The sequence below is a fragment of the Rhineura floridana genome, chromosome 8 (genome assembly GCF_030035675.1).
Source record: "Rhineura floridana isolate rRhiFlo1 chromosome 8, rRhiFlo1.hap2, whole genome shotgun sequence".
Taxonomy (NCBI): Eukaryota; Metazoa; Chordata; class Lepidosauria; order Squamata; family Rhineuridae; genus Rhineura; species Rhineura floridana.
Genome location: NC_084487.1, coordinates 5,534,182 through 5,676,560, shown reverse-complemented (window position 1 = coordinate 5,676,560; position 142,379 = coordinate 5,534,182). Strand labels below are relative to the sequence as shown.

Here is a 142,379-nt window from a genome sequence, read left to right as displayed (position 1 = left end):
AGCGGGGGGAGAACATAGCCATTGTGGCTAGTAGCCATTCTCAGGGCGAGGAAAATTCCCAACACCAAACCAAGAAATCAGAACTGCTCTTTACAGCAATTTTTTAAAATTTGTTCTTAACTATTATTATTATTTTTCTCATCGTCAGACGTTTCTAAGGGCAGCCAACTAGATTTTGGTATGTAACAGAATTTATCTGAAATCGTTGATGTAAGAAAACTGAATATAATTGGTCATTACGGTTCCTTGAAGTTGGACATTTGAGCTACACTTGGGCTCGTAGCACAGAGTTGTGCCAGGATATCATCTTTTGCCATGTTAGAAAAGAGGCCTTTATGGCTCTCCATGCAGCAGGTCCCAGTTCAATCCCACCTTCAGTCCATGGCATCTGTTATTTATTTATTTATTGCATTTATATACCGTCCCATAGCCAAAGCTCTCTGGGCAGTTTACAACAATTTAAAAAAAAAAAGGATTGTTCCACGAAAATCTGTTATGGCTGGGAAAGTCCTCTGCCTGAAATCCTGAAGAGCCAATGCCAGTCAGTAGAGGCCAAAATTAGCCAACATGCCCTCCAGAAGTTGTTGGGCTATAACTCCCATCAGCCTTACCTAGCATAGCCAATGGTCAGAGATGATGGGAAACGCAGCCTCTCAACATCTGGAGGGCACCATGTCCACTATCCCTGATATAGACAACATTGAGCTAGCTGGACCACTAGCCTGGCTTAATATAAGGCAGCTTCCTATATATTCCCTCCAGTGGTTTTTCCACCACCACCAATCCTCTGTGGAAATAATTTAGCAGGCCCAAATGATTTTCTCAGAACATCTTCAAGTTTATATGGTTAAAGACACCAACCCCTAATCTGAGCCCAGAATGGACTGTGTTTGTGCCTTAGCAGACAGAGGCACAGGGAACCATGGGAAATGCATGGGCCTAGAATGGACTGGGAGTGTGCTTCAGCATCCAGAGACAAGGATGTCCATGGGAAATGTATGAATTCCTTTGACACTGCTGTTCACGGTCATGGCAGCACCCAAGGCCCAGTGGAGGCCTAATGTCAGCCTTTGCCTATCTGAAGCCCTTCAGATGTTTTGGACAACAACATGGGAGATGGGAGTCGTCATCCAAAACATCTGGAGGTGCCATGTTGGTAATGACTGCCCAGTATGGCAGCCAATGAGAGCCCTCCCCACCATCACAGTGTCTCAGGAAGTAAGGGGAAAGGTGGTGGTAGCAGAGAGGGCTTGCAATGGGCCCTGCCTTCAGTATTCCAGCTAGGATCAGGTCTATATGTCAGAGAGGTGTCAAGTACCCCAGCTTTACCCCAATGTACACTTGTCATACATCTGGACCATCAATTTCAACAAGCGGATGATGGTAATGATGGAGTGGTAATGATGGTGTTGTTGTTCTTAGTTGACGTCTACAGTCTCAAAGCAATGTAAGCCACACAAAATTACAAAACATAGCAACAACACTGAACAATTCATAGAATCATAGAATAGTAGAGTTGGAAGGGGCCTACAAGGCCATCGAGTCCAACCCCCTGCTCAAAGCAGGAATCCAAATCAAAGCATTCCCGACAGATGGCTGTCCAGCTGCCTCTTGAATGCCTCCAGGGTCGGAGAGCCCACTACCTCTTTAGGTAATTGGCAATTAACAGGTGCTGATCATGACTTAATAACCAGATGCCATCAAATGCCTGGGAGTAGAGGCAGGTCTGAAATTGGCATTGAAAAAATAGTTAAGTCGGCACAAGGCGAGCCTCACTGGGGTCAGCATTCCCCAGATGGGGAGGGTGACCAAAAATTCCCTTTCTTGTCTGGAAAATGCCCTCTCAGAGGAGGTTCTTGGAGGAGTGTCTTGAATGATAACTTTGGAGTCTCTGTGGGTTCATTTTGGAAAAGGTGTTGATGATGGTGGATCGATGAATTTCCTTCCACATGCATTTCAAGGTGATTTGCAAACATACCATAAAAACAGCTAACAGTTTAAAGACAGTACAAAAACCAACAACTAAAGATAGGTCTAGGAATAGTACAAAATGAACACCTTTTCATCCAGCTGGAAAAGCTGGTCAAAACAAAAAAATATTTATTAAATTTATACCCCGCCTTTCTTTTTCATGAAACCCAAGGTGGCCTACATGTGGTTCGCAGGTGGTCTCCCATCCAGGCACTGACCAGACCTGACCCTGTGAGCTGGCCTTATGTGCCTTCAGACCACAGCCTGGGACCTAAGAAATGTCTTCCATTGTTTCTGGAAAGTGCAGGAATGGGGTGCCTGTTGTATCGCCACAGAGAGGCTGTTGCACAGAACAGGGGCAGCCATGCTGAAAGGCCTGCTCTGAGTTACTGGGAAGCGGGAGCCTGATATCTTTGGGACTTTAAGGTGAAACTCTCCTGCAGAACACAGTGACCTGCTCAGTGCATAAGGGATAAGGCAGTCTCTTGAGCAGAGCTTGGAAAAGTTACTTTTTGAACTACAACTCCCATCAGCCCAATCCAGTGGCCATGCTGACTGGGGCTGATGGGAGTTGTAGTTTAAAAAAGTAACTTTTCCAAGCTCTGCTCTCGAGTAACCTGGTCCTGACCTGTATAGAGCTTTATATATTAGTACATGTTCGTGCAGAAGGTTCCAGGTTCAATCCCCAGTGGCATCTCCAGGTAGGGCTGGGAATGTCCTCTGCCTGAAATCCTGGAGAGTCACTGCCAGTCAATGTGGACATTACTGAGATAGATGGACCAATGGCAGCTTGTTATGTTCCAAACACCTTGAACTTCAGCCAGTAGCAGATTAGCAGCCAGTGCAAATCCTGCAAGCAAAGTGTCATACGCTGGCAGTAGTTTGCCTCCACGACCAGCCTAGCCAACACGTTCTACACTAGCTGCAGCCTCTGGACCAACCTCAAGGGGAGCCCCATGCAAAGATACATGCATCCAGGTCTGTGCAGATGGGCTAAGTTTTGGGGCTGATGGGAGTTATAGTCCAACACAGGTTGGCAAAAAGCTGTGCCAGGTAGGAATGGGTGGGAATTTCGATTCAGTTCGCATTTCAAGCAGAATTTATCAAACTTGCAATTTCTGAAACAACATGAGAACTGAAACACAGCCATCCTTCGAAATTCGCATTTATTAGAATTTTGGGATGCAGTTCACCAACTAAACAATATCACTGCCAGTCAGTGTGGACATTACTGAGATAGATGGGCCAATGGTCTGACTAAGGCAGCTTGCTATGTTCCAAACGCCTTGCATTTCAGCCAGTAGCAGATTAGCAGCCAGTGCAAATCCCGCAAGCAACGTGTCATATGCTGGCAAAACTGTGTCCCCACAAGCAGCCTAGCCAACACATTCTGCACTAGCTGCAGCTTCCGGGCCAACCTCAAGGGGAGCCCCACACCGAGATATATGCACCCAGATCTGTACAGAAGACCAAATGAACACGCTGAGGCCAAGCATGTGGACAGCAGATACCATACCAAATAGCATGCACACCACACACATTAACTGGTCATCTCCTTCTGTTTATTGCCTTTGTTTCTTTCTTTGCCACTTGGATCAAGCCTAACGCCTGCTCTATTAAATGCATGCAGACCCCAGGGTTTCTACAATAAGGCAAAGCCAGTAACTTGATCTGTGAGAAATATATTGAATATGAAACATTTATGCTATTGATTTATTATCTCGACAGCTGAAGCAGCCCCAAAGCATTACGGGAATTCAGCCTCTGTTTTCTCCCATTTGTCGTGTATCTTTGGAAATGTCAGGCTGCCGTAATTGAGTTTTCCAGGTTTATTCAATTGCTTGGTAGAGGAAGATGTGGCGGGCTCGCGCAGATCACAGTGCAGAGAGCAGGGCATGTTCAATGGAGGGGATTTTCACTCCATGGGTACTGGAGTGGACTGTGTGCCTCTTAAAAAGAGATCCGACAAATACTAGCCCTGCTAAAAGAGTGACTCCGCGGAAGCAAGATGTGTTTCAAACTGCCTCCCTCTTTACTGATGACATTGCTACGGAGATAGACTTCTCTGAGTTTTGTTTCCTATTTTCTTCACTTACTACTTTATCTCTGGAGAGCATGTGGGCAACCTTCCCAGCAAGGCATAGGAGTTATTTCATGAAGGCTGCATCCTTACTAGAAAGTAAGAGTTGACTATATATTACCATGGTCACCCTTTATCTAGCTAGCTAGCTGGCTATTAGTTGCTTGACACCAGAAGGTCCCCAAGTTACTTACACAGAGTTAAAACAAACGCAAATAAAACACACTATAAAAACATAACGATAGACACAACAACAAAGCAAAACACCCCCCTGCAGCTACAGGAAAGTTTGGCAGCGTATTAAAACAAAACATAATCATTCCCTGCCCTTCACCCAAAAGTCCCAGGGCGGGTTACAACCATTTTAAAATATGACATTGAAAGCAATTTAAAAACAACCTAAAATCCCAAAACACGGTGGGCCCTAAAAATACATGTCTCAGGTGTCAAAGGCCAAGATAAAGAGGTATGTCTTCAGCACTCGCCTAAAACTGTACAGCGAAGTTGCCAGGTGCACCTTGGTGGGGAGGCAGTTCCACAGCTTAGGGGCTGCCACAGAGAAGGCCCTCTTCTGAGCCAGCCACCCCCAAATTTCTGAGAGTGGCAGAACTACCAAAAGGGCCTCCTCTGCTGATCTCAATACCCAAGGGGGTCTGTAGGGAAGGAGGCACTCTCTCGTATATTTGGGGCCTAAGTCAGTTCGGTCTTCAACCACTAGCGTGGGCACCTTAAATTGGGCCCAGAAACATACTGGGATAGGATCTAGGATAAAGCTAGCATTCCCTGGGAAGGGGAACTGATCGTTAAACTACTCTGGGAATTGTAGGTCTGTGAGGGGAACAGAGGCCTCCTAACAACTCTGGGCACCCTGAACAAAATACAGTTCTCAGGATTATTAGGGGGAAGCCATGACTGTTTAAAGGGGTATGATACTGCTTGAAATGTCTGTTGCAAATGGGCCTAAAACAGGCTGCTGGAAGCAAACCACCTTCTCTACACACACACATCCTTAAGTAAAAAGCAATCTGAGGAGGGAAAGAACATTTTCAAGATCTCCCTGAGCACAGCAGATAATGTGACTCACTCTCTTCCCTTATCCTTGACTCATTGACAACACGCCATCCACCCTAATTCTGAGTCTGCGTTGATCCATCAGCGAAGAGGTTAGCGTGCCACTTTGGATGGTGACATGAGCTGTTCTACCTTCGTGGTTCCTCTCGTCCCGGCAAAACAGCCATCACCCATCCATGCGGAGCTCACTTTATCACACTCCACTCTGAGCTTCACCTGCCAGGATGCTGATTCCGCCATTATCAAATTACCCCATCAGGCTGTCTGAGACTTGGTGACAAAGGAATCATTTTCTCTTGTCAGGGTCAAGAAAAATTACCCTCTGTCATGAGATACCAGGTTCAGTCTGGTCCTTCCCACTCTTCCTCCTTCCTTTTTTCTTTTTCTTTTCACATTTTGAGGTGTACAGATGCTCTCGGAATAGAAATGCAATTTGGGGTGGTTAGGGATGGCGGACAAATTTGGCTCCCCTCCCATTTTGAGGCAAATCTACAGAATTCGTACCTTCCAAAACAAACTCTGTAAGAACAGAGTGCTGGGCTAGACGGGCCTTTGAACTGATCCATCAGGCTCTTCTCTAAACCCAAAAGCCCATAATGTTGTAATCTTTCCTCATAGGGAAGTTGCTCCAGCCCCTTGATCAAAAGAAACCGGGCAAGTCATATGACGATGATTATTCACTTGGCACTTTTTCCCACAAAAGTGGCGCAAAATGATTTACAGTTCAACCGGCACCAGGCTAATCTGCTTGGTCCCTTTTGCACTCAATTCTGGATCCGTGGGGCAATCAGATCTGGGGCAGGAGGCAAGTGAATCTTCTCCCCCATGATTTCTTCAGAGGTAGCCTTTCCCCATTCAATCACGGAGCACAGGAATAAGCTACAACTATGAAACCCTCAAAGAGAGATTGAAGGTTACAGTGTGAGTGTTCAAACAGGGATGACTCAAATACATGCACGCATGCATACGCATGCGCAGAGCTTGGAAAAGTTACTTTTTTTGAACTACAACTCCCATCAGCCCAATCCAGTGGCCATGCTGGCTGAGGCTGATGGGAGTTGTAGTTCAAAAAAGTAACTTTTCCAAGCTCTGCGCATGCACGCACACACAAGCACACACACACACACACACACACACACAAATAGGGATGGGGGAGAAATTTGATTCAATTCTTACTTAAAGCCGAATCTATCAAATTCACATTTTCTGAAACAATGTCAGAACTGAAACGCAGTCATCCTTCAAAATTCACACTTATCCAAATTTTGCACTGCAGTGCTCCAGCTAACCAAAGTTTACAAAAAAATGCATCTATTAGAGGAAAGTGTGCATAAAAATGAATATATTGGTGAAAATATACAAAAATGCATTATATTAAGAGAAATTGCTTGCAAAAAATGTGTACATTAGTCAAAACTACACACAAAAATGTATGTATTAAGAACAATTCAAGCTAAAACACGGAAGAATTTTCATGAGGATTTTTTCTAAAAAGGAATTTGCAAATTGCTGCAGAAACGTGGAGAACTGAACTTAAGAATGGAAAAATTAGAAACTGAGAGTACCTGAACGGACAGAGCCTTCCATCCCCACAAATAAACCCCTAACTCGGATACTTGCAGGCCGGTTAGAAACAGGTCCCGTCTCATTCAAATCTCCCTACAGTTTTGGAGGATTTTGTTAAGTGGTTTGCTCTCGTTTCTCTTTGACTGCAAGGCAGACTGCCCCAAACCACCGAGATGTACGCAAGCGTTCCTTTTGAGAGGTTGCAGGATTGCTTCGAGAAATCATTCTGGTGCAGACCCTGCCTTTAGGAAGGACTTCCTGCCAGTGGAACTGACTTTCTCAGAAGGCAGCAGAAGGGGTATTCACACATTGCATTCAACGAATGTACAATCTGTGTAGCTGTACAGACAAATAGTTGAGCTGTATGGTAATACAGATGTTCACATGCAACAGTCCATAAGTGCATAGTCTGTGTACACAATAGCTGAGCTGTACAAATCAACAAGGGGGCCTTCAAGAGGCAGCTGGACAGCCATCTGTCGGGAATGCTTTGATTTGGATTCCTGCATTGCGCAGGGGGTTGGACTAGATGGCCTTATAAGACCCCTTCCAACTCTACTATTCTATGATTCTATGATGGGAAAGGGCTGTAGTTCAGTGGTAGAGCATTTGCTTTGCATGCAAAAGTTCCCAGGTTCAGCCCCTGGTGTCTCCAGGTAGGTTGGGAGAGTCTCCTGCATGAAACCATGGGGCGCTGCTGCCAGTAAGTGTAGGTAATATTGAGCTAGATGAACCAATTGATCCGGCTCAGTATAAGGCTCCCTATGCCTATGCTCCCAAGGGTGCATGCTTTCACATAAACCCTTGTGCATGTGTACAGAGAGATTATACCTGTGTTCAGTGTAACATGTGAACAAGCTTAGAGGGTTCATTTGAAGTGTTTAACAGAAGCAGAGGCCAGATGGCCCTCCCATTGGGGATGCTGTAGGTAGCAACAAATTTCCTCCATTGGCAGGAGGCTGGACTAGATGACCTTTGAGGTCCCTTTCAACTGTATGATCCCATGATTTCCCACAGTGAAACCGCTTACATTCAGTTTGAAGTATTTCCTTTTCACTCAGTGCAGGACAGGCTATTAAATAATAAATGAACACGGTAGACCATCAGAAGAACCTTTAGCCTACATGATGGCAGCATATAGGATATCTACCATACACCAGGTCAGACTATTAGTTCATTTAGCCCAGTATTATTTACTACTCTGACTGGCAGAAGCTCTCTAGGGACTCAGGCACCAGAGATCCTTTTAGAGGAGAGACCACCAATTGCACCTGGGACCTTCTGCATGCAAAGCAATGTGCTGCACCCCGAGCTTGCAGTGATGGCACTCCGGCATCTGTCCATGGTGCTAAACATCAAGCGTGTCCTGGTTTTCATTTATGAAACATTGCTTGGGTGTGTACAGCCTTAACCTCCCTCCACTCTCATTCCCATCAGATTAGCTGCCCGTTCCAAATTCATTAGGAGTAATGGGGTGTGTGTGTGAGGGAATATTACAAAATGACTTTTCAAATTTGCTCCACGAAGCATAATTAGGCTGCGAGTTGATGGGGCTCCTGTTGCCATCAGCTGCTGGGCCTTGGTGCTCTCAGAAACATCATGAAATGCAGAGAGTGGGTGTGCAGGCTTGCAATGGCGAACCGCTCTATTTTTATAAAGACTTCCCCTGGGGGAAAAAACATACATGCTCTCTTGGTGGACGAGACCAGCATTCTGCTCAGTCCAGGGTTCTCTTTCCAATTCCTAGGATTCCCTGACAAAATCAAAATGAATTTTCACTCCCAGCACTGAGGAGAAGGCCTGATTGCCAAGCACAATGCCGTCAGCTCAGTGGTGGAGCATCTTCTTTGCATGCAGAAGGTCCCAGGTTCGACCCACAGCATCTCCAGGCGGGGCTGGGAGCGTCCTGTGTCTGCAACCCTGCAGAGCTGCTGCCAGTCAGTGTAGACAATATTAAGCTAAGTGGGCTCAGATATCGAAGGATCTCTCACTTTCGATTCTCTCATCTTCTCATTTTTCCAGTCTTAAAATTCAGTCCTCTACATTTCTGCAGCAATTTGCAATAGATTTTGTTTTAAGCCAAAAAAAATCCAAATGAAAATTCTTCAGCATTTTAGTATGAATTTCTCCTAACAAACGCATTTTTTGTATGCAGTTTTAACTAATGTTCACATTTTCTGCTAATATCATGCATTTTTGTATGTCAGATCTTAATGCACAGGCTGGTGTGTATGTTTTGCAGAATGGGGCGGGGTTAAAAGAGACAGAAATGGAATACCTTCAGAAAGGCACGCGTTGGGCATAAAGGTAAGAGTCATTTCTTCCTCGTTTCTCCTCAGTCTCCAATACTCACAGGGAGGATAACAGATCATGTGGACAAAATGCCTCCAGCCACCGCCACCCCCAACCTTTGCAGAATCCGCTCTCTTGTCTCAGAAGTAATTTTCTGATAATGAACCCCTAATATCACTGATGGCGTCGTTTGAAGATGAAGAGTTATGAAAGGTCCTTTTCATCTCCTGAAACATTCGCTGTTTGGACAAGCCTGGCTAGAAATTGTGTTGGTTTGGGTTTTTTTACAGTGTGCAACCGGTGTGTGAGTGTGTGTGTTAATCCAGAAACAGGTGCACAATCATTTTCTGAGTGACCACATCAGGAATACAGGATTTCCAATTGCAGCTTGGATGCTCTGGAGCTCCAGCTCCTGAGATATGAGTCAGGCAGGAGTGGTGAAAGTACTCACATTCTCCAGCCTGCAGTCTGTACGCAGAGCACCATTTGAGGCCCTTTCTATGGCGAAATTAAGTGCAATGTTCCTGCTTTCTTTTTTGAAATGAAATGGACTGCCTTTAAGTCGATCCCGACTTATGGCAACCCTCTGAATAGGGTGTTCATGGTAAGCAGTATTCAGAGGGGTTTCCCATTGCCTCCCTCTGAGGCTAGTCCTCCCCAGCTATCTAGGGCCTGCTGAGCTTGCCACCGCTGCACAAGCCAGCCCCTGCCTTGTCCGCAACTGCCAGCTGGGGGGCAACTGGGCTCCTTGGGACTCTGCAGCTTGCCCACGGCTGCACAGGTGGCAGGGCACGTCACCCCTGAGCCACTCACTGTGGGAGTGATCTTTAACTGGCCCTTGACACCCAGGAGACACAAGCGGGGATTTGAACTCATAGACTCTGGACTCCCAGCCAGGCTCTCCTCCCCACTGTGCAAGGTACTTCTCTCTCTCTCTCTCAAGCTGGGGGCCGCAATCCTTGCAGAGGGAATAGCCATAGCACAGTGTTAAAGCATTATTATTATTATTATTATTATTATTATTATTATTATTATTATTATTATCCGGCCTTTTCTCCAAGAAGGAGTCCAGGGTGGCAGACAAGGGACAAAACACTAAAAACAGCTTAAATACAAAACAGCTTAAAAACATCTTAAAAATAAAACCTCTTAAAAAGCAATCCCATCTGCTTTGCATGCAGAAGGTCCCAGGTTCACTCTCCAGCATATCCAGGCAGGGCAGGGGATGCCCCCTGTCGGAAACCCTGGAGAGCCTCTGCCAGTCAGTGTCAGCAGTACTGAGCTAGATGGACCAATGGTCTTGATGACTCAGGGCCAGCGTTTTTAAGAAAAATGCACAGCAGAGAAACCAAATGTTACAAGGCCTAGAGAAGTCACATGCTTGCTGAAGCTTATCAGTAAATACGTGCTTGTAAGCTGCTGCAGTAATGGCGAATTGGAATGCAGATGTGGGTGGAGAAATTAATGTGCCGTGTGCACAAGGGAAGGTGGACATAAGTTAGAAGATGAACCAATGGAAAGGTGGCAGGATGGCATTAGGGGCCCAATTAGAAGGTGCCATGAATTTTTGCTTGCATTGTATAAAAGTGTAGCACCCCCATAAGGGGTGTGCTTGTTTTGCGAATTATTGCCTTGCACCTCTTCTGGCCAGAATGAAATAAAGCTTGTTGGACCCTTCCACCTGGGTGTGGTCATTTGGCTGTACTGTGCACCGGGCAGCTAACCCATTTGGGAGACAACAGTCTGACCCAGTAGAAGGCAGCTTTCTGTGTTCCAATTCAGGAAAAGCCATAGTTTATTGGCAGAGCATCTGCTTGGCATGCGGAAGGTCTCAGATTCAGTCCTCAGCACCTCCACGTGGGGTTCGGAGAGATACCCTGGAGAGTTGCTGCCAGTCAGTGCTGACGATGCTGGGCAAGTCAGGCCAATGTTCTGACTCAGGATAAGGCAGGTTCCGATTACCCTAGTTGCATTTTTCCATGTTCCCCCTCCATTATACCACTGTTTAGGAGAACTGTCTTCATGGCAGGAGCAGGTGGCTGAGGGGTTTCCCTCCTGGAGGTCTGGAGGCTCTGCTGGGGATGCTGCAGCTCCGAATCTCCTACTCGGTAGCCTATAAGATTCTCTCCAACTCTCTGATTCCTGACCCATCACCTGCTGCCTGGTCATGGCAGACTCCACCCACTCATGACCTCACCCACCCAAGCCCCACCCACTCATCCGCAAGGGGGTTCCGTCATCAGAGAGATGTTAGAGACCATGGAAACCTTTTCGCTAAAGGGGGAAGGGTAACAGCGACTCCTAAATAATGATCTGTGAAAAGATTAAAAACAACACCCCCCTTTTCCATTTAGAGTTACTTTTGTTATGCTGCAAAAAAGAGAAAAGATGTCACAGTAGATTTGAATTTCCCAAAGGATTATCTTAAGTAGCAATTCAGTCAACCTCAAGGCTGGAAGAAAGTTTTTAAAACAACAGACAGCTCATTCAGAATCAGCTAGGAGATATGCAACATTTCAGTAACCAGGAGAGTGTAGCAAACTATAGATCATGACTATATGTTTATAGCCGTATCACACCTCTTTAAGCAGAGTTCCCTGGGAAGAAGGATTGGTTGTTAAACCACTCTGGCACTTGTAGCTCTGAAGGGAATAAAAGTCTCCCAACAATTCTCAGTTTGGGGCCTGGATCTGAGTCAGAGCCAATCAGAAGAACCGGATCAGGCCTTCGATTGTATTGGGGGGGACGGGACTCAGAAATAAATTTTGAAGGGCTGCCAGAGGACAGTCCTCTATCTGAAGGTCTCCTAATTCTGAAAGGCTGTCTGGTGCAAGTCTAAGGAGGTAGAGCAAAGGGCTTTGCTGTTGTCCATAATTACAGTAGCCCCACATCCACCACCAGCCCACAGCCTTCCCTGCAATAGTGAAATGTGGGGCCGGCTTCCTTGACCATTTAGTCACATAGGTTAGGCCTGATGGGAGTTGGACTCCAATAAGATCCAATAAGATCTGTTGGGCCACAGGGTCCGTACCCGCTGATTTAAATTACAGTGATTTTTTCTCAATTTACGTCTGTTCATACACATCAGCACGTGCAACTTTTATGCAGATCTTTATCCCTCTTTTTTGGAGAAGTGTCACTGGCCACCTGACAATCCCTCTGCCTTCTTACCATGATTTCCAACTGTAGCCCTTTATGCGAAGCTTTCCCAGTGGCAAAGAAGCTCGTTGACAATTAAAAATCTTTTGCATGTATGCCTTGTGCAAAACAGATGTGTGTGTGCGTGTGTGTGTGTACATAAGAACAGTCTGCAGGATCAGGCCAATGGCTCATCTAGTCCAGCATCCTGTTCTCACAGTGGCCAACCTGATGCCCATGGGAAGCCCACAAGCAGGACCTGAGTGCAACAGGAACTCTTCCCTCCTGCAGTTTCCAGCAACTGGTATTCAGAAGCATACTGCCTTCAATCGTGGAGGGTGAGCATAGGCATCATGGTGTGTGAGTGTGTGTGGTTTCCATACAAAGGGGATGGGAGCCTCCAAGTCATCACATTTGAAGGAACACTTCCCAAATTGCAGTTAACATTTTTCTCATTTGCACTTGAAGCTGATTAGGAGAGATAAAATAGATTTGATGGGCTCCTGAATCATTTTTTTTTAAATAGGCTATATCCTCTCGTTCTGATGCCATTAATAAAATCACCTCTGCACTGAAGCCTTCATGTCTGGCGTATAGATGTCATCTTTGTACAGCATTCCTCAGGATGCCAGTGTAGTCAGTGAAGGAGCAGCCTCATCGAGGGACAGCTCCTGCACCACATCAATAATCCGGCTCTCCAACGTAAAAGAACATTGAGACTGTGCAGGATGTGCTAACATGGGCAGTACAGGCTAGGAATGGGAAAGAAATTGGATTCAGTTTGCATTTAAAGGCAAAGCTCCCTAATTTGCACTTTCTGAACCTATTACTGCCTTGGGCTCCTGCTGGGAGGAAGGGCGGGATATAAATTAAATAAATAAATAAATATGCAAACTGAAACATAGCCATCCTGTGAAAATTGTACTTTTCCTGATTTTGCAATGCAGGACTCCGATCAATTAATGTTCACAAAAATGCATATGCTGCAGCAAACTGTGCATAGAAATGAATAATAAAATCATAGAACAGTAGAGCTGAAAGGGGCCTGTAAGGCCATCAAGCCCAACCCCCTGCTCAATGCAAGAATCCAACTTAAAGCACACCCAACAGGAGGCTGTCCAGCTGCCTCTTGAAGGCCTCCAGTGTTGCAGCGGCCACGTGGGTCATCGGTCCCATTGCCGTACCGCGCTAGTAGTTAAATGCTTATATTAGTGATATAATGTACAAAAATGCATTATATGTGGGGAACCCCCTTTGCAAATATGTGTATATTAGGCAGAATGCACATGAAATGGAAATGGACTGCCTTCAAGTCGATTCTGACTTATGGCGACCCTATGAATAGGTAAGCGGTATTCAGAGGTGGTTTTACCATTGCCTCCCTCTGAGGCTGAGAGGCAGTGACTGGCCCAAGGACACCCAGTGGCTTCATGGCTGTGTGGGGATTTGAACCCTGGTCTCCCAGGTCGTAGTCCAACACACTAACCACTATGCCACACTGGCTCTCAAAATTGCACATAAACATATGAATACTGGAGAAATGTACACTAAAATGCATATGAATTTTCATGGGGAGTTTTTAAATATATATATTGCAAACTGATATGGAAATGTGGAGGACTGAAGTTAAGACTGGGAAAATGAGAAATTGCGAGAAACTGAAATGACAGATTCGCCCATCCCTATGACACCCCCACAGGCCCCTGTGCTTGTGTCCCCCAGATGCAAACACTACACACTTGCAGCCCCCCAAAGGCTGCTTCCTGACAGCCTGTTTCCCTTTCCTCCCAAATTCAAAACTGCCTCTTCCCTTAGACTCTAGTGCCCTCCTGATTCTTTCCTTTGAAGAAGGGTCACCTGATGTCATGGTGGCATCTTCTGCATACAAGACTGAGCGACGGCCCTTCCCCTGAATGAACTGAGCTTGCTTTCTCATGCTAGGTTTGTGGAATGGGAGGCCGCTGCTGCCCTTTTTTCAAAGGTAACATCAGTAGCTTGAAGACCAGTGGAAAGACCCCATTGTAGCCCCAAGACCAGTAGGAAGTGATTACATTGCAGGTCTCCCAAATGGCAGATATTGCTTCTCAAGTACTGGGGGAGGGGGCAAACCACTAGTTAATCCAAAAGAAAACCATAATTTCCACTTTCTTTCTAGCTGCTCTGGCTCTAATTTATCTGATTTAGCTTGACCACTGTTGCCCACGCACTGGTAACCTCCAGGCTGGATTACTGTAATGCGCTTTATGTGGGGCTGCCCATGAGGTTGGTCCGGAAGCTGCAGCTGGTGCAAAATGCAAAGACTGCTCACTGGGGCAGGGTATTGCCAACATGTCACCCTGCTGCTGAAAGAATTGCACTGGTGGCCCATTTGCTACTGGGCCAAGGTTCTGGTTCTGGTGTACAAAGCCCTATACAGCTTGGGACCAGGATACCTGAAAGACCGTCTTCCCCCTTATATACGCAGTCGATCACTGTGCTATGCAAGTGAGGGCCTCCTGCAGATACCATCTTATCAGGAGGTTCGTTCCGCACAACACAGGAAGTGGACCTTTAGTGTAGTGACACCGACCCTTTGGAATTCCCTCTCCTTAAATATTAGGCAGGCGCCATCTCTGTTATCTTTTCAGCATTTGCTGAAGACCTTCCTCTTTCAACAAGCCTTTTAAGTAGAGACCTTATCCCAGTCTGCATCTGTTTTGGAATTGCTTTTTAATATATTTTTAAACCTATATATATGTGTGTGTGTGTGTGTGCGCGTGTGTGTGTGTGTGTGTTTAAAGCTTTTAAAAATGTTTTTAAAGATGTTTTGTTTTAATATGTTTTTAATTGTTGTTTTGTTTGAATATATTTTAAAGTCTGTTTTTTTGATGTTTTAAAGTGTTTTTAGTGCTTTCATTCGCTGCCCTGGACTTCTACTGGGAGGAATGGAGGGATATAAATAAATAAATAAATAGGAATCTCAAAAACAATATACAAAGTGGGGATCGAATACAACAGAAAGCTATCAAAACATTTTTTTAAAACTTGTTTGGGTTTTTCTGTTTTTGGCATTTGGACCATGAACACTAATTCTTTAGGACAAATGGGACGCTGCCACACTAACCTCACTCTGGCTTCAGCCATTTCCACCCACACCACCTATTACTTGCATCCAGGCCAGCACTGGCTGTCAGCTTCCTCCTTCTTAGTCTCAGTTTTGCCCCTGTAGAACTCATCAGGCAAGAGGATCCAGGCAAATCTGAAGTCAGTCGGAATCTATTGTCATTGGCTCTGACTCCGCCTGTCATGAGTTAAAGCTCTGCCCACTGTTGGCCTCCCAGCCTTCCATCCTATCAGTCCCAATAGGTGACAGCCACCTTCGTATTTGGATTGCTCTGCCCAGGAGTGGGCAAGGGTGTGTCTTGTGCAGGACCCAGTAACCAGGGCTCGTAGCACATAGTTGTCCTCCACACCATGGAATACCCATATAACTTTCTCTTTCTTTCTGATGGTATTCAAGCTGCAAGAACTAATATTAAGCAGACTCAGGGTAATTCTTTCACAGAAGAATCATAGAATCATAGAGTTGGAAGGGGCCTATAAGGCCATCAAGTCCAACCCACTGCTCAATGCAGGAATCCAAATTAAAGCATCCCCAACTGGTGGCTGCCCAGCTGCCTCTTGAAGGCCTCCAGTGTTGGAGAGCCCACCACCTCCCTAGGGCATTGCTTCCATTGTCATACCGCTCTAACAGTTAGGAAGTTTTGCCAAACAGTTAGGAAGTTTTGTTCAGTCGAAATCTGGCTTCCTGTAACTTGAGCATATTATTCTGTGTGCACTCTGGGACAATTGAGAAGAGATCCTGGCCCTCCTCTGTGTGGCAGCCTTTCAAGTAGTTGAACGGTGCTATCATATATCTCCCCTCAGTCTTCTCTTATCAAGGCTAAACACGCCCAGTTCTTATAGACCCAGTCGATCACTGCGCTCTGCAGGTAAGGGGCTCCTGCAGATACCATCTTATCAGGAGGTTTGTTCCGCACAACATAGGAAGTGGACCTTTAGTGTAGTGGCACCTACCCTGTGGAATTCCCTCCCCTTAAATATTAGACAGGCACCATCTCTGTTATCTTTTCAGCATTTGCTGAATACCTTCCTCTTTCAACAAGCCTTTTACGTAGAAATCTTATTCCAGTCTGCATCTGTGTTGGAATAGTTGTCAAGATGTTTTTAAAGATGTTTTAAAATATTTTTTTTTACAAAGATGTTTTTGAAGTTGTTCCTAAAGATTTTTTCAAAGAAGTTTTTTAAGATGTTTTGTTTTAAATATTTTTTAAGACATTCTGTTTTAAAGATTTTTTAATAGATGTTTTTTGTGTTTTGTCATTTGCTTGCTCCTTCTGGGAGGAAGGTCAGGATAAAAGTTAATAAATAAAATAAACAGGACCTTTTCCTTGATCTAGCTCCAGGGCTCATCTTATATTCTCACGTCCTGTGGTCAGTCCTAAACCTGCAGCCAATCAGTCTGTTTGGGTGATCTCAATTTTTTTTTCTTTTTGCATTATGAAAGGAGAGGAAAAGCCCCACTCTCCACTCTCCCCATGCCATCCGTAACCTGAGGATACCGTCCATCCTCACCAAACTACCTTAAGCTAAAAACAAATCAAAACATACATCCACCACGAAACATTTTTGCTTCTCTTCAGAAGGGAGGTGATTTGATCCCCTTGATCGTTTTGCAAGTCTTTGAGCTCATTTCTCAGATGGGCAGGTAAAGATTTTTTTTAAAAAACCAACTGAACGAGGGCCCTATTTTTAGGATGGGGTTAAAGGTGGCTTCTGGTTGAAGGCCACTGATGCAAGGGGTTGTAATAAACCTTTCCCCAAAAAACAGGGTCGTTCTGTGACGTTGCCAGCCCTTCAGATTTCATTCAAATGAAATCATGTCCTAATAAAATCCCTACCCCTTTGGATGTACGATTTAAACCCCGTGATCATTTCCTTTCTCTCTCTTTTTTTCATATATACAGGAGAGAAGTTGGGGGGAGGAGGAAAAAAGAGGAGGTGTTTCCATAGAGAGAATAAAAAAAAACACCCCCATATTCCCAGCTTCTTTAACAACAATCATAGCCAGGGAAGAGAACTGAAGTTCAGGTTAATGTGTTTGATGTCTCTCATCCTGAGAGAGCTTGTTTGCAACACTGACTGAGAGGGATCACACTCTGGGCTGCACATCAGAATCACAGGTAAGTGAATTTTGTTAGCCTGCTTTGGGGGGGTGGGTGAAACACAGATGGACTTTGATTACATATGGGGGGAAGTTTACATATTTTAGTGCTCCTCGCAGGTAACAGAGTTTCCAGGTAGGCAAATAAGAAAAAAAAAGGAAGGCATGAATCTGAACATTGGAGACGAACCTAAGAGTATTAAGAGAACTTAAATCACCTTCTCCGGAGTTGGAGTTTGGCCATCGGATGTCGCCTGCAAGGGTGGACTTTGATTTGTGAAACAATTGTTCTAATCTCTTCTGATGTAAACGATGGGAGTGGACCAGCATGAATTTTTTACAAAAGAGTTGAAAAGATTCTCAGGGCTCCAGAAAGCAAATTGTAAGGAAGAAACTAGGAGGAAAGGAAAGGTTTGGGGATTGCTTTTGATAATATTTAGAGGAGGTGGGCTGGGGGATAATTGTCATCCATTGAGGATAGGACAAGGCAAATCAGGTGGATTTCGCATTAAACATTAGATGGGGGACAAGTTAACAGAGTTTAATGAGAATTTCCCTTGCCCCATTAAAATGAACCGGCACTGCAGAGGCCACAGCAGGCGTGTTTCCTACTGGGGTTTGCACTCCGCAGATATTCAAGCAATTCAACAATTAAATACTAAACTGTCTAGGAAGGCTGTGGGTTTTTCAGCCTTCCACACATCTGTGATGCTTGTAGTATAGGAAATGAACAAGTTCTCCCCCCCACATACACACAAGTCACCTGTTGGATGAACACCCATCCCACCGTTGTCTCTGCTCAGATTTTGCAAGTTCCTTTGAATTTTTATTAAAGTCAGTTGAAGGTGCTATGCGAGAAGCTGGCATCATTTCTCACAATGCACTTGTGCTTTTTTGGGGGGGGGGAGTCCAATGTCATCCCCACTCAAACAGATCTCAAACAGGGTTATTTTTTTTTTGTTAACAAGTAGTACAAAGCAGTGTGGGGAAACCCGTGAAGAGAGATGTTGGTGGGCTAGGCACACTGCAATGCCACTGAGATGCCACCTTCAATTGTCAGAGCACTCCAGCCAAACCCTGCACAACCTGTTTGAGCAGTTTTGCAAAAAGATACAAGTGTTTCTGTTGCTTTCTTCATTTTTTTGGGGGGGGGGAAGCAACTAAGGAGCTATGTGATAGACCAGCTTTCCCCAACCAGACGCCCTCCAAATGTTTTGGACTCCCATTAGCCCCTTGGGGAAAGGCCATAGCTCAGTGGAACAGCATCTGAGTGGCATGCAGAATGTCCTAAATTCAATCCCCAGCATCCCCAGGTAAGGCTGGGAACATTTCCCTGCCTGAAACCCTGGAGAGCAGCTGTCAGCCAGTGTAGGCAGTACCAAGCTATACGGACTAAAGGTTTGACTCAATATAAGGCAGCTTGCTATGTTCATAACACCTCGAACTTCAGCCAGTAGCAGATTAGCAGCCAGTGCAAATCCCGCAAGCAAAGTGTCATACGATGGCAGTAGTTTGCCCCCACAAGCAGCCTAGCCAACACGTTCTGCACTAGCTGCAGCCTCCGGGCCAACCTTAAGGGGAGCTCCATGCATGGATATTTGCATCCAAGTCTGTGCAGATGGGCTAAGGTCTGGGGCTGATGGGAGTCATAGTCCAACACAGGTTGGCAAAAAGCTGTGCCAGGTAGGGATGGGTGGGAATTTTGATTCAGTTCACATTTCAAGCAGAATTTATCAAACTGATTGATTGATTGATTGATTGCATTTATACCCCGCCTTTCTTTTCATGATAGAAACCCAAGGTGGCTTACATATGGTTGTTACATATGGCTGCTGCCCTGGGCTCCTGCTGGGAGGAAGGGCGGGATAGAAATCAAATAATAAATAAATAAAATATGGTTCCCAGGCGGTCTCCCATCCAGGCACTGACCAGACCTGATCCTGCTTAGGTTCAGTAGGGAGCTGGCCTCATGTGCCTTCAGACCACAGCCTGCAATTTCCAAAACAACATGAGAACCAGAACACAGCCATCCTTCGAAATTCGCATTTATTAGAATTACCAACTAAACAATATTTACAAAAATGCATATGTTAGGGGAAAGTGTGCATACAAATGAATATATGAGTGACAATAACATGCAAAAAGGCATGATCTCATGAGGAATGGCTTGCACAGATGTGTACCTTCATCAAACTGCCTACAAAAATGTGTTTATTTGGAGAAATTCGCACTAAAATTGTGAATTTTCATGAGGATTTTTTTTTAAAAAAAATCGCAGATTGCTGCAGAAATGTGGAGAACTGAATTTAACATTAGAAAAGTGAGACACTAAGAGAACCAAAATTGACAGATCTTTCCATCCCTAGTGCCTGGTTGGCAAAAGGCTGTGCTAGACATTTTGGATGGTATTCAATGCTAGTCCAGGCTCAGAGTAGACCCACTGAAGTTCATAGACATGTCCTACTTAGGTTCATTCATTTTGATGTGTCTCCTCTGAGTAGGGCTTGGTTGCATACAACACTTGTGGAGAAAGTGGGAGGCAGAGAGACGTTCTCCCTTGAGAACACAAAGATCACCCAATGATATGGATTGGTGGTGCACTCAGGGAAGACCATAGAAAGGACCTCTGGTCTTTCAGATATTGTTGGACTCCAACTCCCATCTGCCCCAGCCAGCAGGATGGGAGCTGGCCTGTAGAAACATCCAGAGGGCCTAGGGTGCCCCAACCCTGCTGCAAAAGCATTGCCACCTTGTGGACGCCTGTGCCACTGGGGCAAGGGCCACTGGCTCAGGTGGCTCCAAAGCACGATGAGACAAATTCACAGAGAAGAGGCCAATTGATTGGTGTTAGGCATGGCATGGGGGCTAAATGGAATTGCCACGGACACAGGCACGTGTACTTGGGAAGACTAGTTGGAGGGGCATTAGCAGCATGAGAACCTGCTTGGGGGCTTTCCATGAGGGCATCTGGTTGACCGCTGTGAGAAGCCAGATGCTGACTCTGTTTCCAATAGGACGGGTTGTAGCTCAGTGGTAGAGCGTCTGCGCTGCATATGCAGAAAGTCCCAGGCTCAATCCCTGGAAGCATCTCCAGGTAGGGCTGGGAGATAGTCCTGTCTTGAAACCTTGGAGGGCTGCTGTCAGTCCTTGTAGGTAATACTAAGCTAGATGGACCAGGGTGAGGCAGCTTCCTATGTTTCTTTTTGGGAAGGGTGGCACAGCATCTTCCTCACATGCAATACCTGGCGGAACGCCTCTCCCGCTATGTACCTACCCGGTCGCTGCGCTCGACGTCGAAGGCCCTTCTCCGTGTCCCAACGCATAGGGAGGCACGGAGAACGATAACTAGAGCTAGGGCCTTCTCAGTGGTGGCCCCCGAACTATGGAACGCCCTCCCTGATGAGATACGCCTGGCGCCTTCTTTGTTATCGTTTTGGCGCCAGGTAAAGACCTACCTCTTCGCCCAGGCATTTTAAAAATTTTAAAAATTTTAAAATTTGAATTTAAAATTGAAAATTTTTAATTATGTTTTATTGTGTATTTACATCCACTTGTATTTTAACCTGTTTTATTATGCTGTACACCGCCCTGGGAGCTTATTGCTATAGGGCGGTCTAAAAATGTAATAAAATAAAAATAAATAAATAAATAAATAAAAGAAGGTCCCAGCTTCCACACGTGGCATCTCCAAGTAGGACCAGGAGAGATCCCAGGGTCAAAATCCTGGAGACCTGCTGCCGGTCAGTGTTGACAGTGCTGAGCTAGATGGACCATTGGGTCTGACTCAGTCTAAGGCAGCTGGTGGCTTCCCATATTCCTACAACTAGATGGTCTGTCCCAAGCGGGCTCTTCTTATGTGCCTGGAGAATTTTTTTAAAAAAAAAATCAAAATGCATAAGGAAACCTACATATTGCAGGGACGGGAGGAGAATGCTAATTTTCTCCAGCTTTAATACCCAGCAGGGCAAAAGAAAATAAGCAAGTGCACAGTCCACACCTCAAGCCACAATACCTCTTCTGTCGTATTGTCTTTTAAAAGCTATCCTGTCTTCCTCCAGCCTGCCCGCCTGCAGTTTATTGTCCTTACTCTTCTTGATTCCTTCTGTCCTTGATTCATTCCTGTATTGGATGAATGGTTATGTGTCCAATTCTTTTTTGGGGGAGGGGTGGAGGAAATAGGCAGGCAAGCACTGGGCTTTCTATGCTTTCCTTCCAATGAGGACACAGTGACATTCGGAACACCATGAAGAAGGGAGGGCATGGCAAAAAGAGAGTCTCGGCTGAGCGGATGAGAATATAAAAGCTTCGGATGTTCAGGGTGCACCATTGAGGGAGAAGTTCAGAAAGCAGGAAAATTAGGGATGATGGCTTGTGATCACCAGCGATACAGCTGGTGTAGTATTAGAAGCCTTGTTAGGTTAATCACGGAGATTTGCTTGGCTGTTTTCAAAGTACGCAGAATCCACAGGGTAGCGATGAGGGGAAATTTCAGCCAAATGGTCCTTCAGATCCAGGCAGCTTATACATACCAACAACAACTTGGATTCCTGCATTGAGCAGGGGGTGGACTTGATGGCCTTAGAGGCCCCTTCCAACTCTATGATTCTAACACCTAGGGCTGGGGGAGAAATTTGATTCAGTTTGCATTTAAAGGCAACAGTATGAGAACCAAAACCCAGCCATCCTTCAAAATTCACTTTACCCAAAATTTGCTATGCAGTTCTCTGCCCCAGCCATGTCACAAAAATGCATGTATTAGGGGAAAGTATGCATAAAAATGAATATATTAGCAAAAATTACATACAAAAATGCATCATATTCGGAGACATCGATAGCAAATATTTTACGTTAGTCAAAACTGCATGCAAACGTGCTTGTTAGGAGAAATTCACACAAAAATCTAAAGAATTTTCATGGTGTTTTTAAAAAAAAATGCAAATTCCTACCAAAATGTGGAAAACCAAATTTAATGAGAAATGGAGAGAACCAAAATTGACAGCTCCTTCCATCCCTACCTACAGCCCAAGGACAGGGAGGGGTCTGGAGACCAAAGTTTACCCCTCACAGAGCTATAATCGCCAGCACTCTGAACAAACTACAGTTCCCAGGATTCTCTGGGGGAAGCCACATGCTTTACATGTATGGTGTGGATGTGACCTAAGTCCTATGAGGAATAGTCTTGAATGTTCAGTCTGGAGACGAGAAGTTCAAGGGGAGACATGAGTGTGGTCTTCAAATACCTGCAGGGCGGCCACGGCTCCTCTGTTGCTCCACAAGGCAGGACTACAACCAAGGGATGGGAATTGCAGGGAAGCAGATTCTGGCTCAACATTAGAAGAAATGTCCTAACAGCTGTGGAGACAGGGGGCCACAATGTCAGAGGGCAGAGCAGATTCACTGCTCCACTAACAGCAGAGCCACCTGTCTCCACTGCCTAATGATAAGAGCTCTTTGACGGTGGATCAGGCTGATCACTGGAGGTGTTTAAGCAGAGTTTGGACAGCCATTTGTCAGGGATGCTGTAGTTGCATCCTGCGATATAGATCCTTCATTAAGCAGCAGGCTGGACTAGATGACCTCCATGGGTCTTTCCTATCAAAGACTGTCCCCCTGGGGTCCCTTGACCTCAGCACCCCAAGGGGGTTCTTTGCTTCTGAGAACAGTCCGAATTCCTTTGGGCCACTGCTTCCCAGGCAAACTCTCCCTCTTTCAGGATTACGTTTACGATAGAAACTGCCACCACCCCTTTCTTAGCTTACACTCTGAGGAAGGGGACCGCAGAGTGCTGAGATCCTAGAGCAGACCTATTGTTACACCCTCTGCTCTAGGGCATTAATCCACACTAATCAATGGTAGTCAGTAGCGTCCAGTGATCAAGGACTGAATTTAGAGTCATAAGCCCCAAGCAATACACACCATTAATAAAAGGGTTGTTTATTTAAAAGAAAAGAAAGGTACATACGAAAAGAGAGCAGCATCTGTTTCCTTAAAAGCTAATTGCCCTCAACCGGGCTGCAAGAGATACAATGGCATAGCAATAGTGAGAGATTCAAACAGACAATAAAAAATAACAAACCTACAACCTATCCATACTCACTTCAGCAACACTTGGTTCCCCAACAGCGTAACTGCAAGTCAGGCAGGTCAAGAAGTTGGAATTAGGAAATGGAAACGGGAACAACTGAAGGATCACCCTTCTCTTCTGAGCAACCTTTCGAGGGCCACATGTCAGTGGTGGGAGAGGCCAAAGGCAAAAGTGGGCAGACCAACAAATCCAAACGTTGCCTTTGTACAACAGGCCAGTCTCTACACACAACCCTCTCTCTGTTCTCCACCCAGACAAACAAGATGCATGATCAGAGTTCAAGCGTACATTCCAGCCATGCCAAAGCACTTGGAATGTGAAGGAGGGGCAGTGAGGGGCATGGCCTGGGGAGAGGGGGTGTGGCCTGAGATTTCCAAGGGCCAGGTAGATAGGCCTGGAGGGCCACATTATGGCACCGGGGCCTGAGGTTCCCTAACCCTGGTGTAGGCAACACTGAGTTGGATGGACTCAGTGTAAGCAGGTTCCTAAGTTCTAAAATAAGATATTAGGGGTGCGTGTTATAGCACTGACAGGCAAGCAGATTACGACAGCGCCTTTTATGAAGCATGCAGGGCGAGGGAAGTACTGTACTCTCCCTGCGGCAGTTCTTCCAAAGTTCCTGCATAACATTTTTCTTCCCAGTACAGAGACACATTGTGCCAGGATCTTCAATGTATCCAATGCACACTCTGGGTGTCTATAGAATCAGGGGCAGCACACACAACAAGCAGAATCAAGTGTTAAACTTTTCCTGGGACTGCATCATTTCAGATTGCAGGAGTGTGAGTGAGGAAGGCGTGACAGCGAAAGGGGAGGCTTAGATGTTTGACTGCATCCACCAAAAAGACAGCAAGCGCAGGTGACTGTTCCTTGAGGGCTCACAGATCTACCTTGCAGTGCTTGATTACGGCCACTAGGTGGAGCCAAATAACCACCTGGGGAAAGGATTTAAAAAAAAAAAAACTTTCAAAACCAGGAACAATTAAGAACATTCATCCCTCCTCTGGATTTTCTGTTATCAAGAGCTGTAACTACTACTCACTAATGTAAATAATGTGACAATGGAGCCACTTACATGGAAGATTTGCTGCTGGGTTAGGATGAAATATGCATTTTTAACAAAAAAAAATCTGTTTTTTAAAAGTGTTATCCTATATTGAGATGGCTTTTTTGGCAGTACGGTAAAATATTGGTAAAACTGATTGATAATTAGAGATAGGGGAGAGTGAAGTTACCTAATTTGCATATCCTAAACCTGTGGTTTACCAACTCCCCCCCCCCAATGAACCACTTGAAAATTGCTGATGGTCTTGGCAGATCACTTAGTGGCTTTTCGACCTCTCCTAGCAATTGTAATGTGCTGTGCTAGATCCTGTACGATCTTTAATTGTATTTGCATTGCTTATTTTATTTCTTAGATTGTATTTGATTGTACTGTAATTTGCATTCCATAGAATTCAATAAAATGCAATCTAAGAAATAAAAGAAGGAATTCAAATACAATTAAAAATCAATACGAATGTGTAATGTGGATATGCTGTGGACCGCTTGAATGAAGCTGTCAGGCCACTGGTGGTCCATGGACCACAGTTTGGGGACCCCTGTCCTAAAACAATACGCAAACGGATGCCCATCTCTTTCTAAATTTGCACTTCTAATCCTGTTCTCACAGTTGTCAGCCACAAACAGGACCTGGGCGCAAGAGCACTCTTCTGTCCTGCGGTTTCCAGCCACCGGCTTGCAGAGGCATACTGACTCTGACAATGGAAGCAGAGCATTGCCATCCTGGCTAGTAGCCACTGATAGACTTATTCTCCATGAATTTGTCTAGTCCTCTTTTAAAGCCATCCAAGTTGGTGGCCATCACTGCCTCCTGTGGGAGCAAATTCCATAGTTTAATTACATGCTGTGTGAATCTTCTAGTCTTACAAGAGAGGGAGAAAAACTTTTCTCTATCCACTTCCTCCATGCCATGCATAATTTTATATATGCCTATCGTGTCTCCTCTTACTCAACTTTTCTCTAAACAAAAAAGCCCCAAATGCTGCATGCAACCTTTCCTCAGAGGGAAGTTGCTCCATCCCCTTGATCATTTTGCTTGCCCCTTTTCTGAACCTTTTCCAACTCTATACATACAAAAATGTGGATATTTAGTAGGAGAGGGATATGTATAAAAATGCATTCTGTTAGGAGAAATTACTTGCAAAAATGCATATGCTGGACAAAATTGCATTCAAATATGCGTATATGAGAAGATGTACTAAAAAAATTGGAAATGGACTGCCTTCAAGTTGATTCCGATTTATGGCAACCCTATGAATAGGGTTTTCATGGTAAGTGGTATTCAGAGGGGGTTTACCATTGCTAGGGTTGCCATATTCCAGTTCCACAAATCCGGGTGGGCTAATTTGCATATTCTGCAAATTATTTGCATATTATTTGCATATTAATATTTGGATTGTCCAGTTGTTTTGTTTTTGTGCCTAGGAATTACCACCAAAAACTGGGGAAAGATGTGAGAAATCTTTTTTTAAAAAGCAACATTTTCAGCCTTAAATGCCTAGACTCTACTTTCCAACACTATGGAATATTTATTGATTGATTAAGAGGATTTATATCCTGCCCTTCTGCTGTTACAAAACAGAGCTCAGCACAGCTTACAAATATAATAAAAACAATAAAAATACACAATCAATATAAAAACATAATAAAAACACAAAATGGCAACAAACAAATTAAGTCAGGGCAGCAGTATGGTTAACCTTTGTTGGTCATTGACCGAAATAAACTTATTTACATTTTTAGTATGGTTAACCATTACATATACGATATATTTCAGAGATGTGGTGGGTGGAGAAAAACAAGAAGCCAAAATGTTAGGAAAAGGAGTCTTTCACACCACATGCTCCATTCTAAATACTGTTGCAGCAAGTTTTACAAGTTCCTCCAGTATTCCACTGGCGCAGGCACTTAGACATCCAAAGTATCTGTATGTTTCTTAGGTTTTATAAAAGCAGAGCTTTGCTTAACTCAAAATTTCTTCTCCCTTTGATCAACCACATCTACACAGTTTCCACCTCCATACTCAAAATGAATCTGGGCCTGGAAGTGTGCAACAACCCCACACATACCTTGCTAATTAGATTATCAATGCTAGGATGTCTGTCTTATTGACTACTCTCCTGCTCCCCCCACCCCCACCGGGCATCATAAAAGACCCAGTCCTGGGCTCAGAAAGAAAATAAATATCTGGTCCTCTTCAAAGTACTCATAAGCCTCTTGTTTTAATTAAAATAAAATTATAAATTCTTGCTCTTATCATTAATAGGAGTTAATTACCTTGCATAGGCTGCTGTTGCTTCTATGGCTGTAACGGAGTGTGGTTAAAGATAAGTGAAATGCAAATAGGAAAAAAAACACAAAAGGCATTAACACTTTCCTAAATGTAATACCACACCAACCACAACAAGATTCCTATGAGTAAGGCAGAAAACTCAGCATCCCACAACCAGTCAGTATTCATAACCAAAAACCCAAACTAAAAAAATCCTAGCAGCCAGTCAGCCAAGGTCACAGAAATCCTCATGAAGCACAACCTGACCTGGGGACTGCAGTTAATGCAGAATGCTGTAGCACAATTGCTGACATGAGGGAGATCCTATCAGCACATAATACCTCTGCTCTGAAATCTGCATTGGCTGCTGTGTTGCTACCAGGCCAAGTTCAAGCTGTGCTTTCCATGTTATGGGTGCCACATAGTACTTGTTCTGCTCTTGTAAGAAATCAGTCCTGTAAAGTGGCAGCACCTACGCTTTGGAACTCCTTGCCTATTGACATTAGGCAGATGCCTCTTTTCAGCACCTGCTAAAATCAGTTTTCTTGAGACAAGCCTCTCCAGGCATGTGGAAGCTATTGTGTTTTTAAATCTGTTTTTAACTCATTGTTGCTTTTATTATTTTGAATGTTTTTAAGTATCTGTCCTTAACGCTTTTGCCAATAATTTTATTGTTTTAATTCTTTCTGTAAATCGCTTTGAGATTTTTTACAATAAAGCGGTATATAAATGTTGTAAATAAAAACACATCAATAAATGTTGGAGTCACTGTGGCCCTTGAGTCTCTTCCCACTTTTAGGAACCAAGGAATCTGCCTTATACTGATTCAGGCCATTTCGTACCATGATTTCTTAAATGCAACACCATACCAACCACAACAAGATTCCTATGTGTAAGGCAGAAAACTAAGCATCTCACAACCAGTCAGGATTCCTAACCAAAAACCAAAAATATGATAAATGAAGAAATATTTATATAAGCATGACTATCAAATATATTTATTATTTACACAAACTGTAAAGATATTTATAGTGCAATCCTAGGTTTATTTATTCAGAAGCAAGTCCCAGTGTATTCAGTGGGCCTTACTCAAACGGACAGAAATTCAACCTCAAGTGATAAGCAACTTCATTCACACAACCCAAAATTCTGAATCATGCCACTTTACACTGTTTTGCAACTGTTTATACTTGTTTTTATGGTTATTGGATTTTAAATGGCTTTATTTCTTGTTGTGAGCTGCCTTGGTTTCCAACCCTACCTCACAGGGTTGTTGGAAACACTCCATACACGCACACGCACACACTGCAGATGTATAAATACATACAGCCCATATAATAGTTTATTGTCAAACCAGTTGGTCATTGCAGAAAAATCAGTATTAGTTTTTTAAAAATAAGTATTAGTTTCCTACAGAATAAAAACTGTAATACCTAAGTAAGCCCTGCCTACTTGCTTTAAAATAGGACTGGAGAGGGGGACAGAAAGAGTTAGAACACAAACACAATTCTTTTTTACATTCACTCCAAAGTCCCATTGATTTTCAGCACATTCATAACCATGTCTACTCAAAAGTAAGTCCTATTGAATTCAATGGGATTTACTCTGGGCATATGGGATTAGCATTGCTTTTACAAAAGCAAGTATTGGGAAGGTTTTCAAAACACTGCCCAGGATCTGACTCCTGCACACAAGAGGAAAAAAAACTGAAATGTATATACTTACCTAATTTATGAGATTTTCAGATAAACGGGGGGAACCACCATTTTCTGGCATTGCAATGAGGTTTTCTAGACACTGCCTCAGGTCAACTAAATGCAACCCTGGCTTCACTGATTGGCTGCAATCCTGAATGGGCAGGGTTAAAGCTACGAAGTGCTATACAGTACTGTTTAAAGAAAGATTTAACAGTCGGGGGGTGGCTGACGTTTTTATGTATATCTCGAGAACCGGACCACCTAGAAACTTAATTTTTAAAAAAACTTAAAGCTGAGAATCCAGGCCACCTAAGGGGCTAAACGGGTGCTGGATGGCATGCAAAGAATCCAGGTAAAACCCGGCTAACCGGGCAATATGGCAACCCTAACCATTGCCTCCCTCTGAGGCCGAGAGGCGGTGACTGGCCCACGGTCACCTAGTGAGCTTCATGGCTGTGTGGGGATTCCAACCCTGGTCTCCCAGGTCATAGTCCAGCAAACCAAAACTGACTGGTTTGTTCATTCTGTACTGGTAATGGATCCATAACAACACACCTCGCCTGTATCCATGCCTACCTGTCCTTGTGCGGAATTAGTCCCCACCAATTTGAGCTGGGCCGATCCGTCACCCCAAACTTATTTGTCTTCCCTCCTTCCCTCGTGCCGCAGGGTGCCAAGGAGAATGCCTCACCTCAGACTCCTGCGCCTCTTCTTGATCCTCTTGGCCGCCAGGGCAGGCCTAGCGCTCAAGTTGTACAAGGCCGAATCCATCTTCAGCTGCGTCGACGCTGCTCTCTCGGAGGCTCAGAAGGGCCTTTCCGACGAGAACTCCATCCTGGGAAAGAGGAGCTTCAAGTACTCCCCAGGGGCCGAAGACGTCTCCTCTGAAGACGATGATGAGGAAGGTGAGGCAGAGGAGGAGACGGGGAAAAGGACGTTCCCGGCAGTCACCCGGTATAAATACCTTGCCCAGGCACAGGGGAAAGGGAAGATGTACCAAGATCAGGCCAAGAGCAACCGGCGCACTAAGTTCACCCTCTCCCTCGACGTCCCAACCAACATCATGAACATCCTCTTTAACATTGCCAAGGCCAAGAACCTGAGGGCCAAGGCGGCAGCCAACGCTCAACTGATGGCTCAGATTGGCCGGAGAAAGTGATGCGGGTGAGGGAGGGAATGAAATGAAGGCTGAGGGAGGGTTGGCCAGCCACGTGGGGGGAGGGAGAGAGGGGGCTTCTCATTCGGCCTTCCCTTCCTCAAGATCTCCGGAGGTGGAACAGTCTGCTGTACTATATTATATAAGCGCTGTAGATTTGCCAACCCTTCAAGCTATATAGCATTCATCTTTCTTCCTCTCCCTTGCCCCCTGCCCCAGTTCTCCACAGTGGAATCTGTGCTCTGTGGAACTAGGAAAGAAAATAATAATCTGGGATCCTTACGAGTTGTTCACTTGACATGACGCTGGCCCTCATTAAAGCAAATTCTCTTGAGTTTCTCATTCTTCTTATTTTTCTTTCCTAGTCAGTTGGACTGCCAGTGCTGTGTCCTCTATATTTGCCTCAGCCAAACTTAGAAAAAGTACAAGGAGGATTCTACAATGTTTTCTGGATCTAGACAGACCTGTAGAGAGAGCTTCCTGTCCTGGCCGTAGCCTGTGACAGACATTAGTCCTTCGTGCAGAGTGCTCCTGTTCAGTGCCACCAAGCCAGCCAGCCATGCCCTCTTTCAGGATATTCCATTCCATCCGCCCTTTCCTTCTGCATTTGCCTGTCATTTCACCTCAACAGACACTCGGCATTGCCACTGAGCATGCTCAGTCCTCATTGGGCTGTTTTTGGTGGCTGGGTTGCCCCCTTAGTTTCCCCCTCAAAAATATGTTTTTACACTTCTGCAAACCTCGGGACTCTCCCAACCATGCTTCTTTCCCAATGGCTCTGCTTAGACAACAATCCTATTGGCACGCACCACAGAGCTCACTATTAGAGGGAGCAATAAAACCGGCAATCACTATAGAATCATTAAAAGTAAGACAGGTCCTGCCTGCCTATGGGTTTACAATCTAAGCACCGTTTCTGTTTTGCTTCATACTTTTTAAAACAAAGGTGGAGGGCAGAGACACACTCGCTGTTCTGCCAGTTCCAGTGCGTCTCCACCTCTCTCTTCTGAAAACAGGGGCACACAATGCTAGTCAAACCCTCCCCTTTTTACTGTAAAACCTAGTGGGGTCAGCTTGAGGTTTTTTTAAAAAAATGTTTCAAAGAGATTTTGCATCTGATTGGCAGATCAACCCATTCCCCCTCCAGGTGTGACCAATGGAAATGCTTTGCTGTAGGCAACTAGTGTGCTGACATCCAGAGAAGTGGAGGTGCATCATTCCATCACAGGAACATAGGAAGCTGCCTTAGGCAGAGTCAGACCATTGGTCCATCTAGCTCAGTATAGTCAACACTGACTGGCAGCATCTCTCCAGGATTTCAGACAGGGAATCATTCCCAGCCCTACTTGGAGATGCTGGGGATCGAACCTCAGACCTTCTGCATGCAAAGCAGTTGTTCTGTCACTGAGCTACGGGCTACGGCCCTTCCTCACTGAGTTACAGATCTATGTCCAATGTTCAGGCTGCGAATGCCATTGTTTATCTAGCCAAGATGGCACCACCCATGCACATGAGGGAGGAATCAGCATGCTTGGGTGCGAGGGTGGCTGTTTTTAGAAGTACAAAAAATATTTAGGAGGGAAATGGGGGGGACCCCAAAAACAGCTCATTGTGGAATGTGCATGCTCAGTGGCCATGCAATGACTCTTGCGAGTAGGAAAATGGGGAGGAGGAAATGGGGGGAAGCTAGCCACACTGCAATATTTTGTTGCAGGTACCACTTGTGACATTCCTCATCATAAGCCAAGTTGGTGGTGGGGAGTCACCTGCCAAGTTTGCCTAGACTAGAATGGAAACCAACTGGAGGCGGAGGGGTGGGGTGGGAGGAAGTCTCATTCAAATTTTCAGATCTGTATCTTCCTCTCAAAATTCACGCTTTGAATTTAGGGGCAGAAGCCCACCCCAAAATTCATCGCCCAAAGGCTGAAATGCAAAGCTTGTGTTTCTACCACTGATGTTGAGTTTTGCATTCTAATTAAATATTCAGTTTGGCACATTTGGTCATCTGTGTGGTGATTTATGACTTTTTACCCTGTACTTCCACCAATGAGCTTACTGCAGTACACACATACACATACACACACACAAGGTGTGTGCATTAGCCACAAGCTTTTGTTCAGACCCTGATCTGATGCTTCAGAAAACAGCTCAATTGGGTTCAAAGCACTTTGGAGTCTGCCTGATTCTGTTCCTGTCTGAATCCAAATCCACATTCAGGGGGCTCTACTGTTCACATGAAAAGCAGCACAGACAGAACTGGAGTGAAGCTGTCCCGTCTCTGACTCACCATGCTGAATTCTGTTGCCCCTCTGGGAAGCTTGCAAGCGGAACCTGAGCGCAACAGCCCTCTTCCCCACATGTGATCCACAGCCACTGGCATTCGGACAGTGGAGGCAGAACATAGCCATGATGGCTAGTAGCCATCAATAGCCTTGGAAATTAATGGAAATGGACTGCCTTCAAGTCGATTCCTATGAATAGGGTTTTCATGGTAAGCAGTATTCAGAGGTGGTTTACCATTGCCTCCCTCTGAGGCTGAGAGGCAGTGACTGTCTCAAGGTCACCCAGTGAGCTTCATGGCTGTGTGGGGATTCGAACCCTGGTCTCCCAGGTTGTAGTCCAACTCCTTAACCACTATACCACACTGGCTCTTGATAGCCTTATTCTCCATGAATTTGTCTCAACCTCTTTAAAGCCATCCAACTAGATCTTGAGGGAGCGGATTCCAGTTTAATGATGCCCTGTGTGTAAAGAAGTCTTTTCCCTCTCCTTCACTTGAGGTTCCCGAGTTCTAGTACTGAGTGAGTGTGTGAGACAAAACTTAGTATCAACTTAAGAAAAGCTCTCCTGGAGCAGGCCAGTGGCCCATCTATTCCAGCATCCAGCTCTCACAAGTGGCCAACCAGATGCCCCAATGGGAAGTCCCCCAGCAAGACCTGAGCACAACAGCGCACTCCCTACAAATGATCCCCACACGTAGGCTAAACAGGTTCCAAGATTTTGTTGTTGTTGTTATGTGCCTTCAAGTCGATTACAACTTATGAACCCTATGAATTAGTGACCTCCAATAGCATCTATTGTGAACCACCCTGTTCAGATCTTGTAAGTTCAGGTCTGTGGCTTCCTTTCTGGAATCAATCCATCTCTTGTTTGGCCTTCCTCTTTTTCTACCCCCTTCTGTTTTTCCCAGCATTCCCCCTTTAGGATGCACACCTTAACATGGTGAGGAGGTTTGAGAGTGTCGAAGAAGCTGAGAGCAATGTCGTCAGGAGTCTAGACCAAGAGGCTAGACTCCTAGCAGGGTCACCCAAGGCGGAATGGTCAAAGCTGAGACACCAGACTAAGATGCATCCAGACTCAGAGGAAGGCAATGGTAAACCACCTCTGAATACCTCTTACCACAAAAACCCTATGAAGAGAGTTCCAAGACTTGACACCGTTAAATTTCCAGAAGGTTCCACTAGAGAAGTGTTTTGGGGATGGGATCAGGCTGAGAGTCTCCCATGTGCCTGTGCTCTCCCACTAATCCTCCTCCTTCGTTCGCAGATAGTGAACAGTTTCACCTGCTCACCAAAATACTCAACACTAGTGCAGTTGGGTTCTGCCAGGATTGAGCCTTTATTTACACAGAGAAGCAGAGAGTCAGTCCGGATGCAAAAAGTCAGCCAAAGCCTTTATTTGGCATGTCTTGGTACAACAGAGCTATCAATGATCCAGAGCGGGGCTTTCCCATACCTGAAGCCATCGTCTCCTGGCGCAATAATAGTGCGCCTTGTTTCAGCCAGGCATGAAATGGTGAGAGGCTCCCAGTTGGTCATCAAAGGGGACCAGCCTTGGATAAAAGGAAGAGGTTCCGGTTTCTTTGGACCTGGAAGCAAAAGAATGACCAGCACAGGTGAGGCTGGCCCACCACGCCCATGAGAGCACGAGATGGGCACCAGAACTCTACACTGTGCTCCTGCCTCCCCCAACCTGGTGCCCTCCAGAGGTTTGGGGCAACAGCTCCTATCAGCCCAAACCAACACAGCCATCCTCCCATCAGCTCCAGCATCATACAGCTGTGCTGGCTGGGGCTAACATCTGGATGTAGATAACACTGTCCTAGGTGGCCAGTGATCTGCCTTGGCATAAGGCAGCTTTCTAAGGATGGGATGGCTGTGCTGGCTGGAGCTTGATGGGAATGGCAGTCCAAAACATCTGGAGGACACCAAGCTGAGTGAAGGCAGCCATATTCCAAATAAGGTTACACCATAGATCTGGACAGATTTGGTACCATGTTTTTATCATCTCTCGATACGAACCCACCCATACACTACGCTCAATATCAAAGGCCCTCCTCTGGGTGCCTACTCCGAGGGAAGCTCGGAGTCTGGCAACAAGGGAAAGGGCCTTCTCAGTGGTGGCCCTCAATTATGGAATGGTCTTCCTGACAAGGTGCGCCTGGCGGCAACACTGTTACCTTTTTGGTGCCAGGTCAAGACTTTCCTCTTCTCCCAGGCATTTTAGCATGTGTTTTTAAATTGTTTTAAATTTTTAAATTGTGTTTTAAATTGTTTTTAAAAGATGTGTTTTAAATTTGTATATTTGTTTTAATGTTTTTAGTTACTGTAAACCACCCAGAGAGCTTCGGCCATGGGACGGTATATAAGATAAATCTTCGTTGCATGGAAGTAGAGAGGCTTTGGCCTGGCTCAATGCTCCGTAGAAGCTTCTCTCTTATATTTATTTAAATCCTCCCACACACACACACTTTCCCATCTGAAAGGGTCCACAAGGATCACAGAGGAAGAGGATTAAAACAAGATCAAGCAACAAGGAAAATCCATCAGGGTAAGAAATAAAGAAGAAGCCATAAAACCAAAGCTGAGCTGACATGTCCCCTCTCCAAATTTCACTGTTCCATTTACAGGCGGCCAAACTGGGAAGGTTCTTTGATGGTTTCCTGGGGATAAAGTACACTTGAACCTACCAGCAAGAGTGACACTTCTCTGGACAGCTGGTGCCCACCATTTACTCCTAGAAAAGTCACCTCAATAAGGCATTCCTTCAGAGGTGGGGAACCAGTGGTCCTCTGGATGTAGCTGGACTCCATTAGCCCTAGCCAGCATGGCCAATGGTCATGGAGGATCAGAGTTGGATTTCAACAACTTTTGGAGGGCCATAGCTTCCCCACCCTGAAGGATGTGGTTCAATTGTCATCACTCTCGGAAGGAGGTCTTTTTCATCACATGCTACCTGAGATCCTTTTTAATTGGAGGATGCAGGAACGGAATGTGGCACCTTCTGAATGTAAAATATGTGTCCTGTCTAGGGATGGAGGTGGCATTTGAAGTTCAGTTTGCATTTATAGACACACTATCATCATCATCATCAACATCATCATCATCATTAATTACCAGCCATTCACCAAGATTTTATGCCTTCTACGTTAAATTTTAGTACCAATCCCTATATATATGTATGTGTGTGTATATATCTATATACTGTATTTTATGTATTTTAATTGTATTTTATGTATTTTAATTTATTTTAATGTTTTTGTGATTTTACTGTTTACAATTTTATTATGTACATGTTTTGATTTTATTTTTGTAAGCTGCCCTGAGTGCCCTATTATAGGGTAGAAGGGTGGGATAGAAACGTTTTAAATATATAAATAAATAAATGTTCCATGGCGGGTTACAACAATTTTAAAACACATAATTAAAACAGTTAAACATAACGTCACAGAAAATTGGGTGGGGCCTAAAAATACACATCTCAGGGGTTGAAGACGAGGGTAAAGAGGTGTGTCTTCAACATTTGCCGAAGGTTGTACAGCGAAGTTGCCAGGTGCACCTTGGTGGGGAGGGAGTTCCACAGCTTAGGGGCTGCCGCAGAGAAGGCCCTCTCCTGGGCCACCACCCCCAGCCACCGCTTTTTGAAACAATACAAGAACCAAACCACAGCCATCCTTCAGACATTTGCAGTTCTCCGACCCAATGATGTGTACAAACACATATGCGCTGGAGCACTGTGTGCATAAAATACATATATCAGTGAAAATAGCATTCAAAAATGCATTATATTAGGGGAAATTGCTCTGCAAAAAGAGTCTCAGGTAAAATTGCAGACAAGCACATCTATTCTGAGAAATGCACATTAAAATGCTGAGGAATTTTCAAGGGGGCTTTCTTTTTTTTAAAAAAATTACAAACTGATGTGGAAATGTAGGGAACTGAACTTCAGATCTGAAAAATGAGACCAACCAAAATGGACAGATTCTCAAATCCTTCGCTTCAACCTCTGAGACACAGTCTGGAAATTTCTCTTTCAGAAAACCTCTTGGTAGAGCAGTTTGGAAGCAGAACCTATTACCCTAGAGAGCTGGTGGATTCTCCCTTGCTTACTAGAGGCCTTCTTCACACAGAGGTTGGACATCCATCCATTGGGGAAGCCCCCAGCCCTGCATTTCCTGCACTGAGCAGGCCCCCACCCACTCTGATGATTGTATGAATGAAGGAGATAACTGCTTACCAAGTCTCGAGTGAGTATGCAGTTGGGGGTACAATCTCTGCAGCCGCCTTTCAGCATAACCTTTTGAAAAATGTGCTTCACTCTTGAAATCCTTCTTGGTGGCAAACCTGCTCAAAGGATGGAATAAGTCTGCTCAGTTGGGAGACACCAAGCTTGCTTCATTATTGGAAATCCTCAATGGGAACATATGGCCAAGGGCCAAACTGGATGTGATGAGCCAGCCCTATTTTATCCCAGTGGTGGGGAATCTCTGACCCACTGGGCTAATCAGGGTCAGAACAGGTCCTAATTTGGCCCACGAAGTCATTCTTCACAAATGACGCCCACTTGTCTCACACCTGATGTCATATGTGACGTCAAGTGAGGCGCAGGTACAGGTGTAGCTACAAAGATTGAGAGCTTAACATGAGCTCCCAGTTGTTCCTTTGGAAACTGGCCTCCTGATCAATGTCAATCAGCTGATTGGCACTGATGAGGGAGACCCACATCAGCAACTACAGAGTGGAGCCAAGGGACTCTGCTTTGAATCAATTTGCGCTGAAACAGCTTGCTGAAACAGAGCTTTGTTCCTCTGTGGAAGGGGGGCGGGAATCTCCAGTTTAGCAAGCGTTTTTCATGCAAACTGCTATGTGCTAATTATGGAACATAAAGAGGCAGAGATTTCTGTTCCTTTCTGCGTTTGCCACAATCAGCACTGATTCTGTTCCGCTATAGTTTGTTATTTGTCTTGCTATCCACTATGGCTGAAATGAATGTAATTAATCATGTAATTAACTTTAATGTATCGGGAAACATCAAAAAGATGCAGAAAATAATGTAATTATTTATGTAGCTAAAAAAACCAACAATAGTGAATACCGCTTGCATTTGCGTCTGTGATTACTCTTCCTGACCTTGGGCAAATATGTGAATTGTGGGAATTTCCACTCACATTTCTGTTTCCAGCGTAATTCTCTGATATCCCTAGTGCTAGTTGAGCAAGCCTCTTTGAAGCCCTTCTCGCCCATCGCCAATCAGCTGATTGGCACTGGAACGGTGCCTTCAAAGGGAGGTCATTGTAACCTTCAAAGGAGATTGCAGGTAACCATCAGCTGATTTGCAGTTATAGTGAATTTCTTTGAATGTTGATGTGTCAATCTCTTCTGATTTTCTCAGAGTTCACCTATGGAGGTGGGGCACTAAGAGATCCGGCCCATTGGCTGGATCTGGTTCCCCACCCCCATTTTACACCCACATATCTACAGGTGAATCTTGTTCTATGTTCTCCCTGTTCCTGCACTACACCACTGTAATTCTGTTTTTTCTAGATGTGATTAGAGTGTTAAGTGCTCCACGAGCGAGAGGGAGCCCCAGCTGACAAAGCGTCAAGGTGAGTTAAGCAGCAGAGCGAGTTCGGCAGCAGGGCGAGGAGGCCAGGGCCCCCTACTCTGCCCGTCTGTTCCCTGACCTCAACTAAACCGCAGTCTCCAACCCATTGACGTAATAAACCTTAAACAAAACTATGCAGGTAAGAAGCCAGCAGGGGTGTGGGGGCTTTCCAGTGTTTTGCACCGCCTGCAGCATGTACGACTATCTGCCTGTTGGACAGAAGTCGTGGGTGTGCTCTCGGTGCAATGAGCTCCTGTCTCTCCGGGAACGACTTCATTTCCTTGAGGCCAAGGTGGCGGACCTGGAAAAGCTGAGAGAGGCAGAGAGGTGTGTGGAGGAGGCCTTCAGGGACGTTATAGCTGTGTCCCACTCCAACGATGATAGCTCTCCTGCTATCATGGAGAACGATGGTCTCGGGGAAGGAGAGCATCCAGCTGTGGAAGAGGGAAACAATCCCTTAGAAGGGACCCATTCCTTGGGGGATGAGCAGCTATCCTCTCGTGCCGAGGATATATCTCCAGGGGGTGGAGGGATCCTTGTAGTAGGTGATTCGATCATTAGGAACATAGACAGTGGGGTGTGTGATGGGCGTGTAGACCGCAAGGTGTTTTGTCTGCCTGGTGCGAAGGTTGCGGATATTGCCCGTCGTTTAGATAGTTTGGGACAGTGCTGGGAAGGAGTCAGTGGTCGTGGGGCACGTTGGCACCAACGACATGGGGAAATGCAGCCGTGAGGTCCTGGAAGCAAAATTTAGGTTGCTAGGTAGGATGCTGAAAGCCAGGACCTCCAAGGTGGCTTTCTCTGAAATGCTACCGGTTCCACATGCAGGACCAGCCAGACAGGCCCAGCTTCGCAGTCTCAATGCGTGGATGAGACGATGGTGTCGGGTGGAAGGGTTTGGATTTGTTAGGCACTGGGGAACATTTTGGGACAAGCCGGGCCTGTACAAAAGGGACGGGCTCCACTTGAACCAGAATGGAACCAGACTGCTGGCACTTAAAATTAAAAAGGTAGCAGAGCAGCTTTTAAACTGACTGAGGGGGGAAACCCGACAGGAGCTGAGAAAGGTCCGGTTTGGAATAAACCTCCCCCCTGGGATAAAAACCAAAGAAATGATGAAATTTTAAAAGGGGTAGGCCTAGAAGTAGGCATTGTGAGAGCAGGGGCACAGGATATAAATTCAGAAGAGCAAAATTACCACAGGCCTAACCACAAGTGCCAAAGACACTTGAAGAGAGACACTGCTTACAAGTGCCTGTACGCTAATGCTAGGAGCCTCCGAACCAAGATGGGAGAACTGGAGTGCTTGGTCTTAGAGGAGAGCATTGATATAGTGAGCATAACGGAGACCTGGTGGAATGGAGAAAACCAGTGGGATACGATAGCAAAGTTTCTAGATATTCTAAATGACTATTCCCTAGACCACTTGGTCATGGAACCGACCAGAGGGACGGCAACCCTGGACTTAATCCTCAGTGGGGACCGGGACCTGGTGCGAGATGTAAGTGTTGTTGAACCGATTGGGAGCAGTGACCACAGTGCTATTAAATTAAACATACATGTAACTGGCCAATTGCCAAGAAAATCCAACACAGTCACATTTGACTTCAAAAGAGGAAACTTCACAAAAATGAGGGGATTGGTAAAAAGAAAGCTGAAAAACAAAGTCCAGAGGGTCACATCACTCGAAAATGCTTGGAAGTTGTTTAAAAACACTATATTAGAAGCTCAACTGGAGTGCATACCGCAGATCAGAAAAGGTACCGCCAGGGCCAAGAAGATGCCAGCATGGTTAACGAGCAAAGTCAAGGAAGCTCTTAGACGCAAAAAGTCTTCCTTCAGAAAATGGAAGTCTTGTCCAAACGAAGAAAATAAAAAAGAACACAAACTCTGGCAAAAGAAATGCAAGAAGACAATAAGGGATGCTAAAAAAGAATTTGAGGAGCACATTGCTAAGAACATAAAAGCCAACAACAAAAAATTCTATAAATACATTCAAAGCAGGAGACCATCTAGGGAGACAATTGGACCCTTGGATGATAAGGGAGTCAAAGGTGTACTAAAGAACGATAAGGAGATTGCAGAGAAGCTAAATGAATTCTTTGCATCTGTCTTCACAGTGGAAGATATAGGGCAGATCCCTGAACCTGAACTAACATTTGCAGGAAGGGATTCTGAGGAACTGAGACAAATAGTGGTAATGAGAGAGGAAGTTCTAAGCTTAATGGACAATATAAAAACTGACAAATCACCGGGCCCGGATGGCATCCACCTGAGAGTTCTCAAAGAACTCAAAGGTGAAATTGCTGATCTGCTAACTAAAATATGTAACTTGTCCCTCGGGTCCTCCTCCGTGCCTGAGGACTGGAAAGTGGCAAATGTAACGCCAAACTTCAAAAAGGGATCCAGAGGGGATCCCGGAAATTACAGGCCAGTTAGCTTAACTTCTGTCCCTGGAAAACTGGTAGAAAGTATTATTAAAGCTAGATTAACTAAGCACATAGAAGAACAAGCCTTGCTGAAGCAGAGCCAGCATGGCTTCTGCAAGGGAAAGTCCTGTCTCAGTAACCTATTAGAATTCTTTGAGAGTGTCAACAAGCATATAGATAGAGGTGATCCAGTGGACATAGTGTACTTAGACTTTCAAAAAGCGTTTGACAAGGTACCTCACCAAAGGCTTCTGAGGAAGCTTAGCAGTCATGGAATAAGAGGAGAGGTCCTCTTGTGGATAAGGAATTGGTTAAGAAGCAGAAAGCAGAGAGTAGGAATAAATGGACAGTTCTCTCAATGGAGGGCTGTAGAAAGTGGAGTCCCTCAAGGATCGGTATTGGGACCTGTACTTTTCAACTTGTTCATTAATGACCTAGAATTAGGAGTGAGCAGTGAAGTGGCCAAGTTTGCTGACGACACTAAATTGTTCAGGGTTGTTAAAACAAAAAGAGATTGCGAAGAGCTCCAAAAAGACCTCTCGAAACTGAGTGAATGGGCGGAAAAATGGCAAATGCAATTCAATATAAACAAGTGTAAAATTATGCATATTGGAGCAAAAAATCTTAATTTCACATATACGCTGATGGGGTCTGAACTGGCGGTGACCGACCAGGAGAGAGACCTCGGGGTTGTAGTGGACAGCACGATGAAAATGTCGACCCAGTGTGCGGCAGCTGTGAAAAAGGCAAATTCCATGCTAGCGATAATTAGGAAAGGTATTGAAAATAAAACAGCCGATATCATAATGCCGTTGTATAAATCTATAGTGCGGCCGCATTTGGAATACTGTGTACAGTTCTGGTCGCCTCATCTCAAAAAGGATATTATAGAGTTGGAAAAGGTTCAGAAGAGGGCAACCAGAATGATCAAGGGGATGGAGCGACTCCCTTACGAGGAAAGGTTGCAGCATTTGGGGCTTTTTAGTTTAGAGAAAAGGCGGGTCAGAGGAGACATGATAGAAGTGTATAAAATTATGCATGGCATTGAGAAAGTGGATAGAGAAAAGTTCTTCTCCCTCTCTCATAAGACTAGAACTCGTGGACATTCAAAGAAGCTGAATGTTGGAAGATTCAGGACAGACAAAAGGAAGTACTTCTTTACTCAGCGCATAGTTAAACTATGGAATTTGCTCCCACAAGATGCAGTAATGGCCACCAGCTTGGATGGCTTTAAAAGAAGATTAGACAAATTCATGGAGGACAGGGCTATCAATGGCTACTAGCCATGATGGCTGTGCTCTGCCACCCTAGTCAGAGGCAGCATGCTTCTGAAAACCAGTTGCCGGAAGCCTCAGGAGGGGAGAGTGTTCTTGCACTCGGGTCCTACTTGCGGGCTTCCCCCAGGCACCTGGTTGGCCACTGTGAGAACAGGATGCTGGACTAGATGGGCCACTGGCCTGATCCAGCAGGCTCTTCTTATGTTCTTATGTTCTTAAGTGATGTCAGATCAGCCTCTCCCAACCTAGTGCTCTCCCAGTATTTTGGACTACAACTCCTTGCCATGAATTTAAGACTTTGCTAATATTATCAGTTTATAGTGCCAGATTTTAAGAAGTCTGAGGTTGCTGATTTACCACCTGTACCTGATTGATACACTTATTTATTTATTTATTTATTTATTTAATTAAATTTATATCCACCCAGATACTGTGAACCGCCCAGAGAGCTTCAGCTATGAGGCGGTATAGAAATGTAATAAATAAATAACTAATTCCATCCCTTCCTCGCAGAAAGAGCCTAGGGCAGCAAACAAAAACACTAAAAGCATTTTAAAACATCTTAAAAACAAAAAGGTTTTAAAACATATTAAAACAAAACATCTTTAAAAACATATTGAAACACCTTTTAAAACATCTTTAAAAACAACTTAAAAAGCAATTCCAGCACAGACGCAGACTGGGTTAAGGTCTCTACTTAAAAGGCTTCTTGAAAGAGGAAGGTCTTCAGCAAGCACCAAAAAGACAACAGAGACAGCACCTGTTTAATATTTAGGGGAGTGAATTCCAAAGGGTAGTTGCCACTACACTAAATGTCCATTTCCTATGTTGTACGGAATGGACCTCCTAATAAGATGGTATCTGCTGGAAGCCCTCACCTGCAGAGCACAGTGATCGACTGGGTATATAAAGGGTAAAACGATCTTTCAGGTATCCTGGTCCCAAGTTGTATAGGGCTTTGTACACCAAAATTAGAACCTTCAACTTGGCCTGGTAGCTAATGGGCACTTCAACAAAGGATGCACCTGCAATAGTTTTGATGGCAGATTCAATTTTGCTTTCGGACAATAATAATTTGGATTTGAAGTTTGGGTTGGTGGTGACAATCCCCCTGCCCCACAAGGGTGAAGGGCCTGTTCAGATGGTCTGCTCCCAGAGACTGGTGGAACCTGATGGATTCCTCAATCTGCTGGGAGATATTCCAGTGGAGAAAGCTGATGATTTGTGAAAGCCCTATGAAATGGTAAGATAAGTCCAGCAGTTGACACGATCACCTCCGAGTGTCCTCTCAAGCACTGCAGAGCCCAAGTGGCTCCTTGGCTATGGGTGATGAAGCAAGCCAGACAAAGACTACCGCACAAGTGGCGCAAGTCTCACTCTGAAGTTGACCGAGCACTGGTCAGTGCACATCACTGTGCCTACCATGTGGCAGTACACAAAGTAAAGAGAGTGCACTTTGCAGCCTTCATTCCATCCTCTAGTAGTCAGCCAGCAAAGCTCTTTCAGGTGGTTCTGCTAAAAACATTCTGTTCCAACAAACCCACCTAGCCATGTAATTTTAACACATTATTTTAATAAGTGTTTTAAAATTACTGATTATATATTTTATATTTTGTAACTTGCTGCTAATGTTTGTATTTCTTGGTATTTTCAATGAATGTTTTAGACTGCTGCAGTGGTTCCTAGACTTTTTTCCCCGTGGACAACTTGAAACTGTTGATGGTCTTGGCAGACCACTTAATGATTTTTTCTGCCTGGTCCAGCAATTGCAATGCACTTAGTTGCTGTAGGATTCTTACTTGCATTGTTTATTGCTTCTTCTGTTTCTTATATTGTATTTTATGGTATTACAATTTGCATTCTCTAGAATTCAAACTGTAATACAATCAAATACAATATCAGAAACAGAAGAAGCAACAAAAATACAATTAAAAATCAATATATTTTATATACACCTGCCACGGACCACCTGAATGAAACTCATGGCCCCCAGTTTGGGAACCTCTGAACTACTATAAACTGCTTGGAAGTCTTTTGTTCTAGTAAGCAGTATATAGATTTTGCTAAATAAAAAATAAAATGATAGGAGAATCTTTGAGTTCAAATTCTACTTGTATTAATGAACATAAGATGCTGGTAATAATAATCCATAAATATCAGAATATAAAACAGCCTAAGGTAAACAAGACTAGTTCTTAAACATTTCTTGCTACAAAATCTGAATCTTAAGATTTCAGTAGTTCAAACAGAAGAGTGGTTTCTAAGTCCCATGTCTTGACAACTCCTCCAAAATATGCTCTCTGCTGGTAGCTGGTACAGGCGAGAGACTGTCAGATGATAAGAACCTTATATATTCAAACTTCAGATCATTTTTATAAAGTTTTGGAGAACTTCTTCAAGTGAAGATTGTGATTTAACTGTCTTGTACATTTAGCGCACAGTCTGAACTATCTCATTGTCCCTAGATTTCTCCAAGACGTTAGCAAGGAGACACATATATTTATTCTAGATAATATAGTTTCTAAATTTATGAATTCACGTTTTTCAGGTCTCCATTCAAGTTGTAACAATAACATCAATACCTCACCATTTATCACAATCAGCATGACATTGAGATATTCAGTTTGTTGTGTCTGGACATTCCTAAAACAAAATTTATTGGCTACTATTTATTAGCTACTAATCAATGAGCAAAACTTTTAATTAATAACCTCAAATGATAAACTGATCACCCACCAAATTCTAGATAGGTTCTATTTTTTTTTATCTGGAGGTGAATTAATACTGTTGTGTCAAGAGCCATTCTTCACCATTCCAAAAGAGGAAAAGCACCTGTTTGCTCAAATTGGTGGCATCCCATCAGCCCCCACCGGCTTAACCATGCTTGCAGGGGCTTATAGGTGTTTTAGTACTAAACATCTGGAGGGCACAAGGTTGAGGAAAGCTGATTTAGAGGGTTGCATATTTTAACACACGGAGGGATATAAATCAAATAATAAAATAAATAAATAAACTGCCTCGGAGTGTGATTTAAAGCACAATGCACTGAAGTAAGACTCCTGAAGTAAGGAGTCTTTTCCTGAAGTAAGACATGCGGCTTTACCTGAAGTAAGACTTGCGGCTTTACCTGAATTCCGCAGGTTTCTGCAGTTTCCTTACACTTGGACCCATCAGCTGCCTCTGTGACAATGTCAGTGGGGGTAGGCGGCTTGACTCCTGGCGGCTTACACCCTATGGAAGGAATGGGATGGAAAAGGAAGCCAATCAAGATGGCGCTTGTGAAATCCAAAGACTGAATAAGCTTTATGATGCGGGAACTCAACCGGTCACAGCCAGAAGTGGCTAACCAGGTGACACAGAGCCACTAAGCTACTTCCCAGGGTCACATTCACACTCACGGTTATCCCACCCTTATTCCACTTTAAACAGTCATGGCTTCCCCCAAAGAATCCTGGTTAGTGTCGTTTGTGAAGGGTGCTGAGAGTTGTTTGGAGACCCCCTCTTCCCCTCACAGAGCTACAAGTGCCAAAGTGGTTTAACAGCCGCTCCCTCTTCCCGGAAAATTCTGGGAATTATAGCTCTGGGAGGGGAATAGGCATCTCCTGATAACTCTCAGCACTCTTTATTTATTTATTTGATTAATTAATTAATTGATTAATTGATTGGTTGATTAATTAATTAATTAGTATCCCGCCCTTCCTCCCAGCAGGAGCCCAGGGCGGCAAACAAGGCACTAAAAACACTTTAAAACATCATAAAAACAAATCCTAAAATACATTAAGACAAAACAGCATTAAAAACATTTTTAAAACTTTTTAAAAAGGGTTAAAAACATTATTAAAAAAACATATTAAGCAATTCTGACACAGACACAGACTGGGATAGCTCTCAGCTTAAAAGGCTTGTTGAAACAGAAAAGTCTTCAAAAGGTGCCGAAAAGATAGCCTGCCTAATATTCAAAGGGAGGGAATTCCACAGGGTAGGTGCTGCCACACTAAAGGTCCGTTTCCTATATTGTACAGAACGAACCTCCTGATAAGATGGTATCTGCAGGAGGCCCTCTCTCTTCACAAACTACATTTCTTTGGGGAAAGCCATGACTGTTTAAAGTGGGAGATATGATAGCAATCTTCAAGTACTTGAAAAGTTGCCACACAGGAGGGCAAAGATCGCTTCTCGATTGTCCCAGAGTGCAGAATATGGAATAATGGGCTCAAATTAGAGGAAGCCAGATTTCAGCTGAACAGCAGGAAAAACTTTGTAACTGTTAGAGCGGTACGACAGTGGAACAATGACCTAGGGAAGTTGTGGGCTCTCCAACCCTGGAGGCCTTTGAAAGGCAGCTGGACAGCCGCCTGTCGGGGATGCTTTAAGTTGGATTTCTGCACTGAGCAGGGACTTGGACTTGATGGCTTTATAGGTGCCTTCCAAGTCTACTATTCTAAGAGTGGAACCAATGTAAGGTATGAATGTGGCCTGGGAGGGAGAGAAGTGAGATGGTGGGGAGGTTGGCATGTGGGAAGCTAGCACAAGAGCTCTGCCCCACCTGGCAAGCCATTTCTGGTCATCGTGAAAACACGGAAGAAGGCTGACTGCTTAATTGCTCACATCAGTGAGCCAGGGTTATGGCAAATAGCAATTGCTGAAAGACTGACACTCAAGATTTGCTCCGCCAAGGGAGTAATGGGTAATTCAGACCTTGATGCTGTTTGGCATGACTTCATAATCTACACAGATGAAAATAAGGGACTCTCAACACCTTTCTGAGACCTTTCTTCAACTGGGAAAGAAAGGCTAAATGATGGATAGTCTTGGTCATCAAACTTGAAGGGTAACTGCCTACCTGCCCACTACAGACATGATCAGAGGTGATACCAGGCAAACAGTAATACAAGATGACTAATATTTGTTATTGTTTTAATCTACAAATTGCCTTTTACAATTATGTCCCAAGGCAATTTAGGGTCGTATCATAAAAACAGCTAAAGCAGTGTTTAAAACAATTCCAAAAAAAGCTGAAAATAGGGTCTGAAACCATACAAACGGAATGCCTAAGGTAGAGACCTTTTTCATCCCGCTGGAAAAGCTTATCAAAACAACAACAAAAGTCTTCCATTGTTTCCAGAAATTAGAAATAGTGGGTGCCAATCGCATCTCAACAAGGATGCTGTTCCACAGAAGAGGGGCCGCAACACGGAAGGCCCTGCTCCGAGTTGCTGTTGAGTGGGCTGGTGATATTGCTGGACTTTAGTGTGCAAGCTTTTAAGCAACAGATTGATTCTCTTTCGTCTCTGTTTTTGATGTTCATTCATATGTGGTGTTCGTTACTGAATAATAAAAAATGTGGTGTTTGTTTTTTAAAAAAATAGCTCTTGCTGGATGAGATGACCCTGCTATTTTTGGACACCTTTTCAATTATCACTATGCTCGCACCCAAACCACTGTACTCTCTCTCTCTCTCTCTCTCTCTCTCTCTCTCTCTCTCTCTCTCTCTCTCTCTCTCTCTCTCTCTCTCTCTCTCTGTGTGTGTGTGTCTGTGTGTGTGTGTGTGTGAGAGAGAGAGAGAGAGAGAGAGAGACAGACAGACAGACAGACAGACAGACAGACTTTCTCCAGGATCAGCTAGGACTTGAAGCCGAGGACCTCCTGATCTACAGAACGGTCTTGTTCCGCAGAGCCTTTAGGAGGGACTGAAGGTAGAGCCTGACACTGATTTTATGCCTTCTACGTTAAATTTTACCTTTGTAGTCCCTTTAGTACAAATCCCTATATATATGTATATATATGTGCGTGTGTATAGTATTTTAATTGTATTTTAGTTTTTGTGATTTTACTGCTTACAATTTTATTATGTACGTGTTTGATTTTATTTTTGTAAGCCGCCCTGAGTGCCCTATTATAGGGTAGAAGGGCGGGATAGAAATATTTTAAATAAATAAATAACGCTGCCCCTCTGTAAGCTAGGAAGAAGGGAGGCAGTATGCTTCCAAATATCAGGTGCTGCAGGAGGGGAGAGCGCCCTTTCCACTCAGGCCCCACTTGGGGGGTTTCCCACGGGCACCTGGTTGGCCACTGTGAGAACAGGATGCTGGACTAGATGGGCCATAGGTCTGCTCCAGCTGGCTCTTCTAATGTTCTTATGTTCTTAAAGGGCTGCAGCATGATTCTTTCAACCAGGGGTAGCCCACCTAGTGCCCTTCAGAAGTTGATGGACTACAGCTCCCATCATCCTTGGCCATAGTGGATAAGATACGGAATCACATTCCCTGCGGTTGCTTGCAAAGGTGAAGCCCTGAACGACTTGAGCTCCAAATATCTGAAAGATTGCTTCCTTCCCTACAGAGCCTCTCAGGTGTTAAAATCAGCAGAAGGGGACCTCTTTGCAGTTCTGCTGCCCTCAGAGGTTCAGGGGATGGTGCCCCAGGGGGTGGCATTCTCAGTGGTGGCCCCTAAGTTGTTGAAAGCCCACAGATTGTGTCCGGCACCTTTTAATTTTATTTATTTATTAAATTTACATCCCAGAAGGAGCCCAGGGCAGCAAACAAAAAACTGAAAAGCCCTTTAAAACATCTCAGAAACAAAAGACTTTAAAACATATTAAAACAAAACATCTTTAAAAAACATATTAAAACAAACATCTTAAAAACAACTTTAAAAACATCTTAAAAAGCAGTTCCAGCTGGGATAAGGTCTCTCTTTAATTAGTGCCTATTTAAAAGGCTTGTTGAAAGGCGAAAATCTTCAGTAGGCGCCAAAAAGATAACAGAGATGCTGCTAAGGGGAGGGAATTCCACAGGGTAAATGCTGCCACACTAAAGGTCCATTTCCTATGTTGTCCAGAACGGACCTCCTGATAAGATGGTATCTGCAGGAGGCCCTCACCTGCAGAGTGCAGTGATCGGCTGGGTATATAAGGGATAAGACGGTCTTTCAGGTATCCTGGTCCCGAGCTGCATAAGGCTTTGTACACCAAAACCAAAACCTTGAACTTGGCCCGGTAGCCAGTGCAATTCACCGTACAGCTTTTATCCTATTCTGAGGACCCACCTCTTCACCCTGCCTTTTGACACTTGAGATATATATATAAAGAACTCTCCCTGGGGGGTCTGCTCCCAAGCTCAGGGCACAACCCATGCCTCCCTTACCAGGACTGAGTTAAACCAACACCAACCCTGCAAGGTAAGTAGACTGCCACCACCTCTTAAACCTAGTCACCCACTCTGGGCCAAGAGGAAACCCAAAGTGCCAGAAATAGACCTGCCAATGATTCCAAAAGACAAGAGCCAAAAATGCATTCCTTGTCTTGGAGCCTTAAGGCAAAATACCCAATTATGTGGTAATCTCTGGCTAATTGGCCAAGGTATTGCATTCAGAGCCAAATTCCCCCTGCAATGAACACACACTGGTAAATAAAATGTAACTTTATTAAAATCAAGTGCAAAAATATAGCAGCAAAATCATTCCTTAAATCAAGCACCCAAAAGGTAGATAAAATATAACAATTACAGAGAGTTCAAGTCACAATAAAAATAACAAACCTGCCTAGCCTATTCTATACTCACACTATAGGAAGACAGCCAGAATAACTTCATGGTTCCACATCTCCCTAGAGAATGCATAGCCTGGATAGCAATAGGAAGATGGAACTCCAACATCAGGTAATACCAAGGATCATTGGGGAACCGTAGATATATATATTAGGACCCTCTCTAGCTGTCAGTGGTACCCAGCTTCTCCAATATTAGGGGAGTAAATCATTCCCTCGTACAAAATCCTCTTTCGCTTTTAGCAAAGGGATGGCACCAACTTACCCGTCCTAACAGGTCTTCGGGAAAATACTGGAAAGGTGTTGAAAGCTGTTGCCCGGAAATGAAGAGAGGAAAGGGGTTGTTAGTCACAATCAAGGTGGTCTTGTCTTGATTGAACTCTGACGATCTCAACATGATGGCGATTTCTCCCTTGCGTCGCTCCAGGCGCTCTTGAAATTCAGCATCGGTCAAAGGAAGGAAGTACTGAGTCTACACAGGGACCAAGAGAGGAAAAGAGAAATAAACAAGGCCTCAGTTCATCTCCCAAAGAAGCTACTGTAATCATCATGCCCACTTTGTTACTCCTGATTATTTATTTTTCCCCAGTTCGAAAGCTGGGAATTGGGGAATGAGATTTGGCCTCACGGGTTAGGCCTGAGCCAGGAATGGGGAACCGGTGGCCCTCCAGATGTTGCTGGACTACAACTTCCATCACTCTTGACTATTGGGACATTCTGGTTCCTGGGGTTGCTGGGAGTTGAAGTCCAACAACGTTTGGAGGGGCCACAGGCACTAAGTCCCTAGTCTAAGACTGGAAAAGCAAAGAGTTTGGTTTTGTGTTAACATATGGGCCCCATCTGCCCATACATTTAAAGCAGTCTTCTACCACTTTAAACAGCCAGGGCTTCCTCCCAAAGAATCCTGGGAACTGTCGCTTGTGAAGGGTGCTGAGAGTTGTTAGGAGACCCGTGTTGCCCTCACAGAGCTACAAATCCCAGAGTGGTTGAACGGTCAACCCCACTTCCCAGAAACTCTGGAAATGGTAGTTCTGGGAGGGGAATAAGGGTCTCTTGTCTTAACAATTCTCTACACCCTTTAACAAACCACAGTTCCCAGGATTCTTTGGGGGAAGCCATGACTGCTTAAAGTGGTATGATACTGCTTTAAATGCATGGCAGATGGGGCCATGCATTCTGTTTCAGTTTGGGCTATACTGAGGCATGAGGCTTTGTCATTCTTGAATGGAAGAGTGCAGTTTTTCCAGGAAAAGTGGCAGTTGGCAGATCCCTTACCCAGTTTCCTGAAATGTTAGTGCTGGTGGAGATGCCGTTTTCCTGTGGCCACCACAAAACCTTCAGTCCCCATCATGCTCTGCTCTCAGTTCCCCTTGCAGTCCTCTTCTGCTGCCTACTATTCACTCTTTGAGAGGCTATATTTGAGCTTTTTCGCCACTCTGGCTATTGCTGACGGTGACCAGTTCTTTCAGTTCTTCCTCCATAAATACTGTGATTGGCCTGTAGCCAGTGTATTTGGCCAGTAGACCAGTATTGGTCTACTAGCCAATCACTCTTCTTGTATTAGCACATGGCATTGTGATTTGTCGCCTACAGAGGCACAGAGGATAGTTGCACCACTATGCAGTGGCTGGCAAAGTGGTCCCTTCTGGGGAAATTGTTGCGATGTCATTTGTGGCAAGTGTGATGGAAAAGATGAAAAACATGATGGTTTGGGTAACAGGGCCACAAGAGCCAAGCAAAACACTGAGAAATGTTGAGCCTGTGCCGAAGGCCTCTTTTCACAGCCAACAAAGGTGTGTTGCAAGTAGGGATGGAAAGATCTGTCAATTTTTGTCTCTCACTTTCTCACTTTTCTATGGTTAAATTCAGTCCTCTACATTTCTGCATCTGGCTGGCCTCTTTGAGAACAGGATGCTGGAGTAGACGGGCCTTTCTTATGTTCTCTAGTTCACAGTGCGCCTTTTATTTGTACATTAATACTGTAGCACAGTTCGCAGCTGAGGTTGCAAAGAGTTTTCTTTAAATGGTGAAATTTCCCCCACTCTCACTGAGCACATGCACACGCATGGATTGAAAAACCTGTCAATTTCGGTTCTCTCAGTTTCTAATTTTTCCAGTCTTAAATTCAGTTCTCCACATTTCTGCAGCAATTCGCAATTTTTTTTTTACAAAAAATCCTCATGAAAATCCTCCAGCTTTTTAGGGCAAATTTCTCCTAATAAACACATTTTTGTAGGAAGTTTTGATTAATGTGTATATTTTTGCAGGCCATTTCTTATTATATAATGCATGTTATTTTCACTTATATATTCATGTTTATGCACACTTTCCTCTAATAGATGCATTTTTGTAAACATTGTTTGGTTGGTAAACTGCACTGCAAAATTCAAATAAGTGCAACTGTCAAAGGATGGCTGTGTTTCAGTTCTCTTACTGTTTTGGAAAGTGCTAATTTGATAGATTTTGCTTGAAATGTGAATTGAATTGAAATTCTCACCCATCCCTAACACACACACACACATGCACCAGATCCTGTGTTTCCACCTGCAAAGCATGTCTCCCAATTAGAAGAGTAGGGACTCCTGCCCAAATGTAACATCCGGCATCCTCTTCTGAGAGCAAGTGATGCTGTCACATCTCTGTGTTGGGAGTTACTGGATTTTTGGCCATGTGGTTTTCCCTTTCACAGAGCTACAGTTCCTAGCACCTTTAACATTCTTTAGGGAAAGTCATATGCTTTAAATGCATGGTGTGTATGCCTCCTTTATTTATTCAATAGCATTCAAGCCCTTGCAGCCTTCTGATTGGTTACCAGCAGGGGGCAACACATCTCTGCTCTGGGAGTGATTAGGTGGCCCGATCGCAGCTGATTTGCAGAGCCTCCCCACGCCACTCAGCTGTGACCAACAGGAAAGCAGCAAGGCCTTGAGTATTCTCCAGAATCAGAGCTTGGAAAAGTTACTTTTTTAAACTACAACTCCCATCAGCCCCAGCCAGCATGGCCACTGGATTGGGCTGATGGGAGTTGTAGTTCAAAAAAAGTAACTTTTCCAAGCTCTGCTCCAGATAAATGGAGGCCAAAAGCAAACACCCATTCAGTCTCCTTGTCTGGTTGCATTGGAGCCTGGTGATTCCAATGTTGGTGGGGCAGTGAATCTGCTCCAGGTTTTAGTCCGAACTTTTAAGGAGCTGTGCAAGGTGCACCTTCTTTGCCTCTCATCAGCTGACTCTCAGGGGTTACGCAGCCTTTCATCTCAAAGGTTCCTGTTCCATTTAATCATTTGCATTTTACGGTATTCATTTTTTAAATTAACAACTATTAGCAATAAACAATAATGAACAAAACTCCAGTCCAAACAATAAATAGTTGCTTGTCATCACTATATTACACAACTGAATAAATTAAATATAAATTAACATTTACAATGTTTCTTCTAGAAAAAAATAAAAATTGAATGTACCGCTGCAAGAGACAATGATTATCATGACAGTATTTTATAAAAGGTGACCAATTTTCCCAGAATGTGTTTCTACATTCACATGCCATTCAAGTTCCTGATCTACTCATCCTGGCAGAACCTCTCAGTTCCATGGATTTGTCTGCCTGACAAAGCAAGGTCAGCACAAGTCAAGACATAAGCTAGCCACATAGCAGAGAAACCATATATATGCTTTCCCATATATCAAACACCGCACATAAGCGACTGTTCAGGGGTGGCGTCAGTAGACGGCATGGTCAGGTGTCTGCCAATGGCCCTGACGCTCAAGGGCCCACAACTAATGTTGCTCACTTTCCTACCCCTGGCACTGGCTGCCTACCATCAGGGTCCCTGCCTGGTGCCACTGCCCGCTGGCACTGCCAGTCCTCTTACATATTTACCCGGCGGGTGATGCATCTGGATGGGAACAGACCTGTCACTCCAGTCTCTGGCGGGTGGTGGCCCCCTTAGACTCCCCCAACTCCAGTGCCCAATGTTGTCAGAGGGCATGACACTCGGGGGAATAGAAGATGGCAGGCATCTCAACCACAGGTCAGAGCTGAGTAATGGGTGCATCTCCCTCCCGTCCAAAGCACCTGCTGCTAGGGGGACAGGGTGAGTGGCAGCAGCAACCCCATCAGGAAGAGATGGAGATGAGTCATCAGTTCTCTCAATTTCTCATTTTCCAATCTTAAATTCAGTTCTGCAGCAATTTGCCTTCTTTCTAATCCTTACAAAAATGCTTCAGCTTTTTACTGTGAATTTCTCCCGATAAGCACATTTTTGTATGCTGTTGAGCACATTCTTGCAAGCACTTTCACCTAACAAAATGCATTTCACTCTGTGATTTTCATCAATAGATTCATTTGATGCAATTTTGTAAACATTATTCGGTTGGCGAACTGCATTGCAAGATTCAGAGAAGTGCACATTTTGAAGGATGGCTGTGTTTCGGTTCTGATATTGTTTTGGAAAGTTTGATAGATTCAGCTTTAAATGCAACCTGAATCCGATTTCTCCCTCATCCTTAAGTGGCAGGGGAGGCGGCAGCCAAGCTGTGAGTGGGGGAAGGGGGCTGGCAAGCACTGAAGGCCCACTAAAGTCTTGCATTGGCTGCCCTGAAACTGTTTGCTAGGTCCAATGAGCTGTTTTTAACTCTTGCGTTGGCACCTTTACATTCTGGACAAGGAGCAGTCGATATTCACTTACCAAGTTAGGAGGGTGTGAATAAATCACCTCATGCTTCAGGTGGAACTGAGCGCACATCCTGCATATATGAACTCCACCTGGAATGGCATAAGCAACAGTAGCACATCATGTTCTGTCGTGCTGACTTCCAAGAGGCCTCCAAATCGAATCTCGTTTCTGTGGCATACAGGCACTTCCCCAGGGTTTTTTAAAAGCAGTTTTTCCACCTGCACAAATTCCTCATCAGACACCCCACGCTACTAAAAAAAAAAAGCAACTTAAAACCCAAACAAGCAGAAAGGGAGCTTTGCTCCTTGCTTACACTCTGTATCACTGCTTGTTTCTCCATAGGAGTCAGCAGTTCTCATCTACTATGACAGAGTAACAATTCATTTATGAATCTGCCTTAGACCAGTAGCTAACAGGAGTACTTCAGGGGTATTTACAGGGATGCAATGCAACTTTACCCACCTGGCGATGAAGGTGAAGACGAGGAGGTTCCAGCGCCAAAACAGGAGGACTTTAAAATGGTTTGGGACATTTTGTTTTAAATATGAAAACTGAGCACTGCCTACCCTTACAGAATTTGTGCCTGTGCTGTCCTTGACATAGCCAGTCCTTTAATGAACACATACCACTATCTTATTCCCCCCTTTGTTCAAACGGCACATTATCGCTTTCCAGTGTTTTCCAACTCCACACTTTATCTCCTTCCTTTCCCCTAGGTGGCAAAAAACACCTTCCTTTCCCCTAGGTGGCGAGATGCCCTAGGGTCAGTGCTTGCCGGAGTCGCTTCCTTTGCGAGGAAAGACAGCTGGAGAGTTGGGGCATATTTGTACTACTCGATTTACTTCCAAATATACCGCCAGTGTGGTGTAGTGGTTAAGGTGTTGGACTAGGACCTGGGAGACCAGGGTTCGAATCCCCACACAGCCATGAAGCTCACTGGGTGACCGTGGGCCAGTCACTGCCTCTCAGCCTCATGAAAACCCTATTCATAAGGTTGCCATGTCAGAATTGACTTGAAGGCACTACATTTACATTTTATACAGTTAGATGGAGGCAAACACCTTGATTCCCCAGAGAGGGATCTAGTACCCCACAATGATTTTAAATTAAAACCCAACCTTAGCTGGGGGATGGGAGAAGGAGGCATGACCTTTCCTTAACCCAGGAGTGTAGAACTGGATCCAGTCAGTGGGCTGGATCCAGATCTAGCCCACCCTCAGAGAGCTACTCTTGAAAGGTGGGCAGGGCCACCCACCTGTCAATCATTTGAGGCGATATAATGTCAGATGAACATAAGAACATAAGAAGAGCCTGCTGGATCAGGCCAGTGGCCCATCTAGTCCAGCATCCTGTTCTCACAGTGGCCAACCAGGTGCCTGGGGGAAGCCCGCAAGCAGGACCCGAGTGCAAGAACACTCTCCCCTCCTGAGGCTTCCGGCAACTGGTTTTCAGAAGCATGTTGCCTCTGACTAGGGTGGCACAGCACAGCCATCACGGCTAGTAGCCATTGATAGCCCTGTCCTCCATGAATTTGTCTAATCTTCTTTTAAAGCCATCCAAGCTGGTGGCCATTACTGCATCTTGTGGGAGCAAATTCCATAGTTTAACTATGCGCTGAGTAAAGAAATACTTCCTTTTGTCTGTCCTGAATCTTCCAACATTCAGCTTCTTTGAATGTCCACGAGTTCTAGTATTATGAGAGAGGGAGAAGAACTTTTCTCTATCCACTTTCTCAATGCCATGCATAATTTTATACACTTCTATCATGTCTCCTCTGACCCGCCTTTTCTCTAAACTAAAAAGCCCCAAATGCTGCAACCTTTCCTCGTAAGGGAGTCGCTCCATCCCCTTGATCATTCTGGTTGCCCTCTTCTGAACCTTTTCCAAGTCTATAATATCCTTTTTGAGATGAGGCAACCAGAACTGTACACAGTATTCCAAATGCGGCCGCACCATAGATTTATACAACGGCATTATGATATCGGCTGTTTTATTTTCAATACCTTTCCTAATTATCGCTAGCATGGAATTTGCCTTTTTCACAGCTGCCGCACACTGGGTCGACATTTTCATCGTGCTGTCCACTACAACCCTGAGGTCTCTCTCCTGGTCGGTCACCGCCAGTTCAGACCCCATCAGCGTATATGTGAAATTAAGATTTTTTGCTCCAATATGCATAATTTTACACTTGTTTATATTGAATTGCATTTGCCATTTTTCCACCCATTCACTCAGTTTAGAGAGATCTTTTTGGAGCTCTTCGCAATCCCTTTTTGTTTTAACAACCCTGAACAATTTAGTGTCGTCAGCAAACTTGGCCACTTCACTGCTCACTCCTAATTCTAGGTCATTAATGAACAAGTTGAAAAGTACAGGTCCCAATACCGATCCTTGAGGGACTCCACTTTCTACAGCCCTCCATTGGGAGAACTGTCCGTTTATTCCTACTCTCTGCTTTCTGCTTCTTAACCAATTCCTTATCCACAAGAGGACCTCTCCTCTTATTCCATGACTGCTAAGCTTCCTCAGAAGTCTTTGGTGAGGTATCTTGTCAAACACTTTTTGAAAGTCTAAGTACGCTATGTCCACTGGATCACCTCTATATGCTTGTTGACACTCTCAAAGAATTCTAATAGGTTACTGAGACAGGACTTTCCCTTGCAGAAGCCATGCTGGCTCTGCTTCAGCAAGGCTTGTTCTTCTATGTGCTTAGTTAATCTAGCTTTAATAATACTTTCTACCAGTTTTCCAGGGACAGAAGTTAAGCTAACTGGCCTGTAATTTCCGGGATCCCCCCGGATCCCTTTTTGAATATTGGCGTTACGTTTGCCACTTTCCAGTCCTCAGGCACGGAGGAGGACCCAAGGGACAAGTTACATATTTTAGTTAGCAGATCAGCAATTTCACATTTGAATCTTTGAGAACTCTCGGGTGGATGCCATCCGGGCCCGGTGATTTGTCAGTTTTTATATTGTCCATTAAGCCTAGACCTTCCTCTCTCTTTACCACTATTTGTCTCAGTTCCTCAGAATACCTTCCTGCAAATGTTAGTTCAGGTTCAGGGATCTGCCCTATATCTTCCACTGTGAAGACAGATGCAAAGAATTCATTTAGCTTCTCTGCAATCTCCTTATCGTTCTTTAGTACACCTTTGACTCCCTTATCATCCAAGGGTCCAATCGCCTCCCTAGATGGTCTCCTGCTTTGAATGTATTTATAGAATTTTTTGTTGTTAGTTTTTATGTTCTTAGCAATGTGCTCCTCAAATTCTTTTTTAGCATCCCTTATTGTCTTCTTGCATTTCTTTTGCCAGAGTTTGTGTTCTTTTTTATTTTCTTCATTCGGACAAGACTTCCATTTTCTGAAGGATGACTTTTTGCCTCTAAGAGCTTCCTTGACTTTGCTCGTTAACCATGCTGGCATCTTCTTGGCCCTGGCGGTACCTTTTCTGATCTGCGGTATGCACTCCAGTTGAGCTTCTAATATAGTGTTTTTAAACAACTTCCAAGCATTTTCAAGTGATGTGACCCTCTGGACTTTGTTTTTCAGCTTTCTTTTTACCAATCCCCTCATTTTTGTGAAGTTTCCTCTTTTGAAGTCAAATGTGACTGTGTTGGATTTTCTTGGCAATTGGCCATTTACATGTATGTTTAATTTAATAGCACTGTGGTCACTGCTCCCAATCGGTTCGACAACACTTACATCTCGCACCAGGTCCTGGTCCCCACTGAGGATTAAGTCCAGGGTTGCCATCCCTCTGGTCGGTTCCATGACCAACTGGTCTAGGGAATAGTCATTTAGAATATCTAGAAACTTTGCTTCTTTGTCATGACTGGAACACATATGCGGCCAGTCTATGTCCGGGTAGTTGAAGTCACCCATTACTACCACATTTCCTAGTTTCGATGCTTCCTCAATTTCATATCTCATCTCAAGGTCTCCCTGAGCATTTTGATCAGGGGGATGATAGATCGTTCCCAGTATTAAGTCCCTCCTGGGGCATGGTATCACCACCCACAACGATTCTGTGGAGGAGTCTGCCTCTTTTGGGGTTTCGAGCTTGCTGGATTCAATGCCTTCTTTCACGTATAGAGCGACTCCGCCACCAATACGTCCTTCCCTGTCCTTCCGATATAATTCCGATATAATATGTTTCAAACTTCAAAGGAAAAACTTCCAAATCTTCCCTCCCCGTGAATACCAGAAGTGCCCTGCTGTTATACAAATGTTGTACCCCCTTCAGTAAAGCATATTTCCTTATGGAGAGGTTACATTTGTTGTCTTAGGGATGTTCTTGTATAATGCTCCTGTTTGTATATTTGAATATACTCCTCTTTTTTTTCGTTTTCCCTCTCTGTTTATATTTATATAAATACTTTACTCTCTCCCCCCTTCTTTCTCCCCTTTCCCCTTTTTTCCCCTTTTGTCTCCTTTTCTTCACTAAGAGAAAGCATTGACTGAAGAAATAAGCAAGTTGTAATTGAAGAGATACTTGATTTGGCCAAATGTACTGTTTATGTTTGATGTTAACGTTGTACGGTCACCCCTGTAGTTTGAGGGGTCTACAGGATTATGTTGTTACAGTAAAACTTTAATAAAAACTTTATTTAAAAAAAAGTGCCCTGCTGGATCAGGCCAAAGGGGGCTCATCTAATCCAGCACCCTGTTCTCACAGTGGCCAACCAGGTGCCCCAATGGGAAGCCTATAAATAGGGCCTGAGTGCAAGAGGACTCTCCCCTCTTGCAGTTTTCAGCAACTGGTATTCAGAAGCATACCGCCTCGGACAGTGAAGGCAGAACACAGCCATTGCGGCAAGTAGCCATTCAGGCAAGGGCTACAAAGGAAGAACCTTTCCAGCCACAGCTTGAATTCAAGGCACGGCTGCTAAAATTAATGCCAAAAGCAGGGTTTGCTTCCTGCACTTAATTTAAACGCTGTGCCTATGACAAGGCTCACTTTTTGCCAGGGAATGGCTCCAACTAGGAGCTCTGATGGGCGAAACACAGCTGTCTGTCTACCCTGGCACTTATTCAAATTGTGTGATGCACTTCACTAACCAAACAATGTTTACAAAATGGATCTATGGGGAAAGTATGCATAAAAATGAATGCATGAGTAAAAACAACATGCAAAAATGCATTATATGATGAGCAATGACTTGTAAAACAGTGCATTTAGTCAAAACTGACTATAAAATGTGTTTATTAGAAGAAATTCACACTAACATGCTGGAGAATTTTCATGATGATTTAAAACACATACACACACACATGCAGATTGCTGCAGGAATGTGGAGAGCTGAATTTAAGACTGGAAAAATTAGAAAGTGAGAGAAATGAAGCTGGCAGATGTTTCCATCCCTAGCTGGGGGAGGAGTTGATCCCAGCGGGGCTTGCACTGGACGGTGATATCAATTGCATATGACATCAGATGTCTGACAGGTGGGCAGCCCTGAGAAAGTGGCCTGTGAAGGGCTGGACAAACCCAGTTCCCCAGCTGCTGATGACAATCAGAAGAGGAGCTCGCAGAGGGACACCTCTTCAGCAAGAACTTGCTGATACAACTAGATCCAAGGTGACACTAAGGGAATGGAGACTCTAGTTCCCATCACCAGGTGGGGCAGAGCTACCTGTGCTAGCTGCCCGGCAGGTGGGTCGCCTTTGCTTACCGGAAGGGAGAGGGGGCAGCAAAGTCAGTATGATACAAATGCACTGGCAGGAGCACCAGATTTTTCCTTGGTGCATTTGCACTACACCGACCAGCCCACCCTCTCTCCCTCTCCATAAGCAACAGGGACCCATTGCCAGGTAGCTAGCATAGCTAGCTCTGCCCTGCTCAGCAAGCCGCTTCTTTCTTTCTTTCTTATTTGATTTATATCCCGCCCTTCCTCCAACACAAACTGACCTGATCCACGTCTCTCAGGCTACAAATACCTTTACAGAGAAACCCATTCAGAAATGCATACTCAACAGATTCCACTCCTGTTAAAGGATTTCAGCCTCTAGTTATAGGATTTCCAGTAGAAAGCCTGGCGCAGACCCTGGGAATAGCTTGCCAATCAGAGGAGACAACTGTGGGCCATGCAGATAAAGGCTGGTTACAGCAAACAGACATCACAATGCTGGGAATAAAGGCAGAGGTCAGCAGCACCAAGCATCCTCAGGCAGCTTTCAGGGCCATAGCATCCTGGCAGTCAGGCAGGCAGGGCCGGTCCATCCGTTTGGCAAGCTGAGCCCTTTTCCTCAGGTGGTAGACTGGGAAGGTTGGCAGATCAGTCCACTCCCCACTCCCCAATACATCCGCCACTGCCTTGAGCCTGTAGCCTTGCCTGCTTGCAGAGCTGCCTGCTGGTGTTTTGCTGGATGGGTGGGTGGCTGCTGCCACTGGCCAGCCCAGCACCTGCTCCCTAGGACTCTAACAGTGCCACCACCATTGTGACTCTGCTGCAACTGCAAGGCTCCAGAAGGGCTGCCCAGATCACTTGCCTATTCCTCGAGCGTCCTCAGACCGAAGCCTTGCATGGCCCTGGGCAGGAGCACCGTTTAAAGTTTCACAGTTGTAAACTGAAATATTGTTTGTTTGCTTATTTCAAAAGCTTTTATGTACTGCGTAATATTTCAAAAATCTCTGAGCATTGAACAGTATTTGTCAACTACGGAAAAATGGCTGTGGCCCAAGCATCTCCAAGACCTCCTTGCTCGCGAAATCTCACTCTGGGGTAGGGATGAGCGAGACTTTATAAAGTTCACACTTTCCGAAACAATCTGAGAACCAAAACACAGCCATCCCTCGAAATTTGCACTTATTTGAATTTTGCAATGCAGTTCGCCAACCAATGTTTACAAAAATGCACATATTGGGGGAAGTGGGCTTAAAAATGAACATGTGAGTCAACATGCATAAAACGCATTATGTAACAATAAATGGCTTGCAAAAATGTGTATATAAGTCAAAACTGCCTAAAAATGTGTTTATTAGGAGAAAATGGCAATAAAATACTGGGGAATGTTCATGAGGATTTTAAAAAAAGAAATCACAACTTGCTGCAAAAATGTGGAGAACTGAATGTAAGACTGGAAAAATGAGAAAGAGAGTGAATCAAAATGGACAGATCTTCCCATCCCTATTCTGGGAAAGGGTCCTATGGGTTGCAGTTAACTAAGTCCCGTTGAAATTAATGAACCTAAATTTGTCATATCTATTAACTTCAAGGGGTCTTCTCGGAGAAGGACTACTGTTAAATACCACCCTGCGTTCCTCAGAGGGAGAGAGGGCCAAGGTGGTCCCAAAGGCAGCCACAGAGGTGGGCGATGGAAACAGCAGTAGGGGGTGAAATGTCTTGCGCACCCTCTGCTGTTAGGTGCCACTGCTGACATTGCACCAGGCAGCTACGTCAGTGAGCTACTCACCAAGGGTGTAGCCATTCAGGGCCATGGGGGGGTCATAGACCCCTTACTTTTTTGGGTGTAGGGTTCCAGCCAGGTTCCTATGGATGAGCCAATCAACATGAAAGAGGAGCGTGTTAGCCATTGAGTCCTTGTCCTTAGATTGTGCTGATTGGAGACAATCATAGTGAAAGGAGACTAACCAGTCACTGAGAAGACTCTTCTCTGTAGCTAACACACAGCAATGCAGATTGGCTCCTAGGCCTGTCTGTTGTAGCCGAGGGTGGACTCGAGATGACACAGAGATTAGGGAAACTGGAAAGGAGGTGTGGCTGTGACTATCATGAAGGGACCCTGCACTTCTGAATTTGCCACTACACTACTGCTGCCCACCCCATTAATTACCCACAATGCTTACAGGACACTGTGGGGAATCTGAATGGCAGCCGCCATTTTAATTTCCCACAGATCCCCTGAGCAACATCACATCAGGGACATTGTGGGTAATTAAACGGCAGGCACAGCACTGATACCTGCTGCCAGGAGCAGACAAGCCCACTGAAGGACACTGAATTAGAAGGGATCCCCTCAGAGGGCATGTTGCCAGGTGCCCCTCAAACCCGGAGCCAGCCCAGGAGGCAATGAGAGGGGCCCTAAAAGGGACAGAAAGTAGCCAACGCTGCATGGGGTGGAGAGAGAAAAATATTTAGCATCTATATAGCACTTCCTGCATATTCAAAAGAGTTCCATGGGCAGCACCACAGGAATCCTTAACAACTATCTTGTAAGGTAGGTCAGTGTCCCTTCCTTGTAGATGGCTGGGTAGGTCTGCTGCTGACCGTAAAAGTGGCTTGTCTAAGGTCAGCTAGCCAGTTCATGGCTGAGGTAAAATCTGAGCTGGGAGCATCCTTGCTCATGTACTTATTTTTTATTTTACTTATTTACCAAGATTTACATACCATTCAATCCAAAAATGAAATCTCTGCGGTTTGCATGAAATTGTATAAAGTACTCATTAAGAAATAGCCACAACACAAGCAGACATAATGAAATGATCAAAATTATAATCGACAGGTTTTAGAAACAAACTTAAATAATAAAATTGCACATCCAGGCAGGCTTGTCTAAAGAAAAAGGTTTTCAGCAGGTGTCAGAAACATTTACAACAAAGGTACCTGCCATATCATGTACAGCTCCAAAGGACAGGTGCTGCCACAGATTTCTGGCAAGTGTGGAATGAATATTATGTGGTATCAGTAGTGTAGTGGCAAATTCAGAAGTGCAGGATCCCTTAGTGACAGTTCAAGCTACGCCACCCCCTTTTTTTGCTGCTGGGTTGAGATGAGATCCTTGTTGAGAATGAGATCCACAACAACAGAAGCTCCTAGGAGCCAATAAGCATGAGAGGGGAGAATGTTAGCTACTGAGAAGATTCTTCTCAGCGGCTGACTCACCTCCTTTCACTCTGTCTCCAACTAGCAGGAAAGGACAAGGAAGCATATCAGAAGACTCTTCTCAGTGGCTAACACACTCCCCTTTCATACTGATTGGCTCATAGGATGCTAGATACAGAGGGACCCTGCTGGACCCTGTTCCCAAAAAAGTAAGGGGATTAAGATCCCCTAAGACCCTGGACGACTACACCCGTGTAGCACATGTAAAAAAGCCTTACCATACAAGCCAGATAATGAGAGATAATAGGGAAATGAGAGAAAAGCCAATTGGCAAGAGGCCATCTTTTCCCATTTGCCCAAGGTAGTGACAAACCACCTCCAATGTGCTGAAAGCACCCAGGCCTAGGGAGGTGTTAGAATTCCACCCAATTCGGATATGGTACCGAATTTTCCATTAATTTGCATATTCTCAATTGTTAAGGACAGGATTTTAATGTAGCAAATTTCCACAGCTATTTGTGAAAACAGTTTTTTTTAAAAAAAAATCCACCTTTAAAATATTGATTGTAAGAATTATAATTTATTTTCTTTAAAATAATATTTCCTTTAAAAATATTGATATTAATATCAGTATTTTTTTCCTGAGCGAATAAAAACACAGATCTGTAAAAGGAACGGCTAGCGGATAAAGAACAAACTTGAATCGATGCCAGCCTGTTAGGTCGATGGAATGCTTTTGAACTGGCACCGGCCAACAGATCCCATCCCTACCCAGGTCTGGACTAGGAGCAAGTTTATTTGCATCATTGATACATGATGACATTTGAATCCTGGCTGGCTCTCTACTGTGGACACAGAAGCACCCAATGTGGTTAAGATTAATTTTAAAAAGAATACACATGCCATAATAAAACAGTAAAGGACTGTGTGTTCAACTAAGTCCTACTCAGAGAGCAGACCCATTGAAATTAATGAACTGAAGTTAGTCATGTCTATTAACTTCAATGGGTCTACTATGAGTAGGACTAGCACTGAATACCACCTAAAACATCTAGCACAGCCTTTTGCCAACCTGACACCCTCCAGATCTGTTGGACTACCATCAGCCCCACACCTTAGCCCAGTGGGTTCATCTGCACAGACCTGGATGCATGTATGTGTTAGTGTTAAATACCACCCAAGCACTTGGGCATTTAACAGCTATAATAAACTGGGGGGGGGAGACTGAGCACCCTTTTCTCCTTTGTTTTCTTGCATCCTGAGAACTATGGTTCACCTCACAGAGCTACCAATTCCCAGCATCCTTAATAAACTACAGTTCCCATGATATTTGGGGGTGGGAAGGCATGTGTTTTAAATATATGGTGGGCACCTGCCCATAGTGCATTAGTGATGGATTTCTACTGGGTCATCCACACAGCATTCCTCTTTATCAGTTGGTCTGCGATGCATCCAATGTTTATTTATTTATTTATTTTATTAAATTTATATACCGCCCCATAGCCGAAGCTCTCTTGGTGGTTCACAACAGTCATACATCAAATACAAATAAACCACATATTTAGACAATTTAAAAACAACTTTAAAATTTTTAAATTCTTAAAAAAGTTAAAAAACAATTTTTAACACATACTAAAATGCCTGGGAGAAGAGGAGAGTTTTGACCTGGCGCCGAAAAGATAATAATGTTGGCGCCAGGCGTACCTCATCAGGAAGATTGTTCCATAATTCGGGGGCCACCACTGAAAAGGCCCTTTTTCTTGTTGATACCCTCCGAGCTTCCCTATGAGTAGGCACCCGGAGGAGGGTCTTCGATGTTGAGCGTAGTGTACGGGTAGGTTCATATCAGGAGAGGCGTTCCATCAGGTATTGTGGTCCCGAACCATATAAGGCTTTATAGGTTAACACCAGCACTTTGAACCGGGCCCGGAAACATATAGGCAGCCAATGCAAGCGGGCCAGAATCGGTGTTATATGTTCAGACCGCCGGGTCCCTGTTATCAATCTGGCCACTGCATTTTGTACGAGCTGCAGTTTCTGAACCGTCTTCAAAGGCAGCCCCACGTAGAGCGCATTGCAGTAATCTAATTTAGAGGTTACCAGAGCATGAACAACTGAAGCGAGGTTCTCTCTGTCCAGTAATGTTATCACGTTACTGCTGTCTGGAGGGGCTCAAATAAACCCTGAAACATTTGTGGCATAAAAAGGGACAGGATTCCTGCAAGAAGTTACAGAGGACAGACACTGATTGGAAATGAAGCAGTGTGTCTGCCCCCAAACATGCAAGCGCAAACATTATTGAAAGTGGGATCACATATAATCATCCCAATAACATGATGAGCACAAATAGGGCCAGCACCAGGCATGACTGGGCCTTTGGGCACTAGCCTGCCCCAGGTCTGCGATGCTGTAGCCCAACTCACCATACAGGCAGCGTGGGACTAATAAGCCTGCCTGCACATCCCACCTACCTCTCCTGTCCCTGTGAACGACGTGTCCACTGCGTGAGCATGTCTACCATCAACCAAGATGGCGGCAAGGTAGTCAGCCCCATAGGGATGCCTCTGTTGCCATCTTGATTGATTGCAGACATGTGTGCACTGTGTGCATGCCTACCATCAACCAAGATGGCAGTGGGGGTATCAGCCCCTTAGGGAATTCCACATTGCCATATTGATTGATGGCAGGCATGTGTGGGCAGCGTGCATGTCATTCACAGGACCAGGAGACGTAGGTGGGGCGTATATGCGGGCTTATTGAAGCCTACACTGACTATATTTGGGGGGGTGCCTGGGAGCTCCCTCTCGGCAATCTGCTGCGGATCGTGGAACAGGAGTGGTACCCTCTCACCCTAAGGAGAGGCCCTTCAGGGGCCCCTGTGGACCGTAGAGGCCCTTGGCTAAGGCCCGACCTGGCCACCCTCTGGTGCCGGCCCTGAGCACAAATTATCATGAATGCACAATTAAAAGGATGTCTGGAGGGGGTCTAGGTCTACATGTGCATTCATGCGTATATGTATTAAGATATTATATTTTTATTTTCCTTTTCGTGATGCGTAAGCTGATATACTGAGCACATTCAAATATTGTCAAATATTACATGAAGCTGTTGGGCAAAGCTGCCTACATTATTATTATTATTATTATTATTATTGATGATGATGGTGATACTACTACTACTACTACTACTAATAATAATAATAATAATAACAACAACAACATTTCTATACTGCCCCATAGCTGAAGCTCTCTGGACGGTTTAGATCATAAAATTCAATATACAATATATAATATACAATTCATATTTGGTATAATTAAAAGGAAAAACAATACATCACATTTTAAATAAACATAACTAAACAATAAATCTCAACAATGTACATAATATAATAACAGAATAAAACAAACCTAACAATTATAAAAATATCTAAAAATATTCTGCAATGTCCCATTGTGCTTCTCCCCACCTAACCCCATCTTCTATAACCAATGGCACTATAAACATTTCTTCCATTGTCTTTTCTCCAAGACAACCCCAAGATGACTCCAAGTGCGACGTTAGCGTCGCACTTGGCGCAACGCTGGGGTGCGCGCCAAGGCACTGCCTCAGGCAGCTCTTCCCCTTCATATATCAATTTAGGAGACAGATGTTTATTATCCAGATTCCCTTTTAAAAAAGGTAAAAAAAAAGTGTTGAGCCAAATGGAGAAAGCCACCCCTTTCTTCTCTTTCTGCCAACTCTTTTCTCTCACTGCATCCATCCAACAAGCTGCCCAGGGGGCGGGGGCAGAAAGAGGAACAGACTAATCTTGCCAGAGGTCTGAACTCTAGAAGGCCACATGGAATTAGGCTAAGAGCCACATATCCACCACAATTTAGCCTATAAAACCTCCGGATAAGGTTATTACAGGTCTCATTGTCACCAGTGTAACTTTATCTCACAGTGATGGAAGCGTAACCTGTGTTTTCTATAGCCTCGTTGCTGAATTCAGTCACAATGAAATGTGCCTATATTTAGTAAAACCAACAAGGCCTTTCAAAAACGTCCTTTTCTTGCCAACATACTTACTTTCAGTTTGCTTCATTTCTTTTAGTTTCGTTTTCATTTGTCCTTAACGGTAGGCTGACCCTGCAATTTCCAAGACAACAAAACCAAATCTATTCAGTGAACTGTTGATTGACAAATAAGATAGAGATGATATAGTGTGTGTGTGTGTGTGTGTGTGTCAGAGCTTGGAAAAGTTACTTTTTTGAACTACAACTCCCATCAGCCCCAGCAGATGGGAGTTGTAGTTCAAAAAAGTAACTTTTCCAAGCTCTGGTGTGTGTACACATATATCACTGATTTCATTTTTTCACAATAAGTAAACTCATTTGTCTGAGGACTTTTTAAAACTATTTTTTATTGTTTTCAGAAGTAATGTAACAAAAAAGTATCAAAATTGTGCCACTCCACAATAGATTTATTTGTGAAATTAACGACTCATCAAACCTGTTATGCTAAAAGTATCTTTTTTTTGTTACTCCCGATGAAGTTAATGCTTTTTTTAAAGGGGAAGAAAAACATGATTTGACTGGCCAAATGGGAAGGGCTGCAGCTCTGTGACAGAACATCTGATTTGCACGCAGAAGGTCCCAAGTCCAATCCTCAGCAGTTCCAGGCTGAAATGGGAAAAGCTTCTACCTGAAACCCTGGAAAGTCTACTGTCAAGGTAGATAACACTGAGCTAGTTACGCCAAAGATCCAAGTTCGTGTAAGACAGCTTCCTATATACAACTCTAGGATTTATTGCCTCATTTCTCTTTGGGAAATTCAGAACAGTTCCTGCAGATGTTCCAGAAGTCTCCTGTCCAGACAGTCTCCAGACTGAGACCCGCCTAGATTTAGAGCCCATATCATCATCATCAAACCAAAAGTCACCTGGCAACATAGCGATTGGGTTACAGAAGCCCACAGCGGTGAAATTGCCTCAAGCAGCTGGGCAATGGAACGTCACTGTTTGTTGTAGAACTTCGGGAGGTGTAAAGGTCAGAGTGCCACGTGCCTCCATAGGCATTTTCAGTGCTGGCACACACATCAGAGTGCCCACTGAGAAAGAAGTTCCACTGGTGGGAAGCTGATGCGACTGCCACACCGCACCTCTCCCTATTTTGGAGAGGAGGATTTTGGGCAGACATTCAAACCAGCACTGGGAGCAACAGTTGAGACAGTTAGAGGAAGCGTCACAAGATTCCATACATGGAACAGAGATCTTTTACCTACAGTAAGTGCCTACGGATGGGAGAATGTTGGGAACATTTGCTTGTCCCATCATAGTTTTGCAACAGCAGGAAAAGTTGCACCTGTTAACAGAGATAGCTCCTTCTAATATTTGAAAATGGCAATGGACTGCCTTCAAGTCGATCCCAACTTATGGCGACCCTATGAATAGGGTTTTCATAGTAAGAGGTATTCAGAGGGGGTTGACCATTGCCTTCTTCTGAGGCTAATCCTCCCCAGGTGGCTAGGGCCTGCTCAGCTTGCCACAGCTGCACAAGCCAGCCCCTTCCTTGTCTACAACTGCCAGCTGGGGGGCAACTGGGCTCCTTGGGACTCTGCAGCTTGCCCACGGCTGCACAGAGGCAGGGCACGTAACCCCTGAGCCACTCACTGTGGGGGTGATCTTTAGCTGGCCCTTGACACCCAGGAGACACGAGCGGGGATTTGAACTCACAGACTCTGGACTCCCAGCCAGGCTCTCCTCCCCACTGTGCTATTCCAGCTGTTCTTCTAATATTTAAGGGGAGTGAATTCCAAAGGATAGGGCACAACACTTGTGCGGAATGTACTGCCTGATAGACAAAACACTGACATTTCCTACTAAGAGATGTAAAGATAACATTGTGATCGTCCCTCTCGTGCTGCTGTCTAGACAAGACAGGAAGCACAATGAAAGAATGGCTGCACTTACTATGGCAACATGCTGTATTGGAAAAACTGTCAGAGAAAATAAAAAAGCATCACAACAAGACAATGGGAAGGACAACTTTTATGGACAATGGTATGGGTTTGTGCAATGGGCCAGAACTGAACCAAACAGATTGTTAGCCCCAGCTACTCTAGGAGACTTGCTGGGATGAAAGATAAAAATACAAGCCATGTTATCTCGAATCTTAGAACGTCTTCTGTTACAGGAGAGAGAAAAAGACTCTTATTTGTCACGTATCACAAATTCACATAATATGTCATACCATGGATGTTTATATTTGTAGTTGTTAATACTGTAAAAGCAACTTAAAAGGTTTTTTTTTTTAAAGCACAATAGTCCCATCCCAGGGACTAGCAACATCCTTGAACATTTACCACCTGTGCATCACCAGAACCATAAGTGTGTGTACTGGCACAATCTTGAAGGTCAACTGTAAAATCCCATTCCCCAAGGGACAGTTTCCAAACCTGACCCTAGGCTCCCTCCAGAAGTCATATAAGATGCTTTTAATTCAAACTGGTCTTTGATGGCCTGGAATCAGTGACCAGATGGGGTGCAATTCGTTACTGTATTTGATGGCTTACTTAAAAGATTGCCATGCCCCCTCCATGCCTATTTAATCACTGTGATCTGCAGAACTTGAATGTTTACAAATGCCACACAATGCTCATTCTGCACTTGCAAGGAGTCATTATTTTAGTGTGGCCGCATCTGTGCTCTAGAACTTCCTGCCTATTGACAGTAGACAGATGCCTTCACTATACTGTTTTGGGCATCTGCTGAAAACTTTCTAGATTTTTTTTAAAAAATGAAGTATTTATAATCCGCACTTTCATAAAAAGTATATTGACGCAACCCAAAATGTTAAAAAATGATTTATATTTGTTTTAAATTATTTATTGATTTTTATCTTTGTTTTTAATGATGATTTTATGTATATTTGTTTTTAATTGGTTCGTGCATTTTAGTCATTTTTTAAAAAAAAAATTGTACACAGCTTGGAAAATTATTTTGAGCAAGCTGTTGATAAATTTTCTACATTTTCCTCAACTCCTTATTTATTTATTTATTATTTAATTTGTATCCCGCCCTTCCACCCAGCAGGAGCCCAGGGCGGCAAACAAAGTGCTTAAAACAATTTAAAACATCATATGTTGTGCGGAATGGACCTCCTGATAAGATGGTATCTGCAGGAGGCCCTCACCTGCAGAGCGCAGTGATCGACTGGGTATATAAGGGGTAAGACCGTCCTTCAGGTATCCTGGTCCCAAGCTGTATAGGGCTTTGTACACCAAAACTAGAACCTTGAACTTGGCCCGGTAGCAAATGGGCAGCCAGTGCAATTCTTTCAGCAGCAGGTTGACATGTTGGCAATACCCTGCCCCAGTGAGCAGCCTCACTGCTGCATTTTGCACCAGCTGCAGATTCCGGACGAACCTCAAGGGCAGCTCCACATAGAGCGCATAACAGTAATCCAGCCTGGAGGTTACCAATGCGTGGGCAACAGTGGTCAGGCCAATACTTGCTGGGTGTTTGAAAAGAACATCCAAACTCCAAATTGCGCCCAGAGTGCCAAGGATTCTCAGGCCCTAAAGCAGTAGTTTTACAGAGCCGGGAGAATCATAATTATTTTATCTAATTTATTTATTTATTTATTTATTATTTCATTTATATCCCCCCCTTCCTCCCACCAGGAGCCCAGGGCGGCAAACAGAAACGCTAAAAACACTTTAAAACATCATAAAGAGACCTTAAAATACATTAAAACAATTTTTTTAAAAAAGCTTTAGTGCAGACTGGGATAGGTCTCAACTTAAAAGCCTTGTTGAAAGAGGAAAGTCTTCAAAAGGCGCCAAAAAGATAGCAGAGATGGTGCCTGTCTAATATTTAAGGGGAGGGAATTTCACAGGGTAGGTGCCGCCACACTAAAGGTCTGCTTCCTCTGTTGTGCGGAATGGACCTCCTGATAAGATGGTATCCGCAAGAGGCCCTCACCTGCAGAGCGCAGTGATCGACTGGGTATATAAAGGGTAAGACGGTCTTTCAGGTATCCTGGTCCCAAGCTGTACAGGGCTTTGTACACCAGAACCAGAACCTTGGCCCAGTAGCAAATGGGCCACCAGTGCAATTCTTTCAGCAGCAGGGTGACATGTTGGCAATACCCTGCCCCAGTGAGCAGTCTTTGCATTTTGCACCAGCTGCAGCTTCCGGACCAACCTCATGGGCAGCCCCACATAAAGTGCATTACAGTAATCCAGCCTGGAGGTTACCAGTGCGTGGGCAACAGTGGTCAAGCTAAATCAGATAAATTAGAGCCAGAGCAGCTAGAAAGAAAGTGGAAATTATGGTTTTCTTTTGGATTAACTAGTGGTTTGCCCCCTCCCCCAGTACTTGAGAAGCAATATCTGCCATTTGGGAGAGCTGCAATGTAATCACTTCCTACTGGTCTTGGGGCTACAATGGGGTCTTTCCACTGGTCTTCAAGCTACTGATGTTACCTTTGAAAAAAGAGAAGCAGCTGCCTCCCATTCCACAAACCTAGCATGAGAAAGCAACCTCAGTTCATTCAGGGGAAGGGCCGTCGCTCAGTCTTGTATGCAGAAGATCCCAGGTTCAATATATGGCGTCTCCAGGGAGGGCTGAGAGAGACACCTGCCTGAAACCCTTGGGAGCTACTGGCATTTAGTGTAAATACTGAGCAGTGGCAGCTAGTGGCTCCCTGTCAGTAGGGCAGTGGAATCCACTCTGGGTTTTAGTCCAGACGTTCAAGGAGCTGTCTGGGGTGCTAGCTTCTTGAAAATTTGGACTAAAACCAAGAGCGGATTCCACTGCCCCATTGACATGGAGCCACTAGCCACCACTGATTATGAACTAGTTCAGCCTTTCCCAAATAGTGGGCCACCAGATGTTGTTGGACCACAACTCCCATCAGCCTCAGCCAGCATTGCCAATGGTCAGGAAAGATGGGAATTGTGGTCCAACAACATCTGGTGGCCCACTAGTTGGGAAACATTGAACTAGTTGGACCAATGGTCTCACTCAGTACAAGGTAACTTCCCTATCTTCATCTGAGGCTCTGTCTTCATCTGAGGGCAACAAGAACTCCAGAGGCCAGGCCAAGCCTCTTTCAGAACAAACCGTGTGTTAGAACATCCTGTGAACATGTGGCCCTCCAGATATTGTTGGACTACAACTCTCATCACCCCCAGCCAACAATGTCTGGAGGACCAGACATCCCCCCTCCTTTCTCAGAGCCCCTCTAGATTGGTGAGGGTATATTTTGCAGATGTGTTCTCCAACATGTCGTTGATGCAAAAATAATAATTAGTGGTGGATTTCTACTGGACTGTTGAAATGGCCTCGAACCATCTCGTTCTTGTACAAACACAGGATTGAGGGTTCTTGCATACTCCTCTAGTTCGTATCTACACAGAAAACTTATATGACGTTGTGATCACCTGAACTTCCGCAGTCTTTGCCAGCAGTTAGATCTGTCTAGGCAAACTACAGTCAAGGCCCCATCAAAGACCATACTAAGGTTTAGGGATATCTTGGGGAAAATAATGGGAGTACAACAGTGGAAGAATTTTTATACTTATTGATTACACATTTCTTTACATATACAAGTCACACATAAGTCTCTGGCCATAGCCAGTGAATCAGAACCATGTAGGTCAGGGTCAAAGTCCTGACTGGTTACAAGCACATAATGGCATTCATAACACTTCAGTGGCCTTAGCCAGTAGCTCTCTTATATAGTCTGGCTCAGGATTATCTATTAGGCTTATATATCAGAATACATAGCAGTATACAGTTAACATAGTTTATAAAAGTATAAGGTTCTATTACTTGATACATTATACAAATTACATTGCAAACAAGTCATGTTTTCAAAGAAATTACATTTCCCAGGGCATATTCCAACACATTTCTTTCTCTTATCTGGAAAGAAATGGAATGATCTCAGCCTTGTAGACAGCAAGCCTCGAACCTCCAGCTAGCAGCATGGCAGCACATTGGATTAGTCTGTAAGACTGATCCTGAATGCAGAAACCTCTCTCCCTTTTATAAGAATTCTTATCTCCTTACCATCTGCCTTCTCTCTGAGACAGCAAACGCCTCATTGTGCTGCCTGCCAGGGTCAGCAAACGGGACCTTATCATAATAGTTAGTCAGTTTTACCAAAAACAAGTGTTGTCCACGCCATATAAGGAGTTTCCTCCTCTGGCACCTACGTGTCCACAGGGAGCTGCAGCTGGGAGCTATGTGCCATTATTTATTTTACTTATTTATTTATTTATTGCACTTGTATACCACCCCATAGCCGAAGCTCTCTGGGCGGTTTACAGCAACCATTATCAGTACTTTGGCAGACTGCCCAGAACTAAGAAAGGAGTGGGGAGCAGAAAAACCTTTCCCTTTTTACCTTTTTTTAAAGCTACAAGGAGCTCTGCATATCTGGACATATAATATCCTACACATAAGCTTAATACATATACTGTATAGACTCTTAGATGAGAAATAAATATTTTGAACATGGGGCCAGCCCACACCATCCACACATCATCCTGCTTGTTTAGCTGTTCTGTGACCTCCCCCAATGTTAATGCATCACTACGATCTGAAGGGGCACTCTTGTGCAACGAAAGTGGAAGGGGGGGAAAAAGCCACCAAACCAGACCATTTGTGGCATTAAAAGATACAGGATTTCAGCAGGAAGTTACAGGACATGCACGGACTGGGAATGAAGCAATACGCCTGTCCCAAAATGTTTGCAGGTGCAAACAGTATTTTATTTATTTCTATTTGTTTATAAATATATTTGTACACCGCTGTTTCCTTTAAAAAAACAAAGTGGTTTACGATGAGTTTTTAAAAAATACCCATTCAGTAAAAACCATTAAAAATACTGTAAAAACAGAAATCAACTATTGCAAAACACATTTTCTTAATTGCCTGCATAAGCCTGGCGGAACAGAAAGATTTCAAAGGTGAGATTGTGTATAACTGCCCCGACAGCGTCGTGAGCACAAGTCATCCCTAACAAGGACGTATGAAAGGATTCTTAGATCTTAGTCTTACGGTTAACCTGAGAGCAGGTCCAATATTTTTCCTTCCTATTTCACACCTTGTGCTGGTGAGTTGGAAACTGGTTCTTTCTGCTTCGTAGTCCAAGGGATAAGCATGGAATTCCAAAGATTTCAGGGACGTTTAATTCCAAACACATACCTGCAAGGACAGAAATGCCATAAGCCAGGGACAGGTAACCTGTGGCCTCCCAGCTGTCCAACTCCTATCAGCCCCAGTCTTGCAGTCAGGGATGATGGGAGATGGGAGTCTGGCAACCTCTAGAGCAGCCTTTCCCAACCAGTGCGCCTCCAGATGTTGTTGGACCACAAATCCCATCAGCCTCAGCCAGCATTGCCAATGGTCAGGAAAGATGGGGACTGTGGTCCAACAACATCTGGAGGCACACTGGTTGGGAAAGGCTGCTCTAGAGGGTTACAGGGTCTAACATCTTCACTGTATATATTAGGTTCACTAATATATTCTCTGTGCATGGAACTTTATGGAGTCCAAACAGAACTATCCATGCACAAGAGAAGGGTAACAGCAAGCTGGAGAAGCCTCAGGGTTTGCAGAAGTATATATAAAAATGTAAAGCTATCCCCTGCCCCAAAGTAGGTCAGCGAGAACCATGAAATGTTGATTGACAGTTGGCAGAAAAAATACCGATGACTGGGAGGGGCCGTGGAACGGAAAAGTGGGTGGATGGAACTCTGAACAGCGGCAACCCACACAACGTTTTGCTGCAGGACCTGCTTGTATCCCAGAATCCTCTACAATATCCTCAGTGGGCAAATCAATGAGAGAAGGATTACCTAGGAAATTCCTGGCTCACCAGATAGTGATTGTCTCTGTGAATGCCAGGATCTGTGCCTCATAGCTGACATGAACCGACTTGAGGAATTGTTTTTCTTAGGAACACAAAATATGCAGCTGCTCCTGTCCTCCGGACCCAATTCTGCCGAATCTGAAAGAAGCATTAAAGCCAGCTTTCCCCAACATGGTCAACAGCTGCTGCTGCTGGGAGCTGGTAGTCCAAAACATCTGGAAAACGCTAAGCTGGGGACATCTGGTTTAAGCTGTCCAAAACCTGGGAGAACATCTTCCCTGAAAAATCCCCCATTTAAAAAAATGCATAGGAATCTCAGGAAGTTGCCATTGCACCCCAACTCTGAATTCCCAGAATTGCTGTTTTCCTAGGAATTAATGGCCCTGAGCAAAACTTGCCCAGTCACAACAGGCCTACTTGCAAGCACCATTCCAGAGACTCACTCACCCACCCCTTTGCTTGCACACTGGGATTTCTAAAGATGTTTCTGTCACTTGGCTGCAGTCCCATTTGCTTCTCTTCCCTAACTGTATCTACAACCTCACGCTGCCCTGCTGTTAGCTCTGGCTGAATTGCCACATTAATATTCAGCAACACACCCAGTGGGTATCAGCATGATTAGTGGTTAGAGATGATGGACAGATTTTCCCTTTTGACCCCAAAGGGGCAGAAGCTGAGAGTGGCTCGCCTAGGACACCTTGTAAGTTTGTGGCAGAGGCAAGATTTCAGCCAGGAACTTCCTGTTTCATAGCTCAGTCTCTTAGCCGCTACACCAGTGGTCCCCAAACTTTTACTCCAACGGACCACTTGAAAATTGCTGAGGGTCTCGGCAGAGCCCTGAATGTTTTTTTGTGCCTGTTGTAGTTTAATTCCATGGAATTAAAATTGTGGTACAGTAAAATACAATGTAAGAAATAAAAGACGCAATAAAAATATAATCAAAAATCAATATGAGTATTTAACGCGACAGATGTGCTGTCCCCCATCTTCAACCATGAATCAACAGGTGGACATGGACCACAGTTCAGAGGCCTATGTGCTACACTACACCAAACCAGATCTCTACATTTTTTTATCAGGGGTGGGGAAGTAGATCCGGCTGGGCCCTAATCCCACCCACCCATCCATGGGCCACGTTTGACAGGTGGGCAGGGCATCAGGTGACTAACACAAACATACACAAAGCTTTGACAGGAGACATGAGAGTAAAACAAAACCATCCCTGCAAATTATTATTCAGCTTGCTCAAGTTACAGGAAGATTTCAACTGAACATCAGAAAAAATCTTCCTAACTGTTAGAGCAGTATGACAATAGAATCAATGACTTGGGGAGGTGGTGGGCTCTCCAACACTGGAGGCTGGACAGCCACCTGTCAGGTACGCTTTAATTTGGACTCCTGCATTGAGCCAGGGGTCAGACTTGATGGCCTTATAGGCCCCTTCCAACTGTACGATTCTATGATTCCATGAAGCCAAATTTCGCTGAACATCAGGAAAAACTAATAATAGAGTGGTACAACAATGGAATCAATGACCTAGGGAGGCGGTGGGCTCTCCAACACTGGAGACCTTCAAGAGGCAGCTGGACAACTACCTGTCAGGTACACTTTAATTTGGACTCCTGCACTGAGCCGGGAATCAGACCTGATGGCCTTACAGGCCCCTTCCAACTCTACAATTCTAAGATTCTATGAAGCCAGATTTACATCAGGAAAAACTAAAAGTAGAGCGATACAACAATGGAACCATTGACCTTTGGAAGTGGTGGGCTTTCCAACACTGGAGGCATTCAAGAGGCAGCTGGACAGCCATCTGTCAGGCATGCTTTAACTTGGATTCCTGCACTGAACAGAGGGTTGGACTCGATGGCCTTATAGGCTCCTTCCAACTCTACTATTCTATGATTCTATGAACTCACAATACATGCTACAGAACAGAATGTTCAACGTTTCTGCTGTTAATGTGTCACAGGATCCTGATGAGCAATCACTGTATCATTCATTACACAGAAACACTTTCTCTACCACAGCAAATGTAATACAATAAAATACAATTAAAAATCATACAGCATCTAGCACAGTGCAGTACAATTGCTACATCAGGCAGAAAACTTGTGAATGGGTCTGCCAAGACCCTCAGGGATTTTCAAATGATCTGTGGGAGAAAATCTGGTGTAGGCGGTTCCTCCATTCCTATGCTTCTGTTGCATTTTACAAAAATTGTAATTTTTAAAATACATATTCTATTTATTTACTGTTAAATTTATATCCTGCCCTTCCTCCCAGGGCAGCAAAGAAAAACACCGAAAGTACCTTAAAAACATCTTAAAAACAAAATACTTTAAAACATGTTAAGACAAAACAAAAAGATCTTTAAAAAAAAAATCTTAAAAAGCAATTCCAGCACAGATGCAGACATGGAAAGGTCTCTATTTAAAAGGCTTGTTGAAAGAGGATATGCTGTTTTTTAATACTGATGTATTGTTTTTTATGTTATTTTTGTATCCCACTTGAACATTTCTTAAAATATAAAATAGTTTAGAACTGCTTTCAATCAATTCAATAAACAGAATCAGTACAGAAAATTGGGTGTTAGAACAAATTAAACCAGAACTGTCACTAGAAGCTAAAATGATGAAACTGACGTGATCCTACTTTGGACACATAATGAGAAGACATGACTCGCTAGAAAAGACAATCATGCTGGGAAAAACAAAAGGGAGCAGAAAAAGAGGAAGACCGAACAAGAGATGGATTGATTCCATAAAGGAAGCCACAGACCTGAACATGCAATATCTGAACAGGATGGTTTATATCAGATGCTATTGGAGGTCGCTAATTCATAGGGTTGCCATAAGTTAAACTTGAAGGCACATAACAATAACAGAAAAAGTGCACTATTGCCAGGAGAGTGGAAGGTCAATTGCAATTCTGTTTGCTGTATACAGAGGAACAGCAATGATTATGAGGGCCGCAGTCAAGGTCCAAGCAAAATTGCCATCCCCCCCCCTGCACCCAGCCATAGGGGAGGCTTGTGTGGCTCAGTGGTAGAGCTCCTGCTCTTGATGCAAAACATCCCAGATTCCATCTCTAGATGTGGCTGGGAATGTCCCCTGTGTGAAACCCCAGACAGCAGCTGCCAGCCAGTGCAGCCAATATTGAGCCACCCACGGTCTGACTCAATATAAGGCAGCTTCCTAGATTCATCCTTTTGAACGTCACAGTCAAGAAGGCCAACGCGGCAGTGATGAAGCCCCAGTTCAATCCTGTCTGGAAACAAATTTGGCTTGCCCCCTCTTGATTTTGGTCCCGTGGGCGAGGAAGATGCACAGAGGGCTCAAACCCTTCCGCTGAAAGACTTTCCTTCCGCCCAGGGTGCTACATAACCTAGGGCCATCCTAGGATGGGTTTCCCTCCAGTGCACTCTGCCTATGCTCAGGAACTCCTCCGCCTGGGTAAGAGATGTGTGTGCTGCAGGGCCTGATCCGTTCCACCCAGGGGTGTAATCGTCTGGGGTCTCACGCGTGTGTGTCTTAGACCCTTTACCTTTTGGGGAGCAGGCAGCCTACCTCTCCAGCATGAAAGTGGAGCATGTTGGCCACCGAGAAGAGTCGTCTGGCATGCTTCATTGTCCTTCCCTGCTGATTGGAGCCAATCCGAGCGAAAGGAGAGGAGTCAGCCACTGAGAAGACTCTTCTCAGCAGCTAACACGCCCCCCTCCCTTGTGGTGGTAGAAGGCATGACCAAGGATCTCATTCTCAACCCAGCAGCACAAAAATAATAAGAGAAAATAAAAGCCGGGGGAGGGCAGTGGCTGGGACTGTCAGGAAGAGACCCTCTCCTTCCGAATGTGCCCCTGCACGGCTGCTCCCGACGGAGACGGCTCCCCAGGGACTGAGATCTGTCCAGAACAGCCGCGCCTTCCTCCCCCCTCTCTCCAGCCCCCCCCCTCCCGGCGCCAAGTCAGCCGGAGACAATTCCCTCGGCGCCTAAGGTGAAAAGCGAAAGCGAAAGGGGATCGCGAGCGGAACTGGCCATCCTCTGCGCCCCGCAGCTGGCCGGCACGATAGCGTCGCTCCTCCGGCGCCATTCCGCCTCGCTGCAGGGCGCTCAGAGGCGGAGAGGCGCGGAACTCCCCGCCGCCCGCCTCGCGCCCCATGGCCGGCCTCTGGCGGCCACTGCTCCAGCTGGGGGCGGCGGCGGCGTGGCTCTGCGCCCTGGGAGCGCTCTCGGCTGTCCCCGGCCCGCCCGAGTCCCGAGCACAAGGTACGTAGCCCGAGGCGGGAGCCGCTCCTCCTCGACTTCCTCCGCGGCACTTGCGCCCGGGGCGAGGGCGACCTCTGCGCGCCGCTTTACGCGCGCCCTCCAGCTGCTTTGCCTAAAGGTCGCGTCGCTTGCTTTCCCGCACGCCAAACCACCTCTGCCCTGCAGAGGCGTTCACAGCGGACTATCTTGCAGGGGTGTGTCGTGCCTTCGGACCTCTCGTATGCCTTCCCAGCCGTGCGACGCGGAGATGTTTAGCCGCAGGCTGCACTGCAGGGCTGTCAGCGGTGATCCCGATTCAGCCTCGCCGTTGGGCATTCCTGACCTCATAACGCTGCACTGCCTCGCAGGGGTGTGTCAGGCACCTCTTTCAGACTCTTTTCCTCCCCGGCCCTGTGCAACCTGGAGCCTGCAGGCCATGGGTTGTCATCGATGGTGCCGCTTCAGTCTCAACGGCATCAACGACCTGCCAATTTGTAGTGCTCAGCTAATAATATTGGACTACCTTGCAGGGTTGGAGCACACCACTTTGCCCCGCTAACTAACAGCCTCCCCAACCATTCTGTAGTGCAGAGATAGTAGCCCGCTCAACTACCTTGCAAGACTGCACTTTATTCATTTAAAGATTTTCCGCCTGCTCCCGTCTTTGATTGTCAGGTGGCTAAAGGCATTTAAAAACCAATAATGCTAATTTCAGCAGGGGTGGGGGGTTTGTGCCTTCAAGTCGATTACAACTTATGGCGACCCTATGAATCAGCGACCTCCAAGAGATCTGTCATGAACCACCCTGTTCAGATCTTGTAAGTTCAGGTCTGTAGCTTCCTTATGGAATCAATCCATCTCTTGGTTGGCCTTCCTCTTTTTCTACTCCCTTCTGTTTTTCCCAGCATTGTTGTCTTTTCTAGTGAATCATGTGTAAGAGCCAGTGTGGTGTAGTGGTTAAGGTGTTGGACTACGACCTGGGAGACCAGGGTTCGAATCCCTACACAGCCATGAAGCTCACTGGGTGACGCCTCAGCCTCAGAGGGAGGCAATGGTAAACCCCCTCTGAATACCGCTTACCATGAAAACCCTGTTCACAGGGTCGCCATAAGTCAGGATCGATTTGAAGGCAGCCCATTTCCATTTTTCAGTGAATCCTGTCTTCGCATGTGTTCAAAGTATAACCTCAGTTACGTCATTTTAGCTTCTAGTGATAGTTCTGGTTTAATTTGTTCTAACACCCGATTATTTGCCTTTTTCACAGTAGGCAAACGATAAAATTATGAAAAAGCCATGCTATCATAATTCACTCTGGGGCTTAATTACCAAGTGGGTCATGGAGGTATTGCAAAAAACGTTTTGCATCTTATTCGTTGAAAAGGGCTGTAGCCCAGAGGGAGAGCATCTGCTTTGCATGCAGGTCAGTCCCCAGCGGCATCTCCTGGTGGGCTGGGAGAGAGGCTTCCTTCCTGAAATCCTGAAGAGCCACTGCCAGTCAGTGTAGGCCACACTGAGCTAGATGGAACAATGATCTGATTCAGTATAAAGCAGCGTCCTGTGTTCCTGTGGTTTGCTCTGGAAAGCGTAAATTCAGGTTAAATTTGGGGGGGTGAGTGGAGTGTAGGCTGGCATTTTGTTGCTGATGATATCGTGTGGACACTGCACAACAGCACTGGACAACATTGCAAGGTTGTCGTAAGCCACCCCGTCTCTGCTGCCCCTCCCATTTGCAGTTTAGGAATGGTAATGCAAGACGGACCAAAGGGCGGGCAAAAGCTAACCAGCCTCAACCTCTCTTCTGCTTGCTGTATGGGAAATAATAGCACTGTCCTACATCACAAGGCTGGTGTCATAAACCCAGAAGCACCAGCCTTTATTGCAGGGGTGGATACCCTTTTTTCTGGCAAGGGCTGCATCAGCTCAGAGGTAATCTCTGGCGCAGCAGAGGGACAAATACTTGCGGTGGGTGGATTTGGAGTAAATATTGGAGGGCTAGTGTGGTGTAGTGGTTATGCAGCCTTTCCCAACCTTTGGGTCCCCAGATGTTGTTGGACTACAACTCCCATCACCCCCAGTCAGCATGGCCAATGGTCAGCAATTATGGGAACTGTAGTCCAGCAACATCTGGGGACCCAAAGGTTGGGAAAGGCTGGGTTAGAGGGTCAGTCTGGAACCTGGGAGACCAGGGTTCAAACCCCTGCTTGGCCCTGACGCTCACTGGGTGACCTTGGGCCAGTCACTGTTTCTCAGCCTCACCTACCTCACAGGGTTGTGAGGATAAAATGGGGAGGGGCGGGAAACCATGTTTGTACACCACTGTGAGCTCCTTGGAGGAAAGGTGGGCTATCAGTGGTGGCTGTCGGCTCCGAGGTCACCGGGGCAGTGGAATCCACTCTGGGTTTTAGTCCAAACTTTCCAGGAGCTGTCCAAGGTGCCGACAGCTCCTTGAACGTGCAGATTAAAACCTGCCATTATAGCCGCCATTGTGGGCTATAAAGATGATGATGGTGATGAAGATGGGCGGAGAAGGAACCAAAGGTGGGTGGGGCCACCTCTTTTCTCTTACTGCTACTTTCTCTCTCACTCTCTCTCTGTAACACTCTCTTCATGTTTCCCCTTCCTGGTCCCCAAATGAGGCATTGAGCTGAGGACAGTATACAGCCCTAGGGAGAGGAGTGGGGAAGCTTTCCTGCCTCCGCTGCAGGAGAAGTTACTGAACCGCAGCTCTCATCCTCCCTGGCTGTCACTGGCGATGCTTCCTGGGGCTGCTGGGAGCTGTCACTCAGAAACATCTGGAGGGCCAGAGGTCCCCCCCTGCCCTTGGGGCTGCAAGTTGCTCACCTGTGCTTATTAGGGATGTTGCCTACTCATGAGCATATTTTCGAAGTCTTACAACTCGTCTTCAAGCTGGACTGTAAAAACCTCATTGGCCGGACGGGATAAGAGAGGAAATGAATGTAGTTTGTAGTAGCCTCAGGATGAGCTGAGGAAGAGATAGTGAGTTGTCTTAAACTAAGGCCTACAGAGAGTAGACCCACTGAAATTAAGTTAACCATGTCTGTTAACTTCAATGGGTCTACTCTGCATACGACTAGCATTGAATACCTACCGCTATGTATAGGCTTCTGCTGCAAATCCTGTACACATTTCCCTGGGAGTGAATCCCATTGAACTCTCCAGCGGACCCGCACAGGATTGCCCTGTTTATTAGCTTCTCACCTGCTGGGTACAGAGCAAATTAGATGACCAGACCGCGCCAAACCTTCAACTCCGACTCCTCTATTTTTCTACTGTCCGACTCCGACTCCTTCATAAATGGCAAATGTATATTAACTAGTAATAACAAATTTACTGTAGTAAAATGGTAGCACAAGGCATTTCATCACCACCACGTGAATCATCAAGCTAGATTGATAGAACATAAAGTATATTTATTTGATTAACATTTCTGAACAAGAAAACTTTCCTAAATTCCTATGAAAGTTTTTATTTTGAAGTCGAAGTCGGTACATTTCTACCGACTCCGACTCCACCCAAAATTGCTTCCCACTCCGACTCTTACTCCACAGCCCTGCCAGACCGAAGAAGCTTGTCCCACCCTTTTCAATAAAATCTTGTCGTTATTTGGATCTGTTTCTAGCTTAGCCTAATACAGGAATCCAACGCGGAGCTGAGAGGAGTGAAGAGTAATATATTATATTATATAATAGAGCCTTACAGTACTGTACTATATTATTTAAAATGTTTATGTATTAACCTTCATCATATTTGATTTCAGGGTGCTTTTCAGCATAAAGTCAATAAAACACACAAGCTGAATGAAAACCTTAAAACAAGTTTCAATGTGCTAAAATTGGATCGGTTAAGACCAGTTAGCATTTCTGGGTAAATAAAGATCAGCAAATCTGAAGATTAATTTTAGGAGGCAAGCTAGTTTATGAGCCAATAGTAGCCAAATTGAGTGCTGCAGGAAGCTGCCTGATGCCCAGTCAGACCATTGGTCCATGTAGCTCAATACTGTCTACACTGACAGGCAGCAGCTCTCCTGAGCTAGATGGACTGACTTAACATAAGAACATAAGAAGAGCCTGCTGGATCAGGCCAGTGGCCCATCTAGTCCAGCATCCTGTTCTCACAGTGGCCAACCAGGTGCCTGGGGGAAGCCCGCAAGCAGGACCCGAGTGCAAGAACACTCTCCCTCCTGAGGCTTCCGGCAACTGGTTTTCAGAAGCATGCTGCCTCTGACTAGGATGGCAGAGCACAGCCATCATGGCTAGTAGCCATTGATAGCCCTGTCCTCCATGAATTTGTCTAATTTTCTTTTAAAGCCATCCAAGCTGGTGGCCATTACTGCATCTTGTGGGAGCAAATTCCATAGTTTAACTATGCGCTGAGTAAAGAAGTACTTCCTTTTGTCTGTCCTGAATCTTCCAACATTCAACTTCTTTGAATGTCCACGAGTTCTAGTATTATGAGAGAGGGAGAAGAACTTTTCTCTATCCACTTTCTCAATGCCATGCATAATTTTATACACTTTTATCATGTCTCCTCTGACCCGCCTTTTCTCTAAACTAAAAAGCCCCAAATGCTGCAACCTTTCCTCGTAAGGGAGTCGCTCCATCCCCTTGATCATTCTGGTTGCCCTCTTCTGAACCTTTTCCAACTCTATAATATCCTTTTTGAGATGAGGCAACCAGAACTGTACACAGTATTCCAAATGCGGCCGCACCATAGATTTATACAACGGCATTATGATATCGGCTGTTTAATTTTCAATACCTTTCCTAATTATTGCTAGCATGGAATTTGCCTTTTTCACAGCTGCCGCACACTGGGTCGACATTTTTATCGTGCTGTCCACTACAACCCCGAGGTCTCTGTCCTGGTCGGTCACCGCCAGTTCAGACCCCATGAGCGTATATGTGAAATTCAGATTTTTTGCTCCAATATGCATAATTTTACACTTGTTTATATTGAATTGCATTTGCCATTTTTCTGCCCATTCACTCAGTTTGGAGAGGTCTTTTTGGAGCTCTTCGCAATCCCTTTTTGTTTTAACAACCCTGAACAATTTAGTGTCATCAGCAAACTTGGCCACTTCACTGCTCACTCCTAATTCTAGGTCATTAATGAACAAGTTGAAAAGTACAGGTCCCAATACCGATCCTTGAGGGACTCCACTTTCTACAGCCCTCCATTGGGAGAACTGTCCGTTTATTCCTACTCTCTGCTTTCTGCTTCTTAACCAATTTCTTATCCACAAGAGGACCTCTCCTCTTATTCCATGACTGCTAAGCTTCCTCAGAAGCCTTTGGTGAGGTACCTTGTCAAACGCTTTTTGAAAGTCTAAGTACACTATGTCCACTGGATCACCTCTATCTATATGCTTGTTGACACTCTCAAAGAATTCTAATAGGTTACTGAGACAGGACTTTCCCTTGCAGAAGCCATGCTGGCTCTGCTTCAGCAAGGCTTGTTCTTCTATGTGCTTAGTTAATCTAGCTTTAATAATACTTTCTACCAGTTTTCCAGGGACAGAAGTTAAGCTAACTGGCCTGTAATTTCCAGGATCCCCTCTGGATCCCTTTTTGAAGATTGGTGTTACATTTGCCACTTTCCAGTCCTCAGGCACGGAGGAGGACCCGAGGGACAAGTTACATATTTTAGTTAGCAGATCAGCAATTTCACCTTTGAGTTCTTTGAGAACTCTCGGGTGGATGCCATCCGGGCCCGGTGATTTGTCAGTTTTTATATTGTCCATTAAGCTTAGAACTTCCTCTCTCGTTACCACTATTTGTCTCAGTTCCTCAGAATCCCTTCCTGCAAATGTTAGTTCAGGTTCAGGGATCTGCCCTATATCTTCCACTGTGAAGACAGATGCAAAGAATTCATTTAGCTTCTCTGCAATCTCCTTATCGTTCTTTAGTACACCTTTGACTCCCATATCATCCAAGGGTCCAATTGTCTCCCTAGATGGTCTCCTGCTTTGAATGTATTTATAGAATTTTTTGTTGTTGGTTTTTATGTTCTTAGCAATGTGCTCCTCAAATTCTTTTTTAGCATCCCTTATTGTCTTCTTGCATTTCTTTTGCCAGAGTTTGTGTTCTTTTTTATTTTCTTCATTTGGACAAGACTTCCATTTTCTGAAGGAAGACTTTTTGCGTCTAAGAGCTTCCTTGACTTTGCTCGTTAACCATGCTGGCATCTTCTTGGCCCTGGCGGTACCTTTTCTGATCTGCGGTATGCACTCCAGTTGAGCTTCTAATATAGTGTTTTTAAACAACTTCCAAAGATTTTCGAGTGATGTGACCCTCTGGACTTTGTTTTTCAGCTTTCTTTTTACCAATCCCCTCATTTTTGTGAAGTTTCCTCTTTTGAAGTCAAATGTGACCGTGTTGGATTTTCTTGGCAATTGGCCTACTTGGAAGGGCCATAGCTCAGTGGCAGAGCATCTTCTTTGCATGCAGAAGGTCCCAGGTTCAATCCCTGGCATCTCCAGGTAGGGCTGGGAGAGACTCCGTGCCTGAAACTCTAGAGCAGCCTTTCCCAACCAGTGTGCCTCCAGAAGTTGTTGGACCACAACTCCCATCTTTCCTGACCATTGGCAATGCTGGCTGAGGCTGATGGGAGTTGAGGTCCAACAACATCTGGAGGCACACTGGTTGGGAAAGGCTGCTGTAGAGAGCCGCTGCCAGTCAGTGTAGAGAATACTGATCTAGATGGACCAATGGACTGACTCAAGGTAAGGCCGCTACCTATTTCCCCATCAGTCTTTTGCATCACTCTAAGGAATTTTGCGAAGGGTCCTTAGGGATGTAAGAAGGCCTTGTTCTCCATTCTGTTTTGTATTTGTGTTTCATCAAAAAAAACCTGCGCTATCCATCTTGCTGTCTGCTGTGGCAAAGTTAAATAACTTGCGTAATTTATGTAATTAATTATGTAACTCAATATGTTATTGCAGCCCATTCATTTCGATGCAAAGGAAATGCAATGCAAATGGGGGTTGGAGGGAAACATCATCAATTGCATATCACTTGCAAATTGGCAGCAACAACTGGGAATAGCTAGTATGTTCACCAGATTGATTTCTGTTCCAGACACAGGACAAATAAGCAAACATTAGTAATGTCCTCTCTTGTATCTGTCTTCGCTAGAATTCTTGGTGGTAGAGCTTTGCATGCAGAAAGTCTCAGGGTCAATCCCCAATGGCATCTCCAGGTAGGGTTGGGAATATCCCCTCTCTGAAGCCCTGGAGAGCTGCTGCCAGTCAGTGTAGACAATACTGAGGTAGATGGACCAGTGTCATAAGGCAGCTTCCTATGTTCCTCTAACAAACTAATAGCACAGGGGTGTAGGGATGTAGTTCGCCGGTTGATGCTGGTCAGATCCCATTTCGTCGGCATGGCATGCAGTCTTCTGCTTTTACCGATTCAATCCCCCCACCTCCAGAAAAATAACCTTATTGTTAATGTTGTTTCTACCAGTGTTTTCAGTCTTTCTATATATGCACCAGACTCTGCAGCTGCCTCTCGCTTGCATGCTCCTTCCTACACTCCCTCCCTGCTTGGAGCAAGGGGAGGAGGAGAGAGAGAGAGAGAGCTGTGTATGGTGGTGGTAGTGGAAGCAGTGATGGGGGAGCAGCACGTGTGTGTATGAGAGAGAGAGAGAGAGATTGCAGATAAGATGTGCAAGGGGGAAGGAGCGAGAATCTTTCTACCTGCTGCTTCCTAAACAACTAGCTGGAAAGGGAAAGAGAGTGGGAAAGAAGGAAGGAAGGAGACAGCATTGCTTGAATTACTCAAGTGGAGGGGAGGGTGGCAGAGAGAGTGAGAGAGGGGGGGAACCAGGTGGGGGAGGGGTGGGGGGAGTGAAACAGGTATACTGACTGTATAAATGACTCCTGTGCTGCCTATGAGTTAAAATGATCATCTCATTGACAGTTGTCAACAATAATAATGTTATATTCAATAAGGCTGTTATTTTTTTAAAAAATCCGGTGTCGGAAAAAGCCGTGGAAGCAGTCTGCAAAGATAGCAAACATGCAAACTACAGGGAAGTCTGGTGCCAAATCCGACTTTCTCGGAAATTCTCCCTCATCCCAACAGGAGTGAAGGAATTGTTCTGATGTTCCTGTGTTTGCCCCTGTATTTCATGCCAGGTGAGTGCGGCATGCCCCTTCAGATAGAAAATGCGGAATGGAGCGGCAGTGGCACAAGACTGCGATACTCGTGTGTGAAGAATTACAAGAGAAAAGCCGGCAAGTCCAGCCTCGTTGTATGCAAACAAGATAGTGTGACGAAAGAGTTCAGATGGGAAGCCCAACTGAGCTGTATCCGTAAGTGTCTCCAGCCCTCTTCTGTGTGGTGTATCTCTGGGGGCCCCCATATGGCCACCTTCTTCCTCCACAAGCCTGTTTCAGTAAGCCTCCAAAAGATAAAATATTGTAGTAATGGGTGACTTCCATGACCCTCACACGGACTAGCTCCATATTTATTTATTGAAACATTGGTAGACTGCACTTTTCATTTTAAAAGTCAGCAAAGGGGTACATAGGATACAAAATTAGAGTAACATTAATAAAACTAACAGTAAAAGCATCAGTAAAAGCACAAAGAAAGCATAAATAAAAGCATCAGTTGGGGATAGTTGGATGGGGATAGGGATGGGATTCACTGCATGGTTCCAATCCACTTGCATTCCGATAGTCCGTCATTTGATTCTGATCTGCCCTGTTTTTGTTCCCACTTACTCTCGCACTTGTCAATTTGATCTGCTGTGTGCGTTTTTGGGTGATTCGATCTGCTCTTTATTTTATTTTTCTGTGGCCAAAATTTTGTAGTCATCAACGTAGATACTTATGTAAATGATGACAGTATTTGACGTGTTTTTTTGGCAGCAGGAAAGACAATGCATAATTTTTAGGAGGCTTATGTGAATCATCACAGTGGTCCATGTGAGGGCTAATAAACTGAGGTTCGATCCAGACAAGACTGAGATGCTGCTAGTGGGTGGTTCTTCTGACCAGATGGTGGATGTTCAACCTGTCCTGGATGGGGTTGCACTCCCCGTGAAGGAGCAGGCTCGTAACTTAGGGATTCTCCTAGAACCATCTCTGTCACTTGAGGCTCAGGTAGCCTCAGTGGCACGGAGTACCTTCTACCAACTTCAGTTGGTGGCCCAGCTATGCCCCTATCTGAACAGGGATAACCTGGCTTCAGTTGTCCATGCTCTGGTAACCTCCAAATTAGATTACTGCAATGCACTCTACATGGAGCTGCCTTTGAAGATGGTTCGGAAACTGCAGCTTGTGCAAAATGCAGCAGCCAGATTGGTAACAGGGACCAGAGGGTCCGAACATATAAAACCGATTCTGGCCCGCTTGCATTGGCTGCCTGTATGTTTCTGAGCTTGATTCAAGGTGCTGATTTTGACCTATAAAGCCTTACATGGCTTAGGATCATAATACCTGATGGAACGCCTCTCCCGACACGAACCCACCCGTACACTATGCTCAACATCAAAGGCCCTCCTCCGGGTGCCTACTCCGAGGGAAGCTGGGAGGAGGCCAACAAGGGAGAGGGCCTTCTCAGTGGTGGCCCCCAAATTATGGAATGATCTCCCTGACATTGTCAACAAATGCTGGTTACATTTGCGTGAAGTAAATCCAGTCCTGACAATGAGCGAATATGGGAACAGCCGCAGTTTCCACACCCCTTTCTCTTTTCATCAGAATTCTCTGGCGTCCCTACAGTGCCAGGAAGCAGAGAGTAGGAATCAATGGGCAGTTCTCCCAATGGAGGGATGTAGAAAGTGGAGTCTCCCAAGGATCGGTATTGGGACCTGGGCTTTTTAACGTGTTCATAATTTATCTAGGGTTAGGGGTGAGCAAAAATTTGGCCAAGTTTGCTGATGATACTAAATTGTTCAGGGTCATTAAAACAAAAAGTGATTTTGAAGAGCTCCAAAAGGATCTCTCCAAACTGAGTGAACGGGCGGTAAAATGGCAAATGCAATTCAGTGTAAACAAGTGTCAAGTTATGCATACTGGAGCAAATCATCTTAATTTCACATATATGGGCTCATGGGGTCTGAACTGGTGGTGACTGACCAGGAACGAAACCTTGGGGATGTTGTGGATAGCATAATGAAGATGTTGACCCAATCCACGGCAGCTGGGGAAAAGGGAAATTCCATGCTAGGGATCATTAGGAAAGGTATTGAAAATAAAACTGCTGTTGTACAATCTACGATATAATGCCATTGTGCAAATCTGTGGTGCAGCCATACTTGGAATACTGGGTTCTGTTCGCCTGACCTTAAAAAACATATTCTAGAGCTGGAAAAGGTTCATTTAAAAAGCAACCAAAATGATCAAGGGGATGGAGCGACTCCCCTATGAGGATAGGTTGCAGCATTTGGGGCTTTTTAGTTTCGAGAAAAGGCGAGTCAGAGGTGACATGATAGAAGCATATACAATTATGCATAACATGAAGAAGGTGGATAGAGGAAAGGTTTTTCTCTCTTTGTCATAACACCGGGACTCATGGACTTCTAATGAAGCTGAATGTTGGAAGATTAAGGAGACAAGCGAGAGATGTCAGAGCATTCCGACAAAAATGGGAGCGGACATTGTGATGTTCGCTTATTCATCCCATGTCTGGAACAGAAATCAATCCAGTGAATACAATCCGTATTTGCCGTTGTTGCTTTCAGTCTACAAAGGATACGTAATTGATTACATCCCAGCCACCCAGCTGTTCTGCATTGTGTTTCCTTTGCATTGAAATGAATGGGATGGAGTAATGTAATTTATGTTAATTACTTATGTAAGTCACATAATTTCACCACAGTGAGACAAATAAAGTTGTTTGTGGCGGAAGAGGAACTGCAGTGGAACGGAAACAGTGCTGGGTGTAAAGGCGGAAAGGAAACCAATGCCCTCTTATGTCCCTAGTGCTTACCAGATCTTTTTAAAAAAACGGGGTCTGCACTATTCTAGCATACCCCTGATGACAAGCTGGTTCCTGCTGCTCTTTCTCTCAACATCTCTTTTCTTTCTTAACAAGGAGATCCATCCCTGCCTGCTCCCAAAAGCATGACAGAAGGCTCCAGAAGAGGTAGGGCCATGTGGCTTCTTCTCTCTCCTCATCACCACTGGGTGACAAACGTGTTTTTGAGTAATAAAAATATTCCTTAAAACATATCACAAATATGGGACACAAATTAGGGCTCTTGTGGAAATGGTCCACCCACCTCCCCTCCCCAAAATTTGCCAACTGATTCACAGGGAGCGAAAATGGGAGGGAGGTATTTTCACTTGGGCTCATTCAGGCTCATCCACAGGCCACTAAACCATGGTTTAGCCAACCGTTGGCCAAACCATAACACTAGTAGCTTTAAACCATTAGTTGATTTAATTTATTTTGCATGTGATTTTGAACTATTTATTTATTTATTTATTTATTTGCATTTTATATTTGCACTGCTTCAGGCAGAGCAGTCCACAGGCTCTTCTCTGTCAGCCGCTGGGGTTGCCAGTTCAGGGCCGGGGGGGGGCAGATACCTCCCTCGCTGTTGCCCCTCAAGACCTCCTGGTACTCCTGATTTTTTTCTTGTAGGTTTTAGAGGAATTTAAACTTGTAGTTGTTATTTTACATTTATGAGGCTAACCCCACTTGCCAGCCACCCAGATATCTTTGCCTTCTTCAAGAATTGGAGAGGAAGAAGTCAGGACAGGCCCAGCCATTTTGTTATTAAGAAAAAAGGGGGGAAGGGATCTGCTGCCGCTCTAATAAGCTTCTAGGAATGGGCCGAGGAGATCTGGCGAGCACTGAGGAGTTTTGTCTTCTAATTTTGTGGGTGTGTGATCTAGGATGGCGGTGTGGATGCATTCTGCTACCTGGCTGTGATTATGTCGGTTTGGTGTTTTGAAGGAAATATTGCCTAGGTGGGTTTGGGGTGGGTGGGTCTGAATTTTCTTTTCTGGGGGGTGGAGGAAAATATTGCCTGGATGGGTTTGGGGATTTTTTTGGGGGGTGTGGGGGGAGGAAATGTAGTTTGAGTTAGGTGGGTGAGTTGGTTTTGGAAGGAGGGATGTTGCCTGGGTAGGTTTGTGAGCATGAGTTTGGATTTGGGAGGGAGGGATATACCCGTGATGGTTTCTCAAATTTCAAAATGTGCCATTGGATCCCCAAAGGTTTGCAATCCCTGTTGAACATCCCATGCAAATGTGGCCACTGTAGTTAAGAATAACCATCAAACTTTGGTAGTTCTTTTTTCAAAAAACAACAACGGAGATATCCCATTAGAAATATCCCATGAAAGGGGTAGTGTTGGGGTTTTTTGGCCTGATCTTCAATAAAATGTATGTTGATAGGACAGTGAGGACCAAGCTGCTAGTCCCTAACTCAGTGACTAACATAAAACAACGCCAAAGCCTGTCCCTGAAATGTACATATGAAACTCTGCTTACCCATGTTGTAGAAGCGGAGACTTCCACATCAGCGACTCCAAAGGCTGTTAGTGTAAACCCAGCTGCAGTCTCCTCCACATACCCATATGGAAGCGAGACCATCTCGCAACCAGCGTCAAGCACCACCAGCACCAGCACACTGCCCAGGACGGTTAAGTTGTGGCCGGATAGGCCTAGCAGGGCAACACCAACCACCACCACAGAGGTTGGCAGGCATACTCCTGGCACAGTCACCGAACGCGCAACGCCGTGCAAAGGAACCACTACACACGTCTCAGAGGCCAGCACTAGCAAGATTCTGACGGCAGGGAAGAGGTCAGCAGCTGTGTCGTCCAGGGGAGACACGGGGTTTACACCACAGACATCCATCTCGGTGGCTCCAGCCCAGATGCTAACAGGTAGGGGGAGAAACTCAATCCAGTTTGCATTTCAAGGCGAACTTAACCGAATTCACACTTTGGGAAGTAATGTGCGAACTGCAACAGAGTCATCTTTTGAAATCGCCACTTCTCCAAATTTTGCAACGCAGTTCTCCAGCCAAGTCACATGTACAAAAAGTGCATACCCTAGGGTAAAGTTGAGCATAGGTTAGTGAAAACAGCATGCAAACATGCCTTACAGTATTTATTTATTATTTGATTTATATCCCGGCCTTCCTCCCAGCAGGAGCCCAGGGCGGCAAACAAAAGCACTAAAAACACGTTAAAACTTCGTAAAAACAGACTTTAAAATACATTAAAACAAAACAACTTTAAAAACATTTTTTTAAAAGCTTTGGAGACCTCTTTTAAAAAAAAGGTTTAAAAACATATTAAAAAGCAGTTCCAACACAGAAGCAGACTGGGATAAGGTCTCAACTTAAAAGGCTTGTTGAAAGAGGAAGGTCTTGGATAGGCGCCGAAAAGGTAACGGAGATGGCGCCTGTCTAATATTTTAGGGAGTTCCACAGGGACTTCATTAGGGAAGATCACTTTGCAAAAAATGTGTATTTTAGGGAAAATTGCAACATGTGTACCTTTGGAGAAATTTGCGCTAAAGTGCTGATGAGTTCTCATGAGGACTTTAAAAAAAATCTGTAAACTGATGTGGAAAGGTGGAGAACTGAATTTAGATTAGAAAACTGAGAAATGGACAGGATCGTCACTGCCAGGAACTTGCCCAACAATCAACCTCATTGCTAGAGACTTCATTCACCCTCTTTATCACATCCCACTTCACATCACGGTCTTCCCTTGCTCGTCCGGACTTCATATCTATGTTCCCCCCCCCCAAATACATGTGAACATTTCTTCTCCCAGCTTCTTTGGGGGGCTTGTAAACTGTTGTGATTTTGGGGTGGATTCAAACACATGCTGGCAAATTCAGGCTGCTGCTGCTCTTGTTATTATAATTGTTATTAATTAATGTAAACACTGCTTCCATCCCAAATTGGCTTCTGAGTGGTTTACCCCAAGAGTTAAACAACTTTCGCCCAGTCTCTAATTTGCCATTTTTGGGCAAGGTGATTGAGCGCGTGGTGGCCAAACAGTTACAGACACACTTGGATGAAGCAGATTATCTAGATCCATTCCAACCATCTTCAGGACTGGACATGGAACTGAAACAGCCTTGGTCGCCCTGGTGGATGATATGAGGAGGGCGTTGGATAGAGGAGAATATACCTTCCTCGTCCTCCTGGATCTCTCAGCGGCTTTTGATACCGTCGACCACAGTATCCTTTTAGATCGTCTGGGGGGATTGGGAATTGGGGGCACTGTTTTACGATGGCTCCGTTCCTATCTCTCAGACAGACATCAACGGGTGGCATTGGGGGATGAGGTTTCAGACCCTTGGCCTCTCAATTGTGGAGTACCACAGGGATTTATCCTCTCCCCCATGCTATTCAACATCTATGTAAAGCCACTGGGAGCCATCATCAGGAGTTTTGGGCTGCAGTGTCACCAATATGCAGATGACACTCAGCTCTATCTAAGAACATAAGAACATAAGAAGAGCCTGCTGGATCAGGCCAGTGGCCCATCTAGTCCAGCATCGTGTTCTCACAGTGGCCAACCAGGTGCCTGGGGGAAGCCCGCAAGCAGGACCCGAGTGCAAGAACACTCTCCCCTCCTGAGGCTTCCGGCAACTGGTTTTCAGAAGCATGCTGCCTCTGACTAGGGTGGCAGAGCACAGCCATCATGGCTAGTACCCATTGATAGCCCTGTCCTCCATGAATTTGTCTAATCTTCTTTTAAAGCCATCCAAGCTGGTGGCCATTACTGCATCTTGTGGGAGCAAATTCCATAGTTTAACTATGCGCTGAGTAAAGAAGTACTTCCTTTTGTCTGTCCTGAATCTTCCAACATTCAGCTTCTTTGAATGTCCACGAGTTCTAGTATTATGAGAGAGGGAGAAGAACTTTTCTCTATCCACTTTCTCAATGCCATGCATAATTTTATACACTTCTATCATGTCTCCTCTGACCCGCCTTTTCTCTAAACTAAAAAGCCCCAAATGCTGCAACCTTTCCTCGTAAGGGAGTCGCTCCATCCCCTTGATCATTCTGGTTGCCCTCTTCTGAACCTTTTCCAACTCTATAATATCCTTTTTGAGATGAGGCGACCAGAACTGTACACAGTATTCCAAATGGGGCCGCACCATAGATTTATACAACGGCATTATGGTATCGGCTGTTTTATTTTCAATACCTTTCCTAATTATCGCTAGCATGGAATTTGCCTTTTTCACAGCTGCCGCACACTGGGTCGACATTTTCATCGTGCTGTCCACTACAACCCCGAGGTCTCTCTCCTGGTCGGTCACCGCCAGTTCAGACCCCATGAGCGCATATGTGAAATTCAGATTTTTTGCTCCAATATGCATAATTTTACACTTGTTTATATTGAATTGCATTTGCCATTTTTCTGCCCATTCACTCAGTTTGGAGAGGTCTGTTTGGAGCTCTTCGCAATCCCTTTTTGTTTTAACAACCCTGAACAATTTAGTGTTGTCAGCAAACTTGGCCACTTCACTGCTCACTCCTAATTCTAGGTCATTAATGAACAAGTTGAAAAGTACAGGTCCCAATACCGATCCTTGAGGGACTCCACTTTCTACAGCCCTCCATTGGGAGAACTGTCCGTTTATTCCTACTCTCTGCTTTCTGCTTCTTAACCAATTCCTTATCCACAAGAGGACCTCTCCTCTTATTCCATGACTGCTAAGCTTCCTCAGAAGCCTTTGGTGAGGTACCTTGTCAAACGCTTTTTGAAAGTCTAAGTACACTATGTCCACTGGATCACCTCTATCTATATGCTTGTTGACACTCTCAAAGAATTCTAATAGGTTACTGAGACAGGACTTTCCCTTGCAGAAGCCATGCTGGCTCTGCTTCAGCAAGGCTTGTTCTTCTATGTGCTTAGTTAATCTAGCTTTAATAATACTTTCTACCAGTTTTCCAGGGACAGAAGTTAAGCTAACTGGCCTGTAATTTCCAGGATCCCCTCTGGATCCCTTTTTGAAGGTTGGCGTTACATTTGCCACTTTCTAGTCCTCAGGCACGGAGGAGGACCCGAGGGACAAGTTACATATTTTAGTTAGCAGATCAGCAATTTTACCTTTGAGTTCTTTGAGAACTCTCGGGTGGATGCCATCCAGGCCCGGTGATTTGTCAGTTTTTATATTATCCATTAAGCTTAGAACTTCCTCTCTCGTTACCACTATTTGTCTCAGTTCCTCAGAATCCCTGCCTGCAAATGTTAGTTCAGGTTCAGGGATCTGCCCTATATCTTCCACTGTGAAGACAGATGCAAAGAATTCATTTAGCTTCTCTGCAATCTCCTTATCGTTCTTTAGTACACCTTTGACTCCCTTATGATCCAAGGGTCCAATTGTCTCCCTAGATGGTCTCCTGCTTTGAATGTATTTATAGAATTTGTTGTTGTTGGTTTTTATGTTCTTAGCAATGTGCTCCTCAAATTCTTTTTTAGCATCCCTTATTGTCTTCTTGCATTTCTTTTGCCAGAGTTTGTGTTCTTTTTTATTTTCTTCATTTGGACAAGACTTCCATTTTCTGAAGGAAGACTTTTTGCCTCTAAGAGCTTCCTTGACTTTGCTCGTTAACCATGCTGGTATCTTCTTGTCCCTGGCGGTACCTTTTCTGATCTGCGGTATGCACTCCAGTTGAGCTTCTAATATAGTGTTTTTAAACAACTTCCAAGCATTTTCGAGTGATGTGACCCTCTGGACTTTGTTTTTCAGCTTTCTTTTTACCAATCCCCTCATTTTTGTGAAGTTTCCTCTTTTGAAGTCAAATGTGACCGTGTTGGATTTTCTTGGCAATTGGCCAGTTACATGTATGTTTAATTTAATAGCACTGTGGTCACTGCTCCCAATCGGTTCAACAACACTTACATCTCGCACCAGGTCCCGGTCCCCACTGAGGATTAAGTCCAGGGTTGCCGTCCCTCTGGTCGGTTCCATGACCAACTGATCTAGGGAATAGTCATTTAGAATATCTAGAAACTTTGCTTCTTTGTCATGACTGGAACACATATGCAGCCAGTCTATGTCCGGGTAGTTGAAGTCACCCATTACTACCACATTTCCTAGTTTGGATGCTTCCTCAATTTCATATCTCATCTCAAGGTCTCCCTGAGCATTTTGATCAGGGGGACGATAGATCGTTCCCAGTATTAAGTCCCTCCTGGGGCATGGTATCACCACCCACAACGATTCTGTGGAGGAGTCTGCCTCTTTGGGGGTTTCGAGCTTGCTGGATTCAATGCCTTCTTTCACGTATAGAGCGACTCCACCACCAATACGTCCTTCCCTGTCCTTCCGATATAGTTTATATCCAGGGATAACCGTATCCCACTGGTTTTCTCCATTCCACCAGGTCTCCGTTATGCTCACTATATCAATGCTCTCCTCTAAGACCAAGCACTCCAGTTCTCCCATCTTGGTTCGGAGGCTCCTACCATTAGCATACAGGCACTTGTAAGCAGTGTCTCTCTTCAAGTGTCTTTGGCACTTGTGGTTAGGCCTGTGGTAATTTTGCTCTTCTGAATTTATATCCTGTGCCCCTGCTCTCACAATGCCTACTTCTAGGCCTACCCCTTTTAAAATTTCATCATTTCTTTGGTTTTTATCCCAGGGGGGAGGTTTATTCCGAACCGGACCTTTCTCAGCTCCTGTCGGGTTTCCCCCCTCAGTCAGTTTAAAAGCTGCTCTGCTACCTTTTTAATTTTAAGTGCCAGCAGTCTGGTTCCATTCTGGTTCAAGTGGAGCCCGTCCCTTTTGTACAGGCCCGGCTTGTCCCAAAATGTTCCCCAGTGCCTAACAAATCCGAACCCTTCCACCCATCATCTCATCCACGCATTGAGACTGCGAAGCTGGGCCTGTCTGGCTGGTCCTGCGCGTGGAACCAGTAGCATTTCAGAGAAAGCCACCTTGGAGGTCCTGGCTTTCAGCATCCTACCTAGCAACCTCTTGTTCAAGTCCTCACCAGAGTTGGCTGTGGATACCATGTCCAAGTGCCTGGATTCCGTAAGTGAATGGATGGAAAGGAATAGGCTGAAACTGAACCCCGACAAGACCGAGGTGTTGCTCGTGGGAGATAAGAGAAGGTTGGGAGACATAGACCTGGTGTTTAATGGGGTAAGATTACTCCTGAAAGACCAGGTCCGCAGCCTTGGGGTCATTCTTGACTCCCAGCTGTCCATGGAGGCTCAGGTCTCGGCAGTGAGCCGGGCGGCTTGGTATCAACTACATCTGATACGGAGGCTGCAACCCTACCTTCCTGTTCATCTGCTCCCACGGGTGATACATGCCCTGGTCTCCTCTCGCTTAGACTACTGTAATGCGCTCTACGTGGGGTTACCCTTGAAGACGGTCCAGAAATTACAGCTGATACAGAATGCGGTGGCGCGCTTGATTAAGAACATATCACCCCGGTGTTAGTAGATCTACACTGGTTACCAGTTGTCTACCGGGCCCAATTCAAGGTGTTGGTGTTGACCTTTAAAGCCCTATACGGTTCCAGCCCAGTTTATCTGAAGGAGCACCTCCAGCATCACCAATTATGCCACCTGACAAGATCAACCACACAAGACCTTCTCTCGGTCCCATCAGCTAAAACAGCTAGGCTGGTGCGGACCAGAGAGAGAGCATTTTCTATTGTGGCTCCCACCCTCTGGAATTCCCTTCCTTTCGACCTTCGCCATACCCCCTCCCTGACAGGTTTCCGCCGGGCCTTGAAGACCTGGCTATTCAGGCAGGCCTATGGGGTCTCCAGGGGTCGGTCAGTTTTTAATGTTGTTTAGTTTAATGTTGTTTAATTTTAATTATTGTATTTTGGGTTTTATATTGTATTTTATTGTGGCAATGTACGTAGCCTAGAGTGGCCGTTCAGTCGGTCAGATAGGCAACTCACAAATAAAATTTTATTATTATATTATTATTTACAAGTATGAAATCCATTATAAAATCCATACATAATTCAAATACACCATAAATCAATTCCATCAAAGCATTAAAAATGTCCATAATTAAAATATACCGTAAAACGAGCCGGTTAAAAAGCATAGCATGGGACCGCAATACCTGGTGGAGCGCCTCTCCCAATATGAACCTACCCGTACACTGCGCTCAACATCTAAGGCCCTCCTCCGAGTACCATCCCATCGAGAAGCTCGGAGGATGGTGACTAGAAATAGGGCCTTTTCGGTTGTGGCTCCCGAACTGTGGAATGGTGTCCCCGATGAGGTGCGCCTGGCACCGACGCTGCTATCTTTTCGGCGCCAGGTGAAAACCTTTTTATATTCCCAGGCATTTTAATGCATTTTATTATATGTATTGTTGTATTTTGCTGCTGTTTGATTATTTTTGCTTACCTTTGTTGGCTTGATTTTATTGTATTATTGTATTTATATATTCCTGACTGTTTTATTTTATGTACACCGCCCAGAGAGCCCTTGGGCTTAGGGCGGTATATAAATTAAATTAAATAAATAAATAAATAATAGCGCAGGTTGTGCAATTAGTAGTAGTAGTAGTACTAGTAGTAGTTGCTTGATACCTGAAAGTCATAGAATCAGAGAGTTGGAAGGGGCCTATAAGGCCATCAAGTCCAACCCCCCAAGCAACTTGCATAATGTTAAAACAAAACAAAACACACTATAAAAACATAATAATAAACAGCAACAAAACAATAAAAATACCACCATCCCACAGCCACAGAAAGGGTTGGCAGTATATAGTGGATTGGAAGGTCTTGCGCAGCAAAAGTCCAGAAGAATGGAATTTTTTGCAATAAGAAAAAGTGTGGCATAGTGCATAGCGTGTCAAACTACAACCTGGGAGAGCCCAGGATTCAAATCCCCACTCATCCATGAAGCTCACTGGCTGACCTTGGGCTAATCACAGGCTGTCAGCCTAACCTACCTCACAGGGTTGTTGGGAGGATAAAAGACAGAGGGGGAAGAACCATATTTGAGCTCCCTGGAGGAAAAGTGGTATAGAAAAGTAATAAGCAAATAAATAAATAAAAATGCACTGGAAAGTGTGAGATAATGCTTGCTTTGACACAGGGTTGTCTAACCTTCCCGCAAACCAATCAGGAGGAATGCTGAACAGATAGGTCATCTGGAAGCAACCATCAATTTGGGAGAGTCGATCTTTCTCCACAAGCACCCTTTAATGCTGAACTCACTGCCCCCATCCAATAGTCCCTGCCTTCAAGCTTAAAATCTAAACGGCACAACACAAAAAGAAAAGGGATTGGGAGGGAAGAGAAAAAAAGCAAACCCAGGCACTCACTGTTGTGTAACGAGTGGCTTCCTACAAAAGTCTTGAAGTGACTTACAAAAGTTCAAAATACAACACAATGTTGAAAAGGCAATACAGGACAAAAAGGTGTTTAGACTGTAAGACAAAGCCCTCCACCCAGGCAGCAAAGAGCCCTGATATCTGCTGCAAAAAATGTAACACTCCGATGCCTGGAGGAAGCAAACCGTCTTCAAGGTGCAGAAAAGTTGTCAATGTCAGTGCCTGGTGATCCTCCCTGGGGAGGGCATTCCATACATTGGGGGGGGGGGCAATCCTGAAAAAGCTACAAAATCATTGTAAGTATTCTTTCTGATACGTGTGTTGCTCTCTCTTTGGCTGATCGTTGGTGCCCCTTTCCTGTTCTGCCAGGGAGACAGGTGGAGGAGCCTACCACCGGTCCATGCCTTCCCCCCCCCCCCCGGCTGATGGCAGAGGCCAGTGTGCTGCCCTTCACCTCGGGAGTCCTTTGGTCAACAGTAGCATCTGTGTTCCATCCGTGGAGAAGGGTCCTAGCTCCGTTGCAGAGCATCTGCTTTGCATGCAGAAGGTTCCAATTCAATCCCCGGCATCTCCAGGAAGGGATGGAAATATCCCCTGTCTGAAACCCTGGGGAGGTGCTACCAGTCAGTGTCAATAGTACTGATCTAGGTGGACCACTTGGCCTGACCCCGTATATAGGTAGCTTGCTATCTTCCTATTTGGGAGTTGCTGTAGTTCAGTGAGAGAGCATCTGTCCCAGGTTCATCCCCCAACATCTCCAAGCAGGTTTGGGAGAGAACTGTGCCTGGAACCCTAGAGAGTGGCTGCCAGTCAGTGTCAACAGTATTGAGCTAGATGGACCACTGGCCTGACTCAACGTAAGGCAGTTTCCTATGTTCCTTCTGGGTACTATTTCAGATACCCTTCTCGATAGCATCTCTGGTCCTGCCTGTGAGCTTCCCATTGAAGCATCTGGAGGGCCCCCTGTGAAAACAGGATGCTGGATTAGACAGTCCTTCACTTGAGCCAGCTGCAGGTCTTTTCTCGTGTTTTGTTATGGAAATGGGAGTGGACTGCCTTCAAGTCAATCCCGACTTATGGCAACCGTACGAATAGGGTTTTCATGGTAAGCGGTATTCAGAGGGGGTTTACCATTGCCTCCCTCTGAGGCTGAGAGGCAGTGGCTGGCCCAAGGCCACCTATTAGCTTCAGGGCTGTGTGGGGATTCGAACCCTGGTCTCCCAGGTTGTAGTCCAGCACCTTAACCACTACACCACACTGGCTCTCGTTTTGTTGTTATCATTTATTTTAAACTGCAACCCTAGGCACACATCTACAGGGACATCTTCAGGATCATTCAGCCCTGATGGGTGTGTGTGTGTTTGTGTGTGTCTTTTCTTTAGGGGCATGTCATTATTTTAAACACATTTATCATTGATGCTCCTCTCTGTTGAACCCATTCTATCTTTCAACAGAAAAACCAAACAACAGCTGCAGCCTGATTGAGTAACCATGTTTCCCTAGGCGTGAGCCCCGTTTATTCCAGTGGGATGTATTTCTGAGCAAGAGTTATTGCTGTCTTGGGGAGGGGAGGGTCAACCTATGTCTGGGTTAGACATCTTCATTCTGCAGGAGGGTGCTTGTGCAAGTCGATGCTCCTGCATATGCAAGAGGAAAAAGAAAACACCCAAAAGCTACGTTCAAAAATGTGTGAGTTAGAAGACGTTTTCTTGAAGATTTTTTTTTAATGCAAATTGCTGGAGATATGTGGAGAACTGAATATAAGGTTAGAAAAATTAGACAGTGAGAGAACCGAAATGGACAGATCCTTCCATCTCTTGCAATGCTGGGTTTGTTTTACCTTCGCTGTCGGAGGCAATAAACCTCTGAATACACATTGCTGGAAACCACAGGAGGGGAGAGTGCTCTTGTACTCGGGTCCTGCTTGAGGGCTTCCCATTGGGGCATCTGGTTGGCCACTGTGAGAACAGGATGCGGGACTAGATGGGCCACTGGCCTGTCCCAGCAGGCTCTTCTGATGTTCTTAGAATAAAACAAATGTTAGCAGGATAGATGTGGTCACTACAAGCCACAGTGCATCTCTCAGACACCACTTTAAAGTTATATCTGTCTCCGTTCTTTGATCTCCCCCCAAACTTTTAGCTGCTCTCCACATCTCCCTGACTCCCAACGTATTTGGCACATGCTGCTGCTAAAAATATTTCCTCTCTCCCATTTTCCCAACAGCCCCTGTTTGCTTCCATGGACCACATCTGTAACTTCCCCATCTGCTTCCAGGCCTCATTACACCCCATTCCAAGCCCATCTCCGCTCCTTGGCTCTCCCTCCCTGCTCTCTGCCTCTGTCCCATGTCTGTTTTAATCCCTCTCTGTAAGAATAGCGTTCCTTTAAAAAACAACAACAACGGAACTTAGCATACTGTCATGACAACAGTAGGAGTAATTATAGCATTTGCTCTTCTTATTTTTTGCAACAGCATCAACGTTACAAACTGCCATCAGGTGTAGCCCAACTGTGCAGCCAGGTCTTTTAGTTATTGGGACATTTTTGTATTACTGGGCAAATCAATGAAGCAAGCATACAGTCAGAGAGGGGTGTGTGTGTGTTATATGCCTTCAAGTCGACTACGACTTATGGCGACCCTATGAATCAGCGACCTCCAAGAGCATCTGTCGTGAACCAGCCTGTTCAGATCTTGTAAGGTCAGGTCTGGGGCTTCCTTTATGGAATCAATCCATCTCTTGTTTGGCCTTCCTCTTTTTCTACTCCCTTCTGTTTTTCCCAGCATTGTTGTCTTTTCTAGCGAATCGTGTCTTCTCATTATGTGTCCAAAGTATGATAACCTCAGTTTCATCATTTTAGCTTCTAGTCATAGCTCTGGTTTAGTTTGTTCTAACACCCAATTATTTGTCTTTTTCGCAGTCCATGGTATCCGCAAAGTGCTCCTCCAACACCACATTTCAAATGAGTTGATTTTTCTCTCATCCACTTTTTTCACTGTCCAACTTTCACATCCATACATAGAGATCGGGAATACCATGGTCTGAATGATCCTGACTCGAGTGTTCAGTGATACATCTTTGCATTTGAGGACCTTTTCTAGTTCTCTCATAGATCCCCTCCCCAGTTCTAGCCTTCTTCTAATCTATTGTCTCCACTTTGGTTAATGACTGCGCCAAGAGAGGTGCATCCCCCAAAATCCCTTTGCAATGTCAGGTCATTGGCACAAATCTTGACTCGCATGCAGATCAACACATTTCTAAGAACTGATGAATGAAGCTGCCTGATAACCAAATTAGAGCATTGGTGACCAAATTAGAGCATCTCACTGAGAACTTTTGTATGTTGAATGGTAGTGGACCTCCAAATTCCAGCGGTGTGTGCGCCTTTTCTTAGTTCTGCTTTTAACTGGCAGTGGCAGAATGTGGGGGAGCTGTGACAATTGTGGCACCTCCAGTTTCACTAATTCAGGGTGGAATTCAGTTAATGGACTGCCTTCAAGTCGATCCCGACTTATGGCAACCCTATGAATAGGGTTTTCATGGTAGGCGGTATTCAGTGGGGGTTTCCTATTGCCCAGGGTCACCCAGTGAGCTTCGTGGCTGTGTGGGGATTCGAACCCTGGTCTCCCAGTTTGTAGTCTAGCACTTTAACCACTACACCACGTTGGCTCTCTATGCAAAATTCAGGTTGTGCAATTAAAGTTTATTTGGAGCTTTTGCCCAATGAACCCTTACCCCCCCCTCAAAAAACAGTCTTTTTGCAATAAGAAAAGCTATGGGGAAATGTGCTCGAAACTGCGGGATAAAATTGCTTGACGTAACATTGTCTAACTTCCCCGCAAACAAATCAGAAGGGATGCTCTGTAAACAGCCAACGTTGTCTACTCTCCCCACAAACCTTGTGCAAACAAATCAGGCTGAGTGTTCAATAAAGGCCTCATCTGGGGAAGAGAACCTTAAACAGGATTGAAACTGGTTTGCAAGCCATGCAAGTGCCCAGCCACTGAGATGTGGGCCCCTTCGATATGGGACTGCTTCATCCCATGTTACCTTGCGGAGGAACTCTGTGAGCACTTCTCAGATTGCACAGTGGTGCTGCTGCACCACAGAGCAAAATTTCTCAAGCTGGCCACACCAGCGGCAGCTGGTGGTTCCATGTCCATGGGGAGGCGGAATCCACTCTGGGTTTTAGTCCAGACTTTCAAGGAGCTGGCCAGAGTGCTTCAGCGGATTCCACTGCCCCAATGACATGGAGTCACTGCTGTTTGCACTCTGGCTGCAAAGCTGTACCTTAGCCTTGCTGTGTGGTCCTTTCCCTACAAACTGTGGTGTATTGAACAGTTCCTTGGAACAAAGCACCTGGGTAGATGTTGGGGTGGAGGTGGAGGCGGCGGCGTACATAGGACTGTGTGAGCTAAAAAGAAAAGGAACACTTTTTGGCAAATCCTGCTCTAAGAAAAGCTACATTATGTGGCTGTATAAATTATGTACGTGAGGCACACTTGCACTCATTGGTTTTGCATAAATACCCCTCATGAGGGAGTGCAGCAAGGCACTGCTGCCAGACATCTAGCCAAAGGGATGTGTGTGAACCTGTCACCCTCCAGATATTCATGGACTCCAACTCCCAGCAGCCAACATGGCCAATGGCGGGGATGATGCGAATTCTAGTCCAGCAACTTCTGGAGGATCACAGGTTCCTTATCTTCACTCTGTGGAATTCGGTCTGTGCCTCCCCACACACACACACACTTTTCTGGCTTTCAGGATTTCACTTCCTACTATCCTCAGACCTATTTTCTAACTATTAGGACTAGAAACTTTAAAAAAAAATAAAAAAATAAAAGTGGTATAACCAGGATACCAGCGTCTGTGTTCTGCACCAAATCTTTGCTCTTGCTCAGAATCACAGAATTCACACAAGCGGGACTGCAATATTTGCTAAACGAAAGAGCCACCAAGTCTTACATGCAATATTCCTTTCATTTCTGTTGCAGGTTCTCCTTACTTCAGGATTGGACTGATTTGCCTAGGTAAGGAATTGCCCATGGCTTAAGGATTGTTAGCAAGTCATCTGAACATAAGAGACCAATTTAAATAATTGGAATTTTAGACCTGCAGGCAAAACTTTGGCTCACTAGTTCAAACCAATATGGGAGACTCAGCCCCCACCTTTCCCCAGAGTACAGGCATAGCCCGCTTTAACGTATGCAATGGGACTGGAGAGTACAGTATACTTTAAGCGAAAATAACCTTTAAGTGAAGCAATTGTCTTCACTTGTACTGCACGCAATCACCACTAGATGGCAGCGGCGTCATGCCAATAAAGTACAGTAGGCCCCCGCTTTACAGCATTCCGCTTTAAGGCATTCCGCTGATAAGGCGGCTTTCGTTTTCCATTGTAAAGGGTTGTCCCCCCCTTTTGCGCCGTTTTCGCGTCATTTTCGCACGATGCGGCCCATTAAAGTCAATGGGGTTCCGCTTTATGGCGTTTTCCGCTTTACGGCGGGGCTCCGAAATGGAACCCGCCATATAAGCGGGACCCTACTGTATACGTTATTGCGAAGCGCGCGAACGTTAAGCAGGGGACGGGGATGAATGGAGCATGTACGTTATAGCGAGGTAACGTTAAGTGGGGTATGCCTGTACCTTGGGCCTCCTCACATTTACCATTTTGTCCCCTAGGCCCTTGGTGTTGTTTTCTCTTGGCTCCACTGACTCTTTATAGTCTCTGCTTTCTTCCACTCCATTCCTCTTTTGCCCCAACAGTCTCAGCCAACTGCTTACTCTGCCCCACTTCCTTTAGGCATTCTGCTGTCTTCTCACTGAGCTTCCCAGCCCTCAGGACTCCCCAAACAATTCCCCATAAATGCCATATTAAGTTTTTCTCAGAGTGACTTTGCACTTCCTCTACAGAAGCTGCGTTGCTTGTGAACATTCTGTTGCTGATAATCTACACTCCTGCAACGATTAGAATACTCATCAGGATTCCGTGACATGACATTAGTTCGGCCAATAGCTAGGGCTGGCTCAAAGACAGATCAGTGGGAAACAGACAGCTTGTAGATTAATATATGACTATTAACTTTGTCTTTCTTCTTTAGTGGCAGTGGTGCTCATTGTCCTATTGGTCCTTATTTTGGTGTGCCTTTATAGAAGACAACAGTAAGTTTATTTCGTTGTTTCTTCCCATTGTGGTTGTAAGTGTCAGGCAACTTTCTGAAAGGTCAGGGGAAGATCTGAACATTTACACTCCTTGAGCCCATGTGCTGTCTTGACGCGCAGGCTGCCCAGGGAAGGGACAGATCCACAGGTGCAGAGAAATTCATAGGAACATAGGAAGCCTTATGCAGAGTCAGACTGTTGGTTCATCTGGCTCAGTATTATCAACACCAGGGGTTCCCAAACAGTGGTCTGCAGACCACCAGTGGTCCATGAGCCTCATTCAGCGACACATCTGTGAATTTGTGGTTGAAGACAGAAGGCGGCACATTCATGACATATACTCGCAGTCCGGTAACCATTATGATTTTCATTTTATGTTAATTGCTTCTTTTACTTTTATATCAAAGTTCTTGGGTTATATGTGTATTTTATATGTTGTATTTTACTTGATTTTGTATGCCGCCTAGAGTGGCCGCTGACACGGCCAGATAGGCGGCCTAGAAATAATTTTTTTTTAATTATTATTATATATTGTATTTTAATGTATTACAATTTGAATGCTATGGTATGCAATACGATAGGTAGAAATAAAAGAAGCAATTAAAATAACAATTAAAAACCACCCAGCAGAACAGGCAAAAAAAAAAAAATCATTCAGTGGACTGCCAAGGCCCTCAACAATTTTCAAGCGGCCCGTGGTGAACAAACTTTGGGAAGCACTGCTCTACACTGATTGGCAGTGGCATTCCAAGACTTCAGGAGGGGATGTTCCCAACCCTATTTGGAGATGCCAGGAATTGAACCTGGGGCCTGCAAGCAAAGCGTACAGGAGAAGGCCTTAAAGTACCTAGAGAGGCGGTTGGACTCTTGGATGACAAGGGAGTCAAAGGTGTGGATAAGCAGGATAAGGAAACTGCGGAGAAGCTAAATAAGCTAAATGAGTGGAGGATAAGGGGCAGATTCCTGTGCCTGAACTAACTTTTGCAGGAAAGGAGTCTGAAGAACTGAGGCAAATAGTGGTGATGAGAGATGAAATTCCAGGCTTAATAGACCAAATAAAAACTGACAAATCGCCGGGTCTGGATGGCATCCACCCGAGAGTTCTCAAAGAACTCAAATGTAAAATTGCCTATATTCTAACAAAAATATGTGACTTGTCCCTCAGATACATCCATACCTGAGGACTCAAAAGTGGCCAATGTAACACTAATTTTGAAAAAGGGATCCGGGGGGATCCCAGAAATTACAGGCCAGTTAACTTGTCTGTCTTTGGAAAATTGGTAGAAACTCTTGTTAAAAATAAAATAACCAAGCATATAGAAGCAGACTCAGCCTGGCTTCTGCAAGGGTAAGTCCTATCTCACTAACCTATTTGAGTTGTTTGACAGTGTCAACAACCATATAGATAGAGGTGGTCCAATGGATGCAGTGTACCTGGAATTTCAAAAAGCTTTCAACAAAGTACATTACCAAAGATTGCTGAGTAAGTTGAACAGTCATGGAATAAGAGGAGAGGCCCTCTCGTGGATCAGAAACTGGCTAGCAAAAAGGAAGCAGAGAGTAGGAATAAATGGACAGTTCTCCCAATGAAGCAGAGTCCCCCAAGGATCGGTATTGGGACCTGTGCTTTTTAACTTGTTCATCAATGATCTAGAGTGAGGGGTGAGTAGTGAAGTGGCCAAGTTTGCTGATGATACTAAATTGTTCAGGGTTGTTAAAACAAAAAGGGATTGCGAAGAACTCCAAAAAAGACCTCTCCAAACTGAGTGAATGGGCAGCAAAATGGCAAATGCAATTCAGTGTAAGCAAGTGCGAAGTTGTGCATATTGGAGCAAAAACTCTTAATTTCACATACACGCTCATCGGGTCTAAACTGGCAGTGCCTGTCCAGGAATGAGACCTTGGGGTCGCAGTGGAGAGCTCGATCAAGCTGTTGACCCAGTGTGCGACAGCTGTGATAAAGGCAAATTCCATGCTAGTAATAATTAGGAAAGATATTGAAAATAAAACTGCCAATGTCATAATGTCATTATACAAATCTATGGTGCAGCTGCATTTGGAATACTGTGTGTACGGTGTACGGTTCACCTCAAAAAGGGTGTTGTGAAGCTGGAAAAGGTTCAAAGAAGGGTAACCAAAATGATCAAGGGGATGGAGCGACTCCCTTACGAGGAAAGGTTGCAGCATTTGGGGCTTCTTAGTTTAGAGAAAAGGCGGGTCAGAGGAGACATGATAGAAGTGTATAAAATTATGCATGGCATGGAGAGGATGGACAGAGGAAAGTTTTTCTCCCTCTCTCATAACACTAAAACTTGTGGGCATCCAACGAAGCTGAATGTTGGAAGATTCAGGACAGACAAAAGAAAGTACTTCACACAGTGCATAGTTAAACTATGGAACTCACTCCCACAAAGGGCAATGATGGCCACCAACTTGGATGGCTTTAAAAGAAGATTAGACAAATTCATGGAGGAAAAGGCTATCAGTGGCTACTAGCCGTGTTGGCTGTGCTCTGCCTGTGTAATCAGAAACAGTATGCTTCCAAATACCAGTTATTGGAAACCGCAGGAGGGGAGAGTGCTCTTGGGCAACTGGTAGGCCCCTGTGAGAACAGGATGCTGGACTAGATTGGCCATTGGCCTGATTCAGCAAGTTCTTCTTATGTCCCAAGCTGTACCTGTCCATGAACCATGTTCTGTTTTGTTTTTGTCTCCATTCTACAGCCGTGTTCTGCAACAGGCAGACATTCCACTCGCGGAAAGAATCCCCATGGCTGTCGAGAGGGCAGAAGGAGACCAGACAACCCCAACAGCCACTAACCCGGATGATCCGGGACCCACCACTGAAGGGACTCAGATGTTACCGTCACCCTGTGCTACCTCCACCAGCTGAACGATGCCGCTCAGCCAAAAACCAATACATCCTCAAAACTTGAAGAGGGGAAAACGGTATCAGGAGCGTAGCGGATTAGCAGAGCAGTGTGCTCGCCATATACCATTTGCCTGTTGTCGGAATGGAGATAGGGCCAGTTTCCTGTCAGGAAACATTTCCAAGGAGGCCTAGGAATTAATTTCTGAACCGTCTATCAGTCACTGCTCTGGCTAGGCCTTGCCATTTCCTTTACCCGGGTTGCAAACAAAGGGGACCTGTCAGTCCAAGAACTCCTACCACTCCCGGCCCATCTCTTGGGTCGTCTTCTTTTAAAAGGATGGGTTGTCTTTCAAAGCCGGAGCTTGCCAGACACGCACACACAAGCAGAGAGAGAGAGAAGCAAGCCTGGGAGTTGAAAATGCTGAAGATAAATGCCCCCTCCCAAATGATCAGAAGAAGCACATCGCAGAAGAGGAAAAGGAAGGATGTGAGGAGTGACTGAAGAGTGCAGGAACCTTCACCTGGATCCATTTGAGACTTGGAGAAAGAGAGGTGAGCTAAAATATGTCCCCTTTCAGTGTTTTATTTATCTATAATGCTTGCACTTGCCATGTCCAGGGCTGTACTTTTAATATTGCCCTTGAGCAGGGGGCTAGGACTTTTCAGCCCAAGGGCCGCATTTCCTTCTCGGTAACCTTCCATGGGCCACAGTTACGTTATTTATTTATGATTAAATTTATATCCCTCCCTTCCTCCCAAAGGGAAGCCAGGGCAGTAAACAATAAGTGATCCAACGTTAAAAACACCTTAGAAAGTCTTAAAAGCAAATCATCTTAAAAATAATTCCAACACAGATGCAGACTGGGATAAGATCTCTGCTTAAAAGGCTTGTTGAAAGAGGAAGGTCTTCCGTAGGCACTGAAAAGGTAACAGAGATGGCACCGGTCTAATATTTAAGGGGAGGGAACTCCAAAGGGAAATTGACACCACATGCCGGACACATCATGAGAAGACAGGATTCACTAGAAAAGACAATAATGCTGGGAAAAACAGAAGTGAGTAGAAAAAGAGGAAAACCAAACAAGAGATGGATTGATTCCATAAAGGAAGCCACAGACCTGAACCTACAAGATCTGAACAGGGTGGTTCATGACAGATGCTCTTGGAGGTTGCTGATTCATAGGGTTGCCATAAGTCATAATCGACTTGAAGGCACATAACAGCAACAACAAATTGGGGTGTTCCACTGGTAACCACTACACCACACTGGCTCTTACACATGATTCAATCGAAAAGACAATAATGCTGGGAAAACAGAAGGGAGTAGAAAAAGAGGAAGGCCAAACCAGAGATGGATTGATTCCATAAAAGAAGCCGCAGACCTGAACTTACAAGATCTGAACAGGGTGGTTTACAACAGATGCTTTTGGAGGTCACTGATTCACAGGGTCGCCATAAATTGTAATCGACTTGAAGGCACAGAACACACGGGCGGTGATGGGCGGGATCAGAGGCAACAGCAGGCAGAGCAATGCATATAAAATTTTACCTTTGTACAGCAGGCTAATTTCTCCACACCCTCTCTGTCTTCCATCCAGGCGAGCAAAAGCGAGCATTAATTATCAGAGTTCAAGTGCACATTCCAGCCTGGCAAAAACACTCAAAGAGGGTATGAAGTGAGATTAGTGAAAGGTGTCACTGTGGAGGGGGTGTGGCTTGAGGAGCATCCCAAGGGCCAGACAGAGAGACCTGAAGGGCCACATGTGGCTTCTGATCTTGAGGTGCCCCACCCCCGCCTTTGAGAGTAACCTAGAAGGGGCTGCTGTGCCTTTAAGAACGTATTTATTTATGTATTGCTTATTGTCAATTGTATTGTTTTTATTGACGTATTTTTACATTTGTGTTTTTTGTAAGCTGCCTTGAGGGCCTTTTGGCCAAAAGGCAGGTTAGAAATAAACAATAATCATAATAACTGGGTAGAAGAGTGAATTCCTCTTGACCAGATAATGAGAAACTGCGCCAACAGAAATTCCCTCTGGACCTTCCACAGCTTGGACATTCCAGAGGGGTAGCTGTATTAGTCTGTTACAGGAAATATAAATAAGTCGTACAGCTCCTTACAAAAAACAAAATTGTTTGGGGGTCTTTTGCAGGAGAAGCTTGTGCAGACTATAAGTCCACTTCTTCATGCATCTGACATTCTTCAGTTGCCAGATATATTAGACAGGCAGGGCTCCTGCTGGGAGGAAGGGCGGGATATAAATCAAATAGTAAACAAACAAACAAATAATATAGAGAAAGAGAAAAATGGCAACAGTGGAGCCAAAACTCTATGAACTGACAGAGGTGCACCATCTGCGACATTTCTAGACAAACACACACACACAAAGATATGATTTTCCTTAACAAAAGACAATTTGAGAAAGAACAAAATTAAGGAAGAATGATCCAAAAGCGGTTGCAGATGCTAAAATAAATATTGAATCACAGTGAAGTAAAATAAACACAACAACTAACACTAAAGCTCTCCTGTGTCATAATGACCCTTTAACCCGAGGCTTCATGTTATGTGAAAATAATTTTCATTTGGATCTCCACACTTGGACTATGGGCTTGTGCTGATTGAGAGAATCCTGTATTTGAACTAGAGATGGGTGAGAAATTCGATTCCGTTCTCATTTGAAGCCAAATTTTTCAAATCGGCATTTTCTGAAACAAGATGAGAGCCAAAACAGCCATCCTTCGAAATTCACACTAATCCCAATTTTGAGATGCACTTCTCCAACTGAGCAATGTTGGCAAAAGGGGAAAGTGTGCAGAAAAATGAATATATGAGTGAAAACATGCAAAAATGCATTACGTTAGGAGAAACTGCTTGCAAAAATGTGTACATTAGTCAAAAATGCATATAAGAATGTGTTTAGTAGGAGAAATTCTCACTAAAATGCTGAAGAATTTTCATGACGATTTAAAAAAAAAATAGCAAATTGCTGCAGAAATGGGGAGAACTGAATTTAAGATTGGAAAAAAGAGAAACTCAGAGAACCTAAATTGACAGATACTCCATCCATAACTTGAAGAAGCCCGATTTATGTTCCAGTCAAGAACCTCTATATTAAAGCCATGGGATTTTATTTATTTAGCCATTGAAGAAGACCAAAAGGTGAAAAAGCATCTGACTATGCTACTCCATGAGGCTGCATTTTGAACTGGCATGCACCTCAATAGGACATAGGAGTGCTTTCTTGTTCGTTGCTGTGTTTATTTTCCTTCCTGATTATTAAATATTTATTCTAGTGTCTGGAACCCATTTCTGAAAGATCATCTTACCCCTTATATACCCAGTCGATCACTGCGCTGTGCAAGTGAGGGCCTCCTGCAGATACAGTCTTATCAGGAGGTCCTTTCCGCACAATGTAGTGTCCAGTCCTTTGGAATTCCCTTAAATATTAGACAGCTGCCATCTCTGTTATCTTTTTGGCATCTGCTGAAGACTTTCCTCTTTCAACAAGCCTTTTAAGCAGAGACCTTATCTGCGTCTGTGCTGGAATTGCTTCTTAAGATCTTTTCAAGATGTTTTTAAGATGTTTTGTTTTAATATGTTTTTAAAGACATTTCACTGTAATGTGTTCTAAAGTTTTTTGTTCTTAAGATGTTTTAAAGTGCTTTTAGTGTTTTTGTTTGCTGCCCTGGGCTCCTCCTGGGAGGAAAGGCAGGATATAAATGGAATAAACAAATAAATAAAATAATTTCTAGCCAAACCTCAGACATATCCAAGATAAGCATAGTCACTGAACAGCTGCTCTTGACAATAACACCATCTTCTAAGCTTCACTATGCTAATTTAAGACCTCTGGTGGGAGAGCAAACCACAATTCCAGTTGAGTCCTTAACAAAGAGAATCAAAGTTACTGGTAAATTCTAACTGAGCAGCATCATGCTGGAGTCTCCTTTCTGAAAGCTTTTTGTTACAGAACAGTGACCCTGGGTTGCCTTCTAGGCTAGTCCTACTCAAAGTAGGCTAGCGATAGGCTCTGTTTCTGCAATAATTGGATTTGCCATCGAATTAATTATTATTTCTAATATTCTCTATCTTTGCGGAGAGAGTTTCGAAGTAGCAACTCTCTACACCTGGTTTCTGATTCATTCCTCTTCCAATTCATTTTTTTTAAAATTCGCTTTGAAATCATCAGTTGCGTGAGTGATCTTTTTATTGATCTATTTTCTATGTGAGCTCTTCAAATGTGTATTGCCTTTCACTGAGGTCAGTGAAAGGCAGTACACATCTGAAGAGCTCACATAGAAAGTAGATCAATAAAGGTATAACACTACTGATGATTTCAAGCACATTTTTTTAAAGAATGTATTGCCTTTCACTAATGTCAATTACCTCCTCTAGGATGCACACCTTAACGTGGTGAGGGGGTTTCAGAGTGTTGAAGAAGCTGAGAACAATGCTGTCAGGAGTCTAAACCAAGAGGCTAGACTCCTAGCAGGGGCACCCAAGGGGAAATGGTCAAAGCTGAGACACCAGACTAAGATGCATCCAAACTCAGAGGAAGGCAATGGTAAACCACCTCTGAATACCTCTTACCATGAAAACCCTATGAACAGAGTATCCAAAATGCAACATGAGATGCTGGAAGATGAGACCCCCAGGTCAGAAGGCACTCACCGAGCTACTGGGGAAGAACAAAGGACAAGTACAAGTAGCACTGTGACTAATGACGCAGCTGGGTCAAAGCCGAAAGGAAGCCCAGAGGCTGATGCGCACAGATGCGAAAGGAGAGTCCGGAGTTGTACGACGCACACAATAGGAAGATGGAATGTGAGAAGCATGAACCACGGAAAGTTAGAAATCGTCAAGCAAGAAATGGAACGTATCAACATTACAATACTTGGCGTGAGTGAATTAAAATGGACAGGAATGGGACATTTTCAATCGGGCAACTACAAAATATTTTATGCAGGAAACGAGAAATTAAGAAGGAATGGGGTTGCCTTAATAGTGAGAAGTGATGTAGCAAAAGCAATTAGGAGCTATAACGCAAGATCTGATCAAGTGAAAGCAATGAGATTTAACAGGAAACCTATTAACATAACCATCATGCAAGTCTACGCTCCAATGGCAAACACAGAAGAAGAGGAATTGGAGAAATTTTATGCAGAAGTACAGGAAGAAATTGATCACACACCAAAACAAGATGTTCTGATAATCATGGGGGACTGGAATGCAAAAGTAGGGAACAGAGAAGAACTAGAAATTGTGGGGAAATGGGGCTTAGGAGATAGAAGCAGGAGCAGGAGAGAGATTTACTGAATTCTGTGAAGCCAATGATTTGTTTCTTGCCAACACATTTTTTGAGCAACCAAAAAGACGACTGTACACATGGACATCACCAGATGGTCAATATAGGAATCAAATTGATTATATAACTGGAAACAGAAGATGGAGAAGTTCCATACCTTCTGCAAAAACAAGACCAGGAGCAGACTGCGGTACAGATCATGAACTGATTGTATCGAAAATCAGAGTAAAGCTAAAGAAGAACAAAGCACTCATAACGCCAAAATACAATTTAAATAACATCCCAGAAGAATATAAAGATCAAATAAGGAACAGGTTTGAGGCTTTAAACTTAGTTGACAGAGAACCAGAAAAACTATGGAGTGAAGTCAGAGACATTATCAGGGAAGAATGCAAAGAGACAATACCTCTAGTTAAAAAGAAAGACCTCAATGAATGATTAATGAAACTCTTAAAATGGTTAAAGAGAGAAGGAAAGCAAAAGCAAAAGGAGATAGAAACACGGTCAGAACCCTAAATGCAATAATACAACTAGTACGTAGCGACAAAGAGAACTATTACAATAGTTATTGTATAGAAATAGGAGAGGACAACAAAATGGGAAGAACAAGAGCCCTATTCCAAAAGATTAGAGAAATGAAAGGGAAATTTAAACCACAAGTAGGGATGTTGAATAATCAACAGGGGAACACACTGACTGACCGAGATGAAATAAAAGGAAGATGGAAGCAATACACTGAAGAACTCTATAAAAGAGATGACAGGATGACAGATTCATTCACGGAGGAATCGTATGATGAAGAACCAGAAGTTTTAGAATGTGAAGTGAAAGCTGCTCTTAAAATTCTTAGAAGAAACAAATCAAATAAGACGGCATACCAATAGAGTTGCTACAAGCTACTGAGACTGAATCTGTCCAAATTTTGACAAAAATTGTCAAGAAATATGGAAAACTAAACAATGGCCCACAAACTGGAAGCGTTCAATATATATCCCACTTCCAAAGAAATGGGATCCCAGAGAATGCAGTAATTACCGAACTATTGCCTTAATATCCCATGCAAGTAAAGTAATGCTCAAGATTCTACAACAAAGGCTCTTACCGTATATGGAGCGAGAAATGCCAGACGTCCAAACTGGATTTAGAAAGGGAAGAGACACCAGAGTTCATATCGCAAACATACGTTGGATAATGGAATGGAGCAAGGAATTTCAGAAGAAAATCACCCTGTGTTTATAGACTACAGCAAAGCCTTTGACTGTGTAGATCATGAAAAACTATGGAATGCTTTAAAAGAAATGGGGGTGCCACCGCATCTGATTGTCCTGATGCGCAACCTATACTCTGGACAAGAGGCTACTGTAAGGACAGAATATGGAGAAGCCGATTGGTTCCCCATCGGAAAGGGTGTGAGACAGGGTTGTATTTTATCACCCTATTTGTTTAATCTGTACACAGAACATATCATACGGAAAGCAGGATTGGACCAAGATGAAGGAGGTGTGAAAATTGGCGGGAGAAATACCAATAATTTAAGATATGCAGACGATACCATACTCTTAGCAGAAACCAGTAATGATTTGAAACGAATGCTGATGAAAGTTAAAGAGGAAAGCACAAAAGCAGGACTACAGCTGAACATCAAGAAGACTAAAGTAATGACAACAGAAGATTTATGTATCTTTAAAGTTGACAATGAGGACATTGAACTTGTCAAGGATTATCAATACCTCGGCACAGTCATTCACCAAAATGGAGACAATAGTCAAGAAATCAGAAGAAGGCTATGACTGGGTAGGGCAGCTGTGAGAGAACTAGAAAAAGTCCTCAAATGCAAAGATGTATCACTGAACACCAAAGTCAGGATCATTCAGACCATGGTATTCCCGATCTGTATGTATGGATGTGAAAGTTGGACAGTGAAAAAGGCGGATAAGAGAAAAATCAACTCATTTGAAATGTGGTGCTGGAGGAGCACTTTGTGCATACCATGGACTGCGAAAAAGACAAATTAAACCAGAACTTTCACTAGAAGCTAAAATGATGAAACTGAGGTTATCATACTTTGGACACATCATGAGAAGACATGATTCACTAGAAAAGACCATAATGCTGGGAAAAACAGCAGGGAGTAGAAAAAGAGGAAGGCCAAACAAGAGATTGATTGATTCCATAAAGGAAGCCACAGACCTGAACTTACAAGATCTGAGGGTGGTTCATGACAGATGCTCTTGGATGTCGCTGATTCATAGGGTCGCCATAAGTCGTAATCAACTTGAAGGCACATAACAACAACAAAGGGGCTTCACCCTGCCCGTTTCGCTCACCAACCTCTCTTATCACCCCCACTTCCCCCAGGTTCCCCTTGTCAACCCCCCTTGCCATACCCCCAGTGCCTATAGCCATTGGCATGCATCAGCCGCTGTTGGTTTGTGTCAGCTGCCGTGGGCCCACTCGCACTCCTCGCCTGTTTGTGTTACCTGTTCCTGTGCCACTGCAGCCTCCATCACCGCCCTTCTCCAAGGGCCACTTTCTTCCTTCCACCCGGCCTTGAACCCAGTGCAGCTCAGTTAGGCTGCACTTCACAGCAAGCAGACTGCACCATGATGAGTGCACTTCCCTCATTATTTCCAGTTGCGAATAAGCTGCAGGCATAGTAAGGTAGACTGGAGACAACTTTCTGGGTTCCATTTGAAAGTAAAAACTTATTAATCTAGATCAGGAGCTGGGAACCTTTACCCCCCCCCGATGTTGGTGGCCTATGTAACAGCTCCCCATCATGCCTCACGGTTGGCCATGGTGGCTGGGGCTGATGGGAACTGAAGTCCAACATCTGTAGGTTCTTCCATCCCTGTGGTACACCACCCTTTCCCAACCTGGTGCCTTCCAGACGTTTTGGACTATTATATTAGGCAAAATTGCATGCAAACATGTGTCTATAAAGAGAAATTCACACTAAAATGCTGATGAATTTTGATGAGGACTTTTTAAAAAAACCGATGCAGAAATGTGAAGTGTACAGGCATACCCCGCTTTAACATACGCAATGGGACCGAAGCGTGTATGTAAAGTGAAAATGTACTTAAAGTGAGGCAATTATCTATGCATGTACTGCATTGCAATTGCCACTAGATGGCAGCGGCGTCATGCCATTAAGTGTCCGTTATTGCGAAGTGCGTACGTTAAAGTGGGGTATGGGGGAGTATGGAGCATGTACTTTATAGCGAGACGATTTTAAGTGAAGCAACTTTAAGCGGGGTATGCCTGTATTTAAGGCTGGAAAAAGGAGGAAGCGAAATTGAGAGATTTGCCCATGCCCAATTACAATGACGACCTCCGTTACCTGGTCTCTTTCAGGTTGGATGAGTGCCGAAGACGTCCAGTGAAAAATGAAGAACCCTCAGGAGAAGAAAACGTGGCCTGGGGTGACATTGCTGGGCTTGGATTTGAAGTTGGAGAGACGATGGAGTCGAGGCAGCCATGACTCCCAGTGCTTGGATAGGAACAGCCGGGCCAGGATCAGGCACCGAAAGGGTGCAGTCGACAGCGAGGTTTTCCCATGCAAACTCCACTGCACTGAATGGGTGATTAGCCAGAGAATTAATGGGCTCTTGCAAAGCCCCGTTTGTTTTTAAGATACAGGCGGGCCCCGCTTATAAAGCGGAACCCATTGAGTATAATGGGGCGCATCGCACGAAAATGACGCATAAAAGCCACGAAAGTGCACAAATGGCTTTAAAATGGGGAATTTCCCCTAATTGAAAGCCGCCGCATTAGCGGAATGCCGGAATGCGAAGCGCCGGTAAGCGGGGCCCTACTGTATATATTTTAAGGGAATAGACAAATCCATGCTGAATTACACTGCCAATGGCTACTAGTCTTGGTGGCTGTATGCAACCACCAGGATCAGAGGCGGCCTGCTTCCGCATACCCACCTTTGGAGATTCATGCACAGGAGGATTGCCTTTGCACTCATGTCCCGCTTGAGGGCACCTGGCTGGAAAAGAGGATGCTGCACTAGATAGGCCATTGGTCTGATCCAGCCGGGGTCTTCCTGCATTCTTTATACAGGGTCACAAAGCAGGTTGACCCAACGGAGCATGCTCAAAAGAGCCCTTTGGTTCAAGAGGGCTTGCAGGAAAGGCCATCACGACGGGTTATGCCAAAAGAGTCCCTCCCCCTGCTTCCACGGGAGGCAGTGGTGACCATCAACATGGATGGTTTTGAAAGAGGATTAGATGCTCTGGGGCTTCCCATCGGGGCATCTGGCTGGCCGCTGTGAGAACAGGATGCTGGACTTGATGGGCCTCCTTTGGCCCGACCCAGCTGCAGGGCTGTTCTTATGCACTGCGTGCTTTCAATAAACTAGTTGGTTTTTCAAGGTACCAAACTAGTTTTGTTAAAGCCTGAGATTTCAGGGTTGAGAGCCTACTTCAAGAGACGCATCGGGTAGACCAGGAAGGTGGTAGATATAAATACAGTTAAGGTCAAGTGAGGCGGGGGGGGGGGGAAGCAAGCTATTTCTTTTAGAGGAGGCAACAAATGGGCTGAGATGCCCTTGTGAAAACCTAAGCTTTATTTTAAGAGCTGTCAACCAATTATAGACTTAAAATCAATGAACTGTCCAGTATTTAAATTACTCTAAAGATAGACAGTGTGGTATAGTGGTTAAGGTGTTTGACTACGACCTGGGAGACCAGGGTTCGAATCTCCACACAGCCATGAAGCTCACTGGGTGCCCTTGGGCCAATCACTGCCTCTCAGCCTCAGAGGGAAGCAATGGTAAACCCCCTCTGAATACCGCTTACCATGAAATCCCTATTCATAGAGTCACCATAAGTTGGGATCGACTTGAAGGCAGTCCATTTCCATTTTTCCAAAGATAGATAAGTCTTTCTGTTGTAGAACTTCCCTGAGCATGCCATTCTGATTTTTTTGGGGGGGGAAGGTCCATTTATCTGAAGTATACACAAGAGCTACCTCTTGTAAGAAAAGCCATCTTTAATCATTTTGCTTTCATCAAATCACATTTGAAGTTTTGGGCAGGGCTTCCTTCTCAACACCAAATGATTTTGCAAAATAAACAAGTTCAAGACCAATCAGTATTTTTCTTTTTTAATTTTAAAAAAGTTGCCATGAACTGAGCAATGGCACTTTTCCTGTCTGATGCTGCCTGCTATCAGAAGGAAAGTCATGGCAAAAGGCACGCTACCTGCTCCATTTGGATACAATCTAATTGGAAAAGGGACATTAATGTTTCTTTTTCTGCAAATCAGGTGCAGGGAAAAGTGAGCTGGTGTCCCATGCAACCTTGGGCAGGAAAGCTCCCATTGGCTCCAATGGAAGCTTCTTTATTTTCTAAGCCTAATTACTCTGCACAGGGATTTTCGGGGAGGGGGTTACAGCTGGGGAGGAAAGGGCTACCCTCTCAGCACACTGCACTCCGCCCCAACCACCCCCTGCAGCAATTATGCTGAGGAGAAAGAAAAAAGCTTCCATTGAAACCAATGGAAGCTTTTCCCCCTAACTTTATTTTGCTGTACAACAGGGCAGACAATTTTTGTCAGGGATGAAGAGAGAGCAGGGGCAACTGTTTCATTCTGAAGGGAGAGTGGGCCCCTTCCTGTCCTTTGTTGTGGTCAGTGGCAAATTTGGAAGTGCAGGAGCTTGCCGTGGGAGCTCTCAAAGCCAGAGTCCCCTGAAATATAACAGCACATGCACTATGTCAGCCTTCGCCAACCTGGTGCCCTCTGGGTATTTTGTTTTTTTTTTTTTCAATAATTTTTATTCAGATTTTCATAAAACATACAAAACAAAATCATAAAACATTCAAAGACAAAAAACAAAATCAAAAATAGTTAAACAAAAAGAAAAAAAGAAAAAAAAAACAAAAATAAAAAATAAAGAGTAAAATATTGACTTCCCATTTGTCAAAGATCAAATCAGTTATAAGTCTATAATATATAACAATCCTGTCTCTTAAGTCATATTATAAAATCACTTTCCTCCAGTAGTTATCTTACTTAATCATCAAATCTCATAAACATTACTTTATTCTTTCCACAAAAAGTCAAAGAGAGGTTTCAATTCTTTAAGAAATATATCTATCAATTTTTTTTTCCAGATAAGCATATCGATTAATCCATCTCATTACTAATTATGATAATCTTATTGTCATAACCATAGTCAAAATAAACATTTCAATTAATCCATCACATCAGAATCTGTTAGGTTCAGTAATTTCAGTAGCCATTGTTCTATTATCTCTATTAGTTCCATTTTCCATCTTCCATCTTCAGTAGTCTTGTTAAGTCCAGTAATTTCAATATCCAATCTTCCATTATCAGTATTCCATAATAATCTTGCTGTCAAAGCCATAGTCATATAGTAAGAGTCTAATGGGAATTACCTCTATCCCAAATATTTTCTTGCCATCCATTCTGAATAGGTTGCTGAAATACTGCTGTAAAATCATATCTCTGTTCTTTTTTTCAAAATACACTGGGTCATCTCTTAAAAGTTTTTCCATTGTCACATGGCTGCAGTTAATTCCATATATTTTCTCTATATTGGGCTCCATCACATCATTCCAGTCCAGAAGATAATCCATGCCATTGATAACTTTATCTCTAGAATCTTCATTAATTTCTTCAGAGATAACATTGAGTTCCAAACAATAGATTTTATTTCTAAAGTCCATAGACTCCAAATCTTGTTCCTGTTCCACGTTTGTTCCAATCTCCGGGATCTCCTCTCTCACAGGGACCCCTATTCCAGTCTCCAGGGTCTCCTCTCTCACAGGGACCCCTGTTCCAATCTCCGGGGTCTCCTCTCTCACAGGGACCCCTTCCAGGGTCACCTCTCTCACAGGGACCCTTATATCTTTAATCTCCTGCTTCATTTTACTCAATTCAATTTTCGTTATCTCAATCTCATCCATTATTTTCTGAAACATAGTTATTTCCAGATTCTCAGCCACTTTCTTAATTGCCATTTTAAAAGAAAAATATAGGAAAACCACTTCTTATTTCAGCAACAATTGGGTTAATACTCCAAACTTGGTGACATCACAGTATAAACAGAGCAGACAGCCTTATCTCTCCAATAGTTAAGTAAACAAAATGCAGTTCCCAGGATCGAAACAATTAATGGCAATCGTCAAGAAACAGATTCGTCAAAATAAAATAGACCAAAAAGAGAGTAGTCTCAAAACAGTATAATATTTTTCAAAATAAAAATCTGGAATAGAAATCCCTCTTCTGTGTATATCTTTAGAATGCAAATCCAGGACAGCTTTTTGCAACAAAAACAGAGATAAGCTATTAATTAGTGCGTAGCAGAGAGAAGTTATGGCTCCCCAGTGAGATGTCAAAAACCGATCAATCTGGCAAATCTCTTTTAAACAGCAACAATTTAAGTCAAGTAAAAGAAAAATATAGAAAGAAGGGTGCTTGCCTGTTAGTGCGTTCTCTCTTAGAAGATAAGATGAACGTTCGCTTTAACAGATAGAGCTTGCTGTTGAAAATCCGTCCCACCTTCGTCGGCTGGACCTCGTCCCATAAATTAATGAGATCTGGTCGTCCCAACAAAAATAGGCTTTGAGGTTAATCTCTTCGTTTCTCCCTACCCGGGAGAAGTTTAATCAGTCAAAAAAAAAAGAAAAAACTGACTGATATATCTGAATAAGCTTCTTTTGAGGCAGGAGCCCGTCTCAAAAGCAGGCACAGGCTAAGTCACCCTTCCCGGAAGTCCGCCCTCTGGGTATTTTGGACTATGACTCTCATCAGCCCCAGGCATTGTGGTTTCCCCGTATGGACAAGGACAGCGGCCACTGCAGTTCTGTTGAGCAAGACACCCTCAGCCTCAGTTTCCTCAGGACGAGGATACTGGCCGCTGACTCCCCTGGCCTTTTGCCAAGGCCATGCCCAGCTAGAAATGACTGGCCAGGAAGGATCCAAATTGCCCAACCGCAACAGGGAAAATGAATTGCTGAGATCTCCCTATGCAGGACTAACACGAAGGGAGGCCATCCCCGTCTCCCAGCGTATATAGAGCTGCTTCCACAAAGAGGTTCCTTTTTTTTTCTCCATAAATGTTGATGATGAATATATTTCCCCAATATTTGATACCTACATTTGATTTCAGTATTTGACATTTGGTAGGAGATATTTTGACAGCAGATGGTAAGGGATTTTCTTCTTAACATTCCACATTAACTTTCTTAACAAGCATATACTACTGAGACGCAAAGAAAAGGAAAATGTCCCATGGCAAAGGAAGGATTCCTTCTGAACAATACTAGAAACTGAATTTTCAATGAAATGTAATTTGCAGAGTAATGCACCTCTGTCTGCAGACACATGTTACAGCAGTCAGCATCTGATGCAGCCTTAGCCTATCTGGTGCCCTCCAGATTTTTTTTTTTTAACATTAATTTTTATTCAAATTTTCAAAAACAAAACAAAACAAAAAGAAAAAGAACAAATTAATAACTAATACAATAAAAACGATTGACTTCCGATTTATCATAGATCAGCTATAGGTCTATAATATATAACAAACCTGTCTCTTAATAGATTATAAAATCACCTTCCTCCAGTGGTTATCTTAATTAGTATCAAATCTCATTAACATCATATCATTTTATTCTTTCCACAAAAAGTCAAAGAGAAGTTTCCAATACTTGAGATATATATCCATCAATTTTTCTCCAAATAGACATGTCAATTGATCCATCTCTTCAAGTCTACTAAGTCCAGTAATTTCAATAGCTCTTCTTCCATTATCAGTGTTGATTCCATCTTCCATCTTTGCACACCCAATAATCTTGCTGTCATAGTCATATAATAAGAGTCTGATAGGAATTTCCTTCATCACAAATATTTCCTTGCCATCAATTCTGAATGTATTACTGAAATGTTGTTGTAAAGTTGTATCTCTGTTCCTCTTTTTTACAGAATGCACTAGCACATCTCTTGAGAGTTTTTCCATTGTCACATATCTGGAATTAATTCTGTAAACTTTCTCTATTTCAAGTTCCATCAAATCCTTCCAATCCAGGAATTTTTTCGAACCGTTGATATCTTTATCTCTAATCTCTTCACCAATTCCTTCAGGGACAGCGCTGAATTCCAAACAGTAATATTTGTCTCTAGGATCCATCACAGCCATAAAATCCAAATCTTTTTCCAAGTCCATATTTGATAAATCTATTCCAATCTCCAGGGCTTGAACCTTCCCTTTAATTTTTCTTTCATCTTCTTTTGTTTGTCCAGTTATATCTTTGGTCTCATCTACCTCCTTTCTCATAGAATCCTGAATTTCTTTCAGCTCCTGTCTCATTTTGCCAAATTCAGTTTTCATCTCTTGTCTGCTCTGTCTCAGTTCTTGTTTCGTTAGCTTAATCTCATTCATTATTTTCTGAAACATATCTAGAGAGAGAACCCCTTCCTGTACATCCAGGGTCTCAGCCACCTTCTTGATTGTCATTCTTAAAACCAAAAGAACAAAACCCCTTCAATTTCCAATATAGCCACTATTCCCAAGCAAAGAACAGTTTATTTCTTTTTCCAGTCACAAAGGAGTTAATCTTCCAAGCCTGTTGACATCACCCTCTAGACAGCACAAACTGCCTTATCTCTTATGTGTCCAAAAGTGCAAAACAAATTTAGTTCACAGCATCCAAATAATTAGTGGCATAAAGAATAAGCAGATTCGTCAAAAAAAAAAGTAGACCAGAAAAAATAGTCCCAGACATATAATACTCAAATGTCATATAAATCAGATTTTCCTCTTCAGATTAGATGCCCCTCATCCGTTTGTATCTTTATAATGCTCAATTCCATGCCAGCTTTTTGCAATAAAAACAAAGATAGCCTATTTCGATTTTCTTCCTCCTTAATTCCGTGTATAAAAGAGAAAGTTATAACTCACCCAGGGTTTCTTTGTTGCTGATTCTTTAACAAATCTCTTTTGCTGTAACAATAAAAAATGATAAGGGTAGACAGAAGAATGCTTGCCTGTTGTCAGGCCCAGGATGAGACTCAGGAACCAGACCAGGGGTTGTAAGTAATTCAGTTTTTATTAGAGTAATGTCCAAACAAAGACTGCGTCTTCTCATGAAGCAGTACAGAAATATAGGTCCTGCGGCATTGAGAGAAAGTTGACAGAGCAAGGAGCTGCTTCCCGCTTGTTCTTTAAGAAGGGGCCAAACGGGCACGCAACCTTTCGCTCCTCCTTAACTGCCCCTCAGGTACTACCCGCCTTCCCCCCCTTCTCTCTTGTCTTTTCAGATGTCTGCGTGTGCGCGGTGAGGGGGGAAGCATCGGCCCCTCCTCTTCTGAAGTTTCTGATTCCAGGATGGGGGATGGGGGGGGCTGATGGTAAACTGCCTCCCCGCTTTTCTGCCTTGGGCAGCCCTCCCTCTTCTCCCTCCTGTTCTGAGCCTCGGAGAAGGGGAGGCGTGGGAATGTCCAGGGACGATTCTGAAACTCCAAAGCTCTCAGGTTCTCCGTTGCTAAGCAACCCTATCTCTGGCATTTCCTCTGTTTCGTCTTCGCTCCACTCAGGCGAAGTTGCTCCCCCTCCTCCCTGCCATCCGTCTGAATCCCCTTCTTCCAACCCCCCGGGACCCCAACTCTGCCTCCCGACACCTGTTAAAATCCGTTTTTCTTTGAAGAAAAAAAAAACGTCTCGCTTAGTCAGTTTGAGCTTGCTTGTAATCCCTGGCTCCGTCCGACGCTGCTGGCTACACCTTCTTTCATAGGCGATCCTAATGAATTCCAGTCCCCAACAAACACAACGAAGCTTCTGTGGATGATCTCTACGTTTCTCCCTTGCCTGGGAGAAAAATTTTTCCAGTCAAAAAACTCTTCTGACTGGTTTTAAAACTGAAAAAGCTTCCTCTGAGACGGGAGCTCGTCTCAGAGGCAGTCACAGGCGGAGCGATCCTCCTGGGAAGTCCACAAAGAGGTTCCTTCTGAGAGTCCATGTGAATTGCTTGCTGCAAGCTGATGAAGGGGCTGCTGCCTTGAAAGGGAGGGTGTAAGATGTGCAAAGGCAGGGCTGTGGAGTCGGTACGCCAGACCTTCGACTCGACTCCTCTATTTTTCTACTGTCCGACTCCGACTCCTTCATAAATGACAAATGTATATTAACTAATAATAACAAATTTACTGTAGTAAAATGGTAGCACAAGGCATTTCATCACCACCACGTGCATCTTTTTTGAACTACAACTCCCACGAGCCCAATCCCTGGGGCTGATGGGAGTTGTAGTTCAAAAAAGTAACTTTTCCAAGCTCTGGATTCACGTGGTGGTGATGAAATGCCTTGTGCTACCATTTTACTACAGTAAATTTGTTATTACTAGTTAATATACATTTGCCATTTACGAAGGAGTCGGAGTTGGTACATTTCTACCGACTCCACCCAAAATTGCTCCTGACTCCGACTCCGACTTCATAGCCCTGTGCACAGGGGTGGTGCCACTTTGGGACAGGAAAAGGGAAAAAACTCCAGCCTCATCAGCGTCTGCACTTTGTCCTTGAAGGCACCGTTTTTATATTTTAAAGGGTTTTATGACAACATAAGCTAGGAAGCCCAGGATGGTAGAGTCTTTGCTGTGAGATGTAGAGGAGCAGAAGAGCCCACTCCCTACAGGGTGGAGAGAAGGTCTGACCCACAGGCTAAGAGCAGCTGGCTGTTGCAGATCAACACAGCCAGCCGGATGCACTTTTCTGATGTCTGTAGCAGAGGCACCCTTTTTGCATCTGCAGGGGAACCAAAAACAATGTGAACAACGTGTTCAAGACCCGTTGGGTTTATTTGTTTTAAACTTGACTCAAAGCAAGCAATTGTTATTTTTCCTCACTGGTGCCTCTCATACTATCCAAAGGAAGTAGCCCTCCAGATGCTGTTGCGCTCCCAAATCTCCACCCAAGCTACCATGGCTGCTGGCCAGTTGTAGTCTAGCAGCATGTGGGGCTGCCCTTGGATCAGATCCAGAACCTGCAGCTATTTAATGATTGATTGATTGATTGGTTGTTTGATTATTTGATTTACATCCCGCCCTTCCTCCCAGCAGGAGCCCAGGGCAGGAAACAAAAGCACTATAAAACATAAAAACAGACTTTAAAATACATTAAAACAAAACAGCTTTAAAAGCATTTTCTTATGTGCTAGTGCAGAATGCAGCGGCCAGACTGCTCACAGGAGCAGGCCACTGGCAACGTGTCACCCCTCTGCTGAGACAGCTGCACTGATTGCCGATTTGCTACCGGGCCAGGTTCAAGGTTTTTGTGTTACTTCTGAAAGCTCTGAACAACTTGGGAACAAAGTACCTTAAGGACCATCTGATCCCTTATGCTCCCTCTCGATCACTTGGATCCTCCAAAGGAGCTTTTCTGTGGGTTCCTCACACCCTTGAGGTTCGGTCTGCCTCTAGTAGGGAGGGAGCCTTTAGTGCAGCAGGCGGGCCAGCAGGCCCTGTGGAACTCCCTGCCAGTAAAGACTGAGCAGGAATCACCAGAGCTTGGAAGATAACTTTTAAAAAGTAATAAATTCCTGCATTGAGCAGGGGGTTGGACTTGATGGCCTTATAGGCCCCTTCCAACTCTGCTATTCTATGATTCTATGAAATTACAGTTACAATTGCATGGCTCAAAAAAGTAGTAACTACCATTACAATTGCTCTGAAAGTAACTGATTGCTTTGCTTTTTCTCAAAAGTAATCACTACAGTTACATTTCAGTTACTTTAAAAAAAACTTCTCCAAGGTGCTGGCCTTGGCTGCTGCACATCTAAGTAGCCTAAAACAACATTAAAAATAAACACAAAAATGACTTCCGGGAAGGGTGACTTAGCCTGTGCCTGCTTTTGAGACGGGCTCCTGCCTCAAAAGAAGCTTATTCAGATATATCAGTCAGTTTTTTCTTTTTTTTTTTGACTGATTAAACTTCTCCCGGGTAGGGAGAAACGAAGAGATTAACCTCAAAGCCTATTTTTGTTGGGACGACCAGATCTCATTAATTTATGGGACGAGGTCCAGCCGACGAAGGTGGGACGGATTTTCAACAGCAAGCTCTATCTGATAAAGCGAACGTTTATCTTATCTTCTAAGAGAGAACGCACTAACAGGCAAGCACCCTTCTTTCTATATTTTTCTTTTACTTGACTTAAATTGTTGCTGTTTAAAAGAGATTTGCCAGATTGATCAGTTTTTGACATCTCACTGGGGAGCCGTAACTTCTCTCTGCTACGCACTAATTAATAGCTTATCTCTGTTTTTGTTGCAAAAAGCTGTCCTGGATTTGCATTCTAAAGATATACACAGAAGAGGGATTTCTATTCCAGATTTTTATTTTGAAAAATATTATACTGTTTTGAGACTACTCTCTTTTTGGTCTATTTTATTTTGACGAATCTGTTTCTTGACGATTGCCATTAATTGTTTCGATCCTGGGAACTGCATTTTGTTTACTTAACTATTGGAGAGATAAGGCTGTCTGCACTGTTTATACTGTGATGTCACCAAGTTTGGAGTATTAACCCAATTGTTGCTGAAATAAGAAGTGGTTTTCCTATATTTTTCTTTTAAAATGGCAATTGAGAAAGTGGCTGAGAATCTGGAAATAACTATGTTTCAGAAAATAATGGATGAGATTGAGATAACGAAACAAAGCCTGCGACGGGGTTGTAAGGAGCTGAAAATTGAATTGAGTAAAATGACGCAGGAGATTAAAGATATAGGGGTCCCTGTGAGAGAGGTGACCCTGGAAGGGGTCCCTGTGAGAGAGGAGACCCCGGAGATTGGAACAAACGTGGAACAGGAAAAAGATTTGGAGTCTATGGACTTTAGAAATAAAATCTATTGTTTGGAGACACAGGAGATTAAAGACATAGGGGTCCTTGTGAGAGAGGAGACCCTGGAGACTGGAACAGGGGTCCCTGTGAGAGAGGAGACCCTGGAGACTGGAACAGGGGTCCCTGTGAGAGAGGAGACCCCGGAGATTGGAACAAACGTGGAACAGGAAAAAGATTTGGAGTCTATGGACTTTAGAAATAAAATCTATTGTTTGGAACTCAATGTTATCTCTGAAGAAATTAATGAAGATTCTAGAGATAAAGTTATCAATGGCATGGATAATCTTCTGGACTGGAATGATGTGATGGAGCCCAATATAGAGAAAATCTATGGAATTAACTGCAGCCATGTGACAATGGAAAAACTTTCAAGAGATGACCCAGTGTATTTTGAAAAAAAGAACAGAGATATGATTTTACAGCAGTATTTCAGCAACCTATTCAGAATGGATGGCAAGAAAATATTTGGGATAGAGGTAATTCCCATCAGACTCTTACTATATGACTATGGCTTTGACAGCAAGATTATTATGGAATACTGATAATGGAAGATTGGATACTGAAATTACTGGACTTAACAAGACTACTGAAGATGGAAGATGGAAAATGGAACTAATAGGGATAATAGAACAATGGCTATTGAAATTACTGAACCTAACAGATTCTGATGTGATGGATTAATTGAAATGTTTATTTTGACTATGGTTATGACAATAAGATTATCATAATTAGTAATGAGATGGATTAATCGATATGCTTATCTGGAAAAAAAAAAATTGATAGATATATTTCTTAAAGAATTGAAACCTCTCTTTGACTTTTTGTGGAAAGAATAAAGTAATGTTTATGAGATTTGATGATTAAGTAAGATAACTATTGGAGGAAAGTGATTTTATAATATGACTTATGAGACAGGATTGTTATATATTATAGACTTATAACTGATCTGATCTTTGACAAATGGGAAGTCAATATTTTACTCTTTATTTTTTATTTTTATTTTTATTTTATTTTTTTGTTTAACTATTTTTGATTTTGTTTTTTGTCTTTGAATGTTTTATGATTTCGTCTTGTATGTTTTATGAAAATTTGAATAAAAATTATTGAAAAAAAAATAAATAAATAAACACAAAAATACAGAGGAAGTAGAATCGTTCTTTTTATCCATAAGATAGCAATGGTGGTCTCTCCGCTGGTAAGGGAGGTGGGGAGGGAAGCAGAGGCCACAGCTCAGATCTTTCCACATCAAACCAAGTGCAACCCCCCCCCCTCAGCTAGCAAGCATAATCTCTCACTGAACCACCTTCCGGACCCTGCCCTGCCACCAACTAAGGGACACTCACCCTAGCAAACATTTTCCCCTGAGATGCAAAAAAGTTAAAATACTGCAAATGCAGCACAGTAGCCAGAGAGGATGGTGGAGGCCACTTTGTGTGCTAGTGCAAACACAGTATTCACACACACACATACACACGTTGTCATCTTTCACCTCCACAGTTCTTTATCCCCATTCTGCTGCTGCCTCCTTCTCCCCCTTTATCCATGTTCTTGCCCTACGGCTCCTTTCTCTCCACTCCATTCTTCTCGACCACCATCCATTGTTTTCTCCACTCCACCCCGTTTCACTCTCCACCTCCTCCCTCATTGCCTCCTACCCACCCACAGAGCATGAGGGAAGAGTGACGCTGCGCAGAAGCCCAGTTTGAGGCACATGATTTTCATCCACAAGTCAGAGGAGCAGAAGACTTCCCCTGCTCCCTCCCAAGTAATGCCCAAAAGTAATGCTGGAAACATTACAATTACTCCACAAAAGTAATAAAATTACTCCTAGTTCTATTACAATCAAAATGTAAAGGAATTACCTACTCGTTCCACAAAAAAGTCATGAATTACAAGGAATTTGTGCCTTGTAACTAATTACTTCCAAGCTCTGGGAATCACCCCTGCCTACTTTCAGACATATATTGAAAACTGTGTTTGAACCAGGCCTTTGCAACATGAATTTCCCCCCAACCAGCTGTTCCTGGTGCTTTTATCAGTGTTACTGTAACTTTATATGTTGCATACCGCCTTGCCGTATTTTTATGAAAAGTGTGGTCTATAAGGATTTAAATAAGTAAAACATCTGGAGGGCCAAAGGTTTCCCACCCCTGAGCTAAAGGCTGGGCAACCTTGCTAACCAGAGCTCCCTTTTGGACCTGACAAACAAGCACTAATGGAATTCATCTAGAGCACGTGGGAGGGCAATTAGGAAGTGCCCAAAATGCATTCAAGCACACGTCTTTAGGCAATATCCATATCCAACGACACACAATGCTACCAAATCTTGACCCTGTACAAGCTGGTTGGACAGCAGGCAGGGCAGCTAATGGCAGGCAGAGGCGGGGGGGGGGTCACCGGAGCAGAGCCAACTTGTTCTGGTTTTTCTCCCCATCCTTCAGAGATACTGTAGATACTTAAGCAATCCAGTGGGACAAGCAGTACGGTGAACATTTACTTAGCATCCAACTGAACTGGGTCTTCCCCTAGCTTGGGATGCAAAGGGTTGCATGCTGTGCTGTCACACTTGGCTGCATGCTAGGAATGGGTGAGAAATTTCATTTAGTTCTCACTTGAAACCAAATCTATCACATTTTGCTTTACGAAACAAGACGGGAACCGAAACAGCCATTCTTCAAAATTCGCACTTATTCGAATTTTGCGACGCAGTTCGCCAACCAAACAATGTTTACAAAAATGTATACGGTGGGGAAAGTGTGCATTATAATGAATATACGAGTGAAAACAATATACAAAAGTGCATTATGTGATGAGAAAGTCAAAACTGCCTATAAAAATGTGTTTATTAGGAGAAATCCGCTCTAAAATGCTGGAGAATTTTCATGATGATTTTTTTAAAAAAAACAAAATGCAAATTGCTGCAAAAATGTGGAGAGTTGAATTTAAGACTGGAGAAATGAGAGACTGAGAGAACCGAAACTGAGATCGCTTTCCATCTCTATTCTGTGCTGGGAGCAAAAGGATGTGGCTTCCACCACCGCTCCTTCCATCAACTCTGGTCCTCCAAGTTAAGCATCCCATTCCTTGAATGAGGAGTTCGGTCCCCAAGGTTGTGAGAGAAACTTGTTAGCAAAATCCGATGCATGGTTCCATCAGTGCCAGAGAAAACAGGCTGAAGCCTGACCTTCTCTGTATAGTCTTAGAAGGGGGACTTGCTCTTCGTGCATAGGAATGGAGCCTTCATTCACTTATTGTCTATGTATCAAGCTGCTGTAACAGCCAGGTTTTTAAAAAAGTCACAGTCTTGCTGCAAGATGTCTCGGGTTGTACGTTTGCAAACGGCAGGTAGGGTTCCACCTTTTCTTCTCACAGGGCTCCAAGAGAGGCAGATATTCAACCAGTGTAGCTTTCCCAAGAATGGAGATTTCACAAAGTTTTGGAGCCTGCTCCAATACAGGCATCAAAATGAACATGCACTAGATTTTCTGCAGCCTCAGATCAATTGCAAACCGCCACCATCAATTTCACGGCAGGCCAGGCAAGGCTCAACCCTAATAAAAACCCACAGAATCTGAAAAACCACTGAACATACACATCAAACAATATATAGTTGTCCAGGGTCTGGGTGTGTGTGTGTTAGCCCCTTTTCTGAGAGCAGGATCCCTATGTCTCCAGTGTCATACAAGCCAATCAGCATGAAAGGGGAATGAGTTAGCCACTAAGAAGCACAATGGGAAATTAGAGAACACTTGACCTCCATGACATCCTTATGATGAAGTCAAAAGAGGTGATGCCAAGAGTAAGATATTGCATATATGCTTTTAGTGTAACATTCATGGAAATTTTTAGATGTATTTTTATAATTGTTATATTCCTTTTTGTTTTGTATATGATTCATATTGTTCTTATGTTATGTATATTGTTTGAGATTTATTGTTTAGTTATGTTTACTTAAAATGGGAACAATTGTTTTTCTTATTATGTAGAATTTATATTGATTTTTTATGTTGTAAACCGCCCAGAGAGCTTCAGCTGTGGGGCAGTATACAAATGTAATAAATAAATAAGAAACATCTCACACATTTCCTTGTCTTTTCCTGCTGGCTGGAACCAATCAACGTGTAAGGAGGTGAATCAGCCACTGAGATGACTGTTCTCAATAGCTAACACACTCCCCTTTCATGCTGATTGTCTCCTAGGGATGTCTGTTGTTGTGGGAGAAAACATTAACAAGGATCTCATTCTTAACCCCACAGCAAAAAAAATGGGAGACAAAGGTGTGTGACTGTGTTCCAACCCAAAGCCTGAAATGCATTTGAGAGATGGTGCTTCAGCTTTTAATGATGTTGTATATGTGTGTGTGTGTGTGTTGTGCATGATAAGGTAAAATGCATGAAGGGAATTTTCTGAATTTGCCCCTACACTACTTACTGCCCACAAGCAGGACCTGAGTGCAACAGCAGTCATCCCACTTGTGATTCCTGGCAACTGGCATTCAGAAATATACTGACTCCAAAAGCTGAGCCAGAACTGTACCATAGTGGCTGGTAACCACTGATCCAATTGAGATATAAAATATTTCCTGGAGCAGAGTTGGGATTCATGCACCTTCCAGGCCTGTCCTGGCAATTGTATGCAAGGCCACATCTGCGACTGGACTAGATCTTTACTTTATGAAATCTGATGCCTGAAGGCAAGAAGGAGAATTCTTCCTCCAGAGCTGCTGCTGTTTTAACATGGTGCCTATGAGGCTCTCATCTCCTTGCCATTTTGGAGCTCTTCGAAGAAAAAAGAAAAACAGTGTGCTTTAAGATTCACACAACAGAGGAATATAATTTATTGTTATTACTAGGGGCTCTGCTTGCCAACCCCATGTACCATTGCCAACTCCACCTACCATTACTAATGCCCCTTTCCTCTGGGTCACCAAAGGCCCCCTCCCCCCATGGCTCACTGATCTCTCCCCTGTTCCCCTCAGGTGTCACCAGAGTTCCCCTCTTCTTTCCCCACCACCCCAGGGGTCACCAGAGCTCTCCCCTCCTGGTCAGTCTCCCACCCACCTGGTGAGGCCGCTCTGGGCCTTGCCACCGCTCCAGACCCCGTGGTTTGTCCTTGCTTGCCTCACAGGTAAGTTTCACACTACCCATGAATGCTTCTGTGCAGGCTGTGTAAGGTAGCATGACACATACAAAAATATAGGTAGATTATTTATTAGACTTGTTAGTTGCTTGTTACCCAAAGATCTCCAAGTGACTTGCAATACATTATAAACATAAATATAAATACAATATAACCATAAAACAGAACAAAGGATCCCCATAACAGCCACAGTGTGCTGCCAAAACATCATCATCATCATCTATCAAACGACTGGGGGAAAAGATGTCTTTACTAGGTGCCGAAAAGATGTCAATGAAGGCACCAGGTGGACCTTGCTGAGGACAGCCTTCCACAGCCAGAGAGCTACAACTGAAAAGGCCCTCTCCCTTGTGATCACCATCCAAGCCTCCCTAAGAGGGAGGACCTGGAGATGGACCTCAGAAGAAGACATAAGGTTCATTTAAAACCAACAAACATTTAAAAGGACAAAGGCAAGATAAGGCCTCCACAAAAGTTAGGAGCAGAGGAAAAGGCTGCACTAACAGAAGTGTAGTTTCCAAATCGCGGGAAGTATTAGTTCCCCTCGATTCAGCACTGGTTAGTCCTCATCTTGAGTACTGTGTCCAGTTCTGGTCTCCGCACAGCAAGAAGGAAGCCAACAAACTGGAACAGGTTCAGAGGAGGGCAACAAGGATGATCAGGGGACTAGAAAAAAAGCTGTATGAGGAGAGACTGAAAGAACTGGGCATGTTTAGCCTGGAGAAGAGACTGAGGGGAGATATGATAGCACTCTTCAAGTACATGAATGGTTGTCACACGGAGGAGGTCCGGGGTCTCTTCTCAATCGTCCCAGAGTGCAGGACACGGAATAATAGGCTCAAGTTGCAGGAAGCCAGATTTCGACTGAATGTCAGGAAAAACTTCCTAACTGTTAGAGCCATACGACAATGGAACCAATTCCCTAGAGAGGTCGTGGGCTCTCCGACACTGGAGGCCTTCAAGAGGCAGCTGGACAGCCATCTGTCGGGAATGCTTTGATTTGGATTCCTGCATTGCGCAGGGGGTTGGACTTGATGGTCTTATAGGCCCAACTCTACTCACAGGGTTGTTGGAAATATTCCATATACACACACACTGGAGAGGTAAAAATACACACACCCCATATAATAGTTTATTGCCAAAACCAGTTGGTCATTGCAGAACATTTTTTTAAAAAAATCAGTATTAGTTTCCTACCAAATAAAAGCAGTGACACCCAAGTAAGCCCTGCTTAATTGCTTTAAAAATAGGGTTGGAGGGAGAAAGATTTACAACGCAATCCTTTGCTATGTTCAGTCAAGAGGTCCCTTGATTCACAATCCTAACCATGTCTACTCAAAAGTAAGTACTTCTGAATTCAATGAGGTCTACTCCCAGATATATGGAATTAACATTGCAGAAAAGTGAGTATAGGATTAAAGCTTCATATTGGATGGTTTTCAAAACAGGCTATGCATTAGACAAGTAGACTGCCCTCTTCAACAGCCCAGGAAATTTTAAACTCGACTCCTTATAATTAGAAATGTGTAACACATTGTAATGGCATCATAAGCTGCATGTACACTTTTTCATATGTCTATTCAAAAATTATTTGAAAGATAAAATGTATAATATGCTATTTATGCAAGTAATTAAAAAAACCTGCATGTACACTTTTATTATAATCATAATGGAAATTGTTAACTGTGGATGCCTAAATCAAATTGGTCTGTCTCCAAGCCTCCTGGCCTCCTGGAACTCTGAGATAGCCAAATATAATATTAGCCATCGAATAGAGGACTTGGACCGCCAACATCTTTTAGCAAAGGCGTGTACTTCTTGCTCTCCCTGTCATTTTGGCCTTAATTTTCGTTTTCCACTTCCAGCGCTTTATCTAGAAGAGTTAAGCTTTCCAAATTACAGATTCCTATTTTCTAGGGTGAGATTTAACTGTTTACCATCCGCTCTGCTAACTGGTCATTTCCAAGGTATTCCTCTAGAAAAACGCTTATGCATTTGTAAGTCAAACAAGGTTGAAACAATTGAGCACGTACTTTTTGTTTGCAAGCTGTATAATGATATAAGGGGGAAAAAAAATTCTCCATTGATAATAAACTACCCCGGTAGACCCACTGAATGGTTAATTCAATATCTTTTGTCAGATAGAGTTAAGACTGTAACAGAACAAGTCACAAATTTTTCTATATAGCCCAGTCTATAAGAAATAGCCAAGTTCCCCCTTAGGTTTTTAGCAACCAAATTATTTTAAATTGTAATAATGTCTGATTTTCTTTTCATTGTGGCTGTATTGTGGATCTATGATCGTATATTAAAGGACTTTGACTTTGCAATTAATCATTTACTGGCTTAACCCTATACAGAAGCAATACAGACATAGAGACGACACATCTCCTATGTTAGCTTCATTCACCCCCCACACTTACGCATTCTTTTACAACAGGTTTTATAGCTTATTAGCTTCTTATCTCTGAGCTAATGACATACAGCTGTGGTTACTTTCTGTTAGCTCCTCTTTGATTTAACCCGTTCGTAGTCACATCTTCTACAGAAAAAACAATATGCTACCGTTAGGTCCAACAACCCCCTCCTTTTTTCTTTTGAAGACAGTTCTTTCCTCTTATATACACAGTTACATTCATTCATACACGTTGTTATATATATACATTACACATACCAAGCATGTTTACAAGTTTGATGTATGCTTCTTCGCATAGTGGCTTTTCGCATAGTGGCTTCGTCAATACAATACGATAAATCAGTGTCTTATGATTTAACACATTCAATGTATAAAGTGTCACCCTCTGTTGTTCCTTCTAGGTTTGACTCATATGTCTTGCCGTCTTGTAAACGTATAGTACTGATCTGGAATCTATCAGGTGGTTTTCCTATGTTTGCTCTTTCAGATCTTCTCAGTGCTATCTGAGGTTCAGCTTCCTGTGTTTTATTTGTATCTACACCCGTAAGCGCTGGTTCTTTTTCTTCTTGTTTTATGTCATGTTCCTGTTCTATTGCATTCTGTTCCTCTCTCTTTTCTCTTCTTGCTCTCTTCCTTCTACGTCCTTTCGTCTCTCCCATTCCTGGAGCAGCTTTCCCGAAACATACTGGACAGTAAGACCTTCATTTGGCATAGCTTCCAATGAACTTATAATCGGATCCCAGGAAGAGTTTAATGATGATAAGATTATGTACACCTGTTGCAATTGTGTGTGTACTACATCTCTCTCTTGTAGTTCCGCAAACAGTTTCTTTATCTCTAATAAGTGTGTAGACATTGATACGTCATCCACTAGCCTCATTTGATGCAATTTCCGTGCCAGGTATATTTTACTGCTTGCTGTTTTCCTGACATTCACGTCCTTCAATGATTGCCAAATGGCTCTAGCTGTAGGTTTATCCTGTATGTGTAGCAGTTGTGCATCGTCTACTGCCAATATTAGGTATGAACGTGCTCTTTCCTCCAAACGTTTCCATGGAGCTGGTGGTGGGTCCGCCAGTGGGTCGTTTTCAATCACCTGCCATAAATCCTCTTTGGTCAGGAATGCTTGCATTCTCAAACGCCAGCTGGAATAGTTGAGGTCGGTAAGTCGTTCTAACGGCATGCCTGCTGATAAGGAGACTGCCATTCCTATAGACATTACCTCCTTGTTTAATATATTTTAAGAACATAACATAAGAACATAAGAAGAGCCTGCTGGATCAGGCCAGTGGCCCATCTAGTCCAGCATCCTGTTCTCACAGTGGCCAACCAGGTGCCTGGGGGAAGCCCGCAAGCAGGACCCGAGTGCAAGAACACTCTCCCCTCCTGAGGCTTCCGGCAACTGGTTTTCAGAAGCATGCTGCCTCTGACTAGGGTGGCAGAGCACAGCCATCATGGCTAGTAGCCATTGATAGCCCTGGCCTCCATGAATTTGTCTAATCTTCTTTTAAAGCCGTCCAAGCTGGTGGCCATTACTGCATCTTGTGGGAGCAAATTCCATAGTTTAACTCTGCGCTGAGTAAAGAAGTACTTCCTTTTGTCTGTCCTGAATCTTCCAACATTCAGCTTCTTTGAATGTCCACGAGTTCTAGTATTATGAGAGAGGGAGAAGAACTTTTCTCTATCCACTTTCTCAATGCCATGCATAATTTTATACACTTCTATCATGTCTCCTCTGACCCGCCTTTTCTCTAAACTAAAAAGCCCCAAATGCTGCAACCTTTCCTCGTAAGGGAGTCGCTCCATCCCCTTGATCATTCTGGTTGCCCTCTTCTGAACCTTTTCCAACTCTATAATATCCTTTTTGAGATGAGGCGACCAGAACTGTACACAGTATTCCAAATGCGGCCGCACCATAGATTTATACAATGGCATTATGATATCGGCTGTTTTATTTTCAATACCTTTCCTAGATGCAGTAATGGCCACCAGCTTGGATGGCTTTAAAAGAAGATTAGACAAATTCATGGAGGACAGGGCTATCAATGGCTACTAGCCATGTTGGCTGTGCTCTGCCACCCTAGTCAGAGGCAGCATGCTTCTGAATACCAGTTGCTGAAACCTGCAAGAGGGGAGAGTGCTCCTGCACTCAGGTCTGCATGTGAGCTTCCCACTGGGACACCTGGCTGGCCACTGTGAGAACAGGATGCTGGACTAGATGGGCCACTGGCCTGATCCAGCAGGCTCTTCTTATGTTCATATATGCTCAGTTTGGCTTCTTTGGAATGCAGTTCACTGGACTTAAACCTTAGGCTGTAGGAATGCTATATTTACACATATAGCCTAGAATGGCCTCTTATAAAGAAGGATGGTATGATTCTGAATGTAGACAAACAAAAAAGAATCTAGCTCAATTAACCAGGGAAGTGAGGCACCAAAAGCTGGAAACTGAGCTCGAGGTTCTGGCCTCTTGCCGTTTAGCATATAAGGACCTTCTTAGGAAAAAGAAAAGGAGATACATGGCAGCTCAATGGAAAGACCCAGGGCTAGCAGCCCAGGAAAGGAACGAGAAAAAGTTTTGGGATTTGATCTCTATCTCAGAAAAGAGACCTAATTCAATATTGGAGGCATGCATTCCGGCAAACACCTGGCACACTTATAGTAATATTTTTGAAAGAGATAAAAATCCCGACTTTAACAGTCAAATTTCTAATCTGGATCCATTGGCAACTCTCCCAGAATGGCCCCTGGTCTCAGATCAAGAAGTGTGTAAACTTATCCATGCCTTAACAGCAGGAAAGGCACCTGGCGAGGACATGATCCCTCTGGAGGTTTTTAAGAATAACCCTGAATGGTGGTCCCCTCTCTTGGCCAAACTATTTTCGTATATCAACACCACAGGGCTTTTCCCCGAGGGATGGAAATTAAGTATCATATTCCCAATTTATAAGAAAGGAGATCAATCAAAACCACAGAATTATTGGCCAATTAGCCTATTGGATGTCAGCTCTAAGATATATAGTTGTTTCCTTCTTCACAAATTGACAGACTGGGCAGATGGAAAGAATATCCTACATCAGGAACAAGCTGGATTCAGGAAAGGTTTTAGCGCACTAGACCAAATCTTTCTGCTATACCACTTAATACACAAATATACCTGTGGCCCCTCTAGAAGGCTATATGCTGCCTTTATTGATTTCTCCTCAGCCTTTGATTCAATCAGTAGGAACCATTTGTGGGATAAGGTCGCAGGGACCAACATTGACAAGAGATTGCTGCTCTTAATCCGGGAATTTTACACAAACACATGTCTGAGGGTAAGAGTTAGCACAGATGGAAGATTGACTGAGGAAGTCTGTACTACCAAAGGAGTTAAACAAGGCTGTTTACTAGCACCTCTCCTGTTTAATCTCTATATTAATGATATGGTAACTGAGTTAACTTGCACAGAGCATTTCCCCCCTTCAATAGGCAACCGCAAAACTGCTATACTAATATATGGAGATGACTTGGTATTGCTATCTTTGAACAAAATTGGGCTGAAGAGAAGCTTGAGAAAACTCCATGATTACTGTATAAAAGAACACCTTGTAATTAATTATGCTAAATCTAAAGCGATGTTTTTGGCAGACGTCCCCCCAAGAGCAACTGGGTCTTAGGTGGTAATAAGATAGAACAGGTTTCCTACTTTAAGTATCTGGGAGTATATTTTGATGAGAAACATTCTTGGAACACTCATCCACAGAATGTTAAAATTACAGTGCAGAGAACTACTCGAGCTATCCTCAAATTCTTTTTACTCTAGGGGAGGCAGGTTGGTTAACCCTGCACTGAAAGTGTTCCTTGGGAAGGAGGCTCCCCAAATCCAATATGGTATTGAGATTTGGGGAATAAGGCAGAACAACTTGAAGGAGCTGGAAGTTTGCCAAAATAGATTTTTGAGATACTTATTGGCAGTACCTCCAGGGACCGCAGCCCCGTTTATCAGGACAGAGACAGGCATGGTTTCGGTTAAAGCTAGGGCCCAGAAGGCAGCCCTTCTATATTACAAGAGGGTCCTGGACATGACAGAAGACCGTCTTCCAAAGTTATGCCTGAGGGAGCAATGGAGGAAAGGTGGTTGGGCCAAGAGCTACTGATTTCTAAAAAAAACCCATTGGACTTTTTTTTATTATCCCTGGATTTAAAAATAAATGGAGAGACTGGTTATACAAGCTGGATAACAATCAGGATTTAGATCTAATTAAATCTTCAAATTTCTCCCACTGGTACTGTTGGTTGAAATCAAACCACGAAAGAGCCCAATACCTACAAATGCTCACTTTCTCCTCCCTGAGAGTTGCATTTACAGAACTATGTTTTCAAACTATGCCCTCGGCAGTTTCGGACGGAAGATATAAGCGAATTCCAAGAAACCTATGGCTCTATATCTGTGGTGGGGGAGAGGTAAAGGATATCCCTCACTAGCCAGAGCTTTGAAAAGTTACTTTTTTGAACTACAACTCCCATCAGCCCCAGCCAGCATGGCCACTGGATTGGGCTGATGGGATTTGTAGTTCAAAAAAGTAACTTTTCCAAGCTCTGCTTACTACCTATTATTTTGCCACCTATATCAGACCCCTAGAGAGAAATTCCTGGGACAGATTTTGACAGCTTTACAGGGCGAGACTCCTTATGTGAAAGTTTCTTGGTTACTGTCAAATTGTGACCCGTATGTTACATATAAAACAACTCTGTTCGCTAAGGCAGCGAAACATATTTGGGCAAATACCTTGAACGTAATCGCAGTGGATTGTACAGGGGACTCGTTAAATTGAATTTGTTTGTACTTTGTTTTTGTATATATATATATTCTTTCGGGTTGTGATGGCTTTTAGTCAAATACAATAGATGATGATGATGATGATATTTACACATATGTACAGGCTGAGCATAAGATGGAAGGCTCAAAGCTTCCCACAGATGCTGCTCCCCCATTGGGCTTCTAGGGGACTCCCCATTGCCACAGCATTGGATTCATCATCACAGAGAGAAAGCCAAATCTCTTTTCAGAGAAGAGGAATTATTAAACCACTCTGAGAATTCCAGCTGTGTGAATTGTAGCCATACATAAACCAAAAATGAGAAGCACAACATAAGAAGCGCCTGTTGCATCAGGCCAATGGCCCACCTAGTCCAGCATGCTCTGCTGACAGTAGCCAACCAAGAGCCTTGATGGGAAGTCTACATGGAGGGCCTGAACACAACAAACCCTTCATTACACCTTAAAATGTAAATGTACTGCCTTCAAGTCGAATCCTACTTATGGCGACCCTATGAATAGGGTTTTCATGTGGCTGAGGCAGCGACTGGCCCAAGGTCACCCAGTGTCACATCCAGGTTGGGACTCAGGAACCAGACCAGTTGGTGAAAGCAATTCAGTTTTTATTAAAGTAATATCCAGACAAAGACTACGTCTTCTCATGAAGTTTCACTACGAAATATAACCTGCGACTTGGAAGAGAGTTGACAGAACAAGGAACCACTATTCCCCGTCCCTTAAGAAGGGGGAAATCGAGCGCGAATTCTCTCACTCCGCCTCAAAGTGCTCTCATCCATCCCCCTCCTCTCCCCCTTCTTTTGTTGTCTCTTTTGCTGTCTCCTTGTACGTGGTGAAGGAGGTGCTACTGCCCCTCCCCTTCTGAGGACTCTGATTCAGGTATGGGGGAAAGCGGAGGGGCAAGGCCTAAACCGTCTGGCTGCTTCTCTTTGCTTTTCCCTGGGTCAGGAGGAGGCTGGATTCCCCCTTGCCCTCCCTCCTTCTCCAACTGCTCTAAGCTTGAAGGGGGAGGGGGTGTGTGGGAAACTCCTGGGAAGGATATGTGTCTGTGGGACCTTCAAGGTCTTTGCTGCCAGACAGTTCTATCTCTGAGATTCCCTCCCCCTCCTCTGCGTCTTCTTCACACGGCTCTGGCCAAATGACCCCATCCCCCTCTTCATCTTCTGAAACATCAGGGCCCCAATCCTGCATCCCGACACCATCCCCTTTCCCATGCTGTGCTTCCCCCCAACCTGTCGGCTTAGGACGATGAGGGAACCGTTGATGAAAGTTTTTTACTAAGTCTGGAGCATGGACATCGCTCTCATTTTCCCATGACCTGTCGGCTGGTCCATAACCCTTCCAGTGAATCAAATACTGTAGTTTATTCCACCTTCTCCTTGAGTCCAGAATTTCTGCCACTTCAAACTCAGATTGCTCATCCACTATTAACGGCGCCCCTGGAGATTCTACTGGTCTTAACTCACTGGGAGGGGCTGCTTTCGTTAACAAGGAGCGGTGGAATACAGGGTGTATTTTAAAAGTATCTGGCAACTTCAGACGATAAGCCACTGGATTGATTTGTGCCTCTATTTCAAAGGGCCCCACTTTCTTATCCTACAGCATCCTGCATTTGCCCGGCATCTGGAGGAAGCGGGTAGACAACCATACTTTGTCTCCTATTTGAAGGGGGGGGCGTCGATGTTGATCAGCAATTCGTTTATACTCCCTTTTGGCCTCGTCTAATTGTTGTTTCAGTACCTGCTGCACTGCCCGAAGCTCCTGCAGAAATTCCCCTGCAGCCGGTACAGGCATACTTCCTGTACTGCTAGGGAAAGCTTTGGGGTGGAATCCATAATTAGCAAAGAAAGGTGTTTGCCCAGTACTGGTATGCAAGGAGTTATTATAAGCAAATTCTGCAAAATGCAAATAGGAGACCCAATCAGTCTGTTGGTAAGACACATAACAACGTAAATACCTTTCCAGAACAGCATTAAGTCTCTCAGTCTGTCCGTCTGTCTGGGGGTGATGTGCTGAAGAAAGTTTTAACTCCGCCTGCAGCTGTTTCCAAACAGCCCTCCAAAATTTAGCTGTAAACTGAGTTCCCCGATCCGAGACTAGGCTATTGGGCAATCCATGCAATCGATAGATTTCCTTTATGAACAGTTTTGCTGTTTCTCTAGCTTCTAAGGCTCCAGAGCAAGGAAGGAAATGTGCCATCTTGGTCAATGAATCCACTATGACCAATATGGCTGTCATTCCCTGTGACTTCGGTAGATCAGTTATAAAATCCATGGAAAGGTCCTTCCAAGGTGCAGTCGGCGTGGGTAGAGGGTTAAGCAAACCTACCAGTTTTCCCGTGTCTGTTTTCGCTCGCATACAGACAGAGCAGGATTTTACATAGTTCTCAATGTCTCAGTGCATTTGAGGCCACCAGAAATCCTTAGCCACATTCTGAATGGTCTTAAAGATGCCAAAGTGCCCAGCCATGATACAGTCATGACATTGACACAAAATTCTGAGTCTTAGGTCCCCCTTTGGCACATATCTGGCAGCTTTAAACCATTACAGTCCATCCTTCCAATGGAAACTTACTTCTGAATCCTGGTCCTGTTCAATTTCCTGGATATATTGTTGCATGCATGGATCCCCCTGCTGTGCCTTCCTGAGCTCCTCTTCCCACGAAGGCTGGCATAATCCCAACATCAGCTTCTCTGGCGGGAAAATATACTGGGGGAAACTGCCAACTTCATCTCCTTTGTATTGCAGTTGTCTAGATAGAGCATCTGCTCTCTGATTTTTTGCATGGGCATGGTAAGTAATCCTGAAGTTAAACCTGGCGAAAAACTGCGACCAACATATCTGTCTTTGGTTCAGTTTCCTTGCTGTTTGCACACTTTCCAAGTTCTTATGATCAGAACGTACTTCTATCTGCTGCTGGGCTCCCTCTAAATACTGTCTCCAATTCTCAAATGAGTCCTTGATGGCTAACAGTTCTTTTTCCCACACTGTATAATTTCTTTCGGCATCCTTTAATTTTCTGGAGAAATACGCACAGGGATACAATTCCTTCCTGTCCATGCCTGGCTGCAAAAAAACCCCTCCTATAGCTAGGTCTGAAGCATCCGCTTCCACGACAAAAGGGCGGGTAGGGTCAGCAAAAAGCAAAATAGGCTTGGATGCGAATTTCCTTTTCAGTTCCTCGAAAGCTCTTGCTGCGTTCTCTGTCCATTGAAACTTTCCT

At 44.2% G+C, this 142,379-nt stretch overlaps 3 protein-coding genes and 1 non-coding gene across 5 annotated transcripts; 2 read left to right on the top strand and 2 right to left on the bottom strand.

Moving 5' to 3' along the window:
• The first annotated feature begins 29,119 nt into the window (after positions 1–29,119).
• Positions 29,120–29,596, top strand: UCN3 (urocortin 3). Its single transcript, XM_061638071.1, has one exon. The coding sequence runs from the start codon at positions 29,120–29,122 to the stop codon at positions 29,594–29,596; it is 477 nt and encodes a 158-aa protein (XP_061494055.1).
• A 3,671-nt stretch (positions 29,597–33,267) lies between these two features.
• Positions 33,268–78,324, bottom strand: TSGA13 (testis specific 13). Its single transcript, XM_061640331.1, has 9 exons — positions 77,596–78,324; positions 74,036–74,187; positions 73,282–73,382; positions 66,254–66,313; positions 53,418–53,494; positions 48,995–49,201; positions 44,311–44,414; positions 36,110–36,216; positions 33,268–33,461 (listed from the first exon to the last, which is right to left on the bottom strand). Exons 4-9 carry the CDS (start codon positions 66,288–66,290, stop codon positions 33,268–33,270), a joined length of 726 nt encoding a protein of 241 aa, XP_061496315.1. The 5' UTR covers positions 66,291–66,313; positions 73,282–73,382; positions 74,036–74,187; positions 77,596–78,324.
• LOC133363534 (small nucleolar RNA SNORA1) lies at positions 66,084–66,218 on the bottom strand. Its single transcript, XR_009757701.1, has one exon. It is a non-coding gene; the product is annotated as a small nucleolar RNA SNORA1 (small nucleolar RNA).
• LOC133390128 (uncharacterized) lies at positions 78,068–118,667 on the top strand. Of its 2 annotated transcripts, XM_061638069.1 has the most exons (7): positions 78,068–78,315; positions 86,453–86,629; positions 89,361–89,411; positions 103,572–103,607; positions 104,679–104,739; positions 107,463–108,162; positions 116,277–118,667. In XM_061638069.1, exons 1-6 carry the CDS (start codon positions 78,207–78,209, stop codon positions 107,629–107,631), a joined length of 603 nt encoding a protein of 200 aa, XP_061494053.1. In that variant the 5' UTR covers positions 78,068–78,206; the 3' UTR covers positions 107,632–108,162; positions 116,277–118,667. The 2 variants fall into 2 exon arrangements, with proteins under 2 accessions (XP_061494053.1, XP_061494054.1); XM_061638070.1 differs by lacking the exon at positions 89,361–89,411.
• The last annotated feature ends 23,712 nt before the right edge of the window (positions 118,668–142,379 follow it).

Coding starts and splice junctions, on each gene's coding strand:
- LOC133390128 (XM_061638069.1), top strand. CDS start 78,207: ATGGCCGGCCTCTGGCGGCCACTGCTCCAGCTGGGGGCGGCGGCGGCG. Junction 86,630..89,360: donor AGCCCAACTGAGCTGTATCC/GTAAGTGTCTCC, acceptor TTTCTTAACAAG/GAGATCCATCCCTGCCTGCT. Junction 103,608..104,678: donor GATTGGACTGATTTGCCTAG/GTAAGGAATTGC, acceptor TTTCTTCTTTAG/TGGCAGTGGTGCTCATTGTC.
- TSGA13 (XM_061640331.1), bottom strand. CDS start 66,290: ATGAAAACGAAACTAAAAGAAATGAAGCAAACTGAAA. Junction 53,495..66,253: donor AGAAATGAAGCAAACTGAAA/GTAAGTATGTTG, acceptor ATGCCATTCCAG/GTGGAGTTCATATATGCAGG. Junction 33,462..36,109: donor GCATACTCACTCGAGACTTG/GTAAGCAGTTAT, acceptor TTTTGCTTCCAG/GTCCAAAGAAACCGGAACCT.
- UCN3 (XM_061638071.1), top strand. CDS start 29,120: ATGCCTCACCTCAGACTCCTGCGCCTCTTCTTGATCCTCTTGGCCGCC.